Source organism: Rhipicephalus microplus, unplaced genomic scaffold (genome assembly GCF_043290135.1).
Source record: "Rhipicephalus microplus isolate Deutch F79 unplaced genomic scaffold, USDA_Rmic scaffold_15, whole genome shotgun sequence".
NCBI classification, from domain to species: Eukaryota; Metazoa; Arthropoda; class Arachnida; order Ixodida; family Ixodidae; genus Rhipicephalus; species Rhipicephalus microplus.
Genome location: NW_027464588.1, coordinates 6,881,939 through 7,026,117, shown reverse-complemented (window position 1 = coordinate 7,026,117; position 144,179 = coordinate 6,881,939). Strand labels below are relative to the sequence as shown.

Genomic DNA, 144,179 nt, shown 5'->3' with positions numbered 1-144,179 from the left:
TATCTATCTATCTATCTATCTGTCTATCTATCAACTAAACATAAAAGTGAAAGCGATCACAAGGAGGAAAACGAAATTGTGTCGCTCCGTCAAAGGCGTCTTTTGAAATGCCCACTTTGTACTTCTCGCCGGTATAATCCTGCCCACCATCATCTGGACCATTCAGCAATGATAGTACTACTGTACCATTCACGCTGTAGGATATTACCGTTGCGTTTAAAAACATACCACTATTCGAGAAGTTAATACAATTTTGTGCGAGTTGCTCGGTGCACTGCACACACGGTAACGTGATCGAATGGTTATAGTAAAAAATACATGTATGGCAGATTGAAATAGTGACATGACGACGACGAACTTATGGTATATTTGTACGGTAAACTGACCCTACTAATGATTCTTCTAAATGATTTGACTGGGACAGTTGGTGAAAATGAGAGCTATCGTTATACATCAAAGGTATCCCCCTCGCCAAGCAAGCGTTGTTGTATAGAATGCCAGCCAAAAGCCGTTCCTATCGGAGCAGCAATTGCTTCAAGTGTCAACACTCTTTGACACCTAGGTCTAGCACCGGTCGCGCGATAAAGTTAGTCGAAAAGCGACTGGTTGCAAATAGTCGCAAACGACCGCCTCGGCCACAAGGTGACTGCTTCGGCTCATCCGCTCGCTCCTTGATTTTTCAGCCGGACGGCGTCAGTTGCAAAGCTCTGAGCCAGTCACATGAGCAGGAACATTACGTGAGCTTACTTTGCGGGACACTGGCAGAGCGAGCAAAATGGAGGGAGGAAATATATATGCGAGAAGTCATAAATTCTGTGTGACGACGATGCGTACAGGTCGCGCTCGGGCGTGAACAATGAAGGCCTTGAACCGCTTTTTGTTGCCACTCGCAAACGGTCGCAGATGTGAACGAGCCTTTAAGGCCGTGTCGCATCACTGACCATTCATTACGTGCGTTTTGTAACGCTGATCTGAAGAGCTTCGGCGCGTTCCTAATCCTCAGACACACTTTGAATGCTTGTGCGCGCACTCTCATTTCAAAATCATTCCACTTAGGTGACGTGAATCGCTCAAACGGCGTATACCACGCTACAGTGAGATCGTCAATGCTCAGGCTACGTCTACAACCCACGCGAGGCACACCGAAGCAAGGAGCAGGAGCGCATAGCCAAGGCGATTGAAAGCAAAGTGAAGCAGGAGCCTTTGGAAGACCAGGAGCTGGAAGCACAGAACACCTCTGCATCTCTGGGTCCAAGTACTCCTGCATGGCAGAACCTATCGCGGCCTCCACAGTCACCTCCCCCGCTGCCGCTCCGGCTCAGGCGGTGGGCAACCACTGCTACCCTGGCCAGCAACCAGGCCGACGGTCGGACAACGCCAACTGGCAGGTCGACGGCTGCCGCACCATCCACCGCATCGGCTAGACCAGTTGCACGGCCATACTGCGTAAGTGCGTGTATTAAGGCATCAGACATATACAGAGGTGTGAACACCACTAAAATTTTATGCTGCCGCATTAACCTCGAATTCAAAGGCAGTGTTTTAAAAGCGAACGAAAAAGCAAGAGAACATGCAGTCGGAACAGCGCGGCCTTTGCGCGATGTATGATCGCTAATGACAGCGCCATTGACCGGAACGTGATCCATACCGTAAAATCAACATCGAAGTCACAGCAGCGGATAACTACTGTAAATCTACCCTAGCTAACAGTAACATTCGCTTATGACAGTAATACGAGTGAAACACGGTAGACTAGTGAGGTCGAAATTGCCATATTTCATTTAGAAACAGTGGGGGGTAAATAATAATAATATAATAATAATATTAATAATTATAATAATAATGCTGTTGTTGTTGTTTTTGTTGTTGTTGTTCTTGTTGTTGTTGTTGTTGTTGCAGAAGCAGGAGCAGTAGTGGAAGAATGAGACAGGTCAATGAGCATGTCACTCAGCATATGCCTTAAAGCGCGTCACTAGAGTGAATAATTAAAGCTGCACTTCCGGTTCAAGCTACGAGAAATCTGCCTAACCAGAAAAACTGAATGAACCGTTTTCAATCATTTCTCATTCAGGTAAGGTAACACAGCATGTAAACGCGAAAGTGTTTAGCGGAATTAGCAAAGTTTTCCGTTCCTAAATGTCCTTCACAATTTGCGAACCAGTTTCGTTGATGATACGCCCAGCATCTAGATTGGCTGGAAACTAGTATTGCGAACTATTATAGCGTTGAGATGACTGTAGAGGGCACGTCAAGATAGCTTCTCCTTAGTGACTTCCAGATTGCGGAGAAGCCAGATTGCAGCAATGCTAAGCAGCGCTTGCACAGGCCTCCGCTTTCGTGCACACTTTGCATCAATGTGAACTTAAAAACATACTGAGAACATGTATGTGGTGCATGCGTCAACATCCAGCATCTATTGTTTCCGTTTCTCTATCTATTTGTACAACAACCTCGGAAAAGAGCAGCGCTTCAAGATAGGTAATAGTGCACTTCAAGTTGTAAAATACTATGTCTACTTAGGGCAGGTAATAACCGCGGAGCCTAACCACGAGACTGAAGTAACTAGAAGAATAAGAATTGGTTGGAGCACATTCGGCAAGCACTCTCAAATTATGACAGGTAGATTGTCACTATCCCTCAAGAGGAAGGTATATAACAGCTGTATCTTGCCAGTACTTAGCTACGGAGCAGAAACCTGGAGACTTACAAAGAGGGTTCGGCTTAAATTGAAGACGACGAAGCGAGCAATGGAAAGAAAAATGGTAGGTGTAATCTTAAGAGACAAGAAGAGAGCAGAGTGTATTAGGGAACAAACGGGGGTTAAGGATATCATAGCTGAAATCAAGAAGAAGAAATGAACATAGGCCGGGCATGTAGCGCGTAAACAGGATAACCGCTGGTCATTAAGGGTAACTAACTGGATTCCCGGAGAAGGCAAGCGAGTTAGGGGGAGACAGAAGGTTAGGTGGGCAGATGAGATTAAGAAGTTTGCGGGTTTAAATTGGCAGCAGCAAGCACAGGACCGGGTTAACTGGCGGAACATGGGAGAGGCCTTCGTCCTGCAGTGGACGTAGTCAGGCTGATGACGATGATGATGATGATGATGATGATCTATTTGTACTTGACCATAAGCTTGCGTATAAAAGAGCTGACGAAAATGATCAGGAAGAGAGGGGAGGAGCTTACCACAGAAGAGAGCACCAAATCGGTCCCTTAACTTTGCTATATCGTCCCTGTCGCCACTCTTGTGCAAGGTATGAAAATGCAGATTTTAACAATTAAGGTTCTTTTTACGTTAATGATGGTCGGGAACCAACGACGTTGCTTACTCAGAGCTGTTCCAGTTTTTATCTCCCGTGAACCGGGGATCGAATACGGGCCATTGCGGGAATCATGTCTTCGTTTCATCCAAATAACGTAGCGATGTTTAGGAACTTAGTAACGTGTTTCACTCTCGAGGACCTTTTAGTGGGTCATCTCCAAGAAGGGCGCCGCTCGTTTCAGAGTCCATGCCTTGCTCTGGCTTTCTCCGTTACGTGTTATCACTGACTACCGGCTAATAAACGTCTGAAGAATAATCAAATATGGCGTTTAAGGCCCCAAGACCACGATACATAATTACGAGAGAAGCCGTAAGGGAGGGCTGCAGATGTTTCGGCCATCCGGTGTTATTTGCCGCGTGCACTGAAATGACACAGTACACAGTCCTCTACCATTTCACCTCCATGAAAATGTGACCCCTACGACTGGGATCGAACCCGCGACCTTCGGGTCGGCAGCCAAGCTCCTTAATGACAGCTCCACCACGGTAGACTCGTTTCATTTAGATTTTCGCATGTATTGCGAAGCTTCTTTTCGTCGAATTTGACAAAAAAACAAGGAAGACAAAAGCGGCTGGGGGGGCGATGATGTGATGGAACGGCGGTAAAACGTCCTCCCACCCTCCCTCATTGAGGAACCCTGCACACGTTTGTACACACAGCAGTCCCTAATTTGACAAACTGTCTGAGTACATATCAATTCATTGATTGATTGATTGATTGCTTAACTGGTTGACTGATTGAATGATTGATTGACTTATTGAATGATTATTGATACCTTGGTCATATTCAGCGATTACGCAGAGCTCCGCCACCGCCACTGCGTAGGGTTGGTACTGTCACCACCTGTGAGCCGCCAACCACTTACCCACTAAACCAGCTGAGCTCGCTGGCAGCCCTCAGCAGAGACGGCGCTGCTGTGCGTAAGTATTCACAACCATTTGCTGTAGGTTCCCAATTAAGTGTGGTAGCACAGCGTAGAATACCTTACCATTGTATTGCTTTTGTCAAAATCTTGTTGGTGATGTAGGTGAAGGTAAGAAATTCGATCTTATTTTCTCGACGTAAAACGTAGTTTAAACATGACCATATTCGACATATCTTGGGGTATTCGGCAATAAAGTTCAGCTAGTAGGGGTTGATTTCGGACCTTGTTGGTGCGACATGTGTAGGTTTGAAAGTAGAACGTGTATGACCAAATAAAATGTGACAGAACACACATACGAGTTGATTGTATTCCTTTCTGTCATTTAGGCCTACAAACTATGTCAAACATTGAAAGCCCAGCCGTGTCTACTTGCGTTGGTAATATATTTCTTTTTACATTAAAAACACGAGCTGTAATATAATTTTCCCGCGTCTTTTTATCTCATCCACAAGTGCGCGGCCCTGGACTGCCACAGTTTTTTTATGCAAGCGCCCGAACGATGGGATGGTTCTTCGACCAAACAGCCCAAGCCGCTGCAGCTCACATGACAGTCGGAGTAGCCGCAGCGCGTGAGTACACCTTGATATTATGAGACTACCATGTTGACTGTAACGTCTAGCTTCATTGCCCTTCGCTCATTTTTATTCATACATGCCCTCATTTCCCATGCCAAATACAAGGTTTGTCATTTTGGAGCCATCTCTGGCTACGCCCTACTTTTCCTCTTTTTTCATTTTTTATTTTATTTCTTTTTTGCTTGCTTTCTCTCTTTCTTTCTTTGTTTCTTTCTTTCCCGCGAAGAAAGTGGGGTAAAATATTAACAATTGCAATTAGCCAGATTCCGCTAAGTTTTCGTGTCGAAGTTCCATTACAAAAGATGTGCCAATTACTGTCGAAAAATAGGAAAGGAATAATATGGCGTTCAAAATGAAAAACCGTTCCACATATCAAGCATACAACATTGCGAATGACGTCTTTCAAGAAGCAGACACAGATGGGTGGGGCAAACTAACTAATCACAATTTTTTCAAACTTGTAAACACATTTTCTCACACATACATACCCTGCCTCAAGTACGCTTAAACCCAGTATTTTTTTTACTTTCCTTTGAAGCACCCTTGAGCACGCAGAGTTCACTGCGAAGTCTTCCGGGTACCCTTTTTTCATTTACCGGTCACAATTCACTGATGTACAGTGTTATAGGAAATCACCGGAATAGTCACCTGGTTTCTAGAACCACAGTTCTCCAATGCAGCCCCCCCCCCCGGCATGCGTTCATGGTATACCTACCGACTAAGTTCATCGGCGTGTTTCATGTCTGCTTGAGCTGCGCCCGTTTTCAGCCTTTGTGAGCTTTCACTCGCACACAGAATATGCGACATGTCGAGTGATATTATTGATGAACATGGCTAAAGGTGCGCCTCGTGTGTTCATTTGAACACAGGAGGCGTCTACTGTGCGCCAGTAGCAGTCATTTATGCTGCGTCGTGGTAGAAGCAAGCGAATGGAACTAAGTCTTCCACGACGCAGCGGTGCTGTGCTGGCCAGTTATTGCGGCTGCCGCACCTCCAGCCCTGGCTCCACCACTGCCCTATCTGCTGCCCGCGGCCGTGGCACCTGCAATGGTCGGACCCCCCTTCGCCTTGCCAGGTCCACAGATGCCAGGTCCCAGGCCGGAAGTAGCAGCCAGACCTGGTCCGATGCAGTTCTTCCACATGATGCAGGCGAGATTTTTTACTCCGTGTCGCTGTTGTTCATGTTGGCCTGATCCTCGTTACAATAAAAATCACAATATTAGATATATCACAATATTGTAAAGCTCCGTCGGGCGATCACTCCCTGCAGTAAATGTACCTTGGATTTTAAACGAATACGGCACCAATTTCATAAGCCTAGTTTACGTCGTCATACAAATCTCCAGCATATCAAGACGACTCCAACCAGGCGTGAAGCTCATAGATTGCTGATAACATTTTATTTTGACATTGAAGTCAATTTTTGCTTGACGCACTTACTGACATCGACAAAATATGAGAGGGACGACAAGGTCCCCAACCTTCTCCACTATCACATCGACACTAGCGTTACGTCAAACTACAGTACCAATTCCGGTGATCTGAAACACTCGTACAGCGAGTTACGATGACGTCATCTTGTGCGTCGCCGAGCGATGCGACCGTGGATAAGTGACAAATTTTTGACCGCTTGCGTCACTAGAAGCTCACTCAGCGTCGTAACTTCACGTTAGAGTAGGAACGAAAACTAGGTTTTGTATATATGCTGTAATATTTCAGGGCGCAATCACTTTTGCTAATGCAAATAATGCCTCCAATCTATAGAGATGCATACCGCTGTAAGAAAAGAAAAGCAATTTTGAAGCCAGCAATAAATTGTGGCACTTTTCTGATTTTCGGAGTACGTTGCGCACATTTCATGACACACCCTGTGTAACTGTTTACTCATTAGTGTTTCATAAATGGTTTTAAGGTAAGAAATTTGCATTGGGAGACCGCAAAACTGAGAGCAAACTAGAGGCGCATTGATATGGTTAAAGAATTTGCAGCTGCACGTCTAAACCGGCATCACAATCGATCCAAGTCACCGAGTGTGATGTCCGTCCATAGATGGACACAAAATTACAATGACGATTGCAACCACGATGGTGATAACATGAACGCTACAAGTCGCAAATTCTTACATTCGTATCATTTATGGTGCCATCATACAGCATATTGCCTTTCTTAACATACTTCAAGCGATTTGCGTCCAAAGGTTTACATGTGGCGCCCTTCGCCGAGCAGCCCGAGCAGCAGAGGAACACCACCACTGCTACCAGGAGGGCACCGACCGGAACCGCGATGCCGAATATGGCCAGCCGCCAACAGCGAATTGCAGGTGAGACAATGGCTGCGCAAGCTGTTGTGTGGCTTATCTATTTGCAATTAATTTGTATTCCACGTGCTAATCATCCTTTCGAAGTTGTCAGAACTCGCCACGATACTTTGGTGGTTATTGTGTTCGACTGCTGACCCGAAAACAGAGCGGGGGTAGAGTCGCAATCGTAACGGCCGAATTTCGACTGAGTCGAAACGCGAGATGGCTCGTGCGCTTAGGTTTAGGTGCGCGTCGAAGACCTACAGATGTTTAAAATTTCTGGAGCCCTCCATTACGCTGTGGCTCATAATCATATCGTGGTTCTCTGGCGTAAAAAAGAACAGCAAATAATTACGATGAGGTCTTTGAAATAGGAACATGACTGGAGTGTCACGTTCCAAGAATCGTCCTGCTTAGGATCGCTTAACCTGAAAGAACGTCTCGATGACACGCCTCCTGCCATATATGTCGGCAGAACTGTTACAGATTGACGGCATCAACATTATGTAAACTCAATTACTGCCTTTTCACAACTCCAGAAAACGCTCTGCGTGCAGGAAATGCTGGTCGAATAAGCGAATATGGATGCGCCTAACAGAGTCAACGTGGCACTTTCGCAGTGATTTCACTTGGCGCTGTGCTGAAGTTTTTTGATTGTGGCGTCACATCACGTTGCTCCATTGCAGGTGAAAGCGGACCGTCTCATTTTCATCGGCATAAAAAGTTTCATTGGCGAAAGAGCGTAAATAATTATGCTATGGTAGGAACACCAAGCCTTTTCGGCGAACAGAAACATATTTACTTCAAGTTGAACAACCTGTTTAGCGAGCCCGAGGTTGAAGACGGCTACTGCTCATTTTGACGGGTCTCTTGTAAGCGCACTACAGACCTCTTGCGCTGCGTTGCTACAGTGCTACAGGCAAGGCCTTATCAGTTTTTTAGCTAACTACGCTGCGACCTTTGCTGCCGATTCGATGTATCCCCTTGAGTTTTGTTTTGCCATCAAAAGCCGAATACGCATTCGGTTCACCTGATTAGAGAAAAGCAGCGTCTCGCGAGCGGTGAGCGGAGCGTGGAAGAGTGCAGCGCCCGTTCGTGCTCTTACATAAAGGAACTATTACTGTGCTGGTGTGTCTTGAGGTAAGGCAAATCATACCTTCTATTGTAAATTCGCCGATCCATGTTATCAGGTTCCTAATGATTAAGTTAGTGTGCTTCCGGACACTCCATTGTTCGTGTTGGCAGTAGATTATATTGAAAGCAGGTATATGCACGCCCACAACGCACGCTACGAATGCACCGTGACGGACATGCCGTATATACGCACAAACATACATGCACGCTATGCGCACGCGTGACCTTTGTGCACGCGTTTGTGTGCGCACTTATGCGAAATCATAGAAATTGGGAGGAACGACTACAGCAGCTTAATTTGAGAATGGGTAGCACTACGGCTTGCTCACAAAGCAAGCATATGAGAAAAATACAGTCACACATGTAACGCAACAAATTTTCTAATGCGTTCGCTTATATAAACGACTCCGCGCTTAGAGAAAGCCGGATATTGATAAAAATTCACACAAGCTAAATAGTGGTGTACCCACCTAGCAGAAGTAAGTCATCGCAAGCGAAGTAATTAGAACAAACTACTGTAGTGGCCATCACCTTCTTCTTGATGCGCAAGTTTCTGGTTTGCACCGTTCTCCGTCGTGCGTGTCTGCACGCGTAAGGAAGTGACAGAACGATACGTTGCTATCTCCCCCCCCCCCGATGCCACGCATTGCGACACACTGCAATGGTCTCTGAACATCGCTTTCTACTTTTTCGGGCTCGCACGTGCGGCGTGGCAAAAAGACAAACTATTCGGCCGCGTCTCAACACGTGCAATGTGGTCACATCTCTTTTAAAGGTTATTCCAGGTAGCGCCGTTTACAGTCATGGCCGCTAGGTGGCGAGCTCTCAGTTGGACTCGCGAATAGCAGCCTGAAACTCGTACTGAGCACTCGCAGAAGCGTTTTCAATCACCTGCATTATGGAAGTCACTAGATCACCAGGACTACAATAAAACGTCTGTAGCGTTAAGAAGGAAGACTGAAAGACTACCACGTTGATATATACGCATCCGCACAATCCAAATTACAAAATTATAAAAGGACCAGCGAGGGAGTGACACAAAATCTGGTGTCGCTTGTTTTCTCGTAATTGTCCCAATTTAGCGCTTAAAATTTGAATTATGCTTAAGAAGGGCATCAATTCAGAATAATACGTTCACACCATGCTTCTAATCAAATTGCTGCTTTTTGAACTGTGATTGCGGCATATGAACGTAGACATCGACCCTCTCGCACTGCTACACTGTACCACGGATTCACGGTGCCAGCGCATGAATGACTTAACCACACCAAAGCTTATCGGTCATGTTTCTTCCTAGGTCAGAAAATCTTAACTGCTGCAAGAGGCAGGCAGACGTCCGACTACAACAGCACTTATGTGCTTGACGTCAGCGCATGATATTTGCCGTACAAATCGCAGCTTTCACTGCGCTACTGGAGATAAGCCGATCGAGACGCAGCAGCTTCTCACCGTGTCAGCTTTATAACAAGATGACGTCAATGCATCTGTATAGTTCACGATTGATATGTGGGTTTTCACGTCCCAAAATCACAATATGTATAAAAAAGATGTCATGGTAAAGGGTTTCGGAAATTTCGACCACCTGGTGTTCTTTAACATGCACCCAAATTGAGCACACGGGCCTGCAGCATCTCCCCTCAATCGAAACTGCAGCCGCCGCAGCCGGGATTCGATCCCACAACCTGCGGGTCAGCAGACGAGTATCTTATCTACTAGACCACCGCGGCGAGTCTCTTTATAGTTCAGGTTACGCTCGTTTAAAATGGCTGAACAAGCTTGCATGTCACGAGACCACCTTGTCGTCCATACGGTTTCTGAAAAAACGCATTCTGCACCACAGGGTAGCACTAACATAGTAATATGTTGGGGGTTTGTGTACTAATACCACGATGCCATTGTAAGAACACCGTGGCGCATAGCTCCGGAAATTTCAACCATCTTGTGTAATCCTACCCTAACGTGGCACACACCATTTCGCCTCCACCTAAACACGAATGCCATGGCTGATATCTAATCCGAATCCTTCGGGTGATCAGATGAGTACCGCGAGCAGTGAACCACCGTGCCGAACTCGACTGCAGGGCTAAATGAGCTTGTGGCTTGGGGTACTGGATTTGGATGCACCAAGCAACTAGTGGCGCATGCTGACCTCTTTCAGGGTCCCGTTGGAGGTTCACTGAAGCTGCCACTTCCAGCGCTGCGGAAGCAACGCTGTGGTCACCGGCGACTGTCCAGGCCACGCAGCACCAGGATATGGGCGGACCCTTCCAGCCATGCGAACTCACGGTCTCCCATGTGATTACCACCCTCCCCTATGCCTACACGGCGCAGGGTTGCTGCACGGGTACTGGTGCGCAGCCCTGCAACGCAATGCGCGGCCCGCCGTACTCGGGCCGTGGAGGTGGTCTCCTCTTGCCGGGAACGCCAACGTCATTTCAGGAGCTCGAAACCAGCGGCTCAAACTAACCACCCCGTAGCGGGCGTGCTGTTGACCGATAAGTTTTCTTTACATCATACTGTCTATATTATCACCTGGAGTGCGGTTTCTACGCATTTCCTGCTTTCCTGACCTTGAAATTGAACTTGGAAAAATTCTGGGGGAGAAGCAAAGGAGCTTGAGCAGATAAGGCTGGATATCGTATGCAGAATGAAGCTGAAAAAAATGGCGTGCCTGCAAGTGTGGCGGATGATTAGGCGGTGTCATAAAATTTAGAACCATGAAGGCATGCCCCGGAATTCACTGACACAAGACACGGTAAATGAATATACATATGATGATGATGCATTCGAATTGCTAGTCCCCTCTCGTGCTTTTCATTACCTCCACTTGTTAGAAGAAAAAAGAAGAAAATTTTGCTTATTTTATCGTCTAGTCAGACAGCTGCTCAGAAAATCATAAAAACTAGCTACAGAAATGTGGTATTATTAGCAGCCAACCACGCAATTAGGGTGGTGGACAACCCTTGATCGTATCGAGTTATGTGAGATAAAAATATGTTGAGGCTAGGGGTGTTATAAAGCTGCTTTCAAGTAGCTGGAATAAATTACCTAATAAAATTAGAACATTCGTTCACTTTTATACAAAAGAAGAAGATTCAACCATTAGCAGCAGTATATATATAGAGAACATGAGTGGTGATATTGTTGCTCACGCGTTTAGTGTGCCTGTTATGCGCTAAATTAATCATCCCAAAGTGATACGAGGTTTAACCTCAACCTTCATACTTCCCAAAGATGTGCACACACACACACACCTCACTATGCGATGATTGTCACAAAAAAACACAGGACAGTTGACCTCCACCTTGAAAAGTAGATCGCGATAGGTTCATGGGCCACGTGTACATTGCCTTCTTAACTGCCAACCTTCTTCGGTTCTCGGTGCAAGCCTTAAACATGCCATAAGAAAACGAATCACTGTGAGCGAAAAATCGGCCGTTTAAAAGTATCGTTGAATGCCTACGCATCCGTAGAGCAACGCGTGAACCCTTCGCAGCTGTTCACTTTGTTTATGATTCTGCTGTTGACCTCCGCTTTGAAAAATAAGTCGCGAAGGGTTAGTAGGGCCTCGTTTACATCGCCTTCTTAACTGCCAACCTTCTTCGGTCTCGGTGTAAGCCTTGACCGTGCTGTAAGGAAACTAATGACTGTGCGCTGAAAATTAGCCGTTTAAAAGTATCGTTGAATGCCTACGGGTCCGTAAGGCAACACATGAACCCTTCATTTTGTTTATTGTTCTGCTGTTGAAGATTAACTGTGTCTAAGCGCTTTGTAATGTGCCGGCCTTTAAAACACCCACTATTTGCACAATCCACAACTTTTGATGGCTGACGTGATCTTACGCTTCTTCCGCGAGATATATATGATGCGTCAACTCCTTTCATCTGCACGAAATTCATGTTCATTTTTTATACAGTTTCAACATATCTTGTGGCTTCGTGGTAGCTAGGGTTCGCTCTACATGTTCCTCAGACTCGAAATGTTTAATTTATTTTATTGTATTTGCATTTTTTATTTTTCAGTCGCGCACAAGATAATTTTTCGCACACCAACAATGACGCTGACGACGACATATCTGTGAAACGAGCTCTCTGTACTGTCGTGGTAAAAAAAAATACAAACCTCCACGACAACTCGCAGGCACCACCCTCAACTCATGGTGCAGCAACAGCAACCCGTACAGCCACAGCAGCACACGGTTGGACACCAGCAGCAGTCATTGTGGGGAGGGTCCTTAGGTTCGGAAATCGGCCTTGCCCTGGATATGATTCACCAATCCATAGCTCAACTGCAGCAGCCGCACTCATCTATGCCAACATTCTCAGCCGCTCCTGAAGGCACGCAGCAGTTTTGACTTGCATTGTAGCCGCATGATATGCAGATGCACAAAAATAAAAATACCGCCTTGCATCCAGGCATCTATGGCACAGATGCGGAAGTTTTAAGCGATGTGTTTTAGTGTGGGTGATCCCAGTTACAACTCTTTGTTTATGGCTCCATCTGCCGGATGTTTATGCGCGCAGTTAAGTGCTGAGAATAAAGCCGAAAGACGACCCATGGTTCCTGCAGCATGACCTTCAAATTTCCTCTAGAAAAACATGATTTGTAGTCGCCAAACAAGGTTTGTTGCTAGAGCCCGCGTTTAGACAACACGTCTTTGTCAGTACCCCAATCGTTTTCCTTACTTATTTATGAGCGTCTATCTCTGAACATTTCTGCTAAAAATAAAGATTTGCTGATTAGAAAAAAGACTGCCTGGGTCAAGCTGTGGCTGCAGCACCATTCCTTGCTCGACGACTCTTCAGGCCTTCATATCCGCTGGAACTTGTTTTCCATCATTTTTATTATGGGGTGGTAAACAGTGGCGTAGTTACGGGGTGGCGCACCAGGCCAGCGCGTGCCCCCCCCCCTTCCTCTCTACCCTCAAAACATTTGTATTTTCGCCCCCTTGGTGATAAACGATGATCTCGAGTGTGTGCTCGGGGTTTAGGACAGGCTGACCCTTACATTGACATAAGATCTTGTCCTATACTTGGTAATTTACCCCTACAGGTGCCACTACACGCGATGGAGGCAGACCCGCGATGTGTGTTGCCATAGAGTTTCCCAAAATTAACAAGAGGGGACTCTGGCGCTGCGATCGTTCAGTAACCATGAAAATGATGGGTAGTACACACATTTGTCTAGTCTTCGTACTTGCGGGTGGCGACTCATACTTGCGGCTTCGTTTATTGCTGTGTTTCAGTTTTGTTTTGAAAGAAAGATTCAACCCTTTTGAACTTTGCGGCCGGATTCGGAAAGGTAAGTCTAAAAAAAATAAGGTGGCTAAGTGCCAACGCTGAACATTTGCTCATTTTTGTTTCGTCTGAAAACAGCTTCAAGGCACACGAACACAAACGGTGCCAAAGGCAGTCCCGAAGTACGAAGATTAGACAAATGTGTGTACTACCCATCGTTCCCATGCTCGCTGAGGCGCCATGCGCTGCAGCTCCGGTAGACACTAGCGCCAGAGTTCCTTCTAGTGTATATTAGGAAACTCTATGCGTGTTGCAGGCATGATTATGCTCACAACTGGAACGCACTCGTATGCTGGAGTAAGCTTACACCAGACATATGATCACTTCACGCAAACAGTGGGTGGTGCCAGGATTGAAAAATAGCAATGTATGTGGATGACATCCCCCTTTGGGCCGGAAGGGGTTCCCCATCAGAAATATGACACACGCTGCAGTCGGCCATTGACACGACTTCTCGATACCTTGAAGCAAGAGGGCTCACTCTTTTTAGTGCGAAATCTGAATTTATCGTCGTAACAAATGGGAAGCTTTCAAACGCTCAGGAAGACCGGCAAGTCGTTACACTCTTTATACAGAATGACCCTATTTCCAAGAATCCTTGCATCAAAGTGCTAGGCTTCTGGTTGCAAGATGACGGCAAGTCAAAGGAGTGGCTCCGACATACAATACAACAGTTGCAGTAAGTACACCGTCTTTTGAAACGCACAACGCGAAAGTTGAGAGGCACCAAAGAACACCAACTCAGGCGCATGACCTTAGCAATAGCCATTCCCCGTGTCATGTATCAATATCTATATATTGACATCACCAAGACCCAAAAATCGAAGCTCGAGACCCTGCTTCGTCAAATTTCTTGCACAATACTGGGTACCCCTCATTATGCAAAGTTGGATAGGGTTCAAGGAACTGCGATCCTTCCAAAACTCGACGAGTTGGCCCAAATTCACCGTGAAGCACAATTCACGCGCCTCAAACATTCCGCACAAGAATAAGCTCTGCTTCGTGAATTAAGCTTCGACTTATTTGTACCTGTCACATTTGAAGCAACCCGGCCCCCTTGGGCGACGCTCGACCAGATCACCGTCGTACCAGTTCCGCGGCACATGGATCGAGATAACCAAACAGGATAACCTAAATCACGAGTACATCATCTCCAAGAAACCACAGGAGAGTAGATCTTGTACACGGATGCATCTCCGTCTCATACCGGCGAGGGCTTTCGAACGAGAATAGCTTCCAATGGACTACCACTGTCATGGGGCTTCCATTACAACATTAGTACGTAATGCATTGCAGAAATCACGGCCATAGTAGAAGCAGTTACCATGTCCAATCCAAATGCCCGTAATTTACTGATACGCGCAGATAGCCAAGCTGCCTGTCGAGTCCTCGCGACAGGTGACATTCCAGATGCGCATTACAACAAACTTACGAAGCACTTAGCTGACCACCCTTCGTTACGTGTTTGTATACAGTGGATACCTGGTCACTCGGGGATCCGAGGGAATGAAGTGGCACACGCCATGTCCTGCGTAAATCTCCCAGGCCCTCCTCTGTGGTGGCCGGATTCACTGAAACGCACCGAGTTACTTGCTATGCGAGGTTTAGAGAGGCGCGAACGATTAGATGAGATGTGCAACAATCGCAGGTTTTATCCCGATCCTCCTCATTTCATGACAAGACGCGAGGCATCCCTGATAAGGCGTGCCCAAACTCACTCTTTAATGACACCACACATTCAACACTACATACAAGGAAAAGACCGATCATCTGCTTGCATGTCATGTGGTGGCTTCCCGGATAATGCTCACGTTCTGTGGGATTGTCCGGGTAGTCGCGCAGCCTTGGCTGAGAGCCTGAAGCACATACCTATAAACCTAAGACCTGCGACCCTGGAGGAGTGGCTGGCGGACTCCTCGCCGAACATCATGAAGACACTGCTCCATCATTTGCAACTTCTAGGTCTGTCTGATGGATAGGCTTTTTTTAGTAGGCCCGGACCGGTTTTTTTATTTTTAAATAAATTTGTTCTCTATGTCTAGACTTTCTTATAGACTATCTTAACTTAGACATGTGGGCACCATCACCTTGAGCTGTAGAGGAGCAGGAGCATACAACTTTATTAAAAAAAGAAATTTCATGGGTTTCGAGCTAGCCGATTGTCTGCGGCGACCTCTTGTGCCCACGCAATCACTGGTTTCGGCAGTTTTTTGTCGGGGGACCATATTAAGGTCTCCCTCGTCGTTTTGGAGGGAGCTGGCAGAAACTCCCTGAGTGGGGGAAGGCCCTCGCATTCCCAGAAGACGTGACTTTGGTTTGCTTTGAAATTTTTGTCGCAATTTTTGCATGTTGAGTCAACCTCTCCACCTGTGAATATCGCTAAGCGGTGAGGAGTGGTTAGGCTGTTCGTTTGAATTCGGAGAAGGATAGTGGTCTGCGCTCTTGCGAGGTTGCTGTGTGGTATGGGATATAATCTCCTGTCATCTTTATACATATTCGTAAGTTAGTTATAGGAGGTCACTGCCTCTCCTATCGGGAAGCCCGATTCCAATGAAAGCGCGACCCCGTTCGCTTACCCTCTGGCAACTTTATGCGCTTCCTCGTTTGCCGAGTGTGATGTGAATTATTATGCAATGAAATAACGGATGTTCTAATTCTGCCGTTTTCATATGCATCAACATGGAGGCACTGAAACCCCTCTATAGAAGTCTGTAGACCGCAAGCGAAGGGAATCTATCTGTGGTCATGCGCTTCCAAGTGTAGCGCCTCCTCAATTTTATCAATGTCAGCCAGATGCGCCCGATTCAGCCATTCACCGCCCTCTCAATTGATCCTTTCCTGCTCTCACCCATCGTCTAGCCTTCGGAAGTGCTTTGCTGTCATGTGGAAGAGAGCACGTCATGCAGTGCCTCACGACGGGAATGATATAGCGTGGTTTTTCGTTCAGTTGTGTTTAGATTTGTGGGACGGTGTCTTGCATTCCTCGTGATCACAATGTTGGCGATAGCGCTGGCTCTGTAAGGGATGAGATGTTTTCACGTAGTGGGTCATGGTTCATTGCGCTACGCGGGCAACCAATAGGGACGCGTCACAGTGACGCCGTGACCCGATCCCATTGCTCAGCTCAGCTCCGTACGCATCGCGGCGAAGCCGTGTACGGCGCTGAGCTCCACACCACGCACACGCAAATACCAGCATCACGTGCCACCAGTCGCAAGCAAGCTCTCTACTCTTCAAAAACTTCAAGAGTAGCCGTCACACTGCGTGCTTTTTTGATGGCCTGCAGCACTTCCTCAAAAATTGTATTGTTTTAATATTGCACATGAACTTACGTAAACCCACGCTTTGAATAAATTGCGTTTTTTTCTCGACGCAGAATGCTTGCTCTCCTGCCTTATGTTTTACCAGCAGGTCGTAGGATTGAATCCCAGCCACGGCGGCCGCATTTTCGATTAAAGCTAAAATGCTTAATTAAGGCCCGCGTGCTTTGATCTAGTTCCGCGTTGAAGAACTCTAGAAAGTCGAATATTCCGGGGCCCTCCACTACGGAATCTCTCACATTCATATAGTGGTTTAGGGACGATAAACTCAAACAACTGTTCTTATTGTGTTTTTTCCTTCACTTAAAGTTGCGTCATTACGCTAACCTTAGCATGAACCAACCAGTCTAACATATTTTATTACGGCAGTTAAGATGACCGAGTTCGATCTTCACAATGCAAGACTGACTTTTTTTTTAGTAGAACCTCTCCGAACAAATTTCGATACTCTGGATAGCGAGGACGTCGAGTTTCATAATGTGCCGTCCGCTTTGCCAAGGTAAAAAAAGACCCTTGTCACGAATAGTTACAGCCTACACAATTGGCCGAAATCTTTGCAAATGAGCAGATAATGTTTTATTTCACAATGCTGGTAGTCATCCTGAAGTCGTGCAAGTGCAAGACGTATAGATGGGTGCTTTTTAACGTCATCATGCTTCCACGACAAATTCAGCCAAGGAGTTGACTAAACTTCAGCTTCATCATTTGTTGTGAGGAGCTTCTCATCCTGTGACATGCACTTTCGTGATTCTTCACAAGTTCTTAACGTAACCTAGAAAGGAAGCACAATTTTTTTTACTAAAAATTTGTCTTAGCTACAGTGACGCAATTCATTGGGAACTTGCTGCCCCAGTCACAACAGAACTTTGCTTAACACTGTTGAGAAATTTGTGCACCGTGAAAGAAAACAAAGAAACATAAAACTAACATTCAATAAGGCACGAGCAACACTTTTTATGGCAGACTTATTTTGGAGCTTATTATTATGCTTTCCTAAACACCCATGAATATCTTCTTTATAACATCAGGCAACGCTGTGTATGTTACAAATGTTTTTTTTTATTTCGCATTGTACACCCATTTGAACAAAAGTGAGCGCCCAATGCATTTGACACATGTTTAGACTGGATAAACCAGACCGTGCGACTGCACCACGTTACTGCGTGATACACTTGATACGTTCACCACGTTAGCTAGAGCAGATCTCATGCCATATTCTCAGAGTATAGCAGTTGCTTTAGTGGTCTAAACCTTGTTGTTGAAAAACAAATGGAGTGGCATGATTTCATGTTCAGGGGTCACGATGCAATGCTGCACCCGCCACCTAACCACGTGCCGAAGTCCTCAGGAGAAGACCAGAAGTCGCACCGTGCTAAAGTGTGTTAAGTGCGAATCGCTTAAGGGGACCAGTCTCTCGTATGCTGTCGGCCACCAAATCGGCCACCGAACCGTGGCCGATTCGGTGGCCGTCTCCACCACCGAGAGCGGGGTGTTGACATTATCAACACAAGAGAAACAACCGGAGTGGTCGTGGCGTGATCGCCTGACACCATTCAACGACATTACACAACAGTACAGACGAAACAGACGCAAATACCCACCACCACACAAAAAATTGAAGAAAAGACAGGCCGCAACTCCGAGGTAATTGCAAACAAATACGTACCTCAGCCCTGCGATCCTACGCCTGTGTTATTCAGGCCCGACGGACGCTTGTAAAGTGAGCGGGGAAAGCGCCACATCGCGGAACATTCTTTGGGGGTGTGCCGGAGAAGCTAATATCGCTGCCGCCGCTCCCTTCGCGCGCGACGCATGTCTGGCAGGGACAAACTCTGAGAAAATCACTCTCCTCCATATCCTCTCCAAAGTGTCCCGCCATCCTCTCCCAAGTGTCCATAAGGCTTTTTTTTAAATCCTCTCCACAACGTTCGCGGTGCGGCTACTGTCCCTATACCACGCCTCGCGTCACCTTCCTATCAAGAGTGCTATGTAACTCTGATAACACGTACGATGTTCGTGGTGACCCGAAAGGCGGGTGAGGAGGGTGCGTGGCACGGCGGCTTGGTTAAAAGAGTGCCGATACTTTCCTAAAAATATCCAGAGACTTAAGGGCCATCCGGCAAGCCTAAGATGCCGCCCGGGTCCAAGGACTTCAAGCGGTCCCCTGAGGCACCACCGTCATGATCGACGAAGGGGGAAATTACAGAGGTTCTCTCTTCGCCCACCTCGCACGAACGAAATTACCGGATTTAAAACAAAGTTTATTCATTCACTTGTTGAACAGCACTTGTACCACCTACTTACTAGTGTTTTCGTGTCTTTTTTTTGGGGGGGGGGGGTGCTGATCTTGATGAGTTTGTACCAAGTAGCCCAATTTGCTACTTGCCCCGTCACGGTGGTTTAGTGACTAAGGTACTCGGCTGCTGTAACCCCAGGTCGCGGGATAAAATCCCGGTGGTGGCGGCTGCATTTCCGATGGAGGCGGAAATGTTGTAGGCCCGTGTGCTCAGATTTTGGTGCACGTTGAAGAACCCCAGGTGGTCCGAATTCCCGGGTCCACTACACGTCTCTCATATTCATATGGTGCTTTTGAGACGTTAAACCCTACATACCATCCTCATCAATTTGCTACTTTACTCTAGCATTGCAACCATGAACTAAGCAACAACCGAGCCTCATTCAAAATGTTTGTAGAGAGATATTTCAAGTGGACGAACCCCTCGTCCCAAACGGTTTGGGCACAGTCTAGCAAGGACGAGCTGGGCTCATTCAAAACTATTACGGGGTTAAGAAAGCTATCTAGAAATGCGATACCACGACCTAACAGTGATTACTTCGGCTAGCTAGTCGTTGTGTCATTATCACTGGTGGCACAAAAATAGACACCTGCTAAAGAGACAGGCACTATCTTTCTAGCACCTGTCCCTTTTGTTTATAAACAGTGTTTCTTCTGCTCGTAACAAATTAGCACTTCATATAACGGGAATAGTTGTTACAAGAAGTGTAACTCAGATGTGTAGGCAAAACAACGGGTTCAAGTAAGATAAAAAGTCACTTCTTTACACATCCCCTTCTTTTAGTCTTCGCCGCAGCGTAGCGCCGTCCACACACGCTCGCTTGCAGGCTTCGTCAGAGGAGAACCGGTTGGAGCCGACGAGGCAGCGGTGAGTCAGCAGAGTCGCCGCCGACGCGCGGACGCATCGCACGTGACCGTCAGCGCCGGGCGACACGTCGGCAAAGAACGGGAACCGCAGGACATCGGAGTCACACGTGACTCCGTCTCCGGGTCCCCTACACTTTCCCTGGCGATCGCTATCACCCAGAAGCTGGGGCGATGAGCAGCGATCCACACATTCGTCCAGGCTTCCGAAGATGTCGCTGTCGTCGGAGCTTGGGCATCGGCCCTTGGGAAAGTCCCACGGCCTACATCGCTGACCATCGAAAACCCACCAACTGGACTTGACATCTTGTCTATTCGAAAGAAAAAATATGCACAGAAGCAAAGAAGGTGCCAACTGGTGAACTTGTGAAGACAGGTGAACACAGCACATAATATTTAGCACAAAATATATGCATGCGCGAGAAGGCTGTCCTTTGTTTTCCTCGGGCCAGCTGTCATCCAACCATCTAATGCACAAAAGCGCTCGAAAGCGCAGCCGCCATCTACTTATAGGACAAGCAATCATTCATGTTCCATCCGTGTCTAGAGCTGTACCATGCTCCATCCTAACTTCTTCTATATATTCACCAATTCCAAAGATCATCATGAAGCCTTTGCAGGAGGGGCCATACAAGCAGCGCACGAAGCTATAACAGAAAAATGACAATCAGGCCCATGAGAAAAACAAAGGCAAAGAATGCAAGACTGAGTACGATAATTGAAATCATGGAACAGATGTTTATATTTCGTGTTCTAAGCCATTCGTATCGAAAACAGAGGAGGATGGAGCAATTCAACCTTACCGACTCGTAGGAAGAAAGTTCTCCTTGATTACTTGCATTAAATGGTCAGTAGACAATCAGAGCCCATCCTTGTGATTTCTTTATTTTATGTTGACAGTCTTAATATCAAATTCAGTAACATTTTAGCACCTGTACAGTGAAGTGCCTCTCTTAAACACCCAATTATGCAGTACACCTTCCCAAAGAAGTAATTTTAGCCCCGCCGCAGTGGTCTAGTGCCAAAGGTACTCGGCTGCTGACCCACAGGTCACGGGATCGAATCCCGGCTGCGCCGGCTGCATTTCCGATGGAGTCGGAGATGATGTAGGCCCGTGTGGTCAGGTTTGGGTGCACGTTAAGAACCCCAGGTGGTCGAAATTTCCGGAGCCCTCTACTACAGTATCTCACATAATCATATGGTGGTTTTGGGACGTTACCAATCAATCAATCAAAAAAGTAATTTTGAATAATACATGTCTAAAACACGTCTTCTGCAACGATGTAGAGGTAAGTACGAATGATCCTGACATCGAACGGTGTTATACACCACTTCGCTGTGTGCAGCTTTAATGCTATGGAATTCATAACAACCATATCATTTTTTTTGTTTCCGCTTTCGCGACTAATTTCCTTCATCGCAAATTGTGCATGTAACGCCAAATGAGGCCAAAAAGAATCCACCAAGTTGTTTGTTAACTGGCAGTGGTGGGTTATCGGCTCTCTTTGGTAATTTTGTACTAAGGCACGCACCTGTTACACCAGGAGAATAGGGTCTTCTCGAAGCAGGCATCTGATGTCACGTGGGTGTGGACACATTTCTTCTCGCACTCACTGCGCGAGGTGAACCTGTTCGGTGAGTGATTGCAGACGTGCACGTCGTCCACCAGAGTGCGCACACACGAACGCGTCGTGTGGCGGTAGTAGGCCTCATGCAGGAACGCCAAACAATACGTGTAGAAGGCCAGGCCGCACTTGTGCTTTGTCTGCGAAAGGTACAAGACAACGTTTTTTTTTGTTCGAGCATTCTTTTCGCTCCTGTTAGAATAAGACCGATGTTTACGAAGCATCCACAAACAAAGTTTATTGGGAACACCTAATGCAACACAACAATCGATACAATTTAGGGTTCGACCATCGATCTGGGGCTCTTTAACGTGCACCAACATCGCACAGTACACCAACTATTACTACTTTGCCTCCATCAAATGCCACCATCTTAGCCTGGATCAAACCTGCAACATTCGGGTCCGTAGCCGAGCACTGTAACCGCTTGCGGTGCACGAAAGCACACAGGCGTACCCTAACCATCACTTTCTACAAGTACGGATGTCTCGCCTAGAATTCATGTAATGCGTCTTGGTGTACTAGTTAGTACATGGTCACTGAAATACAAGAACCATTGAAAAAACATGGCGTAACCCCTATTAAAAAAAGCGTGTTTCAACCTTTCCTGTTCCATCGACTTCATCTACCTTGGTTGCACGTCGTTTTGTATTTCGGTAAACTATAACCAATTACATAATATCTCCTGTAAGTAATCGCATGCATTATCATTCTACGCCTGCTACAAGACAAAGGATTCCACTCAGCAACCAGCCCTGTCGAAAGACACTGACGGACCATAGACGACTGACCATAGACCCTCTTACTTTGGCTGTCTCGACGTTTCTGAGGCTTTTATTTTTCTAGGCGATTGGTCGTTTTAGTTTATTGAACATCAGTAATAAAGGACGCGGCTGTGAAGGTGGGCAGCGTTGCAGTAAACTTACCGGTCTGCGTATCGGTGCCGACAAGATGTTCCGCCTCGAATGGACACCTTCTTCCCGTGATAATGCCGTGGGACGTTGCGAGCTGCGACGCTTCGTGTTCAAGGGCTGCCATGGCAGAGACGCAGAAGTTTGAGTCGGTGCTACAGTACTATTCATTGCTCTGGTTGTATTTTCCTCACTTGATGGTGGTTGCGTGACTTTCATGATCAGTGCGGTGGTTTCTTCTTGCACGTCAGATGGAACCGTTACATTATCGTCTAGACCGCCCAAGGTCATCCATTCGTAGAGGACCGCTCTTTCCTTAGCACTGGATGACGACTCACCTGTGGCCACTGTAGTCCGCAAGAGGTATGTGGTTCTCTGCACCGACGCGTTGCCCTCGACTGGCGATACAACCATGGGAAGGTTCGGGTCTACCAAGAGCTGCGCCCAATGGTTGCGGGAGAGCGCGGTCCATCGCATGTCCACCACGACCGCGGTGACGCAGGCCACCAGCACCGCAACCAAGAACATCATCAGCGCGTATCGTTGGCAGGGACCCACATCAGCGCACCTCTGACGGTCATCGGCTATGGAGCTGACGCGGTGTGACAGCGACGCCTGGTCGAACTCGTAACCAAACGTGGACTGCGAGAAAAGGCGGCTCATGCTGTGCGGGCTGCAGCGGTCTTCTTCGCTCGAATACACCGCCGACAATCTGCGCACGTCGTGGAAGCTGCTGATGACGCTCCATTGCCGGCTGCTTGGTTGCGATACTCTTCCGAATTCTACATGCGCCGCCACTGTATCGTGCTTTGGAAGGCCTTGCGTTGAAGACGATGAGGCCACCTGCGAGACCGTCTCACTATTTCCACTGGCGGAAAAGCAAACTCCCTGCTGAAAAGGGCCCCCAGAAAACCACTGGTGCGATCTGCGTGGCGCAGCGCTTTCTGGTTCTCGCTGTGGAGTGCCTTCTGCGCAGCACTCGTCAGTGGTCTCCGGGCTTTGACGAGGGCCTGACGCCATTTCTGAGAAGAGTCCCCGAACTGTGAACGCAAAGCGGGTGATGCGTTCGCGTGGGCTTGTGCTCCTAACTTCCACTTCTTTGGGGCCTCCGGACGGCCTCGCGCTGAAACAGTGAAGTTTATAAGCTACGGTGGAATGCGCAGTTAGAAGGAAAATTAAGAGGAGACGTTTCACACAAAATCTCCAATTACGATATGTGATATATAACTACGAGAAAGCACAAGAGAATATTAAATCCACCAGAGTGACTTATTGGGCGAGTTTGTTCATTTTTACCTAGCTTATGGTGTGAAAAAAAAAACAGGAAAGAAGGACAAGTGCATGTTCCACTTGTCCTTCTTTCGTGTTCTTTTTTGCGCTATGAGCTCGGTAATTAGATCCACCATAGATTTGAGAGAATATTCTCAATTAAGTAAAACCACCAGCACATTTCTGACACCATCTCACTCTAGAAGAGGAAAAAAAATCGTCCGCCGAAATATATATGCATTTTTTGCTCGCTCTGACCTAGACCTTTTGATTATCTTTTTGGATCACTGAGAATTTCCCGATAAGAATTGGAACAAAAGGCACTCATGAAAAAAAGCATAGTGGCCAATATGAGCTATGTATGATTTAGCAAACCAGTTTACGCAAGGTCATCAAGAAAAGAGACCACAATATTGACGTACGAGCCACTCTTCAAACATAAATAGAATATTGTATGAAGCATACGAGTGTCATTTATGCAGCCATCCTTAAAAGATTATTATTAATGTGTGGGATTTAACGTCTCAAAACTGCCATATGATTGATTATGAGAGACGCCAGAGTAGAGGGCTCCAGAAATTTCGACCACCAGGGGTATTTTAACGTGCAACCAAATCTGAGCACACGAGCCTACAGCATTTTCGTATCCATCAAAAATGCAGCCACCACAGCCGGGTATCGATCCCGCGACCTGCGGCTCAGCAGCCGGGTGCCTTAGCCACTAGACCACTGCGGATGCACATCCTTAAAAGATTGGCAAACCAAAATTTAGTTATCTGTAATCTATGAATACGTCAGGAATTAGTTTTATTTCTTGAATTTTCATTACTTTGTCCATATAATAGCTGCCTGTGCAATCGTTTTGAAAAAGAGAGTCTATAGAACTTAGAACACATTTATGTAATATATACGAGACTCGAGACAATGTGCAATCGCCTTTATAGCTACAAGTATCAGCATCAGAATAGCACCTAGGCACATGTCGTAAAGGTCGTGTCAGAAAAGCTATTTTGCATTTACGTATTCTGGAATCTTTCCACCATAGTTTCCTACCGTTTCTGTCTTTCACCTTTCTGTTGTTTTTTTTATTTACAGTGATTTCGTCCTCTTATTTTTTGTTGCTATTCTACAGCGTTTAATTTCTCTTTATATAAGACAGTGTGGTCAATCCCCCTACTGGACATCAGCCCATTTCTCTTAGGAGACAAAACAAAGAAAACAAGAAGAACGCAACTGTCTCTCCAAAGGGTTCGCACACGGGCTTCCGTTCCGTGATATGGCCACGTCAGGAAGGCTACAGCTTCACAGCATGAGTCTTGCCAAGGGAGCGGTAGACAAGCACCAAGCGCGAGCCTTTTCATCGCGTAGCTCACAGTCCCAGTTCGCATCCCTGTGGCGCCATCGATTCAGCCCAAGCAGCGGCAACTCTCGGATCATCCCCGGCCGGCTCCCGCAGAGGATCGGCGTCATGCGCGGTGACGCTGCTGCTGCTGGCGGGTACAGTGCGTCGGCTCTTCACGGAACTGACGCGCACTTACTGTCACGAGCTTACTACACCACAGACTTCGATGTAGCCACCCAGCACGAGGGGGTGTCGTGTGCGCCAAAGGTGAGCAGACATAGCGATATGACACGTTTTCAATTGAATTGGCTTTTCTACGCAGGAAAAAAAGTGTCGCCACGTTTTGCCGCGAAGCACTATGCGAAGCTTACGCCGACTAAATACGTGATCGGCTGAAGCATACAGTGTGCCGTGTCGCCTATATCATAACACAATACACGCAAGGATTCACTGATGCTAGCTTAATACAACGTATAGAGTCACTCAGTAAGCTCCGCCATCCTATAAACTCGGCGTGAAAAATAGATTTTACACTTGAACCTGCCATTAATGAAATCGCAAAAAACAGGAACAGGGAAACAGTGTGATGTATTGTATAATTCAGTATAAACCTATTTAAAATCTTATCGCATGCGAATATGGACAAGCATGTTTACTACACGGCACCGCCTCACAATAATGCAAGAAAGGCGGCTTCACGGCAGCACTTGGGTTATTTATTTATTTTTCCTGCGGTGTTAGTTTTTAGGGGTACGACTTAAAGCCAGGGGTGCATTATACGCGAGAAAATATTGTCTTCATGCAAATAACACTGTTAAAGAAAAAAATTACTGTTTACTCACTGAACACATCGATCACTGGCATAAAGCTTCGTTGGTGGAAAACCTATATACTTCTCGTGCATGGCGTTTCATGCTAGCCAATATTCGATGTATGAAGCGTTCCAGCCATTTTTGTTTTATGCAGCCATACTAGTGCACGGACGTGAAATAAATGTGGTGTTTACAAATAATTCCATAGAAAGTATAATTCGGCTTACCAGTGCTCAATATGAGCTAGTTTGACTATAGGGTGCATAAATAAGCTTTTAAGAAGCATACGTACTCAAGGTGCCCTCTGAGTACATTTTTATGCACACATCACGTGTTTTTTCGAGTAATTGATGAAACAAGGGACGAAACTACCACATTCTAATACTCGCAAAGTTGTACAGTTTAGTTCGGCAGAAATTATGTGCAAGACATATAGTAAATACACGTCTCCCAAGTTGGTTAACCTTAATTTTAGCACTTGGAACTGTGCTGTGCTTCACGTTACACTGCAGATTATATAATAGGAAAGATGATGGTGAGGTGATGGCTCTGGCGTTAGTGTTACAAAGTTTTATTTATAATGAGAAATTCATCAGAAACAGCACAAACTCACAGTGCAATCAAGGACCATTAGCTATTTCCTTTTCTTGAGAGGGAGAGGCAAATTGGAGCTTGTTACCCCGTTTCTACGAGCTCTTCCTTACCCTTCTGATAATTAATGTGCTAAAAACAGTTGTGATTGTACTTGACAATTAAAATTTAGTTATTCATATAGACCTCACAGGCGTTTCTTTTTCCTTTTTAACCCTGTTAACGTATACTTAACGGGCAACGCGTAAATTCATAACTACTGCAGGTTGCCCTCGTGGTCACGGCGATCGTCGCGATGTTCTTGATTGGCGCCATCAGCCTCTTCATAATGAGCAAAGACATTAGTGCGAATATTCTGGCCCACAACGACTACAGGGTAGGTGAGTATGATGGCTTCGATCCTGCCTCATCGAGGAGTCCTCACCCGGATGTAAGAGTACGCGAAAAGATCATTGCCGGCCACCGTGAAACGGCTTCGACGCGTCGCGGTACGGTCACCGCATCGAAAGCCACACTCGGGTCATCGACGCCGAGATCAGACCAGCACCACCACGGACCCAGGTACGCTGATGACGGGGTGTCTGAAACCACCGACAGGGCGACAGAAGCGCCGGCAGCAACGACTATTGGATCTGCTGAAAGAACGGAGGAGGCTGCTGCGAAAACGGATACTGAGGTAAGTACGAATAAACCTCTTTCGAGTAAAATGAACGCGAGTAAAATGAACGTCACACAAAGAAGGCTAACGCGAAAAGTGCTAACAGCAAACTAAATTTATCGCTTCTTGGCCAGCATCAAGCGACATAATATTGAGAGAAATATGCAAAAAAAATCGATAAGCTTTCCTCATTGCATATGCACATTATTAATTTCCTTGGCGTACAAAACAGCAAGGACATCTCTGTCCCACCTGTTATATCGTTCTTGGACTAAGCAAGTTTTGACGCATCATAGTTGGGCTGACATTCCTGCTACTCGCGAGCGTCTTCATGTCAGCGAGCTTGAAAACCACTGTGAGAATGATGAGAAGCACCTATATATTTGCCTAGGCTTCGTGCTTATGGCTTTGAATGCACTCGTGACTTTATTTATCGTTGTGTTCTGATTTATAAATCAAATAAAATAACTAAATTATATCCTTCACGTGAACTTCACTGATTTGAAGTTGTCCAGATGAATGACCGAAGGTGGTGAAGTGGGACTGCTAAACTTTCACGGAACTTCGTCTAGCAACAAATCGGCTGCAGGCCGCCCAATGCCACAAGGAGCGTAGGCACCGTGCAGTAGAGTTCACAGTATCACTGCAGCACCAGAATGCAATGACTAGCGGAGAAAACACGCAATAATGATACGGGGTCAGTCAAAATGGAAAGCGATTCGGGCGTCTCTCTCCATGCATGATCGAACGGATTGTAGCACGGATACATGAAGGATGCATGCGCGCGTTTGTTTTCTCACGCCCGTAGGAGCCAACGTCAGCGAACTTGGGATTGTTGTGACCTGGGTTTGCATGCACCGGAGGTCCGGGATGAAGTTGTCGAGGCAGGAAGAAGAGAGACTTGAGGATTTATTTACATTATATACAAGGTGAGCTCTCGTAAATTAAGAGCCCTTTCTTACATGTCAAGCTTTCAAATCTGGCATTCCTCTACATGGCGCTCATTCGAATGTGCCGGGTGGCTCATTAAAAGTGGTATGTGCTCCCCAGATCCCTAGATCAAGGAACACGTGCAAATGGTACTGTCCACTCACAGATCACACTCAACTGGCGAGGGGGACGAGCATGCAGAGCCCACGTGAACGTCCAATATTGAGGCGTGACTCTGCAGTCTAAGGTGGCGCTAGCGGGGCTCTTCCTCGTCGTGTGTGTGCCGCTGGTCGAGGGGTCCCAAGCTCATGACATCATACATCAAAGGGTCCGCCGAGCTGCTCGCTTAATTAGCAGGGCAATTTGCGGCAGCCGCCGTGGTCTCTTCTAATGAAGATGCTGTATTTGTTGTCCTCTCTCGAACGGCTTAAGGCGTCGTGGCGACACGACGTCTCACCCACGGCTAGGAGGGACAATGCCTGGCGGTCATAGGCAGCCGGTCGGTCGGTTACTTGTTTGAGGATCTAAATAGCGCCCCTCCCTCGTCAGCTCTGGTGCCAGTCACAACAGGATGGGCTAGTGCGGGCCACGCAGCTCCCTTTGATCAGTGTACGGCGCCTATAAAGAAGGAAGCGTAGGCAATTCCCTGTACTGCCCATCATTTCCACGCTGTCTGAAGCGTATTATGTTGCAGCTGCCACAGACACGAGCGATATAGTTCTCCCTGTTGTGCATTAATAAAAAAAATCACAGTATATCCAGCGACTGAATGCTGATGAGTTGGGCGAAGCGTTCGTCAGTCCGTTCATTCTTGATTCCGCCAGTGTGTGCATCCATCCGTTCATCCGTGCATGTGTCCGACCGGCCGTCTGTGTGTCCGTACATCTGTCTGTCTGTCCGTTCGTCTGTGCTTGCATCTGTGTGCCTGTCCGTTCACCTAGTTAGCTTTCCAGGTACCGCCACCTCGCATCTTTTTATCATATAGAAGTACCACCATCCAGTGGACATTCCTACGACAAAACGAGACGTGGCTACTTGCTACTACTACTACTATTACTACTACTACTACTTTTACTACTACTACTACTACTTTTACTACTACTACTACTACTACTGCTGCTGCTACTACTACTACTACTACTACTGCTACTGCTACTACTGCTATACCCGGCGACAACTTTTCTTGGCACTGAAGGGAAAGCTACGGAGGCGGAGCTTCTACGCATGTAATACTATGCGAAGTAGTCCGTTTTGGCGCACGTCTCGCCACACCACGGAGGAAGGAAAGGTAGGGAGAGGGCATGCCCAGCCGGCGCAGGGCGTAAAAAACGTGGCGGAAATGACATCAAGGCGGCTATATTCACTAGGCACAATGGCGGCGTTGCTATGGTTACGTGTTGCGCAGTGGAGCTGGTCTAGCAGTGAGCGGCCGCGGCTGGCGGCGGAATGTGTGCCTCCCCAGGTCTCGTGCTGAGCCGTGGCGGACATTATCTGTGCTCTGCACCGCGTTATTGGTTACGCAGTGTTCTCCTGGCTGTTACATTACTCTTAGCAACGTTTACAAATCCCTTTGTCCATCACGGGGTTTCAACAGTGCGTAGAACAAGTGCGTATTCATGTGTCGTGTGGCGGATGACGCGGGTGAAGCAGTTAGTGTTCAGCAAAATTGCGTTGGGCACCATGACGAAGCTGAATGACGACGAACGCCTTGCAGGTCAGTGACGGTTGAGCAGTGGTCCTGCTTGTGACAACGGACGACGCTGTTGAGCCCAGCAAGACGCCGTGAGGACCATGTGCACATACGCAGTTTCGTGTTGTGTGTGTACAGTAACAACTTGCATGTACGTATTAAAACACCTTTTCTGTTCCGCTTGGTACACTCTCCAACAGCATTGTATGTAATCTCAACGTAACAGCAACCACGTTCAACTGTCACTAGCACCGTGCTCAAAGTCACCACGGTCGCAGAATGCTGACGCCGGTGAGTTTCACGCGGAACACGGACCCAGTGGCAGGACGCTGCGTCGGCGGCGTGGCGGAATGCGACCGTAGAAGGCGCACGACCGATCGTGTTGTCTGTACAATTGCTGAATTAATGACGTGAAAGCACTCGCCGTTGTCAGTGCATCTAGCGCGCGTTCTCTCGTAGTTGCTTCGTTGTCAGCGAGCTGTTACTCCCTGTTATTACTCGGACGAAGCGATTTCGCTGAAGGTGTCCCGCTGGCTCAGAGTGATGAGTCCCGTTCCATTAGTTTCGGATCGTCACGACACACGCGCTGCGCAGCCCACGTGCTTTCCGAGCCGGAGAGGGAGTCGCGCCTTCTGCTTCGCATTCATATGTAAACAAGAGAGGAGAATTTGCCTAGTAAATATGGCCGACTTCCGGCTTCATCGCGGCTTCACAACGAGTGACGTCAGGGCCTCTCCTCACTTTTCCTTCCTCCGTGCGCCACACTATGGAAAGTGACGGGGGCACACCATCAGCGTTTCATGTAGACGAAGACGCCGCTTAGCGTTTGAGGTGCAAGAAAAAAGGCGGGACTTTCTCGCGCGTTCAAAAATGCGAAGTCACAACGAATATATTCACGAGGTCACAACGCAAAGTCATAACAAACCATACATCTAGATTTAGGGGCTTTGCCCCTAAAAAACTAAAGATGTATGGTTCAGAGCCCCGTACAGGTGAAACTTCAAGCCATGCATACGCCTTACAACGCGCCATCGCGTGGTGTGCACACTCGGCGTCGCGTCGCATTCGTATGAATGGAAAGGACACGCAACTACGTGTACTTGCGCGCCCTCTGCCTCCAGGAAAAGCGCGCGGATAACAAGGCGGCCTGCCACGCGCTGACGCACTGTAGCGCGTATGGTTTGGACTCCCACAAATCTCTTCTTTTCTTCCGCAGCAGCCCCCAAAGCACGGCTGTTACGTCGCTTTGCACAAGTACTGCGTGAAAGTGCGCGACGAGTACTACTACCAGCCGGCAGTGAACGCGTGCGTCATGACACCCACCGACAGCACCGTCGTCTGCAACCACAGCCGCAACAAGTTCGTCTCGCACGCCAGCTGCCGGAAGGACTGCGTCGAGAGCGCAGTGCCGGCTGAAAAGTGCTTTCATACAGCCACTTTCTCAATGTGCACCAGGTATGCAGTTCAAGGATGCATGACACGTCTGTACGCTTCAGATAATTACGGCATTCGTTAAGCCGGGAATAAAATAGAAGTGATAAATAATGAAGCAGTAACTGACAGAAGTCAACCCTTTCGCGTACACTGAGTGAGAGAAAGAGAGAAATATTAATTATTTGCACACATCGACAATGATGGAGGTGGAAGCTTTGGCCTCTTACCCCGTTCATTCCCCTAGCCGTCGGCCGGAACGCCTTGGTATACGGCGGTGGTCAAGGCGAGGTCGATGACTTCATGTTGTTCTTCGACGTCATGGCTGCACGATAAGGCCTCCCAAGATTCTACGTTTTTGCTTCGATCGTTGTAGTACACTGAGTACAAAGGGACCTTAAAGAAATACGTGAGTTTTGTAAATAAATGGAGAAGATTAGTAAGTACGGTGACAATGAAGAAAGTATAGATCAGCGAGAAAACGAGAAAAAAAAGTCGACTTCAACCCAGACGTCATGCAATTGATCTGGCGTTGTTTATGTATTTGTAAGTAGAAACAACAATAGCTTTAAAGAAGTAAAGTGTGTTAAAACAAAGAAAAATGCTGATTGGATCACATAATATTCAACACGGTGGTGTTGTGAGACGACGGACGCCCTGTATTTTCGTCTTCTATCGTTCCTGTCTATAACTGCACGAAAAAGCCTTTTTCATATTGATACTTCTCCACAAACGGTATATCGCACTTGTCTGCCCTTTGGTGGTTGTTCTTAAGTGTCTTCATGCTTTCCGTAAAATGGCACAGAAATCTATTAGAGCAAACTTTTCCTGGGACACACTATACACTGAAGTACCGCAATAAAACCAGAAGGTGAACCCGTACTTTGATAAGCTTCGCATGATTTAGTGTTATTTCACAACCGGAACAGTTTGAAATTTTCATGATCTATCTGAGATCCATGCAGAATGATTACTGCATAGAAGCGTGACGGTTTAGGTTAGTTGCTAGGTCATGACGTTTGTTATAGCACGAGCTCAGAACGACGACATAATGACAAGAAGACAATACAGTTTCTCTCTAGTACAGCCAAGCGAAACTGTATGGCGCACCGTAACTTTTTTGAGGGGCGAAGCTCCTCTTAGTCTAACCTTATCACGCGTAACCGCGAGAAGAGACGAGAAAGAAAAGAAGGCAGTATCTCCCGAACAGTATAATAGACGGCGATTTCCCACAGAAGTACATACTGAAGTTGAGTGAGAATATTCTAAATGGCACTGTAGCGCTACTCTCCAAAACGATGCTGCGCGCGCTTTGCCTGTGTGCGCGGGGAACGAGTGCCTCTTTCAATCTCTGAATCGTCGCCGTACGTAGCGAATCGTTGGTGGGGCATTGACGAACCAGAGTGGCGGGCGCGTTAAAGAAGCCCGCGCTCGCCTTCCTTGGAGCGCGTATCGTCGGTGTTACCCGTGCGCCGTCTGCATTCTCGAACGCGATAGGACGCATCATGGACGAACGGACACACGGACGGATGGATGAACGGACGCTTTCCCCCACTCATCATCATTCACTCCGTGGATATTCTATAATTTTTCAGCACTCAACTTCCTGTCCCTTCGTCTTCGTTCTGAGCTCGTACTGTAACAGTCGTGATGACTTACCAACTAGCCCTAACTGCCACGCTTCATTATCATTGCGTCATCTTGCAAATCATCAGCCTACCAAGCTGCGCTCAGCGCGACCCCTTTCGTCCTACAGCGAAACCACGTTTAACAATATCCCACCTATGATTCACTTTCTTATTCTTACCAATGGTTATCAATATTTTGATGGACATTCGCAGTCGCAGGAAAGTAAGGTCGTCTGAATTTCTGAAGAGGAGCCTCAGACTAGTCGCTTCAATAAGAAGAAAGTGATAGCGTGCCCTCATCGCACTTGTTAGAGTCTTTGAAGTATTTTCAATTAATAAAAATAAATAGTAATAATAATTGTTGGACTTTAATGTCCCAAAACCACCATACGGTTACAGTAAAAGCCGTAGTGGAGGGCTTCAAAAATTTCAACCACCTGGGGTTCTTAACGTGCACAAAAATCTAAGCAATTTTTCCTTCATCGAAAGTGCGGCCGCCGCGGCCGGGATTCGATCCCACGACCTTAGGGTCAGCAGCTGAGTGCCTTCGTCACTAGACCACTGTAGCGGGGCGTTATTGTATACGCGTGCAAGCACACCTCTCTATTAACAAAGCCTATATCTTCCTAGAGTTCAGTTAATTTCTTGCATTGACATCCGCGAACCACAGATTTTATGTACGTGTCCTCTCGTCGCAGGCGTGACGTGCGCCACAAGTGGTGGTACTACGACGGCTCCCGATGCCAACCGTGGAATTTCCCGCTGGGTGCTTGCCCTTCGCTGACGGACGCTGATGGTGGAGAGGCGTTTACCAGTAGACATGAATGCGCCCAACTCTGCGAGGGAGCTGGCGACCAGCAACAACACCACCTGAGACACCGCTGCATACCACCGGTCAGGGAGCCATGCACTGCTCACCAACTTCGGTAGGTGTCACCAGCGGCGGTGCTTGCTTTAATTGCCGCAATCGTGAGCAGTTCACAGGTGGTATCGAGTTTCGCATTTGTTTTTATATCTTCCTTTTCTGAAGTTAAACGTTGATTCTATGCTCAGCGTGTTAAAGAATGATTGTTAAAGGGATTGTGGTGGCTGCCAACAGCCCGAGGCAAAAAAAAAGCGGCAGTTCTCCTCTCATAACCGATTCTCCCTTCTCCTACTCGGCTCCCTCACCTCGAGAGCAAGAAAAGAACTGCGAGAGTGAACAGAAAAAAAATAAAGAAGTCAGTGGAAAGTGGGGATCCTCACCGTGCAGTTGTATTTCTTTGCCGCACGTACCCGTGTCCCACCCATAGGGTACCAGACGAGGCTTACCGCCATTTCAACATATCGACGTCACGCTGAGATCAACTGACGCACCAGCCATTTCCGCCATCGACACCAAGCTCCCGTCATTTTGGACAGTAGAGCCGCATCTTTGGTTCCTGAAGGTGAAGTCGCGATTCGGTGCTTGTCAAATTAATGCTGTCTTAACAAAATATGACCAAGCGGTTGCTAGCCTATTACCGAAAATAGTCAACGAAGTACGCAATTCACTCCTCGGTCCACTTGAGAATACGTACATAACAGTCAAGCATCTGCTCATCGGGCGTCTCACACCTTCAGAGCCTCAAAGTCTGCAAAAGCTACTTTACGCCGCCGAGCTCGACAACAGGACCTCCAGTCAATTATCGAGCCATATCAGACGGCGCACTGTTACGCAGCCGACAGTACCTTCAACGCTGGCAGCGGACTGCTTTGTGAGCACGCAAAAAGAGTAATCATCTTGTCACGGTTCTTCAAGTAACCTATACAGTGCTTATTTGTTTAAATGTAGACATAAGCCGTTAACATTGAGTGGATGATTACTCTGAATGTAATACCATTGCCACACGTGGCAACTCAAGTGCACTGTGTGCAAGTCCCCTTACGCTCAGAGCACCGCTTTGGAGGTGTGCAGCTACACGAGAAAGTGAAGTGTACTTTGGAAACGATAGCAGTAGCAGTCAGCGGAGAGTTGCGCAACACAAATTTATTTTTGCTGCCGTCCCTCAGCGCCGGACCATGTTGTCTTCGTGGAAATGACCCAATGGCACACGCCATCGCAAACTACTAGAGAACGACTGACCTAAGCATGTGCACGGAAGCAAACAACGCCGCGGACGCAGCCATTGCATATACAAAGTATGTGCATATTCTCCAAGCAGACGTGACAGGAAGCTGCTCGATCACAAGGGTAGCGAGGTTTTAGTTCTGATATGACTTCTTTCATCACACAGCAGTATTCATAATAACGGCAACAGATGTTTAAATACCATGAGCGCCTCTTTATACCCTAGCGTATTTACGTGCAAGCCACTGCTACCGAAGCTAAACAGTCCGTCACAGCGAAGGGACGTTGGCAAACACCCTTGCCGGCATTGTGTACTTTGCAGTGAGTGACACTAGTTTTTCGTGTGACAGCGTGCTAATGACACTCGTGGCGAAGTACACTCGCTCAAAGTGTATTCAATTAAGTTACCGCATATATGCAACAAGGGTATAATTACATTTTAATTTCAACGCACGTTGTTACCATTCTAACCTGTGGTTGTCCTCAGAGGCCAGCGACTTAAAGGGGACCTGCTCAAAACGAAAAGGAAGCTATTTACTACGAGGCCAGCTTCATGTTTCCGCGTTTGAAAGCCCGTACAAAGGCGAATTGCTCTGGAGGAAAGTTGCAATATGTGGAAATAACGTGAAGTCCTTGAAGGTGAAAGCCTTAGGTATACCTCGTCAAATACAATAAATGACCATCGGCTGCAACACGAGTGACGCATAAGTAATAACGTGATGACGTCACTATGACGTTCGGCATGACGTTATCGCTTGGCCAAAGGTGAGCCAAATACGGAGGCTGCGCAAAACCAAGCGAGCTTCAGAAGGCTTTCTTAAGGCAGCATATCACAGTATCAATACATCCACTGGGAAAACAAACGATGGCTTTGGACCGAGAGTCAAAAGAATGCATAAGAGACCCCCCGTGTTAAAGTTCCTCGCAGCCCCACACGAAGTACAATTCTTTTGCTTTTCCTAAGAGATAAATCACTCAACCTCTGTTATAATGACGGCGTATTTTTCAGCAGCTGTGGTGAACTAGAACTCGTGAAATCAAATTTTCGCATATCTGGCGCTAGCCAACGTGAGGCTATAGTGTTGCTTACGCGTTCGCATTGAAGAGTTGCCCTGTGTCAAGATGTTTGCAGTTTGCGCAAAGCCCACAGTAAATTCAACACAAGCCCGGAAATAGATAACAATGACCAAGTCTTGGCTTACGTTCGATGGCAATGTAATGTACCTATTATAATAAATATTATAACTAACGCATTAGTGTCATGAATCATGACGAAAGTTTCGTGGCGCATATGATGTCTCTTTTTTCCTTATTCCAAATGCTAGGTTTCCGTACTTCGCTATCGGAGTTCCCACTGCGGGAAGCGGCACCTTCCGCTGCGTTACAGTGTACTAGAAGAGGGCAGTGGGCTTACTCAACAGCTACTCTGACGCTTTTGGCGTCACATAAGAGAGATGGCGCCACAGGCATCTTCAATGGAAGCTTCACCTGCAGAAGCTGCTCGCCGATGGCCGCTCCTAAAAGTTGGAACGTGCTTTTATTCGATATTTGTAATAAACTTGCATGCTTTGACTGCCCTATTATTATATTAGGAGCTTCTGGTGCTCTCGCTTCACATTGTTTTCCTTTTCTTTTGCGATACAGCTTCCCGAAAATTAGTCCGATGGCAGCCGGTGCAGTCTGTGCATTCTCCTTTCTCGTGCGACGCAGCTAACGCTTTTTGTGTGTGTGTGTGTGTGTGTGGGTTTCGGAGGGTGTGTGCTTGAGTTAGTAGAGTATTCCTGATAAGCACTATATTTGTTCAGGCCACATTGAGTTTCCTCGAATATAACACCTCGCCGAAAAGGATGATGTATCCCACAAATTATATGTTTTAATAAAGGGACCAAACGTACGGTTCATGCTGTGTAGACCAAACCTAAAAAGAATTCGCAACAAGATTATGCCCGCCCTTTCACGACATAATTAGAAAACAGTGCACGTTCACTTCCTAGAAAGGCTTTATCATGCAGGCGTGCTGGCTGGGTTCGCGCCTTTATTATAAAGTGAAATTGTAGTGCTTAAATAACTTTTGTTCTGCTTCAGTTGTAGACCATGACACAACAGTTTTCTGGGGGTTATTAACAATCATAATTATGCAGATACACGTAAGTTAGGCATATCTAGAACGACATAGTGAAAAACTAAATAAAGGTACACACGAAGCTTCTGCTCCTGACATGAAGTTTTTATTTGCAAGAACTGAAGTACACCATCAAGCCACTGATTTACACACCTTATTCACTTCATGTGTGTCGACTCATCTTCAGCTGCTTGGCCCTCTGCCGCTTCCCGGCCTAATTGTCAGTGTTCAGTCCTTTCAAATTGAATGAAGACGTGTGACAATGTAAAAAGTAATTACTTTCGCTTTGAGGGTTGCTGCGTGCACACTGCAACCAACTTCAATCGAGAGTCTGCGCTGAACGATTGCCAGTATGTCCATAATGCTGTCAGAGTGCAGCTTACTCTGGAAAAATCATACTGTAAAAATATCCTTGAGCTTTTTCATGACGCTGTACAGGTGACTTGAAGGATGAAGGAGGCTTCCTCGGTCACAAAAGTTGGTCAGCCGAACAAGTTGAAAACAGCCTCGGCGTGGATAATGGGTGAGGTATGCGCACTTTTTTTCCATCGATATTATCCACAGACGAAGTGGAGTTTGCAAACTGCGTTGGTGTCTTCCAGAAGCTTGTCCGCTCTGTGCTGGTTCTTCTCGCATTCTTTCGGCCTGTTTTCATCCTTCAGGAAGCCAAACAATGACAGGTCCTGCTTACTCTTCACGAACACGTTGCCTGTTAGACACACAAGCGCCTAACAGTGGTTTTGCCGTTGTCGCGGCATATGGTTACAGTATGCACTGCAAAGCATACTGTCATCTTGCGTGGTGCGTAACGCTCAAAGCTGATGGCGAAAACTCCGCGCAACAATGTCCACAGCCACACAACATGGCTCAAACTCTGTTGCTCTGCAGGACTTGACCGGCTTACAACCGGCTCAGCAGCAACGTCCCTCCCAAAATTCTTCCATTGATGGCGATGCTAGCGCCGCTGCTCGTACGACCAGAGAACCACAAACGTGCGACATTTCTGGAGCCACCCCTCCGCATACCCTCCGCCGGAGAGTGAGCCCACTGCCCCCTTCTAGAACACTGTAGCTGCGTCAAGGCATCGGGAGCCGTCCTCGCACACCACCGCTGCCCTACTGGCGATAACCGATTCCGAACGAAGGACGACTGCGTCAAAATGTGCATGCACAGCTCATGATTACGCGCTTTTATACCCCCTATGGTGTATATCCCCGTAACCGTCCCACCCGTATTTCTTGTGTTGTGAATTAAAATACCCAGCAAGAAATGTTATGTTATCACACAATGAATTCAAGAGTTCCTTCGCCATTACAATAAATTTGTAACAAATATATCTTCACAACGTGCCAAGTTTTCGTTAATCGCAAGAAAAGAAAATTCGAGTGGTTTTCGCTGTTGTGCGATTTCTGCATAGTTTTTGACACGCAAAGAATGGGGACCTCTGTAGCCGTTGATGTGGCCTCAAGTCGGCAAACGCTTGGAACGTACCAAGGTATCCACTGATAATGATAATTAGACATAGGTAACTTCAATGTAAGCACAATGTCTTTATTGATAGATGGCTCATTTTATTACGATTAAAATAGGCGACCAAAGAAGACTAAAAAATAAACAAAATGGACTGGAACTGAAAATCACAAACATGAGTAGGCTTTCGACAAAGGATGAATTACAGTTACGTGTAATGATAACAGGGCGTCGGCAGGATTAAGTCTTTCCGAGGTGGGGGTAGAGGGGTGCATGTGCAAACCTGTTGCATCGCGTTGGGGGTAGTGGATATTCTCATCGGCTTAAATGGTAAGAACGAGGCACCGCATTGTGCATAAGCACGAAGGACAAACTTTTCTAGACACACATGTAGATGGTGCAACTGTCTCAATGACGGACGAAGCGGTATTTCTAAGTGGCGTCGGCCGGAACGGCCCGAACTAATGCAAGGCCACACTTGGCGCTAGAGGCGCGGTGGAAACCCTAGGCAGCCGCGGGGGTTGATGTCCACCACTCCTTTTCCAAGGATGGGCGAGACGTCTCGTACGTCCGAGGAAGAATTAGGTCACTCGTCGCGAGCACCAGTGGTAGTTTCAAGGTGAGAACTTCGCTGTTGCGACAGCATCCACTGTGAAGCAACTCTTTGACTAGCCTGTGTAACGCTGTCCCTCCGTACAATGCACCGCAGGTGTTGGTGCGGTGCCAAGTAGGTCAGAGCACTGCTACGCGTTGGCATCACGCTCCCCTCGCTGACGTCACTCTCTTGCTTGCCACTTCTGTTCGCCCATAACACATGCAGCGACCAATGCTCACTACACCCCCAAATTGTCGGTTCACGAGCAATAAACCTGACGCGCGCCTAACGTACGCGTTGAAATATGTCTGTACGTGTCACCTACAAGACCTATGCCAGCCATAGCTTCAAACAAAACTCGCAGCGCTCACCACAGCAACCACGTCAGCGCCGTACAACTCGTGCGGAACGCTGCTGCTTCGCATCCCATCAGGGTTACCTTCGGCGGGATGGCCTTTTTTATTGTTGTTGTTGGCCTCAAGTCGGCGTTCGTTCATAACTTTTTAGCATGCTAAACAACACATTCACAAGAAAAGCTGCTGGGCCTGCGCGGAGGGTGCCGCACAGTCACAGTGAAAGCAGAGCGGCCTTTCAGAGCCTTTTCTAAACACTCATTGGGTGAGTGCTAAAAACAAACTTGCTTGATGCCCACTACGGCCTTAATAATAGATATTTTAGGGTGGTTGGCCGACATTCGCTATACTATTTTTTGTCATTCTTCTGAGAAGCATGGTGTCCACTAAACTATTGCGAAGAATTTCGTGCCAATAGCTTATGCAGTGGCTCACAACAATGATGAATTATGCCTGAAGTGGGTATGTGAAACAGCTAATAGATGAGCAAAAACAAGCTTTTGTAATGTGTTGGAGCATTAAACAACCCACCCATTACGGTGTTCGCATTACGCGACGACTGCAAGCTTATTCTTTCGCTGTTTTAAAACGTTTTACAAGTCGTATTACCGCGATTGAATTCGTGACATCAAGCCTGCCTAAGGCAAGTTTGCCAACAAGTCCGAGTTGTGATCTTATAACAGCTTTCCCTGTAAAAACAGAGAACAGAGCGCCACCAAGCACTAATTTACTCGATACCCTGCGTCCTGTCCCTTGTACTGCGCAAGGGGCAGGACGCAGTGCAAGGGACCGGACACCAGCAAACTTGTCACGTCTTTATTTGTTGGTGTTCTTATGATTGTAGAGGAGTGTGTACAAAATATTTGAGCATTACCCGATCATCGCCGAGCAAGCTCCTCTAATATCCCTCACTTAGTGCGTATGGTGGCAATTTTTAAAACAGCATATAATAAAGACTTAGACATATGAGACTTCCTTTCGGTCACTAGCTTTTGATTTGTCAAGTGAGAGAACATACACAGTCGATAGTTCATTGTTAAGTATACTACCTGCGTTACCACTCTTTTGGACATCCGCTATTGTATTCCTTTAGATTTTTAACCACCTCCTGTATCTAGGCTTCTGCGAGTAATGAATTTTAAGTTCAAAATGTATAGCGATTCGATTCCAATTATTTTAAATCGAATTCGAAGAGGAGATACCACATATAAAAATTAGCCCACTTGTCACGACAAGCGATCAAATTCTAAGCGAATGAGCAGAATTGTAGGCTTTTATGAGCAGAAATGAGAGGTCAAGGAAAGCTCTTATAGTGTTGTTAGGTGCCTATATATGCCTACTTATGGCGTTCGTGCCAAAACGCTTATAGGTGCCTACAAATGTCTCTTTTTTTTAAATGGGTGCCTACGTGAGCACAATCTAACCTCCATTTTCATATTAGAGTGCAGTTTGATACTATTGTTCATGTTACCGGCAACACTGCCGATTAGGAACAATACGGGGTTCAAACTCTATCAAAAACTCGGGTGGGGGCGTGAGTGTGTTCTTGTGGTACCGTAGAGGCTGCGCCGACTGAAGTGAAACCGTAGAGGTGCCTGAACAAACAGCGGGGAAGAGGAAGCTGTGCGCTTCAAGGCTTCCGCATAGGTCGCACGCTGGTAGTCAGCCGGGGCGGGTGTGGCGTTATCCAGACTCACAGGGTCACGAAGGGCATGATGCAGCTCGTTCTTGAATATGCTTGCAATGGAACTCACTGTAGGTAGTGGTGGTGCGGCAGCCTTTTGCAGCTCCTCGCGTACTATAGAGCGGATGTCGCGCAGACACTCGGTGTTGCTCCCAATAGTCGTGAGAACTTGAGCAGTGGACGTGTTCACTTGCCGCTCATACAGGCTGGATCGATGCTGAAGCATCTTTTTTATCGTGACGGCTTCGGACAAAAACTCGGCGACCGTGTTCGGGGGGCTCCGTACAAGGCCAGCGAAAAGTTGCTCCTTAACTCCCCGCATCAGGTGACGCAACTTCTTTTCCTCTGTCATACTCGGATCAGCCCGTCGGAGCAGGCGCGTCATATCTTCCACATAGGTCATGACAGTTTCATTGGGCATCTGGATGCGGGCCTGGAGCGCTCGCTCCGCTCGTTCGTTGCGATCAGCACTTCGGCTGTGGCGGAATTCGGGCCACGATGTCATCTGTTCCTCATGATTCATGTACCAGGTACGTGCTCCCTCCTCCAAATAGAAGTACACACGCCATAGTTTGGCCGCGTCGTTCCATTCGTTCAAAGCAGCCACGCGCTCGAAGTCGACCAACCGACGGTTTACCGACGTCTGCGCAACACGGCTCTAACCAAGCGCGTCGGTTGGGCTTGGTTGGTTGTTCCTTAAAGTCCTGGCGCAACCCACCGCGGGGGATCGGCCATGAAACGGATGGTGCCTCATTTGTGAGGTGGAGTTGTTGGTTGGGCTTGTTTGCCAGAGCGGGGCCCTCCCGCACACTTCTTTCTCTTTTGTGGCGTGAGCCTTTGCTTTGGCATACGAGCCACTACTAGAAGTAGGTGGCAATATACATGTGCTGGTTTCGGGATGCTAAACCTCGCATATCAATCAACCTGCGCTCCCACAGCATACCTGGCATCATGGCATGCGGAGAAGTCAGTTAATTATTAGCTAGTTTAACAACATAAAACGAACATCATTGTACTGAGAACTGAACTCAAACCTCATAACAGCAAAGTTCGATCTCACACGAAAATAGGTTCGTTATATAAAAAAATTCGTTATAAAGGTATATTCCCGACTATTGCAAGACTTTCGTTTACTTCGTTATAACCAATATTTTTTTATATCTGGCTTTGTTATATCCAGGTTTCAAACTACACATAGTCACTGGCGTGCATATACAAAAGGATTTCGTTGAATAATCGAACTCAAGTGTAAATATGCCCAGTAAATACATCACCAGACAGTGCAAACTTGGAGTGAGCGTCCCATATCGCACACCAGAAAACATGAAGTCACCCCCTACGTGGGCCCTGCAGTCCCGGCGCCAGGCAAAGTTCAGTGTAAACACCACGCACCCCGGCGCAGCAGGAACAAAGGCTCCTCTCTTGCAATTGACCCCGAAAAAATCTCGAGAGAAGCCGCAATATTTCGACGAAGCTGACCTAGAGCTCGAGGCAGTCGAGGCTTGGTTCGGGCGAAGGCGAGATGTGCACGGACTCCTGGACAGAACCCACATCGGCTACGCTCTAGGGCCTGGTGTCAATTGCTACTGCGGACCCGAACTTCCACCAAGAAAAGTACTATATTCAGACTATGTTTTTTAACGTGCAGCGAAGTTAGGTTACTATTTGGACTCCTAATTAGCAATGTTGAATTCGAAGCAGCCACTACAGTTATAACATTGTTGTCAGTACCTTTTCATGTGTATTTCATTTTCATGTTTTATTGAAAGTAAATAGTTAAAGTGAAGTGCGTCTGTGTGCATCCCTCTGGATGCCATTACTTTATGAACGGTGACACACTGAACATGACTGTTACATACACACACCAACAAATAAATAACACATATTGTGTAATGTGCAGTTCGTATGCTTTTTAAATGTATATTGTACCGGTTGAGTATTTCATTCGAGTTCCAACTTAAAAATTTAGTTTTTATTGTGAAGCATGAAGTAATAAATTTTGCTTGTTAGGTGCAGTTTTCTAGCCATGTATACCATATCAGTGTTTTCAGTTGGGCCTCAGGCACAATCAAGCTAGCTTTGTCGCTTAGCTTGTGGCCGGTGGTCCTTTTCCCCCTTTTTTTGTATAGCAATAATGTAGACAACTTTATCATTTATTCATTTATAGTTAAACAGTTCAGTTGTGGTGGCTTAGCTCATTGAGACACTTCATACAAAATTATGTACACTTGTTCTTGCTAGGTATGTTGACAAATGGCTAAGAACACATATATGCATCATTAAACACCATTTTGCAGTGTTCCAGTTACAATGTAAAGGCTTTGCTGAAGGCCCTACCATTTCTGACAAGCAGCGTCTGAAGTAAAATTTCTCATTCTCAAAATGAACACAGAAGCTGAAAAAGAATAGGCATTGCATTGCTAGCTTACAATTTCTTATATTTATCTAAAACAGCAGGACCGGACAATAATTATAATATATTTAATATTTATTGTTACAAGACATATAAATAATATTTTTGTAGCAATGAAATGTTGAAAGCCTCGAAATTATGCACACATTTGACTATATACAGGTTGTTTTTACATGCAACATATGAAGGATTGATAAGAGGTCTGACAGCCTCGTTAATGTACCAAAATTTTAACAACACATCAAGCTGGTCATGTTTGACGCCTCCCTGGGTACCAGGATGACAAAACTAGATCTATACAGCGTGAAACTCTATACAATGCAAACAGAGTTGACAAAGAGTAGTATATACATTGTGCCAGCCCATTTGTCCACAATAAAAAATTTCGGTGCAATAATTTACTGCACGGTCATAGGTACGAGCCTACATGCATGCAGCAGCTCTTGTAAAAAGGAAAAAAAAGAGCACTAAAACTGACAACCTCTGCCAACTGAAAGAGCAGGTTAATAGGTTTTCACATTGCCAGAGTTGTTGCAGGCCCTCTCCTGCTGCCTTTTGTTGGCTGGTCAAAGTAAAATGGTTCGCACTATTTAAAAATGTTGTCAAAAACAGTGTCGATTGTCAAAAGTGAAGACACAGAGACTGCCTTCAGACTCGACAGTTGTCTTGCTCAGCTATTGGGAAGGACGGCACCCTCGTCCAAGGAAGCCTGCAGAATGCTTCGCTCGTGTTTCATGAACGAAAGCAGAGAGTCTGAAAGCGGCTGTTCGGACTGTCGATCCTGCGAGAGAAAAGCCAAGGAGATAAGAGTACTGCTAAACATCTAGATATAGTACAAAGAGTCATCAGTAAATAACTTGAACACCTCTATTATCAACATCACTCTGGATTTAAAGGGGCTCTGCAATGTTCCTTGTTCTGCCTGCATTCTGAAGCACTGGGCTGTGTGTTGTGCCGAATACAGAGATGAACACAACAAGAAATACAGAAGTTGGAGCAAGGTGACAGAAGTTATTCACCTTAAAACTTCAAAACCCTTGCAGACGACAAGAAAAAAACGTGCCCATTGACGTCGAAGGCAGGTTTCAACTGTAGGCACACTGGTGTCTCTTATACCCATTTGTCTCTTGTATCAGTGTCTCCTATAAGGGGTTTCGACTGTATTTAACAATCAGAAGTCTTCTGTATTCTGAGGTAATATAAAGAATGCTTTTTAAAGTTTTAACACACAAAAAGTGTGGCCTAGCTAGGTTTGTATGAATATTACTCAACTGTTTCGTTACCCCGCCTATTCAAATCTATCACTAGTGATCGACACTTTTGGGTCATCGATTCTGGCGTGTAAAATTTGTTTCTCATGCAACCAGCGCTTTCTAGTAGTTAGTCCAGCCACTTAACTTTCAGAATCAATTAGAATTCCTGTTTTGGCAACGTAGTGATTTTTGACAGACCTTTGCACGAACCAATGCGCGTGTATTGTTAAAAAAGTGCACTAGGCTGGGGAACTTGATGGAAGTGCGTGCTCCTCGTGATTATGCTACAGTCAACGTTTCTACAACCAGGCAAGTTCTAAGAGTCAAACTACCCAAGTCAGACTACCCGTCACACGGCGCAAGGACAGCTTCCGGTTTGGTGGCGCTGGCAGCGCAACAAGCTCCCGCTAGCATACGAAAACGCGTAGTCGTCGTGGCAAGATGCCGTGGCGGCCATCCTTAAAGAGCTTTGCTAACAGTATAATAGTGGGATTTGCTGTTGTGCTGCCGCAGAAACTGAATACTGCGCTATATTTAGCAGCATAAGGCAAATACATTATAATTATGGCTTTCTGAACTGCCCACGATAAACGATGCTTCATATATATTTCAACATGCTCTGTAGGAACATTTCGTGATGACGCATAGTAGTATTCTGGTAGAGGCCTGGTTGACAACGTTCGGAGGTCTGCAACGGCACGTCGAGGTGATGACATCCGGTGGTGGCCGTGACCTGTCGGGGAAAATGGAAGCTGCAGGGCGAAATCTGCAGTTTCTGTGCGCGGTTGGTTTTCGACGTGACGCTCTCGCATCTAGTAGGGAGATGGCTCGGGGCACGCGGCGAACGAGCATTGGTGGTGAGCATCACCTGTTCGAAGCCGTACGAGCTCTTCGCGAACTACCCAACGTAAGAGGAAGGGAATGTCTTCGCAGGCAGCAACGTCCATACTTGCAACAGTGGGAACATTGTCCAAGTGCCTGAACTTGGGTAAAACTCTCCGGCTCTTCAACGCCTCGAAAGCGCGACACTGCTGCTTGAAAATAGGAGTGTTCAAGTTTTCTTTCGTTATGAGAAAATTGTACATGTCCTCGGTGATGCCTTTTAACAAATGACCGACTTTGCCTTTGTCAGACATATTTGCGTTGACCATCCCGCAAGGCTTGCATACCTCTGCAATGTAGGTTGTGCACGTTTCACCGGGCAACTGAGCCTTACGTTACAGCGTTTGCTGAGCTTTATTTTTCATAGAACTCGTGTCCCCAAAGCAGGCCTTCAGTTACTCAACAAATATATTGCAAGTGGTGAGGACATGTTCATGGTTCTCAAGCAAAAGCAAAGCAGTCCCAGCAAGGAAGAATACTACGTTCACAAGCTTCGCCGGCGCGCCCCATCCGTAGTAGCAGCTCACTCTGTCGTAGTGTTTTTGCCAAGCATGCACGTCTTCGTCAGTTTTACCCGAGAATATCCGTGGTTCAAGTGCCCAGTAGTCTGGTTGTCAAGGTCTACGGCCACCTTGAGCCATGTTGGTGGCACTGGTGGATGCAGCAGCGTAGTACGTCAACGGGATTGCTGTGTCGTAATTCATGCTGATGTTGTCTGGGAGTAGGACAGCTAACTGTCTGCTACTTCGAAGAACTTCTGCTGCGGGGTGCAGGACCCAGCACCTCCACCAAAGCTGTTACGGATGTGGTGGGTTTATTTAAACTGAAAATGCCAGCGCTCAACCATCACTGCCGAATCACCATCGCTCGAGAGAGCCCTACTTTTTCTCTCTCGCTCTTTCAATCCCCGTTACGATATATGTGTGTGTATATGTAAATATATATAAAAAGAAGCGTAATTCACACAAAGAACGTTTCAGCACAATTTAGACGAACGTTTCGGCCGTGGGGCCGGCCTTCGTCTGGGGATGGCCGGTCTAACGGCCGAAACGTTCGTCTAATGTGAGCTGAAACGTTCGTTGTGTGAATTACGCTTCTTTTTACACTATCAGAGCCAGCGTGATACTTCTTATAGCGTTATACTTCTTGCCACGAACTGTTCGCCACCGCTAAACAAGCACTGCCAGTCTACGCTGCGCGCACCTTCTATCTTATCTCCCTCTTCCCTTTCCCTTACCTTTCGTTCTTATAAAAACCCAAGCCGGACAATGAACGCTCGCTTTTTGCCCTGGCCACTCTGTTCGTGCATTTCGGGGCGCGGCCCAGCCGCGGGGCCGGTTATAACAGTGGCGACGAGTATTTCAACAAAGAACGAGACCCAGCTGCTTCCTGAAGGCGGGCAAGCAGCCACCCCATCGACAGGCATGAGTCACCGCCTCTCAGAATTCAACGACACAGATAAGTGGCAAGCGTACCTCGTGAAGGTTGGGGCATATTTTGAAGCAAACGAAGTCACGGACAACGCCAGGAAAAGAGCCCTGTTGGTAGCCGCACTTGGGTCGCGAACGATTGATGTGCTATGCGGTAGAGTGGCACCGCAGAGGCCAAACGCACTCGGCTACGATGCGGTAGTGAAAGTTATAAGCGAGTATTATGACCCACGACCAAACAAAATTTCAGAAAGCTTCAAGTTTTTCCACCGAAACCAGCAGGAAGGAGAGTCTGTTCACGCATTCATTGTGGAAATACGGCGCCTAGCGCATAACTGCAACTTCTCGTCCATGCTGTATAGGATGTTAAGGGACCGTATCGTACGTTCAAGAAATTTGCAAAAGCAGCTGCTCGCGAAATCTGCGTTGACATTACAAGAAGCAGAGGCACTTGCGTTGGGGGCAGAAAGGGCAGGGTTAGATGCGGAGAACATAAATCGAGAAACGCCCCCGGTAACAGTGTCGGCAATGAAGGAGCAACGCTGGGTGTCGCGAGGCCAGAAGAAAAACGAAGACTGAAAGCCATGCGAGTGCTGCGGAAAGCGTAATCATAAGCGCGCGACCTGTTCAGTGCGTGGGAGGCACTGTTACAAATGTGGGAAAGCAAGGGCACTTGGCACGCATGTGCCAAAGGATCGACAACGCGTTGAATGTAACAGCCCAAGCCAACGACAGTGATAGCAGCGCGTCGCAACTTTGGTGCGTAACTTCGAAGAATTCATTGGTGCCACCGATTCAGGAAACGTTCACATGGAACGGCGTAAAGCTGAAAATGGACGTTGATACCGGCTCGCCCGTATGCGTCATTCCTAGAGCAACCTACAAAGCCCACCGTCATCAATGGCCGAAGTTGCAAGAGCCGAAGATAAAGGTGGCGTGCTATTTGGGGAAGCTACCCGTAGTCGGAGTACTGTCAATGCGTGTATGCCACAAATCGGCGGAGGTTGATTGCAACCTAATCGTCTTGGACTGCGAAGGTCCTCTCCTGTGCGGTCGTGATTTGCTGCAGAAACTACAAGAGCAGGGCCCAGCAGTACTCCACGTAGCTGCGCCACCACTCGGGTCGAGCCCGGAGTCTCCGCCCGCGCCTGCTGTGTTGGACCGCTACTCCGACCTGTGCACGGAGGGGGTAGGACTCGTGAAAGGCCCACCGGTGCGCCTTCACATCAAGCCTGGAGTGACGCCAAAGTTCTTCAAGGCAAGAAAGGTACCCTACGCTCTGTTGGATAAAGTTTCAGAGGCATTAGATCGACTCGTGGCAGCAGGCATTATATCACCAGTGACGCACTCGGAATGGGCTACGCCGATTGTTCCAGTCTTAAAGAAAGACGGCACAGTTCGCATTTGCGGTGACTTCAAGGTTACTTTGAACTTAGTATGCGAGCTGGAACAATACTCACTGCCTCTTATCGAGGATACTTTTGCGCAATTAGGTGGGGGGGAGCGGTTCAGCATTTTGGATTTGCGCGACGCCTACAACCAGATCCCGCTAGACGAAGAGTCACAAATTGGCCGTGATAAACACCCACAAGGGCCTCTTTTGCTTCAACCGCCTCCCGTTTGGGATTGCTTCGGCACCGGCGATATTTCAAAGGCGGATTGAATCAATCCTACAGGGCTTGCCTGGGGTGCAAGCGCACCTAGATGACGTGTTGATAGCGGAAGAGGGTGACAGCCAAAATTGCAATCTGATGGCTGTGCTCGAGCGCTTCCGTGAACATGGCATTAAGCTTCGTGCTGATAAGTGCCGCGTTAGCGAGCCCTCTGTTACATATCTAGGTCACCGTATTGACGCGAACGGACTGCATCCCATGGAAAAGAACGTGGATGCCATCAGGCTAGCCCCCTCTCCACAGAACGTCTGCGAGCTACGCTCATTTCTGGGCATGGTAACCTTTTATAACAAGTTTATGCCCAACTAGTCTACCATTCTAGCACCGTTGTACAAACTGCTGAAAAAGGGCGCTAAGTGGACGTGGAGCACCAAAGAAAAGAAAGCCTTTGTCCAGGTGAAAAATGCGTTGTGCGCGGCACCCATACTCACTCATTTTGACCCGAACCGTGAGCTCTTCTTGGAGTGTGATGCGTCCCCATACGGAGATGGTGCTGCAATTTTTCATCACACCGAAGGCGAGAAGCGACCCATAGGCTTTCGATCGAGAACGCTGACAACTGCCGAAAGAAAGTACTCTCAGATCGAGCGCCAGGCGTTAGCCTTGATATTTGGTGTTACTAGGTTTAGGGACTACCTGTTGGGGCGAGAGTTCACTCTGGTTACGGATCACCAGCCGTTGCTGGGCCTGTTAAGGCACGACCGTCAGACCCCCGTCATGGCGGCAGCCAGAATACAAAGATGGGCGCTACTACTTGGTGCATACAAGTATAAACTGCAGTACAAGCCGGGAAAATTTATGCTCAACGCGGATGCATTAAGCCGGTTACCCCAATCTCTTGAACAGGAGCTGCAGGACGACGAGGATTCGGCCGAGTACGTCCTCGTCGTGAACCAGTGGGACGAGTTGGCGGTGCCCATGAAAGAGCTTGAAGCCCTCACGCAGTCAGACGGCGTACTGTCGAGTGTGTGCAGATACGTAATCAAAGGTTGGCCACAACGCACTGCGGACGAAGGCACAGAGATGCGGGAGTATCACAAAAGGCGGAACGAGCTGTCCGTGCAGCATAACTTGCTTCACTGGGGTCATCGTGTTGTGGTTCCGGCGGAAGCCAGGAAGAAGCTACTAAAGTTATTACATGGAGCTCATCAAGGAGTTTCTGCAATGAAGGCAGTTGCACGGTCAAAATTTTGGTGGCCGGGCTTGGACCACGATATTGAGCGCTTAGCCGCTGTGTGTCAGCACTGCGTACAGGCGTTGCTCATGCCACCCGCGCAAGCACCCATTCGCTGGCCAGAGACGCAGGAAAGATGGTCGCGATTGCATGTCGACTTCGCGGATCCGATCCAGAACAAGATGCTTCTTGTCGTCGTGGACTCTCACAGTAAATGAATTGAGGCCATTCCCCTGGCTCACGCGACCTCGCGCAACACAGTCGATACCCTGCGAACGCTGTTCAGTAGATTCGGTCTGCCACACACAGTAGTGTCTGATAATGGCACGCCATTCACCAAATGGGAGTTCAAGGAGTTGTTGCAACAGAACAGGGTAGTTCACATGCGGGCACCCACCCACCATCCACAGAGTAATGGACTCGCCGATCGTGCAGTGCGAACCATCAAAGACGGACTAAAGAAGTGTGGGGACGCAGACTTGTCAAGGGCGCTGGCTAGAACACTGTGCCGCTATAGAAACACGCCGCTTCCGTCCGGGCGCTCACCATCAGAAATGTTGTTGGGTTACCAGCTCCGCACCCGATTAGACATGTGTTTTCCTCCCAAGAGCCGAGCAACAGGGGATGTCCACTCTGCTGACAGCGCCGAGTGGAACTTCGCACCGGGAGATCCTGTGTACCTTCGCAATTACGGCCGTGGTGTCAAGTGGACACCTGGGAAGGTCCGGTCAACCTCTGGTGCACACATCGTGTCTGTCGACACGGAGAACGGGCTTGTTCACCGGCACATGGACCAGCTCAGGCGGAGAAGCATCGAAGAACCGCCGAGTCCAGAGGCTCTCACTAGCCCCCAGATAAGCCCGGACCCTCCAGTACAAGACTGCGAAGCTCCAGCGGCTACTGGCCCCGGTCTTCCGGGCCACCCGCCCCCAGAGCTAAGACATTCCACACGTATCAAGAAACCAGTGGAGCGTTATGGATTCTAAGGAAGAAGGAATGCCACGAACTGTTCGCAACCGCTAAACAAGCGCTGCCAGTCTACGCTGCGCGCGCCTTCTATCTTATCTCCCTCTTCCCCTTCCCTTACCTTTCGTTCTTATAAAAACCAAAGCCGGACAATAAACGCTCGCTTTTTGCCCTGGCCACTCTGTTCGTGCGTTTCGAGGCGCGGCCCAGCCGCGGGGCCGGTTATAACACTTCTTATACTTCTGTGTGCATCGTCTCTGTGTGCCACCCACCCACCCATCTATGTAGCCGCCTATGACTTTTTAGCTCTCCTGGCCTTTTCAATAATGGTATCGATACCAAACTTGGTATGGCATAACATGACTGTATGAAGAACATAACTGACTAGTCATAACTTGAAAATCATGACATGTATGTCAACGATGTCATGATTTACATTTCAAGGTCCTGCAGCTCTTGCGGTGGTTTTGTTGAAATGGCATGTTGCAAAACTGGTATGGTATGACATGATTGCATGGCGAATACAAGCGACAGACCCTACCATGAAAATCGTGACATGTATGTCATGGCGATGGCATAGTGGTTACAGCATCCGCCTCGCATGCAAATTGTCCGCGGTTCAAATCCCGGTGCCGTGCAGTTCCCAACCGGATAAAAAAAAAATCCGCGTGGTGATGGAACTGCATTAAGAGGCCTGGGGTGCGGCCTCACCGGCAAAACACCACCGGGAACGCACCCCCTCACCAGAGAAGGATTGGCCACCCTGGTGCAGTATCTGGCGACTACCTTCCACATGCATACGTGAAATAAACCACGGCCCTCAGTCCCCAACAGCTGTGAAGCAACTGACCACGGCGGCGGTCAGATCTGCAACACAGCAGAGGGTGCTGAGAATCTCTGGATCCGGACAGGCCACCATTGGAACCTGAGCTTGGCAAGGTTTAACGCTAGAACCTTATCTAGTGAGGGAAGTCTAGCTGTACTATTCGAGGAGCCAGAGGGCATTAAATGGGACATAATAGGGCTTAGTGAGGTTAGGAGGACAGATGAGGCCTATACGGTGCTACAGAATGGGCACGTCCTTTGCTATAGGGGCTTCGCTGACAGAAGAGAACTGGGAGTGGGGTTCCTAATTCACAAAAACATAGCTGGCAACATAGAGGAATACTATAGCATTAATGAAAGGGTGGTAGGTATCGTAACTAAACTGAATAAAAGATACAAGATGAAGGTGGTACAGGCTAATGCACCTACATCCAGCCACGATGACGCTTCAGTTGAAAGCTTCTATGAAGACGTGGAATCCACAATGAGTAAGGTAAAAACACAGTATACTATACTGATGGAGACTCTAATTCAAAAGTAGGAAAGAAGCAGGCTGGAGACCAGGCAGTAGGAGATTATGGCATCGGTATAGAAACGCCAGAGAAGAGCTTCTAGTAGAATTCACAGAACGCAATAATTTACGGATTTTGAATACCTTCTACCGAAAACGAGGAAACCGCAAGTGGACATGGAGGAGCCCTAATGGCGAAAATAAGAACGAAATAGACTTTATAATGAGTGCACACTTGGGCATCCTGCAGGATGTGAAAGTGGTTGGCAAGGTGCGATGCAGTGACCATAGAATGGTACGGTCTCGAATTCCCCTAGACTTGAGGAAGGAACGGCAGAAAATGTTACACAAGAAGTCAATCAATGAGCTAGCACTGAGACGGAAAGCACAGGAATTCAGAGTCTCGCTTCAGAACAGGTACTCGGCTCCTAGTGAGGAAACCAACCTTAGCGTAGATACAATGAATGATGATCTGACGAGTATCATTACGGAGTGTGCAGTGGAAGTTGGAGGCACGGTAGTTAGACAGGACACTGGCAAGCTTTCCCAGGAAACGAAGAATCTCATTAAGAAGCGTCACATCATGAAAGTGTCAAGTACAACTGACAAAATAGAACTGGCAGAGCTTTCGAAGTTGATTAATAGATGTAACATATGCGATGTAAGAAGGTATAACATGGAGAGAATTGAACACGCTCTGAAAAAAGGAGGAAGCGTCAAAGCAGTGAAGAGGAAACTTGGGATAAGCAAAAGTCGGATGTATGCACTAAGGGACAAAGAAGGCAAAATAACTACCAATATGGATAGGATAGTTAAAATAGCGGAGGAGTTTTACAGAGATCTGTACAGTAGCCGAGGCAACCGCGACCTTAATACTATAAGAACTTGCAGTAACCCAGATTACACTTCACCAGTAATGATAGAAGAAGTCAGAAAAGCTTTGGAGAGCATGCAAAGGGGCAAAGCTGCTCGTGAGGATCGGGTAACATCAGATCTGCTGAAAGATGGAGGACAGATTGCGTTAGAAAAACTAGCCACCCTGTTTACGAGGTGTCTCCTGACGAGGAGAGTACCAGAGTCTTGGAAGAACGCTAATATCATCTTAATACATAAGAAACGCGATGACAAGGACTTGAATTACACGCCGATCAGCTTGCTCTCTGTAGTATACAAGCTATTTACAAAGGTAATTGCTAACAAAGTAAAGAAAACATTAGAATTCAATCAACCAAAGGAACAAGCAGGATTTCGAACAGGCTACTCAACAATCGACCACATTCATACTATCAATCAGGTAATAGAGAAATGGTCAGAATATAACCAACCACTATACATAGCCTTCGTAGATTACGAGAAGGCGTTTGATTCAGTAGAAATATCAGCCGTCATGCAGACACTGCGGAATAAGGGTGTCGACGAAGCATATATAAATATCCTGGAAAAAATCTACAGGGAATCAACTGCTACCATAGTGCTTCATAAAGAAAGCAACAGAATACCAATCAAGAAGGGTGTAAGGCAGGGGGACACAATCTCTCCAATGCTATTGACCGCATGCTTACAGGAGGTTTTTAGAAGGCTAGAATGGGAACAGTTGGGGATAAGAGTTAATGGAGAGTACCTTAGTAACCTGCGCTTCGCCGATGACATTGCATTGCTAAGTAACTCAGGGGACGAATTGCAACTCATGATTACGGAGTTGAACAGGGAGAGCAGAAAGGTGGGTCTTAAAATTAATCTGCAGAAAACGGAAGTAATGTACAACAACCTCGGAAAAGAGCAGCGCTTCGAGATAGGTAATACTGCACTTCAAGTTGTAAAAGACTATGTCTACTTAGCACAGGTAATAACCGCAGAGCCGAACCACGAGATTGAAGTAACTAGAAGAATAAGAATGGGGTGGAGCACATTCGGCAAGCACTCTGAAATTATGACAGGTAGATTGCCACTATCCCTCAAGAGGAAGGTATATAACAGCTGTATCTTGCCGGTACTTTGCTACGGAGCAGAAACCTGGAGACTTACAAAGAGGGTGCAGCTTAAATTGAGGACGACGCAGCGAGCATTGGAAAGAAAAATGGTAGGTGTAACCTTAAGAGACAAGAAGAGAGCAGAGTGGATTAGGGAACAAACGGGGGTTAAGGATATAATAGCTGAAATAAAGAAGAGCAAATGGACATGGGTCGGGCATGTAGCGCGTAGACAGGATAACCGCTGCTCATTAAGGGTAACCAACTGAATTCCCAGAGAAGGCAAGCAGGTTAGGGGGAGACAGAAGGTTAGGGGGGCAGATGATATTAAGAAGTTTGCGGGTATAAATTGGCAGCAGCAAGCACAGGACCGGTTTAACTGGCGGCACATGGGAGAGGCTTTTGTCCTGCAGTGGATGTAGTCGGGCTGGTGATGATGATGATGTATGTCATGTAACGACATGACTACATGCCAGGCTCATGATGCGCTTACGGCCATTTCGCTAGCATCACATGTACCAAATTTGGTATTACAATACGTGAATGGATGACGAAGGTATGCGACTAGTGCAAACATGACAGTCATATGATGCGTGTCATGTAACAACATGACTACATGCCATGCTCATGATACGCTGGCGGCCGTTTCTCTAGCTTCACATGTACCAAACTCGGTAATACGCTACGCGAGTGGACGACATAGATAAATGAGACATCCAAACATGATGATCACGACATGCGTGTCGTGTACTGCACGCCACACTCATGATGCGCTCACGGCCGTTTCGCTAGCTTCACATATGCCAAATTTGATATTACGCGACGCCAATGAATGAGGAAAATATGTGACTGGTGCAAACATACTAATCATAAGATGCCTGCCATGTGAGAACATGACTATATGCCACAGTCAAGGCCCCAATATTTCGCCGGCGTTCATTTCGTCGCGTCACCCCAGCGTTGCTACGCCAGGCACTGGTCTTGCCATATACTCGCAGGTGCGTGCCGCAGGGAGACGCAGTGTTGTCTGGGTAACACATTGGCACAGAGTAATGTTACTCTATGCCTCTGGTGCAAAATTCAGCATATCACATTTCGCACAGGTTGCCATCGGGCCACACTGACAGACGCTGGTCGCGCTAGGCGTCAGACTATAGAGTGCTCGCGTTTTGCTAACGTAGCGTCGCTGTGTGCAGCGTGCGCGTGCATCAACGCTACATTGGAGTATATTGGGCCCTTCATGATGCGCTTGCGGCCGTTTTGCTAGCTCCACATGTACCAAATTTGGTGTTAGGTGATGCCAATGAATGACGAAACATATGACTGGTGCAAACATGATAATCCTGACACGCGTGTCAAGTAAGAACATGACAACATACTACGCTCATGGCGAGCTCGCGGCCGTTTCACTAGCTCCACATTTATTAAATGTAGTATCACGTGACATGAATATATGACAAAGGTAAACGACAAATTCAAACATGACTATCATGACACCGAAGTCATGTACGGCATCATTTACCTCCACCTCATACCGTTGTGCTGATTTTAAAGTGACACAACAACATTTCTCATTCATGCTTCGCTTATCGATTCCCACTGTATGTGGGATCTGCCAATTTTTTTCTTTCTTTATGTCAGTCACATTCTTTAGCAACTTAGACTGTCGAAAATGTGTGCGTACGGCCCTTTTCTTGAGCATGTCTCCCCCTGCAACTTCTTTATTTCCTCTAATGAAACTTTTTAACACAGTTGAAGTCTAAGCTTCAAGCAGGGAACGCACATTGGCAGCCTCGTGAGCACTTCATAGTCATTACTCACGAGGCTGCTTGCTGACCCACTAGGACAACATAACACACTTTCAGCTTTTCTATGTCCTCCAGAAGTTCGGCCAATTGGTTGATGGTATCTGCATAGCCGGCCGACTTGGCTAAGCGATGGCGACGGCTGATAATGGTGACTGTCATGTCTTCTGCGAGGACTACGCATTTCTCCTCAAATAGCGCTCGTTTTTCTTCTTTGAACACTATAAACACCACAAAACGTCTTGTTTTACCATTTTCAACAACGTTTCACCAGCACAAAGCGGACAAACAGACGTTTTCTATGTCTTGAAGCGAACTGACGCCAGTTGCTGAAGGCATGTCGGGACTTGAATTTCACTGTCTTCGAGTTCAGTGATCGGAGATAGTCCATTCTTTTTCGCCGATGATATTCTGGAAAGTACCCCACTTCTATCGGGCAGCTTTCGCTTCTTTGTCGGGGCTATTTGAAAGGTAAGCGGGAAAATTCGGGAATATCTGTGCAAGGCATCCTTTGAGAAGGTCCCACTTTCCTCTGGCGATTTGTACCTTTTTACCATTGATGACGTGAGTGAAAGTCTCCAGGATGTCCTCCTCATGAAGGTGCATATCACACACACGTGATGTGCTGGGCAGTTTCTTATCCGCACGAGAAACAGCGTGGTTCCATGCCTTTCGCTGCTCTGGTACACACGAGGCACAAAAAAAATGTCATGGTACATGTCTCTCATTTCCTGTAGCCACTTGTACAACCGAAAACGCAACGTGTGGGCATGATGAAAACACGCAACACATACAAACCAGAAAAGGGCATGCTGAAGCACAAGACTGTTCACGCAGAAAGAAGCCTCCACGGTAGCGACGCACTGCAACATGCACAGCCGACGGAGGTTAGTACGGGAGTGACATGAGCGAGCATGCTGCGAGTGAATCCTGATGCGACAGCAGCGTCATGTTTGTCTCTGGCAGTGGCGGCGCCAAGCAACATGGCTTAGTTTTGCAACTTACCTAGTTCTAAAAATGTTGGCTACAGTAACATAGAAGTTCTGTAGTGAAAAGAACCTTTGCATGCCAAATTTTGAATTAAAGTGTCAGCTTCTCAATTTGACTATGTTAAGCAGTAATATTGCCAGAAATATATGTCAGATATTCAATAGAGAGCTGTTCTTGGGAGTCAGAGAAAATTTGTTCTACAAAAAATTGTTACGAAGGTCTGCCGCATGTTTAAAGTGTCCTGGTGGCCTTCTCTGACAGTTTCCAGCAGCTTCAGCTTTGCTTGCATCGTTATATCAGACACAGGGTTGCATCTAGTGTCACTAGGAGTTCCTATAATGTTGTCATGACGACACGCGCATGGGTGCGCACCAGCGCTACAAAACACATGCGCTGTTTGAAACTGTCTAGCAACCCTACCTGAATTGAGTCAGAACGACCTTAGAGTTCAAGGATAATAGCACCTCAGCTTCAAGTTTTATGGTCACGACGTATTGCATCAGCCTGAGACATCCGCAGCCGTTCATGGATTTCCTTTGTTTGCATCCTCAAGTTGTCTCCTCTGCGGCAACTGCGTATAGCTTCTGACCTTTGTGCGCAATCTTATAGCTACTCTGGTTACGTGTGTAATCCACCTTTTGCTGGAGGGCAGCGTGCTTGCGCTGGCTGCGGAGCTTTTCCTAATGACAAGAAGGCCCCCGGAGCACATCTTGGCCCCGACTATGAAGCAGTGTGAAAAGTTTTAGAACTGCGTGCGATATTGTCTTCTTTTTAACACAATATGCGCGAAAATGTAAATAAATATGCTTGGATACATATATTGAAACGCCAACCTATGCGGAGTAAGGTGGCTCATGGAGAGAGGTGACGCTAGATGAAATGGTGAAGTTCATTAGACACCTCATTTACAGAGGGATTATTCACATCACAGGTATCCATCTATATATTGGAATACCTAAAGACTTATCACAAGACAACAAAAATTTACAGAGAAAAGTGTACAAGTACACTTGTGTCTCAAAAAAAAACCATGCAATATTTCACTGCATTGCACGAGTGAGCGATGGAGCAACACCTTGGTTCTGGTTCTCTTTGTTTATGTGAAGAGAAACATATTGTACAACATTGACTATTTTTCCTGGGCCATTTTATCTACAAAACCTATATTCAAAATTTCCTTTGTTTTGAATATTTTTGCATATATAGTGTTTTTTTTTGCACTGTTTACCATGTAATGACCAAAAATTACACACTTCTGACATTTTTATTCATTCTAAAGTATTTTGTTGTTCTACAAGATATATTTTTCAAAAACAGCATTTCACTGTGCGAAGTTTGGTATGCTGCAATGCATGCTGGAGCACTTTTTTAACTGGCAAAAACAATTTCCCGAGACATATGAAAAGCAACCATTTTCGTGCAGTAAGAAAAGACTTAGGACTTGTCGCACAAAACCAATTAGAACATTTGAATGTTGTCACTAACGTGAAACTAGAAATATGTGAACATTCGAACTTTCAAACATTTTGAATTGCACAGGAATTTTACTATAAGAACTTCTGCAACGTAAATAAACAGCCTACGTGCGAATTTTTAGACTGTTCTGAAAAGTTGCGCACTCTTAAACGATGAATGCATGCGTTTATATCCTGCTCAAGCAGTAAAATCAGCACAGCTCATCGCGAAATAGTTGCTTTATTGCCTCCCAGTTATCCAGCGTTTTGGTGTGTGGCCAAGTTCTCTAGAACACATTCGGTGATTGCCGTGAAGCCCGCTTGACTCTCTGAAGCTCGGATATTGTCTTTATAATAAATATTCAATTTTTACACAATATTTGTGAGCAAAAGTTAGAAAAGCATTACGAAATTGCTGCTAACAATAAAGTTTGGATGAGGTGCTCACTGCTAGACCGCTGTACCGGGAGAGTCTATCTACATAGTACATACATGAGTAGTGCGATATAGCGACATACTTTGAGATTTTGCTTTTGAAAATTATCTTTTGTGGTTTTCAGCAAAAATGGTCCAGGGGTAGTTGCCCACACTTCCCACTCGAAAGATGCAAGTTCGAATCGCAGCAGTAGACGGTCGATTTTTATTGTTTGTGTAACTTTTACAGCTGTATTGGCTTGCTTTTTTTCTTTCTAAATCTAGCTTCAGTTGCTATGCATTGCTACGGAAAGTTACGTGAAATATGAAGTTTTTACCGAATCCCATGCAGTGGCACTGCAAATGAATACACTTGCTGTCAAACATTTTTTTAAATTCATATTTCATGGAATTTTTGGTAGAAATATGTAGCAACTGAAGCTCAAAAAAGGAAACCAAGACAGCAGTACAAGTGACACTAAGAATACAAATCTACTACCTACAGCTCCTGGGTCTTTTAAATGGGAAGCAGGAACTCTTCCCCTCTACTACTTCAGCAAAGCCGCACGCATCTCTTAAAGCAATGACAAATCACAGACTTCCAACCGAAGTTCCGCATGCAGATTGACTCTGTTTGGCCTGCATTTTCTGTGCATTGGTGCTACAGTCGTTCCGGGCACTCCCCTATCCTAGTAAACTCGTTTAAGGTTGGAGTGTGTGCACCTGGATCCCTGGGTTGATTGACGACGCAAACTATAGATGGCCAACGTGGCCTCCACATCTCGCTGAAAGTAGCGCAAAGTTTCGAGGCTGGTCAGGCATTTTGGTGCAGTGTGGCACAATTCCGGCGAATTTCATGGTTTTGATGCAGCTCAGCGCAAAAAAAGGGCAATTGAATCAAATTGACGCAGGTGTTGCACTCCTGAACACCGCGAAACACTTGCGTCTGCACCTCACCATTCACTGACCTAGCACTGCACTCTGTGCAAGAAGACGAGGGCAAAAAAAAAGCAGAAGCAGTGTGCACTGCGTTTCAACTTTAGCTCGAGGACATTTATGGGCAAGTTCAACAAAGTTATCGCAAGTGTAGTTTCCACCTGGTAAGAGTGCACAGTTTCAAGTAGTACTCACAAAACAATGCAACTTACCAGCTCTTCATGGCCAAATGCCACCGATGGTGATATACAGCTGAAATTCCCATCAATCAATGACGGCTGCCTGGCATTCGTTATCAGAGACTCTTCTGGATGAGCCCACTGAAAGAGCAAAAAAGAAAAGAGGAAGAAAAAACTGTCCATTTTCAGATATAAATCTCTAACCTTTCATGTGAAGGCTTGTGCAAATATTCCCAATTCTAATTTGCCTCAATTGGAAATTGCAAAGTATTAGAAATGAATGACTACGTCTATATACTATTGGTCCACATGTAACCTCCTGTAAAAGTGGTTTTACTGCAAGATAAAGGTTCTAAGCCTTGAAAGCACCTACCCAAGTGTATGTATTAACCAGGGCTGGGCAGTATTACGATACAAGAGTATCACGACAGTATTTCAGAGATACTTTTCACACGCAAAGCAAGAGCTCTACCCACTGAGCTACACCCCCATCATAGATACTTTTGAGTAGCTGTATTGCTGTATTAAGATACTTTTTCAGAAATGTATTTGTACCTCAGTAGTGAAATACTTTACAATGTATTGCCCCTATCTCGATACTATCCAGGACCCGGGTATCTGGTTACTTTTTTTTCTGAAATGAGGCAAGACATGTTTAGAATGGGAACCATTTTTTTTTGCTCTGATCTTGGCAGTTCGCGGCGAGATATGCACTCACCATTTCTACATTTCTGCTGAGGGTGAAACTGACTCGTACCTTCCTGAAGGTGAGCTAGTCGCTTTGCTACGCGCATTCCATTTTGCACCTTCAGGCAGAACTGGAATGTGTTTGAATGATCACCTGCTTGAGCTTCCCAACACTGCTATACTGCCATTTTGAACTCCAGCAGCGATGTTTTCATTACGAGCAGCATTGTATACTGCACAATGGGCGGCAAGCAACAGTGTCGTTCTTAAAATGTGTTTCCTCATGCCAATTGAATGAGCAGTGCATAATTCTTTCTCTCGTTTTTTTTCCTTCTCTATTTTTTGCAGCGTCTATTTGAAAAAGCGGAGCTTATCGTGGAAGCCACAAACCACCCAAAGAATTTGGTGGGTGGTGCCGTGTGCCATAAACGATACTTCTTTCTTCAAAGCATTTCCGGAAGACGCTGGCGTAGCGACACAGCGATTGGAAGGAGGTCTTCTTGCATTTTCTTTTGCACTTCTTGTTTTGTTCGTTCTTATTTCTGCTTTTTCTGTGTTTCAAGAAAACACTAAACCTTCACCTGAAAGCAAGCGCCCGTCTTCATAGTTTCTGTGTTCCATTCTTTCTTTGCGCTAGGCCACTTTAGCAAAACTGGAAACCAACTAGCCTGAACCGCTAGTCTGCTTAGAGAAAATCGGTGAAGCAAGCGCCACCATTACAGTGGCAGCAAGGAATTCAGGAGCCTTAATTCCTTTTTTTAGTCAGAGACACATGCTGACCGCTGTGTTCGTGCAGGATTAGCCGTAGCATGTTACAAGTAACGGCATTAATGGTAGTACATTGCTTTTTTAGGTAACTCAGTAATGTACTCGTTACCATTTCAAAACTCTAACGAGCAAAATACTTACGTTAAGGTGGCGGTCCTACTCTGACGACACTGGTTCTGCATTTTAGGCACTATTTGCTGATGCGCCATGCTTACTGTGTGGTCAGAGTATCGATGTGAATTGTATTCACTATAACACAAGTTTGTGCTCCTCTGCAGCAGTAGAGTGACTTCTCGTTCGTGAGTCTTGTGTTGAGGCCAAATTGACGATGTCTAGATGATGGCCTATCTGAGAAGCTACTGCTGCTGAAGTGCAATTGACGCGCCAAATGTTTAAACTAAACAGACTTGTGTTAAATAGTTAAATAATAGCATAGCTTTTCTCGATTCGTTTGTTAATGGTTCCAGCCCTTCGCTTCAACTATGCTACTTCTAGCATAGCTAATAGTGTTGCCGCTAAGTATCCAGATTTCGGTGTACAATGCATTTGACTTGCTTTCATACAGCATACGTAGTTCTTTATTGCAACTGATATCTGTAAATATGTCACTATTAACAATTATGTGCAGTGTAGGCCTCTTTGTAATGCGTTAATGGAACTCGGACTACGGTGATAAAATAATGAGTAAAAATTATTGCAAGTTTCAATGCACTGCGCATTTAAAATACTCTGCTGCACATGACTAATCTCTGTACGAAGTATGACTATCCCCGACATAGAGAAGAGTATTTCAGTTTTTGCAAAACTATCTTTGAAATATCCCATTACGTCAATTACAAATGTATCTCAGTATGTCTATTTTAGGCTTCCACACTGTGTACCGTATTTACTCGCATAATCCTCGCACTCGCATAATTCTCGCACCCCCCATATCGCCCTAGAAAAATACGAAAAAATTTTTTCCTTGAGGAATTATCGCATCCCCGAAAACTGCCGCAATAATGTCTGCTCGTTCCAGCCACTGATGATGATAGCGCGCGCCATTTGGCGCCATCGCTTAAGCATCAAGCGTACTATTGCACGAAGATTCAATTCAATCCAAGCCAAGTCGAAGTGGCCAGTGCGCGTTGCGGCGTGTTTTGTATGTTGCGTCGGTTATCTTGGCACGTTATGGGGCGATACTGAAGCCACACGGCTGCTTTAAGTTGCAAGTGATAGATCATACGCTAAACAACGGCAACAGGGCCGCCGGTAGGCCTTTCAGAGCCTACGAGTTCTGTGTTCGCTACTGTTGACGGCAGCTGAAAGCCACCAAGACGCGTTGGGCCTGCCGTGTGCCTAAAACTGGGTTTAATGGTAAATTAGAAGTGTGGCAGCTTGGGCTAGTTGGTATGGCATGACGATAGTTATAGCGCGAGAACAAAACGACGACACAGAGAAAAGAAGGACACGAGCGCTAACTTAGAGCACGAAAATATATAGAGGAGACAGTAACCATGTGATAAAAACCATATTTCACAAAGAGCAGAACATGAGTAAGAAAAAAAAAACAAAAACAAACAACACAAAAACAAAGGCACTGAAAAACAGCAAAAAAAGAAATCTAGAAGAAAACGAAACAGAAAGGTAAAGATAATATAACTACCTGCCCACACCGAAACCTTCGAGGAACCTGCGTTCCTTCTCGGACAAAGCCACGAAAGGCTTGCTAACACAAGGCACCTGTTCGCGTGCCATCTGCGCGGCCTCGACAATGACTCAGGTGCTTTCATCTCTGTGTTTGTACAGCGTCGCTGTGTCCCTCTATCTCTACTCAGTGATCTATTGGCAAAAATGGGCAAAAAACTGCAGGAAAAGTTAGAAGGCTCGCATGTCAAAATATTCAGATACGTGGATGATTTCTTGGTTCTTGTGAATTGTAATTCTTCTATGTTTCACTCGTTTGGGACTCAAACTATAGGTGTGTTGGAAGATTGTTTAAAGCCTCTTGTGTTGACACATGAAATGCCTGATAATGACAAGTTACGCTTTTTGGGTTTAAATCTGCTTTTTAGCTCACAGCACATTTGTTGGTGTTATGAACCACGTGCGCAGAAACCTCTACTTCCCTTTTCTTCCGCTCACAGTAAGATAGTTAAGCGAGGCATAGCACGAACCTGCCTTGAGAATGCTTTAAATAGGTCGTGCGCCCACAATATCTCTGCGAGCTTCAAAGCTCAAGTTTCCCGGCTTAAGGCTTCAGGTTTCCCCGAGGCGTTTATCACGTCTGTTGCTGAGACGATCCTGGGAACTAATAAGGCAGAGCAGAGGAAGCGACAGAATCTGAGCAACACGGATACAAAACGTGAAAGGATAGCGGTGATTCCATACATACACCAGATATCACACAGCCTCAAAAAAATCGGAAAACTAGTTGGAGTTCGTGTCCTGTTCTCGGCACCATTCAAATTAATCAGCCTCACCAAATCTACAAAGCCCCTGAAAACGCAATCATCAACGGAATGCAGAGTTCAACATCGAAACAGGTATGCGGCCTGCTCCCGGGAAGTTGTCTATAGGACCCCCCTTTCATGTGGTGCTTGTTATGTCGGAACGACCGGAAGGTGTCTGAACGATCGGCTGAGAGAACACGCTAACAGTGTTAGAAACGGGAAAGGTGGTTTTCTTGCCCAGCACTGCACTGAGTGCAATTGTGTTCCCCTCTTCAAGGACACAGCGATGCTGTACAAACACAGAGATGAAAGCACCCGAGTCATTGTCGAGGCCGCGCAGATGGCACGCGAACAGGTGCCTTGTATTAGCAAGCCCTCCGTGGCTTTGTCCGAGAAGGAACGCAGGTTCTTCGAAGGTTTCGGTGAGGGCAGGTAATATTATTTTTAGCTTTTTGTTTCGTTTTCTTCTAAGTTTTTCCTTGCTGTTTTGCAGTGCTTTTGTTTTTGTGTTTGTTTTTTTTTTCTTACTCATGTTCTGCTCTTTGTGCCATATGGTTTTTATCACATGGTTACTGTTTCCTCTATATATTTTCGTGCTCTGCGCAATAAACTCAGTTGGAAGTTAGCGCTCGTGTCTTTCGTGTCCTTCTTGTCTCTGTGTCGTCGTTTTGTTCTCGCGCTATAACTATCGTCATTGATGGTAAACTTTACTTCTTCAGAAAGAAACTGCGGACGATTCTGTTAAATAGACATCAGCCCAATACTGACGTCCTACGCTTACCTTTTGAGGGCTCCTGTTGAGCACCGACCGCTACCGCTACGCCCGCAAGCTTCGCGTATGGTATTCTAATTCTCGACTATTTGCTTTCACTTTTTATGTCTCAAATAAATCTTGCCTTGTGTTGAACCTCTGCTTTTATTGTTGAGGTAAGTTCTAATTAGTACTTTGTAATGCTTGCTGTAAGTTGCTGGTGTGAGAATCCCGATTTGCGGCCACTTCGTTTGTTTTTTTTTCGCTCTTTGTTTTCGTGGAAAGTTTTTCCCGCGTAATTCTCGCACCCCCCAACTTTGCATCAGGTTTCCGGCAAAAAAAGTGCGAGGATTGTGCGAGTAAATACGGTATTTCAATATCTGTATTCCGGAACACCTTTTAGTGTATCTCTGCCCAGCCTTAGTATTAACTGCATGTAACTCCCTGAAAAGATTGTTCTTCTGCAATAAAAAAAGAAGGGTAAGCCGTGAAACACCTATCCAGAAAAAATCCACACTGCCGCAAAGCCCCACTTTAAAGATAAATGAACATAATGCTTTGGCGTCGATTCGTCACTTTCCAAGCGTAAGAGCTTTTTATACCAACTGATGCCCTCAACGTACAGGAAGTTTTAATAAAACACAACCTATATATCAGGTCATCACTTGCATTCTACCGCAAGTCCAATACTACGACAATTGTGGACATTGCAATACTAGTGTATTGTGGACATTGCTAGATGCCTACCAATGAACAGGCTGCAAAGAAAGTGCTCGGGTTCGCCATCATGCTAGGATGTGTATAAAAGCTTCAAAGACGCACTGGTACTGTGTGTTTGGCAGGCTGTCGGGCTCCTCTGAGCAAATATTTTTGATAAGCACTTGACGCATGCAGACTACTTCAAATGAGATCATCAAAAAGAATACAACTGTGGCACACAAACACAACTCACGAGTGCAGTTGTCCCACTCCCTTTGTCGCTTCTCTCCGTGCACTCCAAGACAGTACTCAGGCGGCCCTTTTGTTGCGACGACAACTTCAGAATCGGGCTCAGCCTTGGCTGTGCCGACAATCCCGCGAAGGCAGTGGACAGTGTCGACGGCGAGGATGCAGGGCTAGTCTCCACAGCTGGAGATGAGGCAATGTGGCCGCCAGCCGACACTCCTGACACTGAAAAGAGTAGTAAAAAAGGGGACAACAGTGCAGCTGTTATTTGCCAGAGGCACTGTGAAAATGTATTTAGAAAAAATGGCAGAAAAAAAAAATCTTCTCACTGCACATGCAGCGTCTGCATAGCCATTATGTTGAACTGTAACTTTACGACATTTGGCCATTTGAGCCCAATCCAGCTGGCAAGCATTAAAATATGAAAGTGGGCCCATACAGTTGAAACTTGAAGTGAAGTCTCAAATAAACTGTATTTACCATGTTTATGCGACTGCATGTTGTTGACTTTAGAGATTTAAACTTTACATATGAAGATGCAGAGTAAATTTTTGGAACTCGGAACATCGAACGCCAGCAAAACTAATCACAAACCTAAAAGCGTTTTTTACTAGGAGACCTGGAATAGCCACAGAAATCCTGGAGCGAGCCCTTGGATTGCACCAAGCGGAATCTGCCAGTGAAACGCGTGAATGCACCGTGGAGGTCGTTTCGCAAGTTGTTTACGTACAGGTCACTGAACCAGTTCCGGTAATGATTCCCTTTTCAGCTTTCTATGTTTCCATGGCAAACTTGTCGCCTCTGCAGAGCATGCATTTCGACCACACTGTTCACGGAAAGCAGGGGTATCATTTCTTGTGCTGCACTGAAAAATGTAAAAAAGCACACGCAGATTTCTGTGGCTGTGCACCTGCTGCTGCTGGGTGTGCTTATCCCTAGACCGCAGTTCCTTCACAGCAGTGAACGCAGCCATTTTGCAATGCTCAGCCCATGCACAATGGCGGAAGTGACGTACGCTGCTCCTCAAACTTCCACCCAAATCTAACTTGGCGGGGGAGCAGCGAGAGCAAGACTGCCTCCGGGTGAGTTGCTCTGAAACTGCCACTAAAAAGAACGGACCCACTCCAAATCTACCAGCAAAATCCAGATTAGTCGCAATGGAGCAAGAAAACCTGCTCTGGATCTACCAGTGAAATGCGCCATTGGATACTGCAGTGTGCTTTCAACATAAAATTTGCTTTCTGGCTTACTCATTGGATTCTGTTCTGCAGCTCTTTTAAAATGTCTCAGTAAGATTTATTACATGACACTGAGTTCATACAGACACCATGAGGTTGATAAAAGACGATCACAGATGTCGTAATTAATGCAACCGTTGATTGACGAGCCACTGTACTAATAGGCAGTGGCCATTTGTTTGAGGGGTACTGGTAATAATTGTCGGAAGCGCCACTGGCTCTCGCATGTTTTCATTCGGCTGTTGTGTGCTACCGATGTTCCCAACAGTCGAGCTTGACCATCATGAGTGCCATCCTCGCCTCATAAAACTGCACTCGTTCACAACAGTGCTCAAGAAGGCTGCCATTCTCTGCGCCGAAGAAGCAAGTACTGCACAGCACGACGCAAGTTTGGAGTTTTGTAATGGCTGGTGCAGCACTGTTCAGTAATGGCTAGAGCGGCAAATCATCGCAAGTCATGTCAAAGGATGAGGCTTTCATGTCCAGGAGTCTGGATGCTTTTCGCAGCTGAGACCTTCCACCATACATGACCAAACTATGCGATCTGTCAACTGGAAACTTACAAACGAGTGCTCAATTAGGCACGCATTGCTGACCTCAGACAGCCGAGTGAAGTCCAGGCGCTGACGGTTCATCGTGACAAATTAAAAAAATAACCATCAAAAGATGCCATGAGTACTCCTTCTCTGCCCCTCGTAACGGCAGGTGACCAAAAGCAGTCTCTGATCAAACTTCGGGCAAAGTCTCGAAGCACTGTGAAAGGAAGCCCGATACAAAGCCGAGCTATGCGATAATAAATGAAACCAGCAAGGAAAAAAAAAAACACCAGGCCTGTGCGAAATGCGCAGCACAGTCGCACCGAGAGCTGGAGGAGTGGCCATTAAGAGCCTTTTATAAACAATCCTTGAGTAGCTGCTGCAAACCCACTTACAGAATACCCACCACGCTATAAATTTTGTGTTGTAGGCCAGCATTCTTGTTCACTTTCTCTTGCAGCTCATACCCACTGTGGAAAAGCGGTCAGGAATTTGTTTGTTTGTAGCCTAGAATCCACGGCTCATACGTACTCTGGGGGATCGGCCAAGAGAACATATAGTCTCATATGGGCTATAACTGCACTATTGCTTACAACAAAAAAAGGGGAAAAAGTTGTAAAATGAACACAATATATTCAAAAAAAAGAAGAAGATTCCTATGCTTTATCGGAGAAGAGTGGTACCCACTACGCACTTGCAAAAAATTTTGTGCAATTTTCTGATGCTGTGACCGACGATGATAAATAATTATGCCTGAAGCTTGAGTAATGGGTTGGAGCAACCGACATCTCACTTGTTACGCAATTCACATTGTGCGACGCCTGGTTCTGAAGCACTTTATTATTCATATTAACGCCATTCCTTGCCCGACATCAAGCCTGCCTAAAGCTAATTTGCAACAAAGTTCCAAGCAGCAGCGTGGCTCTGTGGTAAAATACTGGGCTGGCACGCAGGGTACCCCGGTTCGAATTCTACTATGCCCTAGTCTTTTAATTTACAGAGTGTTTTTCCTTCTTCAGCACAATAGTGGTTATGGACACAAGCGGTGGCGGCGCACGCTACCCTTGTTGTGATCTTGTAACACCTTTCGTTGTAAAATCTTGCCCTTTCCTTTGCTTTGGCTGTGCTACGTACAGACAAATCACGGAAAATACACTCCAACCTCATTATAACAAAGAGGCATCTTACATGAAAACAGGTTAGTTATAACCAAAAATGTGTTATAAAGGTACATTCTTAGCACTATTTCTATTGCAAGAATATCCTTCATTTACTTCGCTATAACCGATATTTCATTGTATCCAGGTTTGAGTGTATTTGCAAATCCAGAAGCGAAAGGATAAAAGCAAGCGGTAGCGAAGGGAGTAGGTGAGCAGGATAGCGACACAAATGAAGAAGTTATGTTGATCAAGCGATTCTGGTAGGTGGTCAATCGATCTGAAAGAATAGAATGATGACTCTGAGAAAACAGTGAAAAATTGAGAAGAGTCACCAACAGGCCGATAGCGGAAGGAAACAATGACTATCAGCGCTGGAGCTTGTGAGAATGTTTCGTGAAAGGGAAACATTCGAGATACGTCTCATGAATTGTGGGCTGGATACATTATGCAAATGGTCAAAACAGTGTTCTTCAATGCAGGAGATTGCATATGTAGTGCGATCAGTTTGTTTCCGTTGTTTGAAACACCATCCGAGTTACACTGCGAGTTATGAGTAACTGTTTTTGATAACCGAGTGTGTAGGTTCGTGTGATGCTTGCAGCCTTAATCCAGATTATACTTTGCGTTAGGAACTCCCTGCTCTGAGTGTCTTTGGACAACAACCATCATTCGTTGCTGCCCTAAAAGAGCCTACCCTAAATTGTCTGTGCTTTTGTAGTGCATGTAGAAGGGGCCGGTTTGTTGGCCCTTGGTACCTGTCTGGCGATTGCCTCTTTATAAACAGGATCAGTGACAGTAACATACAAAATATCACAAGAACTTGTGAGCAGATCACACGAGCTTGGGAGCAGGAACACCAAAGATGTTTCGATGTCACTGGGGCCAGCAATAAAGTATACCTGTGGTTTTATATCCCAAAACCACGATATGGTTACGAGACATGTCGCTGTAAAGGGCTCTAAAAGTTTTGACAATGCGATGTTTCTTAACAGGCACCGATATCACACAGCACACTGGCTTCTACCGTTTTCCCACTAGGGCCTCTGAACTAAGGTTTCATGACTAAGAACTGTCTTGATTGTTAGTGAGGAAAGTAGCAAGTTCTGCAACCAATACATTTAAACTTTCAAGGCATACGCCATAACTGTATGGCATTGCATTGGCTTTTGCTTGCGCATCCGAGCGTGCCTCTAGCGGTGCAGCTGGCTTCGTTTCATCGTTCGGGTGCTTTTCGCTCCTTGCGCCCGCAAAACTGATGGCTGTGTGATGTATAATCTCTTAAAGAGTGACCGCTTGTTACTTTCTCGTTTATTGCTCCCCGGAGCGCAATTAGATCTGTTTTTATGAGGCGCTACATTACACAAACAATGCCGCCCTGGTTGCATTTCCTGTTTTGGCGACTCTGAAACGCTAACTCTCTCTTGTTGCCATTAAGACGAATAATTGTTTTACCTTTTTCACTTGTGCTCCTTTTTTTTTAATAGGTGTATGACCATAAGGATTTTTTTCCGCACTTTTACTCGTTTCACTTACGCTATTAAAGTGTGCGCCAGTTTATTTGCTGCTTGCGAGTCCAGCAAAAAAGTACTCTGGTGTGCCTATTTTTCTATGTTTGCAAGCTATGTTTATCAAAAGTAACTTACCGTACTTACTCGATTCTACCGCGCCCTCGATTGTAACGCGCACCCGATTTCCACAACGAAAAAAAAAACTAAGACATCAATTGCAATGCGCACCCATTTTTCTCGCTGGCCCGAACGATCACACCACTCGAAAAAACAACTCCTTTTGGGAGCGTTTTCCATTTAAATATGAAGTACGGGGCAAGCTTGTGCCCATCTGACGTGCAACAGAGCATTGCCGTCACTGTAGTTTTTCCGTGGACCGATGTCGGCACACGTACTTCCTTCACCTCTTCTTCTCGACGGTTGTGGTTGCAGGCATGTCGAAGTAAAGAGGCGTCTGATCGACATTCCCAATTTGCCCAAGCAGGTAGCCGTTGTTGTGCTGCAAGTTTAGGACGAACCTCTGAAAACTGTGAAACTTTTTATCGTACTCCTCCGCAAAACTTTTCGCATATGCCCGCTCACCTTCGGAGGGAAAAGCCTTTCCTCTTCATAAAGTTAGTTAGCCAGCTCCCGCTGGCTTTAAACTGGCTCCGCGTTAGACCTTTTTCTAAGGCTAATTGCATAGCTCGCACTTGGAGCAGTTCTGTCGTCACGGGCCGCTGTGCCACTCGCTGCTCAAGCACATACTTGCCGAGCAGTTCTTCAATTTGCGGAAACCGACCCTGCAGTGGTCCACTAGAGCCTTTGCATGAAGCTTTGCTGTCGACAATCTTCTGCTTTTGTTTCCGCCAGTCTCGCACGCACGTTTCGGGAACTCCGAACGACCGCGATGCGGCCCGATTTCCGTCCGTTTCTGCACACGCGATGACGTTTCTTTTAAAAGCGGCATCGTAGTGCACTCGAGTTTTTGGAGTCGGCCCTTCCATGCCCTCGATGCTAATGCACTACAAGATGACGAACTCCTCAGCACACGTACGAAGTGCTGCACATGGGAAACGCATAGGCAGAAATGGCCGACGCGCCATGCCAACGCACGAAGGGGGCGGCCATTTTAGAATTGTCGATGGCAATAGAATGACCGTATTCATTTTTTTTCGTACTCGATTCTAACGCGCATGCGATTTATGAACTCGCTTAATTGGAAAAAAAGGTGCGTGCTAGATTCGAGTAATTACGGTAGTTCTAAAAAAATCATAAGAGTTTCTTTTTTAGGGTTTTGCTTGATGCTTTATGGTCCCTCAAAACAATGAGAATTATTTTAAAAGATAGAATAGCCCAAAAATTTAGTTCAGGAATAAAAAAAATAAACATCTTTGGAGGTTATGTCAAAAAAATTTGACCCTCACAGAGTTAAACTTCTATTGCAAAATGCGCAGTTGCTTTCCTTTTCAGTTGTGCGTAGACTTACTATAGTGCAGCTGAAAAAAAAAACAAAAAAAACACTGCTCTATGTATTCCTCTGGCAGCAAGGCCTGCAAACTCCACTACTCGAAAACACAGTCTTTCATATGGGCAGCATGCTACAGGAGCTTATCAAACAGACCTAAAGGTACCAGGATATTCCATTCAACAAGAGTTCCATTTACCGAGCGACAAACAAGCATGTAGAATTCAAGTACGAGACTAATGATACCAGAGGCAGTTTCATTTAATAAGCAGCAGTTCCTTTCAACAGATTTCCCGTATACTGAAAGCCTTCTGTAGTTTGTTATACAGACAATTCCGTTATAGTGGAGGTTAAATTGCTCCACAGTGTAAATCACAGTCTATAATTACTAGTATGCTCACCTGTGCTTGCCGGAGAATCGGCTGTTGAGACTGGTGACACTATGTGTGCACCGTAACACCTGGCCATCTCCTCCTGGATGATGCGCCTGTAGGCTGCCAAGTCCGGGCTCGGGAAAAGCGGCACTGCCGGTGCTCGAGCACTGGGGATTTCTGTGGCGCCCCCCGTGTCCTCGCCATAGTCAGACGCGTCTGATTCATCATCTTTGTCGTTCGATTCATCACCTTTGTCACTTTCAGGCTCCTGTTCTAATCTCCTGCAACGAGAAAAACGAAAGTGTGGACTGCAAACTGAAACTTGAAGAAGACTCTTGCACACCAGTGTACACCACACCACAAATAAGGATGGATTTCTGCCACCATTTAGTTATTACTTGTGGTTTTACGCCAACGAACCACGATACTGTGATGTAAAGCGAGATGAAACATAACTATTTGCTAGTGTACTTACACAGATCGATCCAGAAGGAGAATAGCAAGCACAGCAGACAGGCCACTCCTTTTAAGTAGTCTTCTGAACACAGAATATGTCCGACCCAGAGTGTCAGAATGGTTTAGGTGGAGCGACGGCGAATTGCAACGAGAAATTCGAGACCTCCTTCCCTTTCCCAAATGGCTGTGTGCGTAACATTGGTCGTTTCAAAGCATCGATGAATGCCTGTTTCAAGCCCCACTGTTAAGTGCCCCTAGGCCATATTTACTTTGTGAATCAGCGGAGAGCCCACTACGTGTCCGTAGGGCAACACGCGAACCTACCCAGCTGTTCACTTTGTTGATGGTTCTGCTGCTGATTATGGTTAAATATGTGCGAGGACCTTATAATGGGTGGCCTTTTAGAGCACCCACTTTTTGCTAAATTCACATATTTTGATGCCTGGCGAGACTGTATGCTTCTGCCACGCAATATATGAAGCGTAAGCTCTTTCCACTACATGACACCGATATAGTGCTTTTTTTTACGAGGCTATTCTGACAAAAATTGTGACTCTGTGGTAGTGTGACACTTGCTTGCCATGCAGACAGCATCGCTCGCCACTTGGACCCTGAAATATTTATTTTATTTGCATCTTATTCTTTCGGTCACGGATAAAGTGATTTTTCACTCTCAACAAATGACTCCGATGTCCCGATTTCTGCAAAACGAGCTCTCCGAAATTATCACATTACAACTGGCTTCTGCTTCTTGGCACACGTCTTACAATTAAACAGCAGGTGCTTCCCACTCACTTCCTAGTGAGCTGGAATGCTCTATTAAACGCTTAATACATAACCCGGTCTGCCACACATAGGTCGTTCGGCCACACACACCACTCCCATTCTGCAGGGAAAAGTGGAGTGTTTTATGCAAAGAAAGAGCTTGATCATATTTAGGCATGAAGCTCCTTAGCCCGGCACTTCAACGTCACCACCAAGCGAAGCTCTTAAGACCAGGGCAAGTGTGCCAAGCAAAACAGCTGCTACACGGGCGCGGCGGCAGATGGCGCATGCACTCACTTATTCAATGGTTCCCACCACCATGCGCAGCAGACACTCTCCCTACGTGAACTTCAGCGCTATAATGCCATTGTACGCGAAAAAAGCGCAAGTCTGCAGGGCACTTCCCCGAAATCGCACAAAGAAAGCCTTTGTCATCGGGCTCATCGTCTGTATAACGAAGACCTGTGCAAACGTGTGCAGATTGTGACACTCTCGTTTCAGACAAAAGAGATGCAGGCCATTATCCAAGAATGCAGACACACCGAGCACGTCAACATACTGTAAAATAACAAAATGGGCCACAGCACCTCAACATCGACTAACTGCAGTTAATAACGAGACTTTATCGTGTGCACTTCTGGACACAGTGGCCGCGTATACGATAGACTTCGATTCAAGAACAATCTGTCTCGCATCGATGGTTCCTTGCAATGAGACAAACACGAACTGAACACGCAGTCCGAGTGTTCAAAAACGCATTTCCCAGTGCCGACGACCACGCCGAGTTTGAATGGCGCGGGACGTGCAAGAGATCACATGCTCGGCAACGTGCCGGCTTTTGGAGTAACAAACGAATTCTGCTACTCGCCGAAACCGCAATAATTGCAGAGGCTGAATCTCAGTGAGGAAAGGCTAATCTCGCACTGGATCTCTCTCGTGCACATGCGATCCCTTTCATGTACACCGTCGAATGTCCCCGCCGCATCACCGCTCGCCACCTTACCGATTTCTAGAAAGCCAGCAGAGAGAGCTGCAGGCACATAGTCGTTTGAGTCCTATTTCTAAAGAGCTATTTGTACACTGAACACCTGCTGGTTTTAAAAGTACATAGGGGGCCTTCATCCTTCACGGAGTATTCTGTCAGCACGAGGTCATGACTTATTGAGCATGTGCACTGTTACAGGAGGCAAGTTGGTGTGATTTCAATAAATCAATCTGTAGTGCATGATCACCATCATCATTTTCTTGGTCACCGCGCCGCGCCTCTCGCGCAGCTGATGCTAGCTCGAGCTACGCGAGAATTAGAACGAGCTGACACGCCTGGCGTGGCGGACGCTGGTAGCCGACGTGGCTCCGCTTCAGGCCTGGAATAAAGTGGCGAGATCGGCACGGCCCCATCGGCCGCCTTCGACGTCATCTCACGTCTCTTCTTCTCTCGCCGCTACAAATCTGCTACAGATGAGTTCTGCGGAAACCCGCAAGGTGGCGGAGGGATTAAAAAAGGGGAAAAAGACAATCTCACATTTGCAGCATGAAGCTATAAGGAAAGCTTCTTCAGAGAGAAAAGCTTCTTAGTTCCCGAAAAATTCGTCCTGGTGCGAGATTCGCACTCGAAACCAACGCCTTTACGGGGCGGTCGCTTTTCCAGGAAGCTAGCAATTGGCACTGCGAGAGCGAATTCATCGACAACTCGAAGCATATGGACACAAGGATGTCCTTGTGGCTTCCTGCTACAAAAAGGATTGTCTTCCCTTGCTTTCCGAATCGATCTGTGTTCATCCTGCCCACTTATGCTCTGACGTCTTGTCCCAGCCACAATAAAGCAGTTTATCTTTACAGAATAATGTCTTGACTACACCTCTTCTGTCAAATGTTCTGCCTACAGCATTTCCGCCTCCATCGGAAATGCAGCCGCCGCAGCCGGGATTCGAACCCGCGACCTGCGGGACAGCAGCTGAGTGCTTTAGCCACTAGACCACCGCGGCGGGGCTTGCAATATAAAGAGTGTAAGGAATGCACCTTATAACGAATTTTCATATATCACAAACTTATTTTTTGTGTAGCATGATACTTTGTTGTAATAAGGTTTCAGTACATAATTAACGGGTTCTGCAGAGTGAGTGAGTGAGTGAGTGCGTGAGTGCGTGTGCGCACGCGTGCATGCGTGCGTGCATGCGTGTGTGTGTGTGTGTGTGTGCGCTAACCATTTGGATTTTAGAATGTTTGCAACTGCACTCTCAAATCCCCTCAAGCTCTCGAAATACTTCATAGCATGCAAAGGCATTGCACACTCATTTCGCAACAAGTCATTTTCTCGGCTGTCACAGAAAAACTTCCCTAACCAACTAAAAACTTACTAACGCACACAATATTCATACAACACACACACATTATGCATATATATATTATATTATAATATATATATATATATATTTTTTCACTTACTTTTCTTCATATTTACATTACAATTCGGTCTAGTATCTTCCCCTATACTTCCTTAGCATTATTGTCTGTTATATCTCATTAATATTAAGTAAAACACTGAAAAACGAGCCCTTAAGTATACACTTCTTTCCTATATATATAATCATTGGATGCCAAAGCAAAAGATTTCAGACATACTCCGTAAGGTGTTCCGGCAACGATTCCGGAAGAACAAGAGGAGACATATTCCTCGTTGCACGCGTCCGCCTCATGGTCACATTGACGGAAAGTGTGAACACCTCAGGGCTGCCACTCAGTTCGGGTGTGCCAGCTGCAAGTGAATATAGTATAACCTAGTTAAGTAACTGCTATATTTTCCTTGCATATAAACAACACCTCTAATGAAAACCCGCCAATAAAAAAAAGCAGTTTCATCGCAAGGGTGAAGCAATGAATGCGGTCGCAACAAATCATGTCGTTATAAGAATTAAGACTTGGCAGTGAACTTACTTTGAATCGATTGTTTTATTTCCACAAAGCAATTGTTTAAGGGGATACGGCTGCACCAGGGCACAAAGAAGTTTTTGTGGTGCGTCATCTCAACATGAAGTACTTAAATGGCAGAAGCACAGCATGTAAACGGGTATACTAGCGACTTGCTACGTCTGCCGAAAAGGCGTGTGCACAACAGCGCTTTCAACTGCGCTCTTACAATCAAATTTGCCAACTGCTGCTAAAGCAAAGCAACACTGTCTGCTAGGAATGAAACTACTGAAGCAGTCTAGTCATAATGCCCTCGGGTCAATAGCTTTCGCCACAAGACACCGAGACTCGGTAACAGCTGCACCACTGGAAAAGCTCCAGCCCCACCGTGCCCCCTGCTAGCACCACCTATAGTGCTCATTGTACCCGCATTTTTTGTCATTCGAAATAATGTGCATTAAATTTATTCAAAATTCGTAGGCTATCGCAAGAGTTTGAGGGTGTGGAGGAAAAACCCGACGTGAAAACAGCTCAATTAGGGGGAAGGGGGTACTGAATTTATGGTGTTGAACATAATGTGGTTGAAGAAAATGCTGTGTAGGTCATCTGAGTTCCCTTCACAGTGGCTCTCTCCTTTGTTAATACTCTTGTACACAAATTAAAAACCTCGTTCGAAAGGTTCAGAGCCAATCACAGTTTTTTACACTTTTGCGATACTGCTGAACATCACTGAGGTTATCCGCATCTATGGCAGAAAACTAACAACAGACCTGCACATGATGCATACCTATACATTTATTTCCATGAGAGATAACTATAGCGACATGAATAAAAGCAGTAAGATGTCCTTAATTTTTATGGCTTTACCTGTGAAACGCCATAATATGAAAAATTATGCACTCCTCGCGAGGTTCCCATTTTGGACCAATCGCTCGTATGGTTGTGCCAGAGTAAAACCACACAAGTCAAACCAGGAGTCAGTCAACTTCATGTTTCCAGTCCAAAACTATTTTTTGGCGGAGTTACACAGGAGACATCACAGCGGTACTGTTTTGAAAGATTTCTTGATCGCACAGGACAGTTTTATCGCTCTCACGTACTGGCATTATCGAGACTAACACTTGCACCTCGACCTTATTTCTTGTGGCTTTTTTTTCTATTATAAAGAACTTTGTGTCCGAAAAATAAATTTAATCGCCTGGCCGTGCTCACGCCTTGATTTGGAACAGCCAGAAACAACAGCACATGAAAAACTGACACTATGTGGTCCTTACGGAGTACTCACTGTAATGTGGTGGCGTGTCAGGGATCGGGAAGGCCACTATCTTCTTGACGTCGATCGTAGCGCTTACTGGAGAATCGAGCTCTGAAGAGCTGTCATCTGGATGGAGGGATGGAAACCCCACAAAAGTCTCGTTTCATACCCAGTTATGGATAGTCTTGAATAAAGACTGCCTTAAAGGCTTAGCAATATGGCTCTGTCACCAATAGAAAGTCGGTAGAGGTCAACTACACTCAAAACTCGAACACTGGCATTATTAAGTATCAGTTATGATGAAATTAATTAAGAGTAAACTTGCAATATAAAGAGTTTTGATTGATATTTGGGGTTTAATGTCCCAAAACCATATAATTATGAGAGATGCCGTAGTGAAGGGCTCCTGAAATTTTGACCACCTGGGGTTCTTTAACATGCACCCAAATCTGAGCACACGGGCCTACAACATTTCCGCCTCCATCGGAAATGCAGTCGCCGCAGCCGGGATTCGAACCCGCGACCTGCGGGACAGCAGCTGAGTACCTTAGCCACTAGACCACCGCGGCGGGGCTTGCAATAAAAAGAGTGTAAGGAATGCACCTTATAACGAATTTTCATATATCACAAACTTATTTTTTGTGTAGCATGACACTTTGTTGTAATAAGGTTTCAGTACATAATTAACGGGTTCTGCAGAGCTGAATCCAACAATTGAACTGCTTTACCAATATTGATGAAAATTGCAGAGATAGATTACCTCTGAATTTTAGCAACCTAGCATTATTAAAAAAAAACAGCTATTACAGCGATTGATCAGGTATATCAACTTAGGAGAACTGTCATTTGAAAAATAATAAAAATATCCAACTTTTTTTTAACTATGTCCATTTCAAGCGATTTGTAGTAAAGGCTAAGGAGAGTCACACGCCTCTTATGACATTTTTGTAAAGGTGTAATCCAAAGAGTGAAGATTTTTGTTCCTTGTTACTGGATGTCAGACATCTAAGTTTTTTAATGTGTTTGAAAATACTTTGTGATCAGAAAAGTACCCTACCTTGATCCTGTAAAGTTTGTATAGAACCGAACCTTGTATGTATGCAGCTATTGGCAAAACAATTAGGAAATCATAGTTTTCCTAACGTACTTTGAACTGAGAAGAAAGAGTTTGATGATTTTACAACATTCTTTGTCGATTATCAAAAAAAATAAAAAATCGAAGTGACCTGCTGCGTAGTCAGGGCTGCTGCTCTGTGACAATCACATCCAATCATCTTCAATTTATCGCAGCTTTCGAGGTGTGAATGTTGCTCACTAGAAGTGTTGGTCACAAAAAAGATCCCCCGCTAATTGCAATGAACTCTTTGGAGTAATATATCAGCCAAGTAGCACACAAAAAGACCATAACCTACTAAGAATTGGCATTAAACCAGCGGTTTATTGCCAATCACTTGATACGTTTCCACCCACTTGAGCTTCGTTACCAATGAGCAAGTGACTTTTCCATTAGCCAGGCTAAATTCCTGCCAATTTAATTTGATTGTCGTCTGGTTCACAACAAAGTCTCGCATAAATTAAAATCGCTGGATACAAGTTTTCCAACACAGACACATTCACTTAAAAGAGCCCTGACATCAAATTTCAAGATTGAGATGTGCGCATCATTCGATCACTTGGTATGCATACCGTATTTTTGCGCGTATAACCCACACCAAAAACCCAAAAATTTCTGTGGCATAGTGGAGGTGCGGATAATACGTGGGGTTTTTCCTATAGTGCTGCTTCACAGCAATGCCTGTTGTGCTATGAAGCCCCTTAACAGTGTAGCGAAGGCTACGGAGGCGGTTCCCGCAAATTAGTGTTGCTCCGCAAGTAGCACGGCAGCTTGCGACCGATTTTGATTTCGCTTGCTTGCATCATTGAAGCGTTTAGAAAAACATTTGGGGAGATACAATTCGATTGTTCAATGTAAAATCCCACTGTCACACCATAAGTATATTTTTTGGACGTTCGCGGCCGCTCAGTGACCCTCCACATGTCCCTACGTCACGGACGCCACGTTTACTTTTGGAAAGGGCTTGTCGATTGATAATTGATAGGTACGTGGGGTTTAACGTCCCGAAACCACGATTTGATTATGAGAGACGCCGTAGTAGAGGGCTCCGGAAAATTTGACCACCTGGGGTTCTTTAACGTGCACCCAAATCTGAGCACACGGGCCTCCAACATTTCCGCCTCCATCGGAAATGCAGCCGCCGTAGCCGGGATTCGAACCCACGACTTGCGGGTCAGCAGCCGAGTACCTTAGCCACTAGACCACCGCGGCGGGGCTGGAAAGGGCTTGTCGAAAAGGTGGTGCTGTCTCAGAAAGTTCCATAATAAATAAAGTCAGTTCCATAATAAATAAAGCAGTATTTATTTCAGCAAGGCAAACGAGATATTATAGTGGCTATAGAGATATTATCAGTAAATCAATGTACTACTTTTTGACGCGGCAGCAGGCATGCATTTCGGTTCTGTTGTTTCCAGGGTGCTGTTACAGTGTACTAGAAGGGGTAGTGTTGTCAAGTTGTCGCCGAGTGTGAGCGCTCTTTACCTCGCTGATACCGCTAGTTCTCCACATCTCGACCTGTTCGCCAAGCCTATCTGTTCTGTCACCATAAGTAACGTACGGCGGCAGGCCTTCACGGCACAGCAAAAGCTTAAGATCATCGTCGTCGCCGAGGAATACAGAAATCGCGAAGGGGGAAGACGGCACGATGTGGACGAGTCCTGCGTGCGACTGCGGAGAAAGAAGAAAGAGAGCCTACAAGCCGCGCACCACAACCGTCGGTCATTTCATGGCCCCAAGACCGGTGCCTGCCCTGAGCTCGAGGCGGAGCTAGTAAAGTTCATCGAAGATGTGAGAAGCAGGGGTCACGCCGTATCGACCGAGATGGCCCAAGTGGAAGCGCGGCGACTTCCGAGGGAGCTAGGCCTACCTCACGAGTTCCGTGCGAGCCGCGAATGGCCGCACCGCTTTATGAAGCGGCAAGGGCTCTCAATCAGACGGCGGACTACAATATGTCAACGCTTGCTGGCTTCCTATGAGGAGAAGCTGCTCAAGTACCAGAGATATGTATTTGGCCTGCGAAAGCAGCACAATTACATTTTCTCGCAAATCGGCAATGCGGATGAAACTCCTGTTTATGTTGAAATGCCGCTGGACACAACGATTGAGAAGACGGGCAGCAGTTCGGTGAGCGTGCTTACCGGCAGGAACACGAAACTGCGCATCACAGTCTTGCTTTGTGCCCTCGCCGACGGCACGCAACTGCGACCGTACGTCATCTTGAAAAGGAAAACTCTACCAAAGGTTCATTTGCCTGCCGGTGTGGTGGTGCCCGCACACAAGAACGCGTGGATGAGCAGCGGCTTGTTCGTAGACTGGATCAAGACGGTATGGGAGAAGAGGCCCGGTGCGATGCTCGCAAAAAGGTCCATGCTCGTTCTTGACTCGTTCCGCGGCCACACAACTAAAGAAGTGAAGGACCGCCTTTCATGCAACGGCACCGACTTAGTTGTTATACCCGGTGGAATGACGTCAATGTTGCAGCCTCTACATGTGTCGCTTAACAAGCCCTTCAAAGCGCATGTCAAGCGCTATTACGCCGAGTGAATGGCCGAAGGCTGCTACGACTTGACGCCGACAGGACGAGTCCGAAGGCCTGATATTGCCCTATTCTGCAAGTGGATTGTCGAGGCATGGAAGGCGATTCCAGGTGAGATGGTGCGAAAAAGTTTCAAGAAATGCTGCATCACAAACAACATGGATGGAACCGAAGATGACCTTGTGCATAATAGTGAGGACTGCGGCTCAAGTGATAGCTCTAGCGAGAGCAGTGACAGTGAGTGAATTGTGACTGGCCTTGGAGACAGCGTATTCTGCTTGCTAAATAAAGCTTTTTCTGTCTACATATGTGCTATGTTGTTTGAGCAGTAGCTTTTGTACAGCCTTTCCTGTATATCAAATGTGCGGGCAATATGCGAGGATTTTTTTTTTCTTTCACAGTGAGCTGAAAGTGGGGGTGCGGATTATATGCAGGGGCGGGTTATACGCGCAAAAATACGGTAGGCCTTCTTGGCCAAATTTGAATGGCGTCCGTCGCGTAAAAGTTATTTTGTTGCGACATCAAACAGCGTAGAAAAGCTAAGAGAAAAAACTAAAAATAGACTGCCCTGTGACATCGACACTAGTGCTACGTGTTCGATGTGACACGTTCCACAAATACCATCCTGAGTGACAATACGCTAGTAACGATGACGTTGACAATCTTCGAGTGTTTGGAGCCGACTTCCAGCCATGCTCTCACTAGTCGCTATCCTTGCTATGTTGAAGCATGCGTGCGATTCATCGTGTCACATCGACTGATTTGCGTTGTGCTCCACTGCGTGTGAGTACGATCATTCAGAGCGACAATACGTGCCAGAATGTCAGGGAACCACTGCGTAGTGAGAACCTGCACGTCGAGGCGCGGAAAAAGTGGGAAGTGTGTGGCGTTTCACCAAGACACGAAACCCAACGCAGCAAGTGGGTTGGCTTTATATGCGCCGTTGGACAGGCGGGCTGGACGCCTGTGAAGAACAGCCACGTTTGCTCTTTTCCCTTTGTGGCTAGTTGCTACAGAGTAAATACTGTGCTGGCGAACCAGTTGGGTTTCACTGGCAGTACTAGACCTCTTCTCGAGGCCGAGGCTATTTTTACCGTGTGCCCTGCTGTAGCTAAAAGCAGCAATTCACTCGCCAATCGTCCGCGACATGATGTGTGTAGTTGGTGTTCCTGAGCTCCGACAGTACGGCCGCGACTGATAAATACATAGCCTTTAACGCAGAGCTTGTCAAGCAAGGATCGTCGCAAATCACGGCGATGCCCAATTTCAGGTCGCTGTCATCGTCACCTGACGATGTTGACCGCGAGGACTGCGAGGATGACGATGTTGGCGACAGAGGCATGTCTAAGCATTCAGTGACACTGCTGGACTGACTGTACGTGCGCTCCTAGCAGACGAAACGCCAGTGTGACGTCCCTATTTTTTGTGAAAGCGGCATTAGCTGTGCAGCGGCCTCGACGTGGCCGCGAGGTAGCGCTGCCAGCACTACAATTTGGCGGGTTTTCCACCTATTTTAAACCACGTTCGATAGTGAATATATTATTATTATTACTGATACTCATTCGTCACTCATATGCGTTTTAGGTCGTGAATCGCTACTAGGGGGTCGATAGCTACTCGACGCTAAAATCTTGACAAGTGTAAATTTGATGTCGGTGCTTAAACTAAAAACAAACAATGACTTCATTTGAATGGACAAACTGCACTCTAAGAACTGTGTTGCCTTAAGTCTGACTGTCATAAGTTCATTATTAGTTATTAGCAGTGAAAATCAAGCTTGAAGTGCCTTTTTTAAATTTCACACTGTGGCGACTTCACCCGCATTTTCTTTTCGCACATTTTTTCGCATAACAGGCCTCATGTCGCGGCAAGAGTAGTGTTTTCAGGACAATGAAACCGTGCTTTACTAATACGTAAAAAAACATTTTGCCCTTTCATGTTTCTTTAACAATCGGCATCTTGCCCACTTTGCAGCCGTGACTTTGTAAGAGACCTCCACGCCAACATCTCGAGAAAAAAATGATTTCTTTATTGTCTTCTGCTGCACAAACAACCAAGAATCCTCAGCATCGTTAATGCACCACCAATCCAAAACAACTCAAATCTAAAAGCGATTTTTTTCAGAAAGTCTCTAAATTTTATCCCTCCATCCTCCCTTAAAGCATACTCAAGCTACAGAAGGCTATTGCTACCTTAATATTTCCGTTAATTTGACACTGTCTAAAACTCGATATGTAGCACTCGAACTCGAATTTTTCGTCAGCCCAAGATTCGCCCTCACCAGACCACTCAGAGCTTCACTGGTCATCAGAAATATGCTTAAAGTTTTGCAACCACATTTTTCTGAGTAATTTTTGGCAGTTTTCGGGCTTCTTAGGCATTGACATCGAAGTATGCAGCGTGTACTTACCATATCGCATGGCAAGACCTTTGCTGGGATTCCTGTGTATGGTGCAGTCCTTCAAAGGACTGCGGAACTGCTCAAAGTCAGGAGTCTTGAAGTCCGGCACTTTAGATGGGGGCAATGGGCTGTAGGAGCAACCACTAGAAAGGCTCGTGTCACTGCCTTTACGATCGGTTGGACCCAGGCTGCTCTTTGACCTGAAGGTTCACAGTAGCAGTGACAAGCAAATAGGTGAGGGTTGAGTAAGTTCATATCATTCAGAAGCAAACCTAACTAAATTCTGAGGCCTCACACAGAAAACCCATTGTACAGTAAAACCGCAGTGGTAGGAACAATGCTTGTACAAATTTTGGGGTGATTGGAATTCTTCTTTGGTCCAGCAGAGGTTTACAAGCCCACAATGTAATCTAGTATGGTTGTTGTGTACCGATTGTCACCCCGGGACGTTTGATATGAACCTCCGCTACGAAATACTTATGATATGGAGCTGCTCCTGCTGTCGCAGAATGCGCAACAAGCATGCACGGGTGCGGAAACCCAAGTGCGGGCTAGAGTGCCGCACCGCCAGTTTGTTAGAATATACCTTCCGTTACAGAGTGTCCTATTATACTAAAGGTGACTCTGGTGCTAGCGTGCATGGGAGATGTTACACACGGCGCTTTAGTCAAAGTGGAAATGTTGGGTAGTCCACGAATTTGTCTAATCTAAGTTCTCTCGGCACAATTTGGCTCCATGTGGCCTCAATTCACTTAGCCGCAAAAAACTTAGCAAAGGTTAAGCTGTTACGCTACACCTTTTTGACTTTTCAGGCTCACCAATTCAAATCTGTTCAAGAAGTTCCCAAGGGTGCCTTCCTTTTTTATTTTAAAACAAAACTAAAACCCCAATAAACAAATCGACAAGCGTGTTCGAAGCCCGAAAGCAAGAAGCCTAGAAAATCCGTGTAGTACCCATCATTACGATAATGGTTGAAAAATCGCAGTGCCAGAGTCCTCTCTAGTTCATTTTTGTAAACTATGCCTTCAACGACATGTCCTAGCCTCCAAGAATGCATGCACTAATTTTAAAAGCCTTAATGCACTTTCGTATGCCTCCATATATAGATTACAGATAACATTGACGTCGCGCTCTTTTTTTTTTGCACATCAAGAAATGCTGTGCTGTCGATGTGGCCGCCACATGTGGACAACAATGGGGGCAGTGTCCTCGAGCATTGAGACATGCTATGAATGGTGGACGAGGAATGAAAGAGGAAGAAGACGATCTCGGCAAAAGAGCTACGCCTCAGAACGTCAACATGCACGACTGTTGGGAACACACAGTTCTGCAAACTCTCCCGTGGTGCTGCCATTGCACTAAATCTCCCAAAAAACATCAACACCACCGCGGTAAGAAAATACTGTTCAGCTCTTTATGAGGGACGTGCAACAGGCAACAATTCTTGTCTTTTACATGAGGTGTCTTTTACACGCAGGGTACCATGCATTTTCCTATCAACCCCTGTTTCAATATAGGCACACTGGTTTTTTTAACACCCATCAGTCTGTTACATCAGTTTCTTTATGAAGGTGTTCAACTGTAATAACAAAGGACACTGCTTCTAAAATTTTCAGGCCTTCATTTATTACCTGCAAAGCATTCCTTATTCACTTTTGGTGCAGTACTCTTGTGTCTTGTGGAAAAGCTAACTAGCCTTAGGAAGGCGCTAGTGTATGTCGCAGGTCGCTACACCCTATTCATAAATTTCACACGTGCGCATGGGTCTTGCATTCAAGACTGCAGTTATAATTGTTGCTGCCTAAAAACTTCACTAGAAACTATTCAAAGCAGTTCGCGACGATGTGGTCCCAAGACGCAGTAATAAAAACATATGCCAGATTTTTTTTTTGATGCTCATACTCTATATTGTCTGGTGATACAAATTTCACATGATTCGAATATTTTTGGTGAAACCGCAACATTCGTATCACAAATGTTTTACTGTATGACACCCAGGCACAGCTAATGTGCACTAAAACTGAGTTATGCATCTACACAGTTGCTACGTCGAGGAGAAATCACTAACTTGAACAGCTGAAGTTCGCCTAACTAAACGTGTAGCCCAATCCTTGCTCATGCAAATAAGGATCACATGAGAGTGGTCACTAGCATTACTGTGCCATCACAAGCACGTGGTAACCTGTGGTGCCATTTGAAAAAACTCTTCTGAAGCATGGCATAGCAGGACATCCCGGATCTCTGTTCGCTACCCTTGGTTCTTCAATACACACCTAAATTTAAACGCATGGCTGTTTTCGCATTTAACTTCAACTGCAGCACAGATTCCGTGGCCAGAAATCGAACCCATGCATTTATGCTTAGCGTTAAAAGCTGCCATAGCAAGAAATGACATGTTGATGGCATGACTGAGCTAGGCGCTGGGCTTGTTGGCAATTACTGGAGTGCCGTAGGGGTTTTGGATCCGACAGAGAATGAAGCATTGTGTGTATGACTGCCTGAAGAGTCTTTGGCCCTACGCTTGATATGGCGTTGATCTGTACCACACAAATCAGCAAAATAATCACACATTTGAAGATCAGATAATTCTATAAACTTGAGTACTCATCAAGGCACAATGTGCACAAATCCATAAACTTAGGTACTCATCAAGGCACACTGTGTAGCTCATTGGAGGAAGGATTTTGTTGCAGCAAAACCCTTCCTTCAGTGAAAAAAGTTAGAATCGAAAGGCTTTTATATGGGCTTCCAAGAAAGGTACTTCGAAGCACTGGCGCAGCCATCTGTTGGAAATAGAGCCACTGCCACCACTGATGGGCACGTTTTGCTTCACAGTACAGCCGTATATGCATTGAGAGCAAGTTTGTGCTCAGAAGGAAAAACTGATTAAAGCATTTTGAAGTAGACAAGGAACCCCTGGCAACTGCCATAGACTAGAATGCACACCTACGATTACAAAATGTGAATATAGCATAACCACACAAATGCCTTGAGTCTTCCACCGCCATGGCTCCCCCTCCTGCAGAGAAATGGCGTCATTGGTATTCCAAGTGTTGTTTTGTCAAACAGTGCCACAAGAAAACGTCAAAGAATAAAATAAAAACATTCTAGTGCCATCACATTTCCATGTGACTTGATTCCCTTCAGACGACCCTTATGATAGACTGAAGCTGTGTCTCAACACAATACACTCATCTTCAACGCACTATACCGCTATACCGCATTCTAGTAGAAGAAATGAGGTAACGTGCTGTTATGCGCACATTTCTGTAATTATTTGTCATTAGCATCTCATTGTACATCTAATTATAACACAATTACCTATATTTCATTGCTGCACAAGAAGGACTAAATTCTAGGCTCAAAACATAGGTGCGCCCAGTTTGCTTTGCAAATGTTTACATTGGTTTCGGAACGAGGCATGTCAAACAATCGATAGACATGGAAACGTCATCACAACGACCCTGTTCAACACTACGCAGAAGAATGACTTAACTAGCTGTCCATAACAAAGCCTGTGCAAATGCACACACTACGTTTCAGGCAGTTTGAAAAAACACGCGGTGCGCAATGTGCTCGTGTAGTTGACATGTACAGCTGCACACACAATTGTTAAAGGGGTTATATCGTCCGGAAGCCATTTCTTCCCAGTAAGCGTTTGTGTTTACAGGCAAACGCTGCTTTAAAAGGATGGGCATAGCCTTTATTATTGTAAGCTGGATTTCGTATGTTACATGTTCCAATGAAGCCTACATTCAAACTGCACTATAATAAGATTAAATGTTGCATCAAAAAGTTCACTATATCCAAAAATTCGTTATAAAGGTATATATTCTAAACACTCTATTGCAGGACAATTTTTCATTTGCTTCCTCATACACGATACTTCATTATATCGAGATTTGAGTGTATTCATAATCACGGCAAAGTCATCGTTGATGTGTCATGGTAGACTTGTCACGGAGGTTTTAACTTTAATGGCCACGTTTGCAACTTAGCCTTTCATACCAGTCTGGACTCCACCATGTGACCACTTTGCTGCATGACAAGCCACCTCTGCAAAGTGAAATGACTCCTAATATTTCCATTTTTAAATGCGAAGCATTTCTTAGCAAACTTCGGCGACTTTGAACGTATCCCTCTATCTATCCATCTATCTATCCATCGATCCATGTGAGACGTCCCCAATACGCCACCGATCGCCAAAGAGAGGGAAGCCTCTCAACCCCCCTTTTATCCGGTTCCCTCTTGGCTACGTGTCTCGATTGCTTTCCACATACAGGGATTCGTGCTGGGGCCGGGAAGTAAGAGACGTCACGATCTTTTCTTAATCATGGACGCATTTAATTGAATAACAAGTGCAAATGGCATACACACATATTGCCCGTGAACGACATCTCTGTTACACAAAAGGGTAACACATCAGCAAATACTCGCGGCACGCGAAACAGGATACAAAAGCGAGTAGCGGTGGCAATACAATGGTGCCTCAATACACAGCAAGCATACAACGACACAAATGATAAAGTAATAAATTAATAAAACCGTGTAATGTCTCAATACGCCGCATTCCTTCCAGCAAAACTCGTTCAAGTAAAGGAGGTGAAGTTCGTCTCACAGAATGTCTATGTAGTCGGAGCCTCGGAGTTGGCTGCTCGAGTCGGGGCCGAAGGTTGGTTCTTCACGTCGCGGTCTGATCTGTCTCCTTCCGTCGCCGTCTACTTCTTTTTTTTTCCCCTGGAAGAGACTCTCCTCGCTTCTCCCCTTTCTTGACACGTGGCCGCTTTTCTCGGGTTCCCACTCTGTCCTAACGGGGCACCAAACCAATCGCCGCTATCCATGCAGCATATTTTCTGCTCAGTCGGAGTGTATTATCTTCGGCAGCCGCCCCCGTGGCCTACACCAGTAGAAAACCCTCTCCCAAACAAAGCCGAGCAAGTAACAATGTACAAACTCAAGCCTCAGGGAGAGTGATGGGCGAGCCGTCCGAAGACACCTTAATTACGGGCGAACAATGGTCCCGATGCTTCCGGTACTTGGTGAGCCGATGTCCAGACCAAGTCTTAATGTTTCCATGCAGCTCGGTGTCTCCCGCGAAATTCTCCGTAGCCGCTGCTTCTTCGTCGTTCACCGCCGCGGGCGGCCATCTGCGCAGAACGCAGTAATGAGCCCTGGAGCCACGGAGGCTGACGGAAAGGCATACTGGACCCGGCACAGGCGCTTGCCGCAAAGGTCGCATTCCTCGAACCAACAAAAGATGTTCTGCTGCTCCCCCATGCCACAGATCTGAAGGGTGCGCCCCGATTATTGTACACTGTCACACTGTCTGTAGACGACAAGGCGCCGCCCGGTCCTCCTGTTTGCGCGGGGGAGCCCGTGAGAATAGTAGAAATAATCCTTCTGGTACTTCACTCCGGAATGCCCATTCGTTACACCGAAGGTTTTCTTTTCCTTTTTTTATGCATGGGTTTGAGAAACGAGCGTACACATCTTGGAAGTAGCGGGGTTCAGTCCGTGTTTGCGGGGACGTCACAATCCCTTCATCTTGCAGAAGAATTTTTCCAGCGGGGAAATGCAAACGCGAGAAATGTTGGCGCATAACGCCTTCGGGTTGCGTAGCGAAATTGAGACATTGCGGCAGTGTTAGGAATACGATATGCGAACACAGTACACTTGTGATTCAGCCGTGGCGGTGGCGCGTCGCTTAGAAGAACCAATCTGTGATTGTCGCTGAATCATCACCCACCACGAAGCCGTTTGATTCCGTATTTCTACCGCGCACAACACACTTGAAACCTTCAGAATGACTGCAGAAACTCGTGGATGACGCGTGGACAAAACGCACACTGGTCACAGCTGCTCGTCGGATGGTTTGGCATGCAGCGTTCAGTCATCAATGCGGAAGGTTCACTAACATGCGAGCACATCACACACTTCGCCTGCACTGTCCACTCTCGGCACAACCGAACAGAGGATACACACATTTAAATACACTTTCATTTCACACATGCACAAAATTTTAAGACCTCGAACGTTTCAAACCAGACGAAAAGCAGGAAGGCGGGAGAACATAGGTCACACAGGCAGTATAACCTATGTTCTGAATCTGAATATGCACTGAATCTGAATTCTGAATATGCACTGAATTACCTTCGCATACCATCCATCTCCTGCCCGGCCTCTGCTGCACGAACCTGTCGGTGAGGGAAAGGGACCTTCAACGCGATTTGCGTGTTCGGAATGGCTGAGAACGTAGCGTATATGCTGTCCTATGCAACTGTGACATTAGGCGTTATACATCAATACCGATCACAACGCCCCCCTTCCTCCTAACGAGACGCGACACTTCCGTGCGGGGAGACGTTGTGAAACCATTTCAATCTGAACTTTCACGTGGCCTCGTCGATACCGGGGCTGCTTCATCTCTTCCTACAAGCCAGCCCTCCCCGCCTCCTATCGAGGCACGACACTATTGTGTAGGGAAAACGCCGTAGTTTGTTATCTTGTCTCATCTCACCACCTGTTGTGCAGCGACTATTTAGGTATCTCGACCAACCACCTCTCATAATCTGCCTATATTGGGCCACAGATGCCAGTCACATATCCTGTCTATCTAAACCACACCGTTCCCAGACCAGTCTCCCTCGCGCCCTCTCTCCGACACGTGGCGAGGTCTAGGTAATCTCACATTCACTAACTCTATGTTCCTCCCCTATGCCATAGGTGCAATCGGTTCCAGGCACATCATTCGCTCAGAGGCCAACATCAGATATTACGAGTAACACAAAGCCACACTAATCAAATGAACTACATGCCCTCTTCAAAATCCATTCTTTGAAACGAATCGGGTATATGAGCAAAAAAAAATAATTCCCAAAGGGCGGAAAACCTTGGCACAGTGCTCACGCAAAAGTAATGAAAGTAGGATATGAGTGAAAACATAGGGATCAAAAACAAAATCCACGAGGGGCGAAAAACTTCGACACAGTGCTCACACAAAAGTAACGAAAGTAGGATATGGGTGAAAACATGGGGATCAAAATAGCAATCACCACGTACATTTATGACCCCGACATAGCAGGTGGCCCAAGATCCCGGCTCGCCTCTTGCCTACCTGTTCGTCCGCTGTATGGGTGGGTCGTAGCGTTGTCTCCTAACCTAAGGTAGATCGGGGACAGGACCGTGGCTTCTAAGGGCGTATGTAGAACACGTGGCGCCTGCTGGACATACGAGTCGCTCCAGCTGCTCCTGTAGAACTAACTCCAGCAGCAGTTCCGGGGGTATGTTAGGCATGTTCGCGTTACCTGCCCCGATGGCTGGACTGCCGGATGACCGTGTCAAGGACTCCGGTCGGCTGCTTTGCTCAAGTTCGGCGCGTCCCGAGGGATCCACTCGTCGCAGCCTGCTTACGTGGATTACCTTGCTTTCGCGCGTTTTTATGTTACGCACGCGCATGGTGACGGACGAAAGACGCTCAATGATGCGATACGGTCCAACCCATTTGGCGGCTAACTTCCTGGCCAGTCCCCGCACGACCGCGCCGACCCTGATATAAACTCTCTCTCCAACTTTAAATTTCGGGTCCCTGCGGGAAGGTCCAAGCCTCTTTTTACGCAACTCTGCCGCAGAACGGAGCGTGGACGAAGCCATGTGGTGAGCTCGCTGAAGCCTCTGTGTTAGCTCCGCGCGGTAGTCATCGAGTGTGCCGTAGTGCCCTTTTGGTTCACAGAAAGCCACCCCGGGAACGACGGGGTCCCTGCCAAACAGGAGGTAGTAAGGGCTGTCTTTTGTGCCTTCGTGGACGGCGGTATTATAGGCGAAAGTCGCAAACGGGAGCCACTTATCCCAATCCCCCTGGTCCTCGCTCACGTAATGGGACATGATCCCAACGAGTGTTTGGTTTAGGCGTTCGACAGCTCCGTCACACTGCGGGTGGTAGGCGGTCATTCGTAGCCTCTTCACACCAAGCACGTCGCATACCTCTCTCACGAGTTTACCAGTGAAGTTGGTGCCCTGGTCTGTGAGGAGTTGCAACGGGGCGCCATAACGCAACACTACGCCCTCGACGAATGCCTTAGCGATCGTGTCTGCCTTCTGGTCTGGCAGCGTGAATGTTTCCGCGAATAGAGTCAGGTGATCAACAAAGGCCAAGACGTACCTATTTCCGGAGGTCGTACATGGCAGCGGTCCCACAATATCCATCGCAGTTCTCTGAAACGGCTCGTGTACATGAGAGAATATTTGAAGTGGAGCCTGTTTTCGACCCTTCGGTATCTTCCGGAGAATACATGACTTGCATCTGCTACAGTATTTGACCACGTCCACTTTCATCCCTAACCAAGAAAATACCTTCTTCAATCGCAACAGGGTTTTCCTTATTCCCAGGTGTCCGGCACAAGGTGAATCATGGTGTACTCTCATCAGTTCGCCGACCATCGATCTCGAAACGGCGATTTTCCCGACGTCTGCAGTACTTCCCTCCTTTAGTCATAATAGTCCGGCGCTGTCTAGCCGATACCTCCCACAGGTGTTGTCTGTGGAGTTTTTGCATTGCTGGATCACCTGTTGAAGTGCCTGATCCCTACCCTGTTCCTCACGGAAATGAGCTTCATCAGACGACGGCGTGAAATCGACCACACCCGCCACACCCACACGGCTTATGGCATCGGCGTTTTGGTTCCGCTTTCCTGGGCGATGTACGATGTCGAAGCTGTACTCCTGAAGGAGTAAGTTCCAGCGCGCCAGTCTCGAGCTAGGGTCCCTCACGTTCATGAGCCACCTGAGAGGTTGATAGTCGGTAACAATTTGGAAACTCCTACCGTACAAGTAACACCTAAAGTGACGCACTGCCCAAACGACGGCTAAACACTCTTGTTCAGTCGCGCCATACTTCTGCTCCGTCAAATTAAGCTGGCGGCTTGCGTAGGCCACTGGGTGTTCAAGTCCGTCACGGACTTGAGATACCACCGCTCCGACAGCGTATTTTGACGCGTCCGTCGTCAAAATAAACAATTTTGAGAAGTCTGGAAACCGCAGGATAGATGCCGTTACGAGCAGCGTTTTTAGTTGCTCGAATGCCGCCTGGGTGCCTGCATTCCATTCGAATGGGCTCTTGCTGGTGAGGCGGGTAATTGGTTTCGCTATTTTCGCGAATGAAGGAACGTGTCTCCTGTAATAGGACAAGAGTCCCAAGAACTGTCTCACCTCGGTTTTGTTTTTGGGTAGTGGGAAATCTCTTATGCACTGTACTTTCAACGGGTCCGGACGGACGCCCTCCGCGGACACGATGTGTCCCACGTATTTAACCTCCGGCTTTAAAAACTGGCACTTAGCGGGTTTCAATTTCAAGCCAGCCGCTCGCACTCTCGAAAACACCTCACCGAGGTCCCGCAGATGGTCCTCGAACGTCTCACTGTATATTATGATGTCTAAATACACGTGGCAAAGTTTGCCGAGTAGGCCTGCGAGGATCACATCTGCGGTTCTCTGCCAGATGGCCGCACTGTTTACAAGCCCCATGGGCATTCGGTTCCACTCGTAATGACCGGAGGGGGTGTTGAAGACTGCTTTTTCTTTATCACCAGGCTCCATCTCAATTCGCCAGTACCCGCTGGCCATATCCACGACCGTAAAATATTTCACCTTCCCCAGTTAGGCGAGTGTTTCGTGGAAGCGGATATGGGTCAATGCGGGTAATTTCGTTGAGGTCCCTGAAATCGACGACAAATTGGTATGACCCGTCCGGCTGCTCGACCAGCAGTCCGGGTGCTCCCGAGGGGGAGGTTGAGTGCTGAATTATTTCTGCTCCCAGTAAGGAGTCTACCTGTCTTTCCATTTCTTCCTTGCGTGCGAAAGGGATCCTGTATGCCCGGCGATATACAGGTGCCGCCCCTCCGGTGTGAATCCTATGCTTGATAGCTTCGCATCGCCCCAAGTCTGTTGTTCCTGTTGAGAATATTGACTGATTCTGCACTATCATGCTCTCCATCATTTGCCTCTCCTTTCCGTCGACGTGCGACAGATCGAACATCTTCAACAGATCTCCTTCGTCAACGGCGCCTCCTCCCGCTCCCTCAACCATCGCGACCGCGTGGTAGGCTTCTGTGTCAACCAAGGAGCCGACCACTTTATTCTTAGGGAGGTGGATCTCCTTCAATGTTAGCTTTGCCACCCTTACTGGCAATACGCCGTCTTCCCGTGTGGTGGTCAAAGTAGGTACTGCAGATAATCCGTTTGTTTCTAGGCCATTAACCTCGACAACCTTGGTTTCGCCTGGGGGCACCGGTGCGCGAGCCCGACCTGCCAGTACGCACTCGCATAGTGGTGGGAGAGTAGCCTCTTCGATCAGGGAGACAACATTAACATTACGCGGCCTCAGTGGACTGTGGTTCATTTCACCGGAACTAAGTTTTTCGGCTGGCCTGGGTTTTCCAACCTAATTGGTAAATGGGACACGCTCGCTGCCTATTCTCAGGCACCCCTCACTCAGCAGGAGGTCGACATCTTGTTCTATTAGAATGTCTTGGCCAATTATACCATCTGCCCATAATGACAGTCCGTCTCCACAAATAAAAAAATTTGCCTCAAACGTGGTTTCTTTCATTTTTACGGGTACTCTAAAACGGCCGAGGGTGTGTATAGGGTCACCAGTTATGCCAACGAGGGACATCTCACTATCCTATTTCTGCAATGTCTTCTGCCACCTCTCATCTATACCTCCCAGTGCACAGCTCTTCACAAGACTCACCTTTGATCCCGTATCTACCAGCAGCCTCAGCGTACCCTTCCCCACGGCACACTCAACGACCGGATTCGTCTCCCCGCAAAAATTTACCACTGCTATTGATCTCCGCCTGTCGTGGTTACCAGAAGAGGCCGCACCTAATTTTCCTGAGCCGTCGACTTCGGCGTCGTCTCCTCGCTGCCACAGTTTTCCGGCGTACGACGATCACAACGCGTGTTCCACGGTCGGCGTCATCGATACCGGTCGCATTCTCCCCAGAAATGGCCAAAGCCATCGCAGTTAAAACATCGATCGGGAAAAGGGGGCCGCCTTGCGTTTCTTTGCCCATCATCTCCGACGGGGTCGCGTGACCTCAAACTCTCCTCTAGGAGTTTTTCCAGGCGGTCGAGGCGGCTGCGCATTTCGTGCGCATTCACGTTTTCGTCGACATGCCGAACGGGCACCGAGGAGCTCTGCGAAAGTTTTTCGTTACGTTCTTCTTTAGCTGCTACGTCGATCGCCTCGTCGAACGATTTGGGGTCGCGAGACAAAACAAATCTGCGGACCGGATGCCTTAGGCCAGTTAGGAACTGCGACAGCATTTGTTCGGCCAGAATCTCGCGGCGCAGCTGAGTTTTCGCCGGTTCTTCGCCACTGGAGTTAGCCAGGATGGCAGTCCCGAGCAATCGTATGCGATTTGCGCACGAGCGCGCTTCCTCTCTGGCGTTTTGTCTCACGTTCTTAAACCTCTCCACCTTGCTGCTAAGGGTTTCTGTGTCGAACCGCTCGAGGGCCAAAGCTCTGAACTCAGGGTAGGTAGACGCTGCGGTGACACCATCATCTCTCCACGCAAAATCATGTGCGGCGCCTAGCATCTTACAACGCGCAACGCCAATGAGTTGGCTGTCTTGCCACCCCCCCATTCTACCAACCTGTTCTAAAATTTGCAGGAAGTCCCTAATGTTCGGACCTGCAGCGTCTCCCGTGAACGAGGGAACCATGTTTCCTAACATCAAAGCGCTCGTTCCTAGCGCGCTCTTCTGAGCCACCTGCGTAGCCTGTTTATTCATCGTGCCGTCCGTCACTCCTTCCCTAATACGAGGATGAAATTTCGCACCGTTGCCCCTGCAGTAATCCCACCGCTGCCACCACTTGAGACGTCCCCACTACGCCACCAATCGCCAAAGAGAGGGAAGCCTCTCAACCCCCGTTTTATCCGGTTCCCTCTTGGCTACGTGTCTCAATTGCTTTCCACATACAGGGATTCGTGCTGGGGCCGGGATGTAAGAGATGTCACAATCTTGGATGCATTTAATTGAATAACAAGTGCAAATGGCGTACACACATATTGCCCGTGAACGACATCTCTGTTACACAAAAGGGTATAACACATCAGCAAATACTCGCGGCACGCGAAACAGGATACATAAGCGAGTAGTGGTGGCAATACAATGGTGCCTCAATACAAAGTAAACATACAAAGACACAAATGATAAAGTGATAAATTAATAAAACCGCGCAATGTCTCAATACGCCGCATTCCTTCCCGCAAAACTCGTTCAAGTAAAGCAGGTGAAGTTCGTCTCACAGAATGTCCATGTAGTCGGAGCCTCGGAGTTGGCTGCTCGAGTCGGGGCCGAAGGTTGGTTCTTCACATCGCGGTCTGATCTGTCTCCTTCCGTCGCCGTCTACTTCTTTTTTTCCCCTGGAAGAGACTCTCCTCGCTTCTCCCCTTTCCTGACACGTGGCCGCTTTTCTCGGGTTCCCACTCTGCCCTATCGGGGCACCAAACCAATCGCCGCTATCCACGCAGCATATTTTCTTCTCAGTCGGAGTGTATTATCTTCGGCGGCCGCGCCCTTGGCCTACACCAGTAGAAAACCCTCTCCCAAACAAAGCCGAGCAAGTAACAATGTACAAACTCGAGCCTCAGGGAGAGTGATGGGCGAGCCGTCCGAAGACACCTTAATTACGGGCGAACAATGGTCCTGATGCTTCAGGTACTTGGTGAGCCGATGTCCAGACCAAGTCTCAACGTTTCCATGCAGCTCGGTGTCTCCCGCGAAATTCTCCGTAGCCGCCGCTTCTTCGTCGTTCACTGCCGCGGGCGGCCATCCGCGCAGAACGCAGTAATGAGCCCTGGAGCCACGGAGGCTGACGGAAAGGCATACTGGACCCGGCACAGGCGCTTGCCGCAAAGGTCGCATTCCCCGAACCAACAAAAGGTGTTCTGCTGCTCCCCCATGCCACGGATCTGAAGGGTACGCGCCGATTATTGTACACTGTCACACGGTCTGTAGACGACAAGGCGCCGCCCGGTCCTCGTGTTTGCACGGGAGAGCCCGTGAGAATAGTAGAAAGAATCCTTTTGGTACTTCACTCCGGAATGCCCATCCGTTACACCGAAGGTTTTCTTTTCCTTTTTTTATGCGTGGGTTTGAGAAACGAGCGTACACATCTTGAAAGGAGCGGGGTTCAGTCCGTGTTTGCGGGGACGTCACACAAGTATCCATCTATCCATGTATCCATCTATCCATGTATCCATCTATCCGCTTAGGACTTTTAGCTCTCCTGGCCGTTTTGATAATGGTATCTATACCAAACTTGGTGTGACATAACATGACTGTATGAAGAACATATGACTTGTCACAACATGAAAACCATTACATGATTGTCATGATTTACATTTTATGATCTTGCAGCTCTTGCGGTAGTTTTGTTCGCAAGGCATGTTGCAAAACTGGTATGGTATGACATGATTACATGCCGAACACATACGACAGACCCTAACATGAAAATCATGACATGCGTGCCATTTAACAACATAACTACATGCTACGCTCATGATGCGCTCGTGGCCGTTTCGCTAGCTTCACATGTACCAAACTCTGTAATACGCGACACGAGCGGACGACATGAGTAAATGACACATACAAACTTGATAATCACGACATGCGTGTCATGTAACAACATGACTACATACCACACTCACGATGCTCTCGTGGCCGTTTCGCTAGCTTTACATATGCCAAATTTGGTATTACGAGACTTCAATGGACGACGAAGGTAAGTGACTGGTGCAAACATGATAATCATGAGATGCGTGTCTTGTGAGAACATGACTACATGCCACCGTAAAGGCGTCAATACATTTAAACGTGACGCGGTGCGCGTGCGCGCCGGCGTTCGTTTCGTTGCGTCACGCCGGCGTTGCCCCGCCAGGCGCATGTTCTGCCACATACTCGCAGGAGCGCGCCGCGCTGCATTGCTTCGGCACATGCGCGGTTCAGCGTGTGCTGCGTCCCTCCGTCAGGAAAAGAGGCAGACGCAGTGATGCCTGGGTAACGCATCGGCGCGAAATACAGCATGTCGCATTTCACGCCGGTTGTTGTTGGGCCGCGCAGACGGACGCTGAGCGCGTAGGTCGCGCCTGGCGCGAGACTTTAGAGTGCCCGAGTTAACATAGCGTCGCTGTGACCAGCGTGCGTGCGCATCAGCGTAACGTTGTAGTATATTGGGCCCTTCATTATGCGCTCGCGGCTGTTTTGCTAGCTTCACATATATGAAGTTTGGTGCTACATGATGTCAATAGATGACTAAGATACATGACTCGTGCAAACATGATAATCCTGACATGCGTGTTATGTAAGAAATTGACAACATACCGCCCTGATAGCGTGCTCGTGGCTATTTGGCTAGATCCACTTATACTAAATTTGGTATCACGTGAGGTCAATAGATGAAGGTAAACGACACATCCAAACATGATAATCATCACACGGAAGTAATGTATGGCATTATTTACCTCCACTTCGTACTGTTGTACTGATTTTAAAATGACTTATTAACCTTTCTCATTCCTGCTTCGCATATCAGCGATTGCCACTGTAGGTGGGATCTGCCAATATTTATTTTTACAAAGAAAAAGTTCACCCACAAATAGCTCAAACGACACAGCTTACAGCCATCTCCTCACAGACTTTTTACATTGATACATTGATTTTACATGATTGGTTAGTGCGTGTACATACACACTAACCATGCGAACACAAACGATATTATAAACACCTCTAAGAGGTCTAATGCAGTTTACTACTTCGGAGTTCAGAACCACCGATTAAAGCATTCAGCAGTATACTATGTCAGTTTTCATCCCTCTCACCACAGAACCAAGTATATTTTATTCTACATCACTGTAAAGGCTAAAGCATTCCGTCACACTGTAAAAAATGGCTTTGAAAACTCACCTCATAGGCGTGTACATTTTTGCCTCTATACCAGCCGTCGGAGCTTCTGAGGTTTCACGCATGCGGTCCCCTGCACATGGCATCAGAAACAGAGCATACCGAGTTCACTCTATTTAAAGATCCACCCCATCTATCGCACGTGTCCTTTTCACCTCCAGAAGTATTCTACATGATGCAGTGCTTTTGACTGCTACTCTATTAGTTCAGCCACACCCTAAACACTACTGAATAGAAAGTCTTAAACGTTTCCCGAACACCTTTCTACACTGCTTATCTGCTTGACAACTCCGCTTTCGAGCTCATACCACCCCATCACTACCTGGGTGTAACTAGCACTCTTACCTAGTCTGTTCACATCAACAAAACCATTAGTAATGCTAACCCCTGTCCCTTTAAAACTTTTTCACAAAACTTTAGTACAAAGTAAGCACAAATATGCTGCATTCATTTGGTACCAGTCCACCGTTGTACTAACCTCTGCTCTTGAGCTAGTCCAATATAATTCTGTCTGCTTTATCACTTGAATGAATGACTCTTTAAAGCTTCCGTCACTCGCCAGTTGCCGCAAATTCTCCCGCATATGTCCCTTTGCCAAAATATACTATAGTCACACCCTGCATAAGGGCTTTATTTTCCCTCCACCGTGCATCGACACTAGTTGCGACTATCCCTAAAAGGCGGGAATCATGCGATGCTCGACTCGCACATGTTATCAGTCATTTATTCCCCGAACCTAATAAAACTAGAAGGATCTTCTAGGATAAATCACATCTATTATTCCTTATTCTCATTTTCATGACACTTTAGGCTCAAGCGTACTGTTGAGCAACAAACCAATGATGTGATCACATTTTTTTTTTGCAAACTGTGATTCTTGTTTATTTCGTTAAGACTTTTACTGTAACTTCTTTAACTATGTTAATATGCAATTTCACTAACAGTCTAATTTTTGCTTGCATAGTTACAACTTGTTCTGTTATTTTTTCAGCTAACATTGAAGGGCGGCACCCAAGGTGGGCACGGCGTGGCTGAAGCTCCCCCAAAATTTTCTCCTGCCCTACCTCCCGTTGCCTCCCCGAAAGGAAACATAGTCATAACACAATGACTAAGCCCCGCCCCCCCCTCTGAAGGAACTCGCTCATCATGGGTGGCCCCCTGGTAAAATAATCCTGGTGCCACCCCTGCTAACATTTTATTTATTTTTATTTTATTTGACTATACTGCTAACTCCGGGCAAAGTCGTGGGGTTACAAACAAGAATTATCCATAGAACATTTTAGGAAAAACAGTAGTGAAACAATGAAGACAATATAAAGCAAAGAACTAACCCAATTTGTGAAGCAAAAGAGGAGCCAAATGTATATTGACAAAAATAAGGAAAAAAAGTCTAAAAACGAAATCAGACAACCCATTCAAGTTGGAAGATAAGGCAATAGGCATGTAATGCACAAGAATGGAACTTCACGTAATCGACTGGCAAGTAAAGAGCCGAACAATTCTATACTGTTGGTTTCAACGTTGGGTGCATCTAGGGCCTTCTACTTTATAATTGTTCACAGAAAAAAAGAATACTTAGAAACATTATTAGCTGATTCATATGAAGCGATTGAAAAACAGTGTCTTAGTCTGGTATCGTAACATTTTGAAAAATGCACGTAATTGGATATACTGCCTTTGAGATGACCTCTAACTATTTAAACGTAACCATGCAATTTTATTCTTCCACTGCAGTTAAACCCCAATCAAGAATGACAGAACGAAGTTTCTATTGTATTTTTAAGCGTACCATTCCACTCTGATGATGATGTTTGATGTTTTGTGGCGCAAGGGCCATTTCACGGCCAAAGAGCACCAGTTAATCTTACTAAAAATATGGACAATGATTGTGATAAGCGGCTGTATAGGCCATAAAATTCCTCGCGGTAAGGCGGGTAAAAACATACAAGTAATAAAATCATGACCATGCCGTGAAAGGTGTGTGTGGTGAGAATAGATGACAAGAGTTGGTGATTATAAAAAACGATGGTGGATATGAATGGCATTAGCACAAGTGCCTCACTCGTTCATACCCTTGCGTCCAAGGGCCGTGAGGCAAGTGCTTTCTTGTGTAGCCACCGCAGCAAAAACCTCTCTGGAGAGGTTGTGCTACGGAATGCCCGGATATATGATACGAAAACTATGAATTTCTTTTAAAAACGCTAACAGTGATTTATGACTAAAAAGCGGTTCCCTACCGACGCACATTGCAGGGTGTAAAGGTATATGTTGTCGGTAGGGTAATGGAAAATGTTGTTTTCTTAGAGTTTCTAAGTGTTTGCACTGGATTAACATGTAAAGGACTGACTGTTAATGCTTAACCACATCTGTCACACAATGGTGGATCGTCACCAGACAAAAGATAAGTGTGTGTCGTGCAAGTGTGTCCTATCCTGAGTCTCGTTAGTATTACCTCGGTTTGATGCGAATTTGACACTGGCAGCCAATGACCAAGGTGTGGCTTAATAATGTGTAGTTTGTTTTGTGTGTGTGTGTATCCCACTTGCTCTGCCAGTAGTCCCTGCAGTTTCATTTGAGAGACGGCTTAAGATCAAGGGCCGGGATTAATATGGGTGTAGGAGCAGTGCTTCCGTGAACGGATGCAGCGAGCTGATCCGCCCTCACGTTGCCTTGGATCTCACGGTGCCCTGGCACCCAGCACACTACAACATGTTGTTTGAGTGTGTGGAGTGTGCATAAAATGAAGTAAAGTGAGACAAGGACTGGGTTTTTGTGTTTTTTAAGAGTGTGCAGAGCCGTTACTACACTGAGGGAGTCTGTATAAATTACTGCTTTTTGTATTTGTAATTGCTTTATGTGTTTAGCCGCCACAAGTATCGCATAGGCTTCCGCTGTGAAGATACTTGTGCCTGGATATAGAGGGCCAGCATCCGAAAAGGATGGGCCGACAGCAGCGTAGGACACAGAGGAGTTAGACTTGGAGGCATCTGTAAAGAACTCGGGACGTGTGTATTTGTGTTGAAGTTCCAAAAAGTATGTTCGGATATGGGCAATAGGCGCATGTTTTGTAACTTCTAGAAAAGACACATCGCAGTCTATAGTCTGCCATTGCCACGGTGGCGGGTATGCTACAGGAGCCATTAAACTGTGTTCAAGTGAGACTCCAGTTTCCTCAGCTAGACTCTTCAGGCGAACTGAGAAGGGCTGCCTCATTGAAGGCCTGTTTTGAAACAGAATCGAGCTCGACAAATCATTAATAGTAGAGTATGAGGGGTGCTTCTTGTCTGCTTTCACCTTAAGGAAATAAACAAAGGACATGTAAGTTCTCTGCAGATGAAGCGACCACTCATTTGACTCAACATAAAGGCTTTCTACGGGGCTGGTGCGAAAAGCACCCGTAGAAAGGCGGATGCCCAAATGGTGCACGGGGTCCAGCATCTTCAAAGCACTTTGAGCCGCAGACTGATAAACAACGGCCCCATAATCTAAGCGGGTGCGAATGAGGCTTCTATATAGGTTCATGAGACATTGCCTGTCACTACCCCACCTAGTACGTGACAACACTTTTAAAACATTCATGGCTTTTGAACATTTTGTTTTTAGATACTTGATGTGCGGTACGAAGGTCAACTTGTTGTCCAAGATTAATCCTAAGAATTTATGCACCGTATTAACAGACAGACGTTGACCGTTCAGTTCAATGTCGGGTTCTGAGTGCATGCCTCTCTTTCTGGAGAACAAGACACACGTGCTTTTTTGTGGGTTCAGTCGGAATCCGTTTTCCTCTGCCCATTTGGAGACCTTGTTTAAACCTAACTGACCCTGTCGCTCACACATTGCCAGATTGCAAGACCTAAAGCCAAGCTGGACGTCATCGACATACATACAATAAAACATATTGCGAGGGATGGTCAAGTGCAAGGAATTAATTTTTATGAGAAAAAGTGAGCAGCTAAGTACACCACCTTGTGGCACGCCTGTTTCCTAGACAAATGTTTGGTAAAGAACCGTGCCCACTCGGACACGAAATGTCCGGTTTGACAGGTAACTTTTGATTATGTGGAACATTCTTCCGCGCACGCCAAGGTGGGACAGGTCTCTTAGAATTCCAAAACGCCATGTTGTATCATAAGCCTTTTCGATATCGAGGAACACAGAGAGAAAATATTGTTTATGGACGAAGGCGTCCCTGATCTGTGCCTCGATACGAACAAGGTGGTCTGTCGTGGATCTACTCTCTCGAAACCCGCACTGAAATGGGTCGAGCAAACTGTTTGTTTCAAGAAAGTGTACAAGTCGGCAGTTTATCATTTCTTCAAAGACTTTGCACAAGCAGCTTGTAAGTGCAATAGGCCTATAACTCGAAGCTAAAGAAGGGTCCTTGCCCTCTTTCAAAATGGGAATAACAATAGCCTCTTTCCAGGAGGTAGGAATAGTGCCAGAAGACCAAATAGCATTATACAAACAAAGTAAGGTTTTTCGGGTTTCGTTTGGTAGGTTTTTTAACATTTCATACATCACACGGTCAGAACCATGGGCAGAAGTACTGCAGGAGTTTAGAGATGTTCGGAGCTCAGCTAGACTGAAAGCTTGGTTATGTGCCTCGTATCTAGTGGATTTGTGTTCGAGTTTCTGCTTTTCTAATCTTGTTCTGTATTTTTGGAAAGTGTCAGTATAGAGGGACGAGCTGGATACCTGTTCGAAGTGTGCACCGAGAAAGTTTGCCGTATCTTTCAAGGTATCACCCTGATTGTTTACGAGTGGAAGTGTGTGTACTTGTTTTCCTGCTATCCTACCGACCATGTTCCAGACTTTAGCCTCCTGTGTGTATGAATTAACCCCTGATAAAAACTTCTGCCAGCTTTCTCTTCTGGCCTGCCGACGCGTTCTCCTGCCTTGAGACTTTATTTTCTTGAAGGTTTCAAGATTTTCGGCTGTCGGTGAGTTCCGAAGCAGCCTCCAAGCTCTGTTTTGTTGTTTGCATGCGTTTCGGCATTCAGAGTTCCAGCGTGGCACACGCCGTTTTCCTGGGTGTCCATTTGTTTGTGGGATGCATTTTGTTGCAGCATAAATCAAAAAAGCTGTGAAGTAGTCGACAGCAACATCAATGCTTAAAGTACATATGTCACTCCAACCTAGACGAGCGATGGTATAAAAGTGGTCCCAGTCGGCTCTGTTTATGAGCCACTTCGGAACACGTGTTGGACACTCAGTTACTGTATTTGTGCTCAAAACTATGGTGAAGTGGTCACTTCCATACAGATTCCTGCCAACTTTCCACTGGAGTAGAGGCACCAGAGATGGAGATACTATGCTTAGGTCTATGGAGGAGTAGGTGTTATTGGCGAGATTATAATAGGTTGGTTCTTTTCGATTTAGGAGACACGCGCTCGAGGAGAGAAGGAACTGTTCAATCAGTCGACCTCGCGCGTCATACCGAGAGTCACCCCATAGCCTGCTATGCGCATTAAAGTCTCCAAGGAGAACATAGGGCTCCGGAAGTTCATCAATTAAAGAGTGTAAATCACGTTTTTGCAGCTGATAGCTAGGAGGAATGTAGATAGTGCAGATTGTGATCAGTTTATCAAAAAGAACCGCTCGAACAGCCACTGCCTCAAGGGATGTTTGGAGTTGTAAGTGTGTGCATGCAATTCCTTGATTCACTTTGATGGCAACACCTCCAGATGATGTCATGGCATCATCACGGTCCTTTCGAAAAATAACGTATTTATGAAGAAATTTGTGTGTTTTGAATTAAAGTGTGTTTCTTGTACACACAGCACTTTTGGCGAGTGTTCGTGTAAGAGTTCTTGGATGTCCTGAAGGTTTCTGAGAAGACTCCTGACGTTCCATTGTATAATTTGAGTGTTCATGGTGAATGTAAAATAGTGCTGTGTGTACGAAAAGCGGGTGGCTGTTTAGACAGGGAGTTTGAGTTCTCTTAACAGGGCCATCACCAGGCCCTGTTATCTGCTTTTTTGTTTTCTTGGCGCGCTCCAAGGAGCCACGCCGCTCTTTCGGCACCAAGGGTACCGACGTATCCATTGCCTCCTCGGAGGCACTGGATGCCCGCACGTGCGGGCTGCTAGTTCGAATTTTTGGCCTCGTCTGGTGAGGTGAGGCCTTGAGACTCGAGGACTCTGGAGTCTCCGGTCTCTGTTTGGGAGTAGGCGGTGTAGCCTGGGCTACAACCGCCTTGGGGGCAGGTGCCACAACCGCCGGCTCGGTATGCGCAGGCCGAAGGAGTGGCGAGGGGTGGTGCGGCGGTGCCCCCTGACGCGCCGCATCAGCGTATGTAGGTCCATAAAATGGAGCGACTCTTCGCCGTGCTTCCTTAAATGTAATGTTCTCCTTCACCTTCAACGTAATTATTTCTTTTTCTTTTTTCCAGTATGTGCAGGAGCGTGAATATGCGGCATGGTTTCCTTCGCAGTTTACACAGTGTGGTGGTTGTTTGCAGTTCTCAGACACGTGGCCTAGGACTCCACATTGCGCACAAGTCTGGCGACCACGACAGGTTTTAGAGCCATGGCCATACCTCTGGCATTGGAAGCAACGACGAGGGTTTGGTATGTACGGCCTGATAGATGTCTTTGTGTACCCTGTTTGAATAGATTCCGGTAGTTTACTGGATGCAAACGTGAGTATTAAGTGTTTTGTCGGTGTTTCCTTATTATCGCTTCTGATGATGATTCTCTGTACATTAATGACATTTTGGCTCTTCCACCCCTCCAAAAGTTCAGTCTCAGTCAGGTCAAGTAAGTCCATGTCAGATACCACTCCGCGAGTTGTGTTCATTGATCTATGTGGTGTTATGGTCATTGGTATGTCACCGAAATCTGAAAGACGGACTAGCTTTTTAAATTGTTTTTTGTCACGGATTTCGAGGAGAAGGTCTCCACTAGCCATTTTGGTTACCTTGTATCCTGTGCCAAGATTTTCGGTAAGACATCTAGAAACTGGGAAAGGAGAGACGGTCCTGGCTTGCTTTTCTGTTTTTTCACAGTGAATGACGTGGAAGTGGAGGAAAGTTTCTGTTGGCTGGTTGAAGAAATTTATGTCGTCGGTGCGTACCCGCTTTAGGCCGGTACGATCAGACAGAAGAGGGAATGCTCCATGCATGCCGGTCATATTTTTGTTCAGCAGCGTTGGCGGCCACCCACCACGGAGCCCAACAAGGGGACGCTGCAAGTTTGCAGGTGCTGAAAGCTTGCAGATGTCAGCCGTACAACACTGCTATAACCCAATGCGCCTAGACCAAGGTAGGCTATTTGCACAGGGTTAACCCTTGCCGCCAGGAAAAATGGAAGTAAACAGAACAGAGTAGAAGACAGGACAGATAGATAGTGAGAGATAAAGACAAAGATGTAGGCAGAGAGAGATAGGAAAATGCGACTGCCGATTTCCCCTGGGTGGGTCAGCCCAGGGGTGCCGTCTACGTGAAGCCGGGGCCAAAGGGGTGTGTTGCCACCGCTGGGGGGCCTTAAAGGTCCAATCACCCAGCATTAGCTCAACCCCCAGGATCCCCTTTTCCCCGGACACGGCAAAGCCACGCACGGCTAGGCGTGGGAGGGAGTCGAAACCCCCACGTTAGCTCGGGTCCGTGGTGTCGCTACACACCAAACGCCTGCTTGCGCAGGCGCCCCTGCGGGGTACCATTCCACTCTATAATGCCTCTGACCCTAAGAGTTATTGCAATAAATAAATAAAATTTAAGGAAAAAAGCAGTGACTTCTTACTTGGGAAAACATAACAAACATAACAGTATAAGCTGAACGAGCAGCCTTCCAGGAGCCCACGAAACCGTTTTAGCAAGCCAAAACGTAAGCATAAAAGGTAGCCGTCTAATGTGCACACAAGCATCGAAATGCTGTCGAACCTGCTTTTTGACCTGAATACGAGTTGTGAACGATATTCACTTTGAGATTACAGAAACTTGTTTAAAAACTACACGTCAAGACCCACGCCAGATCATGACGAATGAGTGGCAGTGGTCTGTTCATTACTATCGAGTGGGTTTGTTCAAATATTTAAAAGCTTCAAATATTTTAACAAATATTACAGTATTTGAATTCACTTCGATTCATATTTATATTATTGGAAATGTCAAAGCAATGAATGAATAGGTGTATGCTGGTTCGCATGTAACCCATTTGCTAAGGTGGTTTCACTGCAGCGGAGGAGTGCGGCATCATGAATAACGCCCTTATTGACAAAAAAATCTGCACTATCGTGAAGACCCAATTCAAGGTTCAATGAACATGTATTCTTTCTTTTTCAGCTTAAAAGCTTGTTATGTCGGCTTATATGCTCAAAGTATAATAAATTTTAGAATGAAACATATTTTTCAGGCTGTCACTTGCAATCGAACAGAAGTCATCGATTACTATCCAAAGTTGTTTCCACTTCCTTTGAACCAAAGATATGGCATTTGTGCAGGCCTTACTTATAGTTTAAAAAATATGTATATTGTGTCGACTAGTTAGGTCATGACATATATGCTGATTTTTCTTTATATTGTTACGGGAGGGCACACAGCGAAATGAGGTGACAGTTGAGATGTGTTTGCACAATGCCAAGCCTAAGCTGAGATGGCAAGCGAGAGCGTGATCCACATCCCAGAATCACGTCGTCTTTCTCGCTGTTTGTCTTGCTTCTTCAGCGTGATGTATTCTTGTAACATGACCACCGGGTGCAAAAACACCGTCTCGATGCTTTCTATGGTGTTGAGGAGTAGTAGAGTTGTAAGTTGGGAGACATGAACAATGTCTGTAGACAATGGATCGAAGGGAGATGACGAATTCAGCGGGGCTATCTCGTAAATAACGTCGGTCACCAGGTGCAAGACCCGGTAGGATCCTGAGCACCGGGAAAGCAGCTTCTCGGAGAGACCAACATGCCGAGTCGGGGTACACAACAACACAAGGGAACCCGGGGCAAAGGAGACATCACGATGTTGTGCGTTGTAACGTTGCTTCTGTTGCTCTTGCGATGCTAAGAGGCATTTCCGAGCGACTTCTTGTGTTTTGAGAGCTCTGGTGATAGTGTCATGGGCGTATTTAGTCGGCGAATCAACAGCTGTCTGAAATATGGCATCGAAAGGTAGAGTTGGGTCGCGGGCAAATATGAGATAGAATGGTGAAAACCCTGCTGTATCGTGGCGTGAGGAATTGTATGCAAATTTAACAAAGGACAATGCAACGTCCCAGTCTAGGTGGTCAGAGAAGACGTACATGGAGAGCATATCAGTCAAAGTCCAGTTGAATCGTTCGATAAGCCCATTAGTTTGTGGATGATAGGTCATCGTAAATTTTAGTTTGGTTTAGCAAAAGCGAAGCAGGTCGTCAATAACTAAGGAGAGAAAATAGCGTCCATGCTGTGCGAGGAGTTGGCATGGAGCTTCATGATGGAAGATGACATCGTACAGAAGAAAAGCGGCAACATCTGTGGCACAGCTGGTTGGCAAAGCCCGCGTGATGGCGTACCGGGTTGTATGATCCATAGCAACAGCTATACATTTGTTTCTGGAGGTAGACTGAGGGAAAGGGCCTAGGAGGCTATGATGACCCCGCTACTAACTGAACGAATGATCACCGCGGCTTCACACTTAGCGAGCCACAGGGCCGCGACTTTGCCACCTACTCGCGTGTAGCCCACCGCTCTGCGCGCGCTCATCTAATAAGGAGTTTAGCGCGGCACGACAAAACAGACAGTGTTCCAATACAAAAATACACAACACTTTATTGCCCTTGGCGGCACCCCGAACAACAGTACAACGTCCGCTCCCGGGATGCAGAGAGCAAAGGCGCGCAGACGTTCACAATAAGGGGAAACCGCGAGCACGTCGCAGCTGGCAATGGCGAGCTTTGACACGCCGGTCGGGAAAAGGTCCCTCGCGGCTATGCTGCGCACTCTCACGATGGCCACTGGGCTTGGTCGCAAGTGTTAGGGCAAACCTCGTACGCGTAGGCCTACGGCAAGTACGGCTCTGTGTGGTACGACCACTTCAAGCACTAGGCACCGCTGTGGCCTTAGCGTACGGTACCGAAGCTAGCACTCAAATAAACATGCCTTCCGAGGTGGCAAAGGCAACCCCAGGCAGGCTACAGTCCGGCGATTCCCAAAGGGGACGCGGACGAAGGAAACACGTGCGCCGACCACGGAGGGGAGAGAGCTCCCTCAATGTACACGTACCACGTGCCGCGCCCGCACGTGGCGCCATCTATCGCCATGCACCGTTACCAGAGCAGAAAAAGCAAAAGGGTGTGGCCGTGCAGCGGAATGCCTGCGAAAAGGTCGCGGGCGCGCCCCAGATTCCCACAAGGTCAAGACCAACACGAAAGAAGGGGTCAATAGGAAGATCAAGCGGCTGGAGGAGTCCGGCAGGACTCATAGGCGATTTTTTTTCGACGTTGGCACTGGTCGCATGCGACAAAATTGCGGCGGACAGAGCGATAAAGCCTGGGCCAGTAAAATCGGCGATGAACATGGTCGTAAGTCTCAGAGAGACCAAGGTGACCGGCGGTGGGGGTGTCATGGAGCTGGGCAATAACACTCGAATGTAGGTGGGAAGACACCATGAGGAGCAGTTCGTGCTCATCTGTGTTGACATTGTAGCGGTACAAAGTGCCTTCTTCAAGCACAAACAGTCGAGTAGACGAATGGAAAATCGGAGAGTTGCGCTTCTCAACAATGTCACGCAAGACGGGATCTCAGCGCTGTTCATCACGCATGTTCATCACGCAAAGCAGAGAGAGAGAGCACACATGGCGGCGCTTCATCTAAAGTCTCAGGGGTTCCACTGGATGGCGGAACAAGCAGTCAGCGTCATGGTGTAAACGACCAGATTTGTAAGACACTGATAATTGATAAATATGTGGGGTTTAACGTCCCAAAACCACCATATGATTATGAGAGACGCCGTAGTGGAGGGCTCCGGAAATTTCGACCACCTGGGGTTCTTTAACGTGCACCGAAATCTGAGCACACGGGCCTACAACATTTCCGCCTCCATGTAAGACACTGAGTAGTCATATCCTTGTAGCCGTAGTGCCCAGCGACCAAGACTCCCAGTGGGATCCTTCAATGACGAGAGCCAGCAGAGAGCGTGATGATCAGTTGTGACTGTGAAACGGCGACCATGTAAGTAGGGACGAATATTGCCAACTGCCCAAACTAGAGACAGGCATTCCCTTTCAGTGATCAAGTAGTTCCGCTCGGCCGCAGAGAGCAAACGTCTGGCATATGCGATAACACTGGTGCAGCCACTTTAATGCAGGACCAAAACAGCACCGATTCCGTGGCCGCTGGCATCAGTGCGGACTTCTGTTGGGGCAGACATGTCAAAGTGGGCTAGAATAGGTGGTGTTGTGAGCGATGAGAATAGAGAACGCCGAAGCCTGCGCAGCGCCCCAAGAGAGTGGAACATCTTTCTTCAGCAAGTCCGTAAGAAGTCTGGCCACGTCCGCAAAATTATTTACAAAATGTCGGAAGTAAGAACATAGACCTATAAAGCTGCGGACTTCCTTAGTGTTGGTCGGGACGGAGAAGTTTTGCACAGCTCGAACTTTATCACGATCAGCACGTATGCCAGAGTCGACAAGATGGCCCATGATGGTTATTTGCTGGCATCCGAAGTGGCACTACGATGAGTTCAGTTACAGTCCTGTGTTACGAAAAACAGAAAGGATGGAGAAAAGGCGGTCGAGGTGTGTTTCGAATGTCGGAGAAAATACAATGATGTCGTCCATGTAACATAGGCAAATTAACCACTGTGTCCATCATTCAGTGTCCATCATTTGTTCAAAGGTGGCTGGAGCATTGCATAATCTGAACGGCATGACCTTAAACTGGTAAAGACGACCAGGGGTCACAAAAGCAGTCTTCTCGCGGTCCATGTCGTCGACAGCAATTTGCCAGTACCTTGGGCGAAGGTCGATGAAAAAAAAATACTTAGCGCCATGAAGGCAATCCAGGGCGTCGTCAATGCGCGGTAGCAGGTAAGCATCTTTTTTAGTGATCCGGTTCAGATGTCGGTAGTCGACACAGAATCGCCAACTGTTGTCCTTTTTCTCTACAAGAACAACAGGGGAAGCCCATTGACTAGAAGATGGCTCAACTATGTCTTTGGCGAGCATCTTGTCGACTTCCATTTGAATGACCTGATGCTCCACAGGAGAAATGTGGTACGGCCGTCGATGTACCAAAGATGCATCGCCGGTGTTAATGCGATGCTTCACAATGCTGGTTTGACCTAGCGGACGGTCCCAGAAGTCGAATGCATCAAAGTACGATTCCAGGACGTGATGGAGCGCGTCAGTTTGATGTGGCAAAAGGTTCACCGCGATCATTTTTTCCACATTAGAAGATGGACTCTCTGTCGAAGAACAGACTTGCGTGCAGTTGGGGCGACGCACATCATTGGGGTACAAAGCTGAGATGATGCAATCCTCAGAAGGTGTCAGCGTGGCGAGAGCTATTCCACACGGAAGCACTTGCGGACACAGAGCAAAGCTCAGCAAAGTAATGCAAGCACGGTTTTCCGTAACTGAATAAGAGTGTGCGGAAAAGTAACACTGTGAGTCAGAAGGACGAATGTAATGGGCGTGAGCACGTAGTCTCCATCAGGTACAGGTGGCGGCGCTGTTACGGCAATGCAGGTAACTGTTTGCGGTGACAAATGGACATGTTCAGCAGAGCAGAGACAAACTTGGGGCGGACTGGGCGTATCAGTCGTACAGGACAGGTCAAGTTGCAACGTGCTAGCTGAACAGTCAATGAGGGCCGAATGAGCGGGCAAAAAGTCTAGACCAAAAAAAACATCATTGGTGCAGTTGGTGAGAACATTGAAGAGGACGAAGGTTTGATGGCCGGCTATAGTAACGTGTGCTGTGCAGACACCAACGACGGCAGCTGCACTGCCGTCAGCAACACGAACACAGCGTGAAGGGGCTGGAGTCAAGACTTTCTTTAAGCGGTCACGAAAGTGCGAGCTCATAAGAGAAATTTGGGCGCCAGTGTCAACTAAAGCTTTAACAGATAAACCATCCACTTTTACATAAATCAAGTTCTGTTTGGTCAGGAGTATCAACAGAGGAATTGTAGGGCAAGTCGTAGCAGCAGCGTCACCACCAGGAGCTGCACCAGTTAGTTTCCCGAAGGAAACCGTCGGGCAAAGGACGGGGATGGGGAGTGGGGTGGCAGCGGAGGAGACCGCGAGAGTCTACATCGCGGTGAAGGCAAGTGGCTGTATTGGGCATTGGTCGTGGCGGTCATGTCGTAATGGGCCGAGTCATCACGGCAGGGTGGTTCTTGGCTAGAAGGGCAGGCTAATGCATCGAAGTTCGTGAAGTTAGGGCTTGCGTACGGGGGTGAGGTCCACGTGCTTCAGCAACGACGCTAAATGTGTCCCACTCGTCCGCACCGGAAGCAAGTTGGCCTGTCGTCAGGTGTCCTCTATGCGTTTGGATCTCGGATACGTGGAGCGGGATACCGGTAGTGCCAACGGGTGTTCAAGGTAGGCGGATGGACATCGGATCGGTGCACACAACAGATCGCCTGAAGGCTCCCGTTTGCCAATGCTTGGCGCACAACGCTCTGCATGAGGGATATGGCGGGCTGAGGATTATGAGGCGTCAGGACTCTCAAGGATGCTGGTAACATTGCTTCGATTTCACGTCAAACGACCCTCGTAATGTCAGCAGAGGATGGATTGGGCTGGGTCTCAAAACTGAGGTCCTCACAAGTTGACGTTGCAGTGGTGTTAGGAAGACGGGTGAAGTGGTGGGCAATGCGATGGCTTTTAGCCTCTTGAAAGCGTCGGCACTCTTTAATGACCTCCAACCTTGTCGGCTTCGGTCGTGGTGGTATCAGCCTTACGGCAGAAGGTCAAGACATCTTGAATATAAGCCAGGTAAGACTCCGTGGATGTCTGGACACAGTTACCAAGTTCTTTCTTAGCGGCCTGCTTGCACCCGACAGATTGACCGAATAACTCGCGCAACTTCATCTTACAGACCTCTCAGCTGGTGAGCTCTTCCATGTTGTTGAACCATGCCTTGGTTTTTGAACCATGCCTTCCATGTGGGTACATGTGCGCCTGTCCATTGCACACTCATAAGCGCTCATTTACTTCAGTTGACATTAGAAAACCTAGCAACGCCCGCTTTGCTTTGCTGGCCTGCGACATGTAGAGGTATGATTCAAGGATCTGCCCTTCGGAAAAAGGTCTATCCTATCATCAAGTTGTTCAGCGTTTCATGCAGCACATTGCGTTCACACGCAAAACAATCACAGGAACACAGTTGATGTTCTGTTGACTCATCACTATCGCACAAGTCACACCTGGACGTATCTGCCATTCCCATGCAAAAAAAAATCACAGCATATCCACGGAGTGAATGATGATGAGTGGGGCGAAGAGTCCGTCAGCCCATCCGCGCTTCAGTCCATCAGTTCTTGCTTCCATTCGTCTGCGCGACCATCCGTGCATCCATCCATGCATCCGTCTGTGAGTTCTTCCATCCATCTGTCTGTCTGTCTGTTCTTGCGTCCACCTGTCCGTATGTCTGCGCGTCTATCCATCCATCCGCCCGTCTATCCATCCGTCCGCCCTTCTGCTAGTCTGTTTGTCCGTCTGTCCTTTTAGTGAACACTTTAAGTACCCCCATCTCCCATATCGCATCCCCTGTGGCACATACCCGCTCTAGAGCGGGTATGTGCCACCAGCGGCTATGTACTAACACGTACATACATATAAGGGATGGACAGACCCACGCCTTAAGGAGCTTCGCCCCTAAAAGAGAACGCTTTCGTGAAAGCTACTTCTTACCGCAGACAGCACGATAAAGTTGCGTCCTTGTGGGAGAGGCGCGATGGAACTCGAAGCCTGTGAAACAGTGGGCAGACAGGGCTTGGTGCTCCCACACCGGCCGGCGCACAGCGTGATCTTTTTGTGACAGACGCATCTCGAGTGTGCACGACTGCTAGAGGCATTCACGGCTCAACACAGGGACCAACACATCGCTCGAGGCTAGAGGGGTCTTAATTAGCGGGCCACAACCGATGAGGCATCGTCAGATGACGTCAGATACAGCAGCGCTGCCAAGAGGGATTCCATGCCTACCAAAACTTGGTTTTCGAATCTGCATGATGCCACTGACATGAAGAATATCAGCTATGAGGCAGGGTCAGGGGATGATGAGAGTGTAGCGAAGATGAGTGGCATAAAATGCATGGAAATGAGTGAAGGGGATGACTTCAATTAGGTGAAGAGCTCAACTTATTTTGGTACTACTAGAATTGGGTAAAGTAGTCTCAGCACGGTGATGAGGTTGTAATGACCCCGGATGGTGAAGAGGTGGTCGGTGAAGAGAATGGAGACGAAAATACAGGAGGTGACAGCAGCACTTAAAACTTGGAAGGTACAGCCGACAACAACGTCGGGCAAAAGGAAAGTGAGACCACGCAGAATGCAGGCATCAGCGGCTAGAAAGCTGCACATTTCAATCCCGATTTGAAGGAAGACAACGGGAAGGATAGAGGTAAGAAAGAGGAGGAGAAGAAAGAGAATGGAACGAGCAGTGAGGAAGAGGCTGGCAGCGTCGACGAAAGTGGCCCGGCCGAAAAACAAAATGAACATGGCACCTTTGTGAGAGAGCGCCGGAGGAATAAAAACAAAGTTTTGGGACTGAAAAAAAGCAAGCCAGGGTGACTCATCTAGGGCTGCTGGAAGGTGGCAGACGTGACACGTGCCTTCAGCTACGTGTCACGTCTGGCATCTTCCGAAGGTTGATTTGGTTGATATGTGGGGATTAATGTTCAAAAACCACCAAATGATTTTGAGAGCGGCAGCAGTGGAGGACTCTGAAAATTTCAACCGCCAGCGGTTCTTTAACGTGCACCCAAACTAGCACACGGGCATACAGCATTTTCGAAAATGCAGCTGCCTCAGCCAGGATTAAATCCCGTGACCTGCGGGTCAGCAGCCGAATACCTTATCCCCTAGACCACTGCGACTGGGCAGCTTCCGAAGGTGCCCGGGCTGCTTGTCGCAAGCAAGAGGTGCTTGTCGCAAGCAAGGGGTGCGAGAGAAGCACGAGGGAGTTCGAGACACGAATGAGGCAACTAAAAATGCAACACTAACAAGAAGCAATGGGTCATAAGAGAGCACAAGAACAAGGCGGAGGAAGCCACCACTGAGGAGGATTCAGCAGTAGTTTCGTGTGTGTGAATCACGAGCGTGCGTCTCGCCGTGACAAAGGCTACTCCTATTCTGAACTGAGCAGGCATTCATAACCACAAGGAGCAGAGACGTCTGTGGTACTATCCCACCCTTTCTACTGAAGGGGAGCAAGCAGTGTAGAGAGAACCTACTTCCCTGTCAAATGTCAAAGATGGTGCTTACAACTAAAAAAATTGGTCCCGAATCTGGATGTTAACTGCAAATGTCGTCGAAAAACGATAGTCTTGCTTCTGGAGAGAGTGAACAAAATGTTTATTCAATGTTCTGCGCAAGAAAATCGGTGAATCGTAATCTGGAGGTTCTGCATTAGAGTGCCTCGAGCGTGTAGCTGAGGCGAACGAGCGCATCGAGGCATATTAGACCCGAGCGCCATCTAGCAGTTATTTTCGAAAACGAAGGCGTGCGCGCTTGCGGAGAAAGATGTGCGCCTGTCTCTGAAGTGATAAGGTGTAGAACGCAAAGTGACGGGCAGGTGCTACCACCGCGTGGTCTTAGCAAAGTGTTGGAAACACTTAACTTTTTGAGCATCGCGTTGCACTGACAGTGCAATGCGATAAACGCTACAGTACTTACAGTTACTTGTGTGTGCCTCTTCTAGTACGAAGGCACACATACAAAACATCGACGTATTGTTATGGCACCTCAGATATGCGTAATAATTGCTTTTTCATTGACAATCGCATAACTATGATTGCTGAATCTTAAGCAATGTTGGCGGGCAAAACAGACAAATGTACAGACAGACAGATCAATATTGGTGGGCAAAACAGACAAATGTACAGACACAGACCAAAATTTTTCCGCCGAAGGTCCCCAAGAAAGACTATCGTCTGTCAAAGTGTTTGCAGACAGTGACAAGGAACTTTATAGCACTGCCTGTGGCCAAGAAAGGCAAAAAACCTACAGCACAGCCCGTTTGTCTTCTCGGTCATTTGCAAAAGTGCCAAGCACGTGAGTGCGGGATTGAGTGTTTGGTGAAATGGTGGGCAGAAGGGGCAAGGTTAAGTAGAATGCGTGGATTGATCATTAAATCATTTACTATGAGCTTGGGACTTAAATGCAACAATATTCATTAAGGAATCCCGAAAACAAAATTTTACCACAAAATTCGGAGAGTACAACAGCCTACGCACGAAAGAGTCAGAGGGGGGGGGGTGCCATGTCTGCCCTATATGCTCAAAGAAACATGCTTGTCCCACCATTGTTTAAAGCACAGGATTAGGCCCGTGCATGTTTTTTGGCAACGGAAGCAGAGAAACAGTGGTCTTGCATTGAAAGAACAGCTAAGTACCATTTTTGCTCCCGGAAAGTCGGGGACCATAAACAGGCCGCTGTGAGAAATACATCGTCACTTAATTTTTATTTTTGCATAACTACAAAGTTTAAACTGTTTTCTGTCAAACTTATATGGTGGGGCGTGCATCAATGAGACATTGTATGGCTGCAATGACTTGAATATACAGATGAACACCTTTATAAGGCATGCTCCAGACAGCGATTTTTGCCTTTTATATGAGGTGTCTCTTATAAACAGGTACCTCGCATGCGTTATTAATGTCAAGAAGCATGAACAAAACGTTGGTGTACCTGTTGGAAGTGCATCTACAGGCAATGAGTGTGCTGGCTTCCACTCTGAGTCGTTATGCTCTGCCAGTGATACAGATGGCTTTATGTGTTGTGGCAGCTTTGAGCCCTTTTTGGTCGTGATTCCTTCAGCCTGAATGTCGGCAATTTGCTGCTGGCAGTAATGAAACAAAGGACCGGCAGGAATACCTGTAGAGAGTGACGAATGTTTAGATATCGCAGATAAATCTGGATACTCTAAGGGTGTGATATCTACAATTTACACTTCTGATGCCAGAACAATGTGAGAACCTTACCACGTTCGAGTTTTTTAAGCTGACAATGGCAATGCATACACTGGGCACTGATGATTACGACTGCCAAGATATGCGTCGCTTTGCGCAGCTGAAAGAGGTCAAATTTCAAACTAATTGCTGCTCATAATTGTTCAGCGAACTGTGAGCGTGGGAGGAAGACACAGACAAAGCAAATAGGAGGCACACAGCACGAGCGTTCGTGCTGCGTGCCTTCTCTTTGCTTTGTGTGTGTGTTCCTCCCACACTCCCAGTTGGCTGAACAATTATGAATTACCAACTATCCCACGTTTCCATTCTAATCGCTGCTCACACTCCTTGGAAGGATCCCCCTTTTCTCACTGCTTAACTTGTTAATTTTGTCATGGAATATGATAAACTTGTGAATTTTCAGGCATTGGTAGCCGTGCGATGGGTGACCGAAAGTTGCTCCAAAAACTTTGTCAGATACTTGAAGCTTGTTGTAGCAAGGCACTCAGCAAAAACTTAGCAGTAAAATTTGTGTGTTACAGTTACAAGTGCTTTCACTGGGCACATATCCTATTCCTTCAGCAAGGTTTTTTAAACTTAGCCTTCGCATTAGGCGGAATTGGCTGATTGATACATCTCGCCAAGCGGCAAACGAGACCACTGAAGACCACTTCGACGATCGAGACCGCTTGGAAGATACTAGCTCTTTTAGCGATATCAGTTTCCATAACGATCGCAAGTGGTTGTCAGATAAGAGATGATCTTGCATTACATGCTAAACTCTACCACCTACCAGTAGCCAGTTCATCAAAAACATGATCCCACGAAGTTTTATTGAATCACTTAAAAATAATAGTCTGGTACAGTGGAACCATGATTATACGACTTTCGGGGACCATGCGAAATTGCAATACTTGTATAATCCAGGCGTCCTATCATCAAACTTGTATAAGCCAGTGCGAGAAAACGAAACTGAAACAGTGTTGCCAACAGCTTTCCATTGGAAGAGTCGCAGTGTCATCACTATCACATAATGGCGACAGACCATGAGTTCGCGTATAATGCCTTCGTGCACGACTGAGCTGTGCGCATTGCAATTTGTTGGCTTGTGAAGTGCAACTAGTGATTTCTCGCTATTATCACGAAGAAAGACATCAAGTGAAAGCAATTTTGCACGGTGAAAACAGCTGTGTCGCTTCCTCATGCGTGCGCGAGCCTGTGACTGCGACAAATCAGAGATCAGCTGTATGTCGATCAGAGCAAGTTTCCACGGATTGAAAACGTGAAAAATATCAGCTCTTCGGCCAGCTGAAGCTACTCTGTGTGGCTATAACTTGTAGGTAACTACTCCAGCCAGAGGGAACACAAGCTTATGTTTTGCACTCGTGAATGTTTAGACGACGTTTGGGTCTAGTATCCTTTCGGATGGAAACTGAAAGTTGTCATAGGCTGCGGGGTCCGCGTAAAACTTTGTTATATAACCAAGGGTTATTTACATTGCTTCTATGGGGATTTTGCTGGGACCAAACAGATTCGTTGTAAAATGCGGGTCGTCGCCAAACCAGGGGACGTACAGTCGAAGTTCCACCTTATACATAACAATTGGGCTCAATATAAGCCCACGAAAATTCATATTCATGGAAGTATACCATACTAACTAAAGCACCTTGTGTCTAAAACAGTCTTCTACTCAATGGTGCAGAGAGACTTTGTTCCGTAGAAAAATTCGATTTTGCCATTACCTGATAGAAAATTTCTTTAGCTTTCAAAAAATTTATCCCACTTGGGTACTCACTTTTTCAAAAATAACTTTTGGTCTTTGGGCTTGGAAATGTTGATAAGAAATGAGCACGTATTTTCGTGTGGTCTCTGCATTTCTCTCAAAAGGATTTCAGAGGCTTATATACCTTTTATCAGGAACTATATAGAGCATAGGCAAACAAAATTCTAATGTGTGTTAACTAGAGTCATTTAGATAGATGCAACTAGAATCTGTAGCATACATGCATTTGAATTTTAGTATATAAAAAAATGACATTCCCAAATGGCAGTTTTCATGCATTAGGAAATCCAAAAACATAAATCAAGCTTTTGTAGTGCAGTCACAATTTAAGTTACACTTTAGCAAATTTGCAATGCTCTGCAGATAGCAAATTAGAAAAAAATAAGCTAGGCAGAAAAAATAAAAATGAAAAATACCAGTTGAAATGATTTTGATCCCCTGTGCCAAGCTGCATCTGTCTTTAAGATTCCTTGCAAATTTCATAGCCATAGCTTATATTACCACATTACAGCCAAATTTTCTAACTCATTTTTAAGGTTTCATCCCAGCTTAGAGGGACACTAAAGAAAGACTATTTTTCCCACGAAACTCTTTTAAATGAAATTGCTGCTTAAATGGAACAACTGCTGGTAATATTTTTGGTTTCGTATTTCAATATTATAACCCTGTTTATCTCTCAATAAACAAAACTCCTCCTAAAGGAAACACATTTTCCTGGTCCTTTCAGGTTTCATTTAAAAGGAGTCTACTGTATCAGTAAAGTACAATTTCACATTCCTGAAGACACCATTTAATCATGAGGCGACAGATTGCAAGTGAGAAAAAGCACGAAACGAAAGTGAAGGCGTAGGAACCGCCTTGCCATTTCCACACCAAACACCATCACTCGGTCCTGCATAGCTGTTAATCGTTTTGAAATCGGTGAAGTTACGGGCGGAGGCTTCAACGAGAAATTTTAAAACAACACTTCTACCTCGATTTCGTCTGCTAATGATGAACTTACCAATGCAATACTCGTGACATCACAAAGTTCCTAAATTTTATTAATCCAAACCAATTACCAGTTTTATTCAAAGGTCCCTTTTAAGAGTTAAAATGCCACCGTCATGCTTACACCACTAAGCCACCACAACATGTTAGGGACAACGACAATAACTGCTTACTCTGTCGAAGCGCTCGCTCTTGCTCAGACTCGTTGCTGGCAGCTGTCCGCACAGATCATTTGATAAGACGCGGCAACTGTGAAACCTGGCAACCGGTAATTTCCCTAGGCTGAACCAGTGATCGACACTGATCTTTTGTCGGTGCAGCTGCATGGCCTGCAGATGGCCATCATGAACAAGCTCAGCTTACAGGAAGCACAAGATGCTTACAGGCAATGTGCTTGCGAGAGAATTCTAATATTGCACCCATTAGCTGCTAGAATTCTGGCCCTCCGTACACACAGTGGACATATGGAGCAAATATGAAGCAGTCTGTTCTACTAATTTACCCTTCACTACCGAACAAAAGTGAAAATGCTGTTATCTATGCTGACCAGTGGTACTGAATGCATCAGCAAAAATCAATAGTCATCTCATAACTCTGGGATGCCAAATTATGTCTGCATCCCGTGCTTACAGCTTTTAATTTACCCTTAGGCCGATATCTACTAGATTCCTTGCAGGCTCAGATAGTAAGAGCGATAGTCCTCGAAAGGTAGTCCCAGGTTCAAATCTGGGACAAGTATGAATTTTTCCTCTACTGCAGAACTTTCAATAACAGCGACTTCAAACCGTACAGAACCTGCTCACAATCCCCGCCGCAAAACACGTGCCACAGACGCATATGCTGTCAATCGACAGAGCAATCAAGAGCGGCAAGAGCAAATCGGTCACCACGTTTTGAGCAGCAAACAAATGGGAATCCCCACCCCATGCAAGCCCTAGCTGACGTGTCAAAAAGGAAGCCTTTGTAACTATGTGAGGAGAACTATGTTGTTCTACAATGTCCAAGGCACATCCGACCACTCCTAGCTAGAGCATGACACTCTGAAATAACTAGTTCAATATATAGCAATATTCGAGAAATGCGGACAGCTTTTCTTGCACCTTTTTGCTACAAAAGAATGAAAGGCTACTTTTTTTCTTTCGTGCCACCTATGTAATACTAGAAGAAACCCTAATTGAGTGCCCTTAATTCACGTTAATTGCACCAAAAAGCCAGACCTGTACAGAATGTGCCGCAGGTTAAAAAAAATGTTGAAGTCTTAAAACAATGCACACACACAGACTAAAAGAAAAACTCAACGACGGCAAAGCTCTACCAACTCTCACAAATTCTTGCACAGCTGTAGACAGCTGTCAAGACAGTAGTATGCAAGTCATTGTCAAATACATAAATTGGGACACTCTCCACCCGTGCAACTTTTGCTTTCAACACGGCACTATAAGAAACCACCCAGATGAAGCCTTTCAAAATGTCTCATGATAGTAGACTCACAATCATGCTCGATGTCATACCACCCAACATCACCGACCAAGAAAACCTCGACATCACCATGTACCTTCAGCGCGCCTGAAAAGCCAGACAACTTGCCCATCTGGGCATCAAGAACCAGCAAACGACTGACTGCCTTCGTTAACACCTTCAATGACTTCACGAGAAATAGAAGCTCAACGAGTGTTTGGGTCTGGATGCAGATGTGGGCTTGTGAAACTTCTACAGCGATAGTTCCACACAAAACACTAGAGTGCCTTGGCACTTCAGACTACGCGACTGTAAATACCAGATGGCAGTGCAAGCTCTCAGTGAAACCATGCAGGACCTGAAGTTGTCCACAAGGAATGCCTTAAGAGGGGCTCGCTTTTTGAAAACCAAAAAATTGCAACACAAAGCACGCCCAGGGAACAGTGGTGCTTGCTCAGCGCGGCCTTGCAAGCACCACTGTTCTCTGGGCGTGCTTTGTGTGTCTCGTTTGCCATCATTTCGCTCGGTTCTCACACAGGCTCTTCAATCTTTTACCGCCTTTATGAGATGATCTTGCCCCTTGTTTACGACACACTGATTGTTGTTCTGTCGCTAAGAGTGGGCAGGGCAAAGTTTGAGACTCTGCACGCATTCTGTTCAAGAAAGCGTCCGATGACGCTCGTACGCATGGTGAGGCTTGTTCACATGCCACCGCTGGGCGACAGTCGCATAGATGCTGAGCAGCTTCTCCTTCGTCTTTTCAAGACGATGACTGCATTGATGCTTATCGCGACGTCGAGGTTGCTACGCCATCGGCGCAACGCTCCGTCGTCACAAGTGAGGCTGGTGTTGGGGTTTCGAGCTCAAGTGCGCCTAACGAGTTGCGCTCGCTAACTGCAGTGATTACGGCCTCGAACAGTGCAACGGCGTCGCCGACTGTGCATTTGCCAACAGGTTCTAGGACAAACGAGGAGTTAGCCGCGGAAGATAGCGATTGTTTTGCAACCAAACCTCGGCGCTATGCGGGCAACCAATGGCAGCGGAGAAAAACGCTTTACGTGTGAAAAAGGCTCAGGAACGGCTGCAACACAAGCAGGAAAAGCGGAAAAGAAAAAGAGTCCTAAAAAAATTTCTAGCTACATTTCAGGGTAATTTTAGACTAAAATACGAGTTCAAAACTTTCAAAGCCAGTTTTCTCAGAATGTTTTCGGCCAGTGAGGCTGATTTTGTCTGGCGATATCTCTTCAAGCGTTCATCTCATTTCTATCATATTTGTTTTATTATGTACTCTGATAAATAGGCCAAACAGTGACAAAACTGCTTTTTACATTTGTTGCATCTGTAATTTGTGATAATTAAAATTTCATTGATAAAATCTCAATGGCAAACACCAAATTTGTTGCTCTGCTATAAATTTTCTGCAAGGAATTTGAAAAAAAGGTCTCTGATGATTTTTGGATGGATGCTTTACACTACGACACAGTGAATTTCACGGCGCTAGCCCATTGATTAAATTCACAAGCGCCTGACTGAAAAACCTATGCGCACTACCCTAATAAATGACTGTAACTTGGGAACCAGTGAACCTAAATGCATGAAATTTTGTGGTTATTCAAATGGCTTTAAAATTAGACTACCCTGAAATTTCATTGGGAGATCTCAACAAACAAAAACGTTGCCCTTCTGTGGTAGCCTCCCCCCTTGAGCAGTGTTGTAGGCATTGGAGTATTGGAGGACACCATTTGCTTTATTAGGGGCTTGCTCCTTTTGCTCACGGCTTGATGTACGGCGGCTGCCGGCGTGTACACTAGTGTTGCCAGTGTGTGCACTTCTGCGGTCGCCGCTTAAGGTTGCCTCTCCGGCGATTCAAAAATGCTCACTAGATGGCAAGCTGCCACCCAAGGCTTCGGTTTTCAATGACCTGCCCACTCTTCTCCACAAAGTGGCTTTGTAAGAAAGAAAAGTGAAGAGAAAAGTGTGGCGTCGTAACTGTCTCTCTCTCAGGAGGTGACCTCAATAACACCACGCGGGGGATGAGTAGTGGAGGAGAGAAAGGAATGTTAAAGAGAGGAAAAAAGTAGGGTGTCAGCGGTGTTTCGTCTGGTAGCATGCAAACTCGCGCCGCCTCCGAACTGGGAGGAAAGAAAAAAATACTTGCCTGCTCTCAACCCCATTGAAGAACGCCAGATAGCTCCGCATCTGCTATTTACGAGCGTTAGGAATTTGACTCTAGCCAGCGGCCAGTATAGCATAAAGGGACAGGTGGTTAACGTGCCCGACAATGCTGCCTTCAGCGTACCAATTATGCGCTGGCTCGTTAACAAGCCTTCCTACAGAAATGGTCTCGCCAAGAAACGCCCCGTGCACCACCGAGTAAGCTCTTGTAAGGTCACTCACTTTGTGGATATGGTGGCGATTTTTTTTATTGCCCTTTTCTTGTAGGAGTTTAATGTCCCAAAACAAACCACCGCATGATTATGATGATGATTATGATTATGATGGAAGCCCTCGTGAACGGCTCCAGAAATTTCGACCACCTGAGGTTCTCAACGTGCACCTAAATCTAAGCACATAGGCTGGAAGCATTTTCGCTTCCATCGAAAATATGGCGGCCGCGGCCGGGATTCGATCCTATGACCTGCAGGTCAACAGCAGAGTGCCTTAGCCACTAGACCACCAAGAAAGGTTCGCTTCTATTTTCAGTTTCAAACACCAAGACTATGTTTTCCGAGAGTGTAAAGTCACATGCACTTCATTTTTATGCAACGACCTGTTACACACGTAGGTACTGGCTTGCTCAGGTTGCGAATGCCTCTGAATGTTTCCACTCCTCTGCAAAAACTCAAAGTTTTACACTGATGAGCAAGAAATGACAGATTTTCAGATTTCAGGTGACTGGCGTCTATCCCTGCTGTTTTCACTGCACTTTGAGCATTGGTCATTGGGCACAATTTTGGCAAATAAAGTGTTCCATTTTTCCAGGCTGCATTTCTTTTTGTTCATCCCAACCATGTGGCATCGTAATTGATATACTTTCAGTTTGTAAAAAATCCCTTTTGTTGTGTGATGAGACCCCCGGTGTCATGCAAGCACACTGTCCATGACACTGCGTGGAGATAGGCCTCTGCTATGCCCTTTTGAAATGAAATGAGCAGATTTTTTTTCTGGAGAGAATACTGAAACACGAAGCGAAGCTAAAGGCCATTCGGCCTGACGTGGCTTCGTTACGCGAAAAAAGTTCAGCAAACAGTGCTACATTGAATAATAATTAACACAATACAAGAAGCAGCATAATAACAGAGACACAGAAATAACACAAAAGCAAAAATAGATGACATATAGGTACAAAAAATAGGCTGCATAGACACACTGAATCGGACATCGAGGCTCTTTTCATTACATATGAAAAAAAACACATACATATTGATATATTCATATAATACACTCACATATTAATACATACATCTGCCCATATGTACGTACATGCTACTGTATATACACGCGTTTTGTACCTAAAGGTGAGAATATATGTGGAATTTAGCCAGAAGTTTATTGGAAACATGATGTTTACTTTAATCAATTATAGAGGAGTTGTTTTATGTGATATCTGAATTGCAATAATGAAAGGTTAAAATATAATTGTTCACCCAAATGATGTATAAGCCGTGGGGCACGGTATGCAATTGGGACTCTACCATATCCCGTCTTAGTAGCAGGAACGCGAAATTGTTGCCTACGGAGCGAGTATTTGAGTGCGTCTTCCGGTGCCGTAATAGTGTGGAGTTTATTTTTATAAATGTAAAGTAATAGCTTATATTCATACACCTGTCTTGCTTTGAGTATACCATGTTTTATGAATAATGGACCGCTAAGAATCTCCCTTGGGTTGCCATAACAATAATCGAATAGGCGGAGAACTTTTTTCTGTAAGATTTTTAGTTTATTTAACTTCTTCTCACTTGTAGTGCCCCATACTAGCATACTATAATTTAAACACGAATAAAAAAGAGCATAGTATATCTTTTTTTTTAAGCCAAATTGGTATAAGTGGATTTATTTTAAATATACACCCAACAGTCTTACTTAGTTTGGATGCGAGACTATCAACATGAGTATTTCAAGACAAATTTTCTTGGAACCACACTCCGAAAAATTTTTGCGATTTAACCTGCTCCAGCTTTTGCTTTTTGAAAAAGATGTTAATGTCGTCCTCGTAGGGCTTGTTAATAGGCTGAAATACTATGTACTTACTTTTAGATATATTAAGCATGAGCTTATTTTGATGAAGCCATTTTTCTAATTTGAGTAAGTAATCATTTACTTCAGTTTTAAGGTGCATGAGTATTCTACCTGTAAAAAATATGTTGGTGTCGTCAGTGTAAATAATTAATTTTGGTGACCTTGGAATGTCACACAGATCGTTAATATATGTTATAAATAGTAACGGTTTAAGGATTGAACCCTGCGGTACACCATTTTTAACAGTTTTCATTGGGGAAACAAAGTTACCCACCTTAACATAATGTTTTCTTTAAGTAAGATAACTTTGTATTAATTTAGCTGCCACGCCCCTTACACCATAATCATGCAACTAAGATATCAGAATATCATGTTTGATTATGTCAAAGGCCTTCTTCAAGTCAATGAAAAGACCTAAGGCGTAGGTTCTGTTTTTCGTGTTTTTTAATATCTCCTCTTTCTTATCTAATAGCGCCGACTCCATAGATTTACCCTTTTGAAACCCATACTGTGCTTTATTGATTATCAGGTGCTTAGTAAAAAAGCATTCCAGTCTGGAGTGTATTATTCCTTCAAAAACTATAAGTACCGGTAGAATCGATATCAACGGTAATTCAAGAATACATTTTTGGCACCCCTTTATGAATAGAACAAACGCGGGCTATCAATCCTGCTACCATCCCCGTGTGGGCATGCCAGTCATGTTGCTCATGCCTCGCTCGCGAATCGCCTTTCTTTCCACTCCATAAAACAGCCTGCAGTAAACACAGAAGAGCAGTCTCGCCGAAGCTCGGTTTATGTGTTCTCCCTCTGCACGTTCTCCCGTTGCTCTGCCTTTTTGCCAGCCTGCCACGGGGTTGCCTGCCATGCTCCTGCCCTTGTCCAACACCTTTATTTTCTACACTGTCGTACAATATTTAGAAGAAACCATACTCCCTTTCAACATGCACTTCACAGCGACATATTTTGAGAGAGGTGTGCAGCTTACCTTTAATGTTTGTTGACGAGCACTTGCTTGTCTTCTCATCAACCCTACCATCAGCCACCTGAGGAAAGAAAAATCGTAGGCACAGATGTGAAGAAGCGCATAGCGGTGTAGACCATAGGTCGGCGAACTCACTCATAAGTCGAGTCACTTGGACTCACTCAGACACAGATCAAGCTACAAATCGGGGCGCAATATTTTGGCGAGTTTGGGTCCGAGCGAGTGCAAAACACAAGATGTATCTCTCAAGTGAGTGAGTGAGTTCCACTTTTGTTTTACCGACTATGGTGTAGGCACCCCAAACTTTGCTTTTACAGTCAAGCCATCATTCCGAGCAACGTATACAGAAACAAAAAGTGAAACACTTGCTGTTGAAAGAATTTCGTAGTGCTTATAGACTGCACAGGCAGCTCAAGTGCCTATACACAATGTCTCTAATTTTTTATCATGTCACCTCCAATATTGAGCATGTGTGTGAAGACAACACACATTTAGTAGCCAGTCATTTTGCCCAGCTTTAGCAATCATTTCATGTTATCTGCAAGATAGGGGGAGCGCCACCTGCCTCTGTTATCGGCCATATGGAGAGCTTAGTTCTAGCTTAGCTGCTCACTTTCGATTGCCTCCTTTGCACTGGCGCGAAACTCCCAGATGCTCACCTTACCTGTATTTCTCCACCTCCCCCTATCTAGTACCGTATTTATACCATTGTAGATATACCCATTTTATCTAAATCTGAAATCTATTGTGGGCAGTTGACTTCAATAGAAACCAAAATTTGTTTAGTTTCCGTGGTAGACTTACAACCAAAACCTTACAACCTAGACTTACAACCAAATCTGGCACGCTGTGGCATGGTTCCAACATTAAGTTTATCTTCCAGCCGTGCCTGTGACATATACTACATTTCTTTGCATGCAAGCAGTACTTTAGGCAATGATTCGCAGAAGCTTTTCTACAGATAATCCCTGCCGATTGCCGTGAAGCTAGCTTGTCTGTAGAGGTCTGAGGTGCTGCCATGAAGCCACCATTCTAAACTGAAATTCCAGTTTTCTTCAGCGACATGGTACATAAATGTCTTTATTAAATGCGCTCACAATTTTCTTTTGTGGGTGTGTTATGCTGAGCAATTATAAAAGGTCGACCTACATTAGAGTCGACAATGAGATTGAGTAAGTACGATGACTTCATGCAACGTGCTCTTTATTGCCTGGCCAACAACATTGAGTGCTCTCAAATGTGTTCCAATAAACTTTATTCTATTGTACCTAGAACTTGTTGCTGTGAAAAATAAACAGTTCTTCAAGGCACTGGTACGTAAGCCGCAAACACGGAAGCATAATGCAAACAGCGCTGCACTCTCCCAACGATACTGTACCACAAAATGTTTCCAAAACCTTAGAGCAACAGCACAAGGAGCAAAACCCACCTGTGGTCGTTGCCGGCTTGGTGACAAGAGAAGTGCTGTGTCAGTTTTCTCCAAGACCTGTGCCCAGAACTGAAAGTGCACACGAAAAAGAATGCAGGGCTGAGTTAATAAACACATGCCACATGCGAAATTGTAGCAAGCCGAAGAGCGACAATCAGTGATGCCAACAGAACAAGGCCGAAATTCAGGCAGAGGCAGACTAATGGCTTTTTGGCGCCGAAACAGCTGCACATGTGGGTAGTGGTTCTGTTTACATAAATGCTGTATTACTTTTACACATGACCCTTGCTTTCATATATAAACTGCACATGTAACTACTGAACACTGAAAAATAGGAGCTTAAAGAGTCCTCACACACTGCTGTAAAGCTACCTTTCTTGCATTAACATAAAGCAGTGCAGTAAAATGAGCTTGCGCACAGAAAATATGGCTAACCCTTTTTAAAGTTCTTTATTGAATCATATGACATATTTAACTATACTCTGTTACACCACTTTGGTTCAGCACTACCAAAGCTACGGGGTGTAAGAAAGCCACACACTTGCTTAGCGAAACATAGCCCCTCATAGAAGTGCCTTCAAATGGGCAGGGTTGTCTAAAATTGACATTTGTTTGGTGTGTGCAATATGTTTCTTCATCGCATTTATTTCCTGAGCATCTAATTTTTGTGTCAGTTACCGGCAGTAACTATGGTTACAAATCAACATGGCAGCGCCAATGCAGAGCGACCACCCGCTTTGATTCGAATTTGCACCGGCTAAACGCCCACCGCGCTGACAGCAACAAATAAATGATCAAAGGAGCCATCAATTTGTTTGATTTTACTCCGAGGATGAAGCATCAGGTACATTTTGTCGTTATTAGCGAGATATGCTGCTTGTGTAGCCATATCTGATAAGCCTAACGCGCTGATGCCAGGGCTGTGCCACCAGGCGAAAAACACTGCATCGCCAAATATCAGACATGCGACCTCGCACAGCGTTCCGCGCGTGTCAGATGCTCTTTCGGTGAAACAAAAAAAAATAGAAAAGAAACATTGCAGCGAAAGACTAGAAGGAACGCGTCGAAAGAGAAGCAGTCACACCAGAGCCACGAACAGCGTCAGAGAGCCAAAAAGTGAAGATATCTGCCGGCACGAGCGTCTACCGATCTTCCGTCGAGCCACAAATCATATAGTTAGGACGCTAAACTTCCCGAAGCTGAAGATTAATGGCCAGTTTGACAGTATTACTTATTTTATATAGTCCATAAACCACCCACGTTACATGCAATGAGCGTGGGAGGACAATTCAATGAGCAGACACAGCGCGGATGAATACATGTAGAGGGGCTGATCGCCTGTCTCATTGGCTGGGGGCCCTGCAGCCTTCACAGTGCTGAAGGGAACTTCTGAAACAGAGTATAGTTGCAATATCTTTGAGATCTCAATATATGCAGGTTCCACTCTATACAAGTAAAACCTAAGCCGTATTCTGCCTTGCATTCCTTATGTTCAGCCATGTTTTTACCAACTAGCCTAACAAGAAGTACTCGGGGTATGTTTACATAATAGCGTGCCCTGGTCTTATAGGTATGGCATTATGAATCACATGCCTAGAGCATTTTCACGGTTCGCAAAGATAAGCGCTGTCAACAAAACTGAAATAACAACAAGTGAACACTCCAACAAAGCCTAGCACACAAGCTATGTGCCAAACAGAGCTACAAAGAGACGAGCCCAAGTAAAGTCACTGCTACCTCAAGTTCTGGAATTTTACGAGCAAAACATGCAAACCAGTTTCAAAGCTTGCAATGGAAGGACTTTAATTGAAACAGGCACATAAACAATCTGCATTACAGTTTGAAATAACTTTGGTGGGCCGTAGAGGCCCCACCCAGATGATAAAAGCGACTGGAGGTCGCCTCCACGAATAAAGTAGAATGTAGATTTAGTCCCACTCAAGAGCTAGATAGCACAGTGATTGACATGTAGGTGTAGGGTGCAAGTCTATGTTCATCTGCCTTCAGAAAAAAAAAATCTAAGGCTGCATCAGTGCTTCTATGTTATACTGTATTTTCATGTATGTATGCTGCATTTCTGGTACTACATTCAGTGACAAGTTCCATCTCGGCAGTGGCATCCCCTTGTCGAAATGAGGATGCCACGGTCGAGATTGAACTTGTCATCGAATATAACAGCAGAAATACAGTACACCCACTTAGCGGGGCCTCTGCTAGAGCCGCGCTTTTCATTGTATAACTGTGACTCTAACACCATGTCAAGCTTTACTGCAAGTGTAGCAAACCTCATCCGGCACGGGTAAGGTTTGAGCCAGCTGCAAGCCCGGACAACCAGCTTGCAAAACTGTTGCGAAGCCTAAGCTGGCTTGATCAGTATTGTAATGTAATTGGGAAATGTTAAATTTTAAAGAAGCATGCAATGTGGCAAAAGATTCACAGAAGGAAGAAAGAATTGCATCAGCCTATATGTAGCACGAACCTGTGAAATCTGAATGATTACTTCAGAAATTGCAACCTTTTAGCTTTTTCAGCTAAGAGTAGACTGCTTCACAGATGTTCGAGTGCACGGAGGCGGTGCTGAATCTGCTCGACTTTCAAAAACCCGATCTGTGTTCGACGTCAAGATGAGTTCGCAATATAACTTCTGTTCAAGAGCACTTTGAACACACTTTTCTTTCAGTCAGTACTAATTACACATTGTTGAAACACTGCCTGTCAATTTGCTGCAACTTCCAGTTCTGAAAAAAAGATGTTGCTCCTAACACGATAAACTGATTAATGTTTCGAAACCTACATGTTGCACTAGAAAGATTAAATACTTGAAGTTCACGTTGACAAATGCTATGCAAAAGTTAAAAGCAACTCTAAACATTTCATTTTAAAGAGACACTAAAGAGAAGCGACGGGCTGGTTTATATTGACAAATTGCACTCAAAGAACTCTAATGCCATATGTTTCACTAACATAAGTTCATTATTAGCGGAGACAATTAAGGTTCTATTGTTTTTTAATTTGGCAGGTGACGTCCGAAATTTTAAAGTGTATTTTTCGTAATTTCAAGACATGGGCTAGATAAGTATTCTGAAACTTCGTATGCTAGATCTATAGCAATTGCAGATGATAATGTGCTTCATTTTTAACTATTAGAAGCTACGTAGGACCCAGTAGAAGCCTTCGAGATCTACAAAGCTTCGGTCTGGTGCATGAGTTTCATTGCGGCGTCTCTACCCATATTTTCTTTTCGCGAGTTGTCTCACTTGCCAAGCGTTGTATCGCAGCAAGAGTGGCGTTTTTGAGATTGTGACATTTGTACTCCTTTAATATGCGAAAAATCGCTTTTTCTCTATAGTGTCCCTTTATTTACATTCCCAAAAAGGGGGCCTTCTCTAAAAAAAGGCTCTAGGTCTGGGACACCTTGGTTTGAGAAAGTGCTCATTCGTTTTTGCAGGCGAGTGCTACAGATCAAGTGCATAGCAATTTATTTTCGTTTCATTAGGGTACATTTATGAGCCACTCACCTGGCGAAGCCTCTGTTTACCGGTCCCCTTTTTATGAGAAGTAGGCGAAGCTGTTGACAGGGGCCGTGTGGGGGTCCCAAAAAAGCTCCTGGGCTGACCCACAGCATGGCCTTCGCTTAATTGGGTACTGGTGGTCTTGGATGCAGGGCTGACTGTATTGCTTGCATGTGCCTGCAGCAACAGGCAGGTCGATGAGGCGCATGCACTACTTTTAACCTGATCAGAGCTGAAAAGGCATTTAACATCTGAAGGAAGCCATAGGACAGTGCCATTTTAACTTGCGTAAAAGATGCTGCCTGTGTGCGGTACTATACATTACCTAAATTGCATGCGAACAAAACCACTCAAATCTCATCATAGCGAAATTGCATCTTACACGAAAAATAAGTTTGCCATATCCGAAAGTTCGTTATGAAAATTCATTCCTAACAGTACGTCTATGGCAAGACAATTTTTATTTACTTCGTTATAAGATATTTTGTTATATCTGGGTGTACAGTAAACCCTCGTTAACTCGAACTCGCATATCTCGAAATCTCGGTCAAGACGAAACTTTTTTTTTCGCCACGCCCACCATAGGCGCCGTGCATTTGCCCCCTCTTATCTTGAAAGGTTTTTGCAGGGGACAGCGCATATCTCCAAATCTTGACCCAGAGGGAAGAAGGCAAAGTCCACTCCCAACAGGAAACGAGGACGTTGTGCAAATGCTTAGCTCTTACTATACGTGCTAAACGCAGTTGTGAAGGGTGAATTCGAAATTCCCGCTGTCGCAGCCGTTTGCTATCCGCCTTCTCAAGCAAATATGGGAATGATCAAGTGTGTGCACTTGTAAACGCCTTCTGCACGGTGTGCAGCGTGCCGTCAGCACCGTCAGCACGTAAGCTAGCCCTTGCATGTTCAAGGTAGTTGTCTGTGTTCCCAGCAATCTGTGCGAGACAAATATTCAGTGCGTGGTCTGTGCAACGAATCCTTCCAAATATCAACCAAGATCTGCCCCCCAAAGCAGTACAAATCGCTAACGTTGGAGAGAAAAGTCGCTTTAATCAAGGAAGTGGAAAGAGCACGTCGAAGCAAGTCGTGCATCGCCAAAGATTTCGGCACCCCCTTGTCAATCCTCTCGACAGTGCTTAAAAACAAGCAAACGGTTTTGGAAGGCTTTGAGCAAAGCTTCTAACGAGGCGGACGTCCCCGTTACCAGTATGCTGTCGGATGCAGATATCGTTGAGATGGCCTTGAACAATGCAGATGACCACGCAGAAGAAGAAGAGCCCCGAGAAGTGCCATGACGACAGAAACGCGTAACATGCTACACTTGGCCAAACCAATACATGCACACTATGGTGGTGTAGCGACGATTACGCTCGAACATTAACCCTAATGTCGCGGGACCGAATACCAGCCGTATTGGCCGCACTTTCAATTAATGCAAAAATGTGGGAGGCTCATGTACTTGGCTTTAGGAGCACAATAAAGAACCTGGTCAAAATTTTCAAAGCCCCCCACTACGATCAGATTCGAAAATTTTGTTGAAGCACACTAAAAACTGACGGACAGAAGAGACTGACAAGTACAGCCTTCTGTGCGTCCGTACTTTAGTGCGCTTCAACAAAATTTTCAATTATGAACGTAATCCAACTGGCCCAACTTGCCCCCACTACACTGTTCTTCATAATCATAACGTCGTTTTAGGACATTAGACCGCAGCTGTTCTTATATTATTAAAGCATACATTTCTAACCGCTTATGGGGACAGGCCACACCAACAAATTCTGGAACTTTCATTGCTTATGCTGTGCCAATGTATGCAAGCAACAAGAGTTCAGCAATTATGTATACATTATCGAACATTCCAGCGATAACACTGCAATAGATGACCCTGCATGCATCGAAGGAATGTTCCATCGATAATAAGATTACGGACAAAAACTGACAACTCTGCTTGACTATCGTTTCATTGCACAGGTTGTCTCATTTTCTGAACACAGGTTTTAAAATATGCAGTTCCATCTTCACTAGTTCGAGTATTACTTTTATCACTGACGCAAGCACGTGACCTCAATTTTAAATTTAAAAACTGCAATTTGGACCAAAACTGGGTTTGGCTCAGCTACGTAGTTACGATAGGCCCTCGTTATTGGCCAGGTCATCGGGGCAGGTGGTGAATTCCATTAAGCGGCTAAAAGCACTGAAGAAATCAGTCTCGACATGCACTCAGACAATCTGGTTGTTCTAATGCGCAAGCTGTAAGCCACCGTGCTTAACAGTGGCAGCAAAAAAATGCCAATATTCCGATGGCCGCACGCATTTGACTCAACAGGCCAGGTCCGACTGCATGACGGTCCCAAGAGACCGTTACAATAAAGGAATGCACAGTTTTTTTTTTTCCTCTAATATCACGACACATAAATCGGTACACTCGTTTAGCACAATTAAATGAGGGTTCACACATCAATTTCTCATTTCCGCGTGCCGTACTACAAACGGAGTCTCGAAAAACTTTGGTCTGAAGTGCCGAGATGAGGGGTGTTGCTACAAGTTGGATAAAGTACATAATTTTAATAAGAATCATATGTACACCTCCTTGTTTGGAGTGTTAGCTGCCACTAAGAGATTCTTGTTACCTTGTTTAACAGAGGATTATTGGGGTTGCAGCCATTGAGACCTAGAGACAAGGCATCTAATTTTTTTTTGCACTCATTAGCGCATGAGTCGTGCATTCATTCGTAGCCTACAATTTGCCCAAGAGTATCTCTGTAGAAGGGTGTTACAACAAAAATAACTAGGCTTGTGCGAATAGCGTATTTTTGGTTCGAAGCGAATAACGATATTAGTCAAATAATTTTGAATCAAATAGACTATACGATGTATAAAAAAAATGGGCATATTTATCACGACCTAACTGTCCTGCACAATTTTTTTTAAATATAAATAAGGCCTCTACGCAAAAGTGCTTTCTTTTCTTTCCCGTTCAAATGAAGTCGAGACAACTTAGTGAAGTAGCAGGATTTGACTTTCAGTAGGATGCAAGTGATAACCTGTAAAATACGTAACATTATTCATTACAGTTAGAATGTATAAGTCAACAAAGCAGGCTTTTAAGGTTACAAAAAAAATCAATCGATTTGAGGATCATATGTTCATTCAAAGTGTTTTTCAACAACTTTGCAAGTAGCCATGGAATAGATTCACTAAAGAGGCTTATTGCCTCACTAATTAACCGCTGTAAAAACTTTTAGAGCCTGTCCAGCATGAGAGGAGTTTAGAGATTCCCCACATGCTACAACTTCATTCTCCCTTCTTGTCTCGATGAAAGCGCTTGAAGCAAAGCCGTGAGAGATGGCATACGGAAAGAAAATATGTCGGGTGTGCGTGGTGACCTTACGAACTCTTTTTCTTTTCTTTTTCTTTGAATACGCACGCGGCTACCCACGGTGGCCCCAATAACAACCATGCTCAAATCAGCCAATGGCTGGTACCATGGCTGTGTCGAGTGATTTTCGACATAGTGGCGCCATTTGCTGAAAGAAGAGAGCAATTTTTATCCGATTGAGAATTTATTGTGAATTCCAGGTCACGTGCTGCGCGATAATATTAAGCTCACATGTTCTCGGTTGCCTCGACTACCGATTAGCAGCGTTAGCTGGCCATACTTAACCAGTGTTGCTGGGCCCCTGTAAATTTAAAGTAGAACTTCGCGGCAGAGCAAAATTCCCCTAGCAAGGTGCTTTCACAGCTTAACATTACTACACTGCAGTGAAACTACCCTTACACGCGGTTACAAGGGGACAAATATAGATCTATTCGTTCATATTGTCGCGACGTGAAAATAACAGGATACAGGACGACGATGCGACCAAGAAAAACGAGGTCTGTATTAACAGAACACAAAAGCAGCCGTTTCGACGTCATCTTCCTCGGAGCAACCGTGGATGCTGTCTACGCTCATTACTTCGTAGTCCTCCGTGTTCTTGCCCGGCCTTTAGCCGTGACATTAGCCTCCCATTCAAGAAACCATCGTCCCAATGTTTTACGATCAAAGTGGTTTGTACTCGTTGGAAACGCACGAGTTCATTCAGAGAAATAAGGTTTAATCCGAACAACGTGCACAACTTCTGGAGCACACCTTCAACGCCTTAAAGAGTGCGCAGTATCACAAAAAACCTGTCACTGAGACGTCGTAGAACTTTATAAGGCCCGAAGTACCGTCTTTATATTTTTTTCCGAGAGGCCACGGTGAAAAATAGAAGTCCACATCCAAACTTTCTCTCTTGGCTTGTACGAGACTGGACGGTGACGAAGGCTGTACCACCTTGAATCGTAGTCCTGCTGGCGACTAATACGTAGGCGTGCAAGTTGTCGGGCTTCTTTGACAGGCTGGGTCATATAATCAGCATCCGTCTCAACCTTTTTGCACTCGTGTGGCAGCATAGCATCCAGCATAGTGGTGACTTCACGACCATGAAGAAGGCGGAATGGCGTTCTTGTTTCTTGATGAGCCGTGTTATAGGCGGATGTGACATACGGCCAGAGCTCGTCCCAGTTTTATGCACCACATCGACGTACATGCAGACCATATCCACAAGTGTCTTGTTGAGACGCTCCGTAAGACCATTCGCTTGCGAATGATACGCCATTGTTCGCCTGTGGGATGTGCCACTAAGTCTTAAAACCATCCGTAATGGTTCGGCTGCGAATGCAGTTCCCCTGTCAGTTATTACCACTGAAGGAGCGCCATGCCTCAGCACCACATTCTCCATGAAAAATCGGGCTGCTTCACTTGCCGTGCCCCTCTCCAGAGCCTTGGTTTCGGCATAAATAGCGAAGTAGTCGATGGCTATCCACCTGCGACCTGCCTATGAGGCGGGAAATGGGCCCAAAAGATCCATTTCGACTTGAGTGAATGGAGTAACAGGCACGTCAATAGAATGGAGAAGGCCTGGTGGTTTGACGGGTGGGACTTTTCTGCGCTGGCAATCAAGGCACGTCCGAACATAGTGTTGAACGGTCACCGTCAGTCTTGGCCGATAGTATTTCTGCCTCACTCTGCACAGCCTACGCGTGTAAACCAAGTGGCCGGATGTTGGTTCATCGTGGCATGCCTGTAATACTTCACTCCTTAGAGATGTTGGCACGACAAATAAGTAGCCGTTTTCGTGCGACGTGAAGTTATTTTATACAGAGCGTCGTTGCGCAAGCAAAACGACAAAAGCCCTCTCGCAAACAGTCTAAGTACCGCTGAAGTGTGACCTTCCAAAAAAATTGCCCACAGGTTCCCTCGGGGGAACACTGAGGAGGATGCGGAAGCGGTTCCGCCAACAGTTTGGCCGGCGCTGGTCAAAGGGACGTCGATCATTCTGTTTGTGTATTCGTTGGCATTCATTTCACGGCGACTTCGGACGTCGACGCGCCGTACAAACCAACGGACAAGCGGCAACTGAGCGAGCGAGCGCCAACCTTGAGTATATATACAGCGCGACGGCGCATGCGCTGTCAGCTGTCGAATGTTCTCGAAGGAGAAGCGCGCGCGCGGCACAGATGGCGACGGCGCGACGGCGCATGCGCTGTCAGCTGTCGAATGTTCTCGAAGGAGAAGCGCGCGCGGCACAGATGGTGGGCGACGGCGCGACGGCGCATGCGTGCGCGTCAGCTGTCGAATGTTTGAGAAGCGGTGCGGACGGCGCACTACAAGGCGCGAGTATAAGATGCTTCCGCATCTAAAAACGAAATACGGGTTCTAGTTCCGGGTCGTGTCGTTGCAGCTGTGCGATATTAGCAGTGTTTGCAACTCCGACAAAGACTGTATCGTCATCACCAGCCATTGCAGGTTCGTATGGCGCATGAGAAAGGCGGCAATCGGCGTCTGAATGTCGCTTCCCCGATCTGTAGACCACCGTCATGTCAAATTCTTGAAGCTTCAGGCTCCAGCGCGCCAACCGTCCTAAAGGGTCTTTTAAATTTGTCAGCCAGCAGAGGGAGTGATGGCCGCTGACAACATTAAAAGAACGACCATACAGATATGGGCGGTATTTCATAATGGCCCACACTACCACAAGGCCCTCTTTTTCCGTGGTGGAATAATTTTCTACCGCACGTGAAAGAGTTCTGCTCGTGTAAGCAATTACTCGTTCAGCACCATCCTGCCACTGCACAAGTACAGCTCCCAAGCCGACATTGCTAGCGTCGGTGTGCACTGTTGTCGGGGTGTCATCATCAAAGTGTGCGAGGACTGGTGGCTTCTGAAGGTGTTGCCGCAGCTCGTCGAATGATTTTTGCTGCTGTTCATTCCATACGAATGAGACGTCTTCTCTGGTAAGGTGGGTCAACGGCAAGGCAAATACTTCGAAACATTCTATATTTATAGATAATCTGATATGTGCGGTTTAACGTCCCAAAACCACCATATGATTATGAGAGACACCGTAGTGGAGGGCTCCAGAAATTTCGACCACTCTGGGTTCTTTAACGTGCACCCAAATCTGAGCACACGGGCAACATTCGATATCTAAATTCGAATCGAAGTGAATTCAAATACTCTATTATTCGTTCGAATATTCGAAGCATTTGAACATCCGCACAAGCCTAAAAATAACGTTTAATTTACACCAAGATAACTGCTTTGCATGAAAATGATAGATTTATGTGCATTGTTCGCATAATATAGTAGCACATACTCGAGTATTTAAGCCCACTGAACAAAGAAAGGTTAATGATAAATACAAAATTCAAGATGCAGATTTTATTAGAATGCAGCAGAGTGGGCAATAAAAAGATGCTACAAATAAAATGAGTATACTGCAGTTCTAAACAGAGAAAACTTAATGCACCACAAATATCAGAGTATTGAACAGCGTAAAGTAAAACCCCCGCTAGTTCATTCAAACGTATTGTGCGGGAAAACAAAAGCATTCTCAAACGATCATCATATTGGACACCCATTTGCTTTGTAAGATCACAGACACCACACATTAACTAACTTGCCATAAAAAGAACCCCTCAATAACCTGGGTCTCAGGCATTTCTCTGTAGGTTAGCAGCTTGTGCACATGCACATTCTACAACACTCCCCCAGTAGCAACTTCTCTCAACCAAGCTAAACAAGAATTCTGGAATGCCACTGTTATTCTACTGCCTGAGAGAGTTTTCTACACACTCATTGGAAGTTGAAACAAACTAAAGAGTTTCCCTTAGGAAAAAACTTTGACTTCATGAATAGAGAAACGAACTAAGTCCTCATGTCGACACTGCCAACTAGCAGATGCAGACATGAGAAACCTCATAAAGCAAAGCCAACTGGTAGTACCTGAACAGAAGCTGTTAGTGCAAACTGCGTTTACTTACGTGACCTAGCCTGTCTTTTTGAGAGTCTTCCAGGCCATGAGGTGAGCCATTCGGCAGTGGCCATGCTGAAGCGACGTACAAGTCAACTGGCTCGTTTGCCAGGCGACGACGATGTGCGGGGCTGTGCTGGTAGTTGGCCATCTTTGAAGCAGAGCTGGAGGCAGCAGCACCTCCTTGGAGAACCTGCAGCGATTGAGAGGGCATGGCATGTCCATAATGTTCAGGAACGTGCCCTCAGAAGGTGGTGAATCAGTTCAGAACCGAGGGTGTCCAGTCCAACCCTGAGCGGCTAGACACTCGTTATAGCAGTCCTTGATAACAATGCGCTTAAATGAGCTAGAGGTGTACCTGTGCATAGAGTATTAATCTATACAATTATGAGGGGTGTCGTAGTGGAACGCTTCGCAAATTTCGACCACCTGTGTTTCCTTAAACTGCACCTAAATCTAAGGACACAAGCCTCAAACAATTTTGCCTCCATCAGAAATGCAGCGGCCGCGGCCAGGCTACGATCCCGCCACGTTCGGGTCAGCAGTCAAGCTTGTACCTACAAAAGCCCACAGAAATTTCTTAAATGTGTTTGTGATTTTATGATTTACAGCCAATGTTAAGGACACATATGTTTCTTTTCTAGTAGCAACAACTGTGGCGTAAAATGAGAAGCAAAGCCAAGGCCAATGAGGAGACTATGCAAAGAGAGACTCATCATGCTATCTCTCTTGTGCTACTCTGCATAGAAAGCTCTAGCTTCCTTGAAGCCTTTTTCCACACTGTACAGAGTATTTACGATGGCCAATTATGAATTCAGCACCAATAACGACTGAAACAAATTTAATGTATTAAGCTTCTCAGACTGCATTGAAAGTCCGCGCAAGTCACAAAGTTGTCTCGGTGGCTCGTCAATGTGGAGTGGTTGATTTATCGACAAATAGCAAACCAGCCACAGGGACATTACCTCAGAATGCACGCTGGGAAATAAAAGATGTGCAACTATGTTTAGCGGACCCAATTGAATGAATTTCCGTATTGCGGGGCTCCTAACTTGCAAAGCTGCTAGTAAACTACATTGATACATCACATATATTTGGCGTCATGAGAGGCAAGCCTAATGGATCAACATGCTAACATCGGTGCTACAAGAAATCCTCAGGCTGAACATTTATTAAACTTGACTTCAAGAATCTTGTCCCCAATCACAGCCGAGTACAAAGATTTTTTCCACTGTTACAATGAAAAAATGAATGTGCAACGTTGCATCACAAAGAAAAATATTACAGAGAGAATGAAGTAGGTATTTACAAGAAACCGTTATTTGTCAACAATTTAAGTATAGAAGCTACACATACTAAACAAATCCATCTCGCAGTGACATTAAGAATAAAGGTTTGTCACATGACAAACATGTTCTAGCAAACTATATGAAGATCACCAGCCACCGCGAGTATTTAAACCATCTCAAGCAGGACTTTTCAATTAAACCAAGGCTCAGGTGGCAGAGTACAGAAGTTCCTCTGTTGAAAGTTCGTCAAAACATTTCAACCAGAAAGGACAAGATTGTGACCTACCAGTCGCAGCATGAAGCTACGATGATCACCATCAGAAAAATAAAAGTTTGAAGTGTAAAAAAGTGGCAAAGCTACCGCTAAGTCATGCAAGGCCTGAAACAGTGAATCTGGCTGATTTTTAAGTTTGATCTGCTTCCTTGTAGGAAGTTGCAAGGCTAGGTGTTGTTGGCTGCTTCTCCACGAAGAGAGGCTTGAGAGAGTTAAACCACAGTGAGTCACAGACACAAAACGGATGCCCTAGCACCAAGGACAGAAACTCTCACTGAAATACAAAAGTTTGCACCTCCCATAAATCTATGTGCATGTCGTCGTTCGCTCAGGGCTTCGATCACTTCGATGAGGGGGGGGAGGAGATGTTTCCACACAGTGGCTGCTGCCTTTCCAGTTCCCTAGTTATTCTCTCGTATGCACCGATGAAGCACTCTGCACAGATGCTTCAGCAAAGTTGAAATGTGCATCCACGGTATTCATCTTTGGGTGAGTCACAATGGTTAACGAGGATGATAGCTTTTTGTGCCGTCCAAAGCTTTCATGGCAGGCTTAAGCAACATATAAGCAAGGCCACCAGCCACAGAAAATCAGTTCATTTAGGGACATATCTTGGTAAGATGGCAAGTTGGGCCAGTTGGTTGGGAATTATCCTGAACTTGGTTTACAGCGCACATCAGAAACACAGACACAAGGAAGGAGCAAAAGAGAAAAAAGAAAAAGAAAAGACAGGACCGCACTGGTAGGAGCCCATTAGTGCAAAATGCTGTCTTTTCTTTCGCGACAGATTGATTTATATGCCGTGTTTAACATCCAAAAACGACCATGTGATTATGAGAAGCGGCATAGTGGAGGGCTCCGGAGTCTCTTTTTTTCTCTTTTGCCTGCCTGCTTCCTTGTGTCTGTGTTTCTGGTGTCACGCTGTAAACCAAGTTCACATTGAATGGGAACATATCTATTTCATGTTTAGGTAATGGTCATTACCAATTCTTCGTATCATACCATATTTCCTAAAGCAACTTTTGTTCCACTCTCACATTCGGTGCTCTAATGTGCTGCATGCTTTGCATACTAATGCCGAATGAGTAACACAGTTGATATCGTATACTGATCTACTTTCTCACGTTGTGTTAGAAAAACGAAAACAGAGCAAACCACTATTATGCAAACATTTCGCCATAAGGTCCAACCGGCGATGCTTACCCCAACCGTGCAAGAAAAGTTGGAATTTTCATGCAGCTCACCTGGTGTGTCCTCGGCATCACTGGCAGATCAAGTCGCGACCAAGGTAAGCTGCAAGCCCGAAATGGTCCGAGTACAGCCGGGCTACTGCACCAACAGACGCCAAGAAAACAAGCACCAGTGAGCACAGGCAAGGTTACTAAGTACAGCGGCCGAGTGAGCTACGAGATTGTTGAGGTCGCTTCTTCGAGCTCGACAGGGACTCAGTGCTAGAGAGCACTTCGTAGAGCACTCTCTCCTCAGTACGAAGTGATCTAGCCCAACTAGTCCCTCTCTCCGCTCTGGAGAGCCGAGTACGTACAGCAAAGACGGGCTTTGCCATACGTACTCGGCTTTGGCCTGCGAAGATAATTTTGTGGGGTATCATACTCCAAGCAGTGTCTAATGAGAGTGGTTTCGCGCGCAGAAAAACGCTTGCGAATTGGTGAAAAAGCACCGCAGGTCACGGGATCGAATGCCGGCTGCGGCGGCTGCATTTCCGATGGAGGCGGAAATGCTCTAGGCCCGTGTGCTCAGATTTGAGCGCACTTTAAAGAAGCCCAGGTGGTCAAAATTTCCGGAGCCCACTACTACGGCGTCTCTTATAATCATATGGTGGTTTTGGGACGTTAAACGCCACATATCAATCAATCAATCATTTGGTGAAAAAACAATGAACTAAGAGAAAACAGAAAGCTGACAAACCTCGTGGGTTTGAGCACCGTAGCCGCTGCAAAGTGGTCGCTCACTGCTCGCCACGGAACACACTACCACTTGTGCTCGCTTTTTCGTTTCATTGGCCCAAGGAGCAACGCAACAACGGAATCGAATGGAATGCTGAAGCACCTAAACGAGAATGAGGAGTTTGTGGGCTGCCTAGTCACTTCTGAGTCGGTGTTGTCCGATGCCGGGGCACCGAGGTAACCGAGGTTCTCGGCGGGAGCCAGCGGCTGATTTAAATTTCGTTCGAACAGCGACACTTCCGGCGGCCATACGTCTGTTTTCGCAGCGCGCACGCGCGCTGTGGCCCACGAGGTGCAGGTATGGTGGCTAGAATTGGGAGGTGACGCCAACGGGAGCTCGGAGCCGCTCCTTCGTTTCGAGCAGCGCGGCGGTGGCGCTGTCGGCGGAATGGTGATTCCGTGGTGGTTTTTTGTTGGACGGTGAGCGCGGGTGGACGGCGGAGCGGCAGCGCGGACGTGACGGCCCGGAGGACGAAAACCTAAGTTTTTGTTTTTTGTTCCTTTTTTGCTTGCGAGAGATAAGATTGTAGAAGTAGGGATCGGCTTAAGTAATAGAGGTAAACAGATAAAAGCGTAGCTAGCGGGAGTAAGCGGAAACCTAAATGTAACGAGGCGTAAAGCCACGTGGTAGGTAGGTGTTTTTTTTTGAATGTTTTGAAAATTGGGAGCAACTAGTGTGACCGAACGGTGGCAGCACGGCGGGCGCGTTAGTGTTCAAGGGAGAAGTTGGGGCATCGGTAGCGGGCTTTGTGTGACCGGCGACTTAGGCCTAGGGGTTGGCCGAACAATGGCCCCGAGAAAGAGATCGGGCACTGGAGACGAGGGCCAGGTGCAGTGCCAAGAGTGCCTGCGCTGGTGCTTCTTGGACGAGACAAAGTTCGAGAGTGTGACGGACGCTAAGAAGGCGCCCTTCGAATGTAGGCCTTGCGAGCGGACAAGGCAGGGCTTCGACCGCCTTGAGAAGCAGATGAATGCGAGGGTGAAGGAACTGGAGGGGTACCTGAGGGAGGAAAGAGAAGCGCGGGAGGCTCTCGAGACGCAAGTGGCCGAGCTTGACAAGGCGGGTCAAGCGAAGACCGCCCAGTTGGTGCGCACGGTGGCCGAACTGGACGAAGCTCGGGAAAAGCAGGCCCAGCTTGAAAAGCGGGTGGAAGAGCTCGTGACTCCGGCGGCAGGAGACGACGCGAGTGCGCGGGCTCAGAACAACGAGCGGCACGCCGGCGGGAACGCAGACCCACAGGGGGTGACTGATGCTGCGCGCACGAGCAGTGTCCGTCAACGTAGAGCGGACTCGGGTAACAAAGAAAGCCCCGAGGCGGCGCCGGGAAGTGGGGGATCGCCAGCCAGGTCTTTGGCTACCGTGGTCAACCACAGTAGTCCCCGAACACCTGCAAAAGTGCCGGCTAAAGACCAGAGGAGGCGCCAAGTGATTGTTGTCGGCGACTCCAACATGGCCAGGGTGGGAGAGGTGATTAAGGGGAGGGTGGGAGACGACGAACGCGTGAAGGTGAGCAAGCTTCCCGGAAAAAGAGTAGGGGAAGTGTTGCAACAGGCAAAGGAGCAACTGTGGGATAGAATGGAGGACCGCAGTTTAGTTGTGGTAATGGGGTGTGTGAACGATGTGTTGCAGGGACGCGGGGGTGGGTTCGCAAAGCAGATTGCGAAGGGGATCACTGAGCTGAGGGCGACCTCGGAGGATGTGCAGATTGCTGTCTGCACGGTGCCGGAGGTGCAAAAACAGGGAGTCCACGTAGAAAGGGCGGTAGTTACGGCAAACAGGGAGCTTTGGACTCTGAGTAAAACGATGAAGTTCGAAGTGGTCAACCTGAACCGAAACCTGGTCCGTGCAGGCCGCAACAGGGCGTTTGTGTCTGACGGCATACACTTCACTAACCGTCTAGCTGAGCATGTAGGGCACCGATTGGCAGCCCGCGCGGTGGCTTTTTTGGGGGGAGGCCAAACGTTCAAGAAGAAGGCGGAATGAGTGGAGGGGGTGGTGAAAGGCAGGAAGGAGGGGGCAATGATGCACGGCGGCGGAAACACAAAGGAAAGAAAAGGAAAATTAACCGGGGGATTAAAATTAGTTATATAAACATGCAAGGCGGCCGCAAGCAGGAAAAATGGATGGAGATACAAGCCCAACTCGAGAAAGAAGAAATTGACGTGTACGCTCTGACAGAAACCCACCTGAGAGATATGGAGGAGCCACCAGTGATGGATGATTACGTATGGGTGGGGTGCAACAGGGCAGCGGGAGAAAGGAAGGGTGGAGGCGTGGGCATGTTGATTAGGCGAGGAGGGAATTGGCAGAGGGAAAATCAGGGCTGTAAGGAGCACTTATGGGTTAGTGGAACGGTGGGGGGGAAAAAGACACGGTTGGGAGTGACCTATCTGTGGTCAGGGAATGACGCCAGAGAACAAAATAAAGAGTGGGTGGACTGCCTCAGGAAGGACATAAAAAAATTTAAAGAATCTGG

General features: G+C 46.4%; 2 protein-coding genes across 4 annotated transcripts; one reads left to right on the top strand and one right to left on the bottom strand.

Moving 5' to 3' along the window:
* Positions 1-25,147: 25,147 nt before the first annotated feature.
* On the top strand, positions 25,148-33,850 carry LOC142784744 (uncharacterized). The gene is made up of 4 exons (XM_075883244.1): positions 25,148-25,447; positions 26,849-27,259; positions 31,078-31,316; positions 33,619-33,850. Exons 1-4 carry the CDS (start codon positions 25,148-25,150, stop codon positions 33,848-33,850), a joined length of 1,182 nt encoding a protein of 393 aa, XP_075739359.1.
* Positions 33,851-43,358: 9,508 nt separating this feature from the next.
* LOC119185594 (uncharacterized) lies at positions 43,359-141,984 on the bottom strand. 3 transcript variants are annotated; one of them, XM_075883142.1, is made up of 15 exons: positions 141,665-141,984; positions 140,983-141,067; positions 138,186-138,368; positions 130,848-131,018; positions 127,330-127,398; positions 125,904-125,961; positions 116,186-116,371; positions 98,359-98,428; positions 83,398-83,588; positions 77,368-77,463; positions 75,798-75,930; positions 71,982-72,235; positions 65,699-65,916; positions 60,142-60,249; positions 43,359-44,427 (listed from the first exon to the last, which is right to left on the bottom strand). In XM_075883142.1, the coding sequence occupies exons 2-15, from the start codon at positions 140,998-141,000 to the stop codon at positions 44,317-44,319; spliced, it is 1,866 nt and encodes a 621-aa protein (XP_075739257.1). In that variant the 5' UTR covers positions 141,001-141,067; positions 141,665-141,984; the 3' UTR covers positions 43,359-44,316. The 3 variants fall into 3 exon arrangements, with proteins under 3 accessions (XP_075739257.1, XP_075739258.1, XP_075739259.1); XM_075883143.1 differs by lacking the exon at positions 77,368-77,463 and having other exon boundaries at positions 43,360-44,427; XM_075883144.1 differs by lacking the exon at positions 116,186-116,371 and having other exon boundaries at positions 43,360-44,427.
* Between the last annotated feature and the right edge of the window lie 2,195 nt (positions 141,985-144,179).

Excerpts from the sequence above, each read along its gene's own strand:
- LOC142784744 (XM_075883244.1), top strand. The coding sequence starts at position 25,148 with ATGAGTCTTGCCAAGGGAGCGGTAGACAAGCACCAAGCGCGAGCCTTT. Across the intron at positions 27,260-31,077 it reads CTGCGAAAACGGATACTGAG|CAGCCCCCAAAGCACGGCTG; the intron begins GTAAGTACGAAT and ends TTTCTTCCGCAG. Across the intron at positions 31,317-33,618 it reads ACTTTCTCAATGTGCACCAG|GCGTGACGTGCGCCACAAGT; the intron begins GTATGCAGTTCA and ends CTCTCGTCGCAG.
- LOC119185594 (XM_075883142.1), bottom strand. Across the intron at positions 125,962-127,329 it reads CAAGCCGGCAACGACCACAG|GTGGCTGATGGTAGGGTTGA; the intron begins GTGGGTTTTGCT and ends TTCTTTCCTCAG. Across the intron at positions 60,250-65,698 it reads GGAGTGGGACAACTGCACTC|TGGGCTCATCCAGAAGAGTC; the intron begins GTGAGTTGTGTT and ends TTGCTCTTTCAG.